At 41.3% G+C, this 127,123-nt stretch overlaps 1 protein-coding gene across 2 annotated transcripts; it reads right to left on the reverse strand.

Moving 5' to 3' along the window:
- Positions 1 to 7,495: 7,495 nt before the first annotated feature.
- Positions 7,496 to 106,185, reverse strand: LOC126474148 (sialin-like). Of its 2 annotated transcripts, none has more exons than XM_050101603.1 (10): positions 106,057 to 106,185; positions 78,535 to 78,746; positions 75,109 to 75,342; positions 58,814 to 58,898; positions 50,858 to 51,072; positions 41,581 to 41,733; positions 37,671 to 37,803; positions 22,381 to 22,622; positions 13,662 to 13,782; positions 7,496 to 8,455 (listed from the first exon to the last, which is right to left on the reverse strand). In XM_050101603.1, exons 2-10 carry the CDS (start codon positions 78,721 to 78,723, stop codon positions 8,334 to 8,336), a joined length of 1,494 nt encoding a protein of 497 aa, XP_049957560.1. In that variant the 5' UTR covers positions 78,724 to 78,746; positions 106,057 to 106,185; the 3' UTR covers positions 7,496 to 8,333. The 2 variants fall into 2 exon arrangements, with proteins under 2 accessions (XP_049957560.1, XP_049957559.1); XM_050101602.1 differs by lacking the exon at positions 106,057 to 106,185 and adding an exon at positions 102,776 to 102,907.
- Between the last annotated feature and the right edge of the window lie 20,938 nt (positions 106,186 to 127,123).

Genomic DNA, 127,123 nt, shown 5'->3' on the forward strand with positions numbered 1-127,123 from the left:
CACTGTTACGTTGTTCTCACTCATTCCGCCCAGCAGTGAGTAACGTGTACTGAGGATTCTTGCTCCTTGTCGGTTCCCTGTTTAGCGTTAGCTATGATGTCGGCTTTTGTTGGGTATGTTTTAGGTTTTGCTGTTCTACCGGTATGCATAAAAAGGGATCTTCCCGGGGCTCATACCTTGGGTTCTATTGGTGATAGAAAGGTAGAGTGAAGTGTTTTTGATAGTCCTTGAGCTAGGGATCACTTGTATGCCCAACTGAAGGATCGTCTTATAGTAACTAACCTACAATACAGGGTCAATTTTTGAATTTTACACACTTCCTCCAGCAATGGAAGAAATCAGTTGGTTCTTTTTGCATTAGATGCGGTCTACGGTGCGCCTTAAGTGGTTTATAGAGACACCATTCACTTTGTGGACAGTTTCTTAGAAAATCCCAAAAAGGCGTTTTTCACCGATGGTCTGCCGTCAGCAGCGGATATCTAACAACTAACCACAGAAAACTGCTCAAATTTTGACGGTATACTCTCTAGGTATTTATCTAGGAGCGCCTTCCTCGCGTTTTCAAAAATCTTTACCCGTTATCGAGATACACCCCAAAAACATGATTTTTGGATAACGAAACCGAGCCGTGGATTCCAAGATGGCTATGCGGAGCAAACAGCTGTACTTTTTACGAGACATTTCTAAGATACCGATCTCGAACAACTTTTGAAAATTTTCTTGATATCTTTATCCGTTTTCTGGACACAGAATTTCAAAGTTACGCTACCTGTACACGTAAACTCCGGTATGAGGTATAACGTGGTTTACAAAGTGACATAGAACGGGGACATATATGCTGTGAAGTGTCTCCGTTATCGTCAGAAGAGTTCTGGGAACTTCAAGTTTCAGAACATGCAACATTTTTGTGCACATAAAATCCTGTCTGAGATTTAAAATTAGTTTTGCGTTATTTCAATTTCATATACAAGGTGTACAACTTTGCTTCCGCCGTTTGCTGATAGGTGCCGACAACGGTAAGTAGCGGTCGAAAGAAACAGATCGCACCAGAAATATTGACCCTTAGACAATGTGTCTAATAGTGTATTTTAAATACGACAGTATGCCACCTTCGGCACTGTATAACATTAAAACACTTGATAATGGCATTGTAAAGCTGAAATCATGATCGTGTAAATGTAACACTGCAAATAAAAAAGAGACAGTCTAATGGCGGTACTGACTTTAAAGAAATATATTATGACTGTGACCCCACATTATGAAAAAATTATTAAACAGATCGCAGACGTCAGGCAGTTAGCTTGGACCTCGGTCAACATAACCTCATTCAAACAATAGTCAATTTGTGTCTGCATCATAAAGTTGTTCTTGATTGAAAATGTCAGTTAACGAGCCTAATTCTCGTCATTTGCGGGAGGTGTTACTGTTTTGTTTCAATATGAAGAAAACAGCGGCTGAGTCTCATCGAATGCTCTCAAGTACGTATGGTAAGGACGCTATTAGTGAAAGAACGTGTCGTGGGTGGTTTCAACGCTTCAAGAACGGTGATTTTAAGGCCGTAGACCGGCATAGTGGTGGAAAGAGAATGTTTCCGAAGATGCAGAATTGGAGACTCTGCTGAGTGTAACTCGCGTCAAACTCAAGAAGAATTGGCACGATTAGTGGGAGTAACACAGTAAGCCATTTCAAAACGTATCAAGGCTATGGGCATGATTCAGAAAGAACTAAGGGTCCCATGTGAGCTGAAACCAACAGACGTTCAACGGCGTTTGTGTGTTTGTGAACAGTTGCTTCAGAGGCAAAAACGGAAGTGATTTCTACATCTCATTGTGACCGGGGACGAAAAATGGATTCAGTACGATAACCCTAAATGCAAAAAATCATGGGGATATCCCGGCCATGCTTCCACGTCGACGGCCAAACCGAATATTCACGGCTCCAAGATCATGCTCTGCATTTGATGGGACCAGCTCGGCACCGTGTACTATGAGGTGTTAAAACCATGTGAAACAATCACAGATGCTCGTTATCTAACGCAGTTAATGCGTTTGAGCAGAGCATTAAAAGACAAACGGCCGCAATACAGCGAGCGGCACGATAAAGTGATTTTGCAGCACGACAACGCTCGACCCCACGTTGCAAAAGAGGTCAAAACGTACTTGGAAACGTTAAAATGGGAAGTCCTACCCCACCCGCCGTATTCTCCAGACATTGCTACCTCTGGCTATCATATATTTAGATCAATGGCGCAAGACCTGGCTGACCTTCACTTCCGATCTCATGAAGAAGTCACAAATTGGATTGATTCGTGAATCGCTTTAAAACATGAACAATTTTTTCGACGCAGGATTCGTACACTGCCAGAAAGATGGGAGATAGTAGTGGCCAGCGATGGAAAATACTTTGAATGATACATGTGTAATCAATTTGTCTCTTTAAAGCCTCAAATGTCGGGGGAAAAACGGCGGAAGCAAAGCTGTACACCTTGTAAGTAAACCGTCAAAATTTTATTGACCCATGAAGTTATTTTCATATGAATGACTTGCCCTGCTACAGCAGGCAAAAAAAGGAAAGCAGCTGAAAAATGCTCCTATTGGATCACAAAGAAGGTTAATATGCTCCTGTTTGAAAGATTGACTGAAATGTGGGGTGCCACCTGCTTCATTCTATCTTCTTCAGCACCTTCAAAAATTTTACAAAATATTGCGTGTGCAAAATATTCGTGCTTTACTGTGCTGAGACAGAAGTAGACTCTGGCAGTGGAAAAGAGACGGAAAAGTAATAAATACTCAATCAGAAGATAATAGACAGTGATTGTGGGATAGAAAGAGCGAAGGAGACGATGGCAGCGTGAGAGAAAGAGAGGGACACAGTGGCAGTGGAACAGAAAACTGCTAAGAAAAGAATGAAGAAGGCAGTGCCAGTGGGAGAGGAATCAAGAGAAGGAAAACGTGGAATTGGGAGAGAGCCAGTGATAAAGAGTGACAGTCTATGGCAATGACAACGAAGAGAGAGAGAGACAGAGAGTGAGAAGAGAAAGGAAGGAAGAAATGTGATATTAGCAGTAAGAGAGAGCAACAGGGAGACAGTGATAGTGAGGATCGGACAGAACGAAGGAGACTATGGCTATGAGACAGGAGGCTGTGCCAGTTAGGGAGAGACAAAGAGATAATGACAATGAATTGGGCTGATTGAGTGAGTGAGAATGGGCAGGTGGTAGTGGATGGGTATGAGTGACTTACAGCCATGGACTAGCGGGTGTGAGCGCATTACATTTACAGGAGCATGTGGGAGTGACACGTGTGTTAAGCGTTAAAAAGAAGGTGAATATGTTAGCATGCCAAAATTTTTGAGAAAATTCTTAAAGCTGCTGAGCAGGATAGAATGAGGCAGCTGGTATTCGACGTTTCAGAAGTATATTTGCCTTTGTGTGTTCTGATAGGAGCATTTTTCTGCTGGTTGATTGTTATGTCTTTTCTTGTTCTCCTTATTCTGTTGTTTAATTATTTTGGTGCAGTATTTCTTGTCTCCTTTATTGTAAAGTTGGTGAATTCAAAGGGGCACATCAGTTTGTTGTGTCCTCTATTGTGTTAAACATTAAAGTTTGCTTTTTGGTAAGCTGAATGCTGAATACTTGTGTCATCTTGTGTATGCAATTGGAGTTGTTGAAATGGGCAAATAAGTATATTAAAAAATTATTCAGGATTTGCGCCCACACAACACACAATCACTTGCCACTCCACAGTTTCCTGCACCATATTTTGTACAAGAGCTTTAAAAAAAATGTTTCGTTGCCACCACTAGAGATTACGTTGACCCTAATGAAACTCCTGTTGAAAACGTTAGCCAAAAATAGAGAATTTTCCAGTTATCTCTGTGAAAGTTTTGGTTCCACCTGAGATTCAAACCAGTTTCAACCTTGTATCAAAACTGACTGCGTGAGAGGGACGGTTGGCTGTATTTCATAGAGGCTGTTGCTAAATTTTTGAGTAATAAAAGTATTCATTACGTATTTCTGTTGTAGCTATTATGATGGAAAAGTTCAAAAAGACAGGCTATTTGATGCACTTCAAGATTCACTTTTTTTATAGTCACCCTTCTTTTTCCTCGGAAATTTGCATGCTGTCAGTGACAAACAAGGTGAACACTTTTATAAAGATGTCATAGTGATAGAAATACAGTATCAGGATTGCTGGACTACCAATACGGCGAGAATCGGCTGTTCCTCACTTCAACAACAAGTGTAATGGGCAATTAATTTAAGTAAAAGAGCAATATTAGTTGTGAACATGGAAAGGCAATATAAGCCAGCGGGCACTTAATACAGGGTGGTCCATTGATAGTGACCGGACCAAATATCTCACGAAATAAGCATCAAACGAAAAAACTACAAAGAACGAAACTCGACTACCTTGAAGGGGAAAACCAGATGGCGCAATTGGTTGGCCCGCTAGATGGCGCTGCCATAGGTCACACGGATATCAACTGCGTTTTTTTAAATAGGAACCCCCATTTTTATCATATATTCGTGTATTACGTAAAGAAATATGAATGTTTTAGTTGGACCACTGTATTCGCTTTGTGATAGATGGTGCTGTAATAGTCACAAACGTGTAAGTACGTGGTATCACGTAACATTCCGCCAGTGCAGACGGTACTTGCTTCGTGATACCTTAACCGTGTTAAAATGGTCCGTTTACCAATTACGGAAAAGGTATATCGTGTTGATGTATGGCTTTTGTGATCAAAATGGCCAACGGGCGTGTGCTATGTATGCTGCTCGGTATCCTGGGCGACATTATCCAAGTGTCCGGACCGTCCGCCGGATAGTTACGTTATTTAAGGAAACAAGAAGTGTTCATCCAAATCTGAAACGTCAACCACGACCTGTAACAAATGATGACTCCCAAGTAGGTGTTTTAGCTGCTGTCGCGGCTAATCCGCACATCGGTAGCAGACAAATTGCGCGAGAATCGAGAATCTTAAAAACGTCAAAATCGCAAAAACAACGATTTCACCCGTACCATATTTCTATGCACCAGGAATTGTATGGCGACGACTTCAAACGTCGTGTGCCACTGGGCGCAAGAGAAATTACGGGACGATGACAGATTTTTTGCACGCGTTCTATTTAGCGACGAAGCGTGATTCACCAACAGCTGTAACGTAAACCGGCATAATATGCACTATTGGGCAACGGATAATCCACGATGGCTGCGACAAGTGGAATATCAGCGACCTTGGCGGGTTAATGTATGGTGCGGCATTATGGGAGGAAGGATAATTGGCCCCCACTTCATCGATGACAATCTAACTGGTGCAATGTATGCTGATTTCCTACGTAATGTTCTACCGATGTTATTAGAAAATGTTTCACTGCATGACAGAATGGCGATGTACTTCCAACATGATGTATGTCCGGCACGTAGCTCGCGTGCGGTTGAAGCGGTACTGAATAGCATATTTCATGACCGGTGGATTGGTCGTCGAAGCACCATACCATTGCCCGCACGTTCACCGGATCTGACGTCCTCGGATTTCTTTCTGTGGGGAAAGTTGGAGGATATTTGCTATCGTGATCCACCGACAACGCCTGACAACATGCGTCAGCCCATTGTCAATGCATGTGCGAACATTACGGAAGGCGAACTACTCGCTGTTGAGAGGAATGTCGTTACACGTATTGCCAAATGCATTGAGGTCGGACATCATTTTGAGCCTTTATTGCATTGATGTGGTATTTACAGGTAATCACGCTGTAACAGCAGGCGTTCTCAGAAATGATAAGTTCACAAAGGTACGTGTATTGGAACAACCGAAGTAGAATGTTCAAACGTCCCGTATTTTAATTTAAAAAATCTACCTGTTATCAACTGTTCGTCTAAAATTGTGAGCCATATGTTTCTGATTATTGCAGCGCCATCTGTGACAAAGCGAAAAAAGTGGTCCAACTAAAACATTCATATTTCTTTACGTACTACACGAATATGTAATAAAAAATTGGGGTTCAAGCTAGTCAAGTTTCGTTCTTTGTAGTTTTTTCGTTTTAAGCTTATTTCGTGAGATATTTGGCCCGGTCACGATCAATGGACCACCCTGTATACAGGGTGAGTCACCTAACGTTACCGCTGGATATATTTCGTAAGCCACATCAAATACTGACGAACCGATTCCACAGACCGAACGTGAGGAGAGGGGCTAGTGTAATTGTTTAATACAAACCATACAAAAATGCACGGAAGTATGTTTTTTAACACAAACCTACGTTTTTTTAAATGGAACCCCGTTAGTTTTGTTAGCAGATCTGAACATATAAACAAATACGTAATCAGTGCCGATTGTTGCATTGTAAAATGTTAATTACATCCGGAGATATTGTAATCTAAAGTTGACGCTTGAGTACCACTCCTCCGCTGTTCGATCGTGTGTATCGGAGAGCACTGCAACATACATCGCGTTTCTACAGAATGATCTGCCAACGTTGCTCGAAAATGTCCCACTGGAAACGCGTGGACGTATGTGGTATCAGCATGATGGTGCACCTGCACATTCCGTAATTAACACTAGGCTGACCCTTGACAGGATGTTCGACGGGCTTTTCATAGGACGTGGAGGACGCATAAACTGGCCAGCCCGTTCTCCTGATCTTACGCCTCTGGACTTCTTTCTATTGGGTACGTTAAAGGAGAATGTGTACTGTCATGTGCCTACAACCCCAGAGGATATGAAACAACGTATTGTGGCAGACTGCGGCGACATTACACCAGATGTACTGCGGCGTGTACGACATTCATTACGCCAGAGATTGCAATTGTGTGCAGCAAATGATGGCCACAACATTGAACATCTATTGGCCAGACATTTCGGGACACACTCTATTCCACTTCGTAATTGAAAACGGAAACCACGTGTGTACGTGTACCTCACCCCTCATGGTAATGTACATGTGCGTCAGTGAAAAAGACCAATAAAAAGGTGTTAGCATGTGGACGTAATGTGCTGTTCCAGTCTCTTCTGTACCTAAGGTCCAACACCGTTCCCTTTGGATCTCTACGTAATCCGGTGCTCTCCGATACACACGATCGAACAGCGGAGGAGTGGTACTCAAGCGTCAACTTTAGGTTACAATATCTCCGGATGTAATTAACATTTTGCAATGCAACAAACGGCACTGATTACGTATTTGTTTATGTGTTCAGATGTGCTAACAAAACTAACGTGGTTCCATTTAAAGAAACGTAGGTTTGTGTTAAAAAACATACTTCCGAGCATTTTTGTATGGTTTGTATTAAACAATTACACTAGCCCCTCTCCTCACGTTTGGTCTGAGGAATCGGTTCGTCAGTATTTGATGTGGTTTACGAAATATATCCAGCGGTAACGTTAGGTGACTCACCCTGTATAGATATCGAAGAAGTATTTTAATGTTTATACTTCAACAAAAGCCTTTGTTCACGGTGGAAACTTCAACTTTTTTCCAAATTATTATGCTAATTTTATAGTTTATTACAAACTCACAGTGTCACATACATTTACATGATACAAAAAAAAAAAGTCAGACACAGATTCAGTGCCCGAAAATAGTGACGTGAAACTATTACCTGACAGAAAGTAATAAAAAAACACTTTTCGTTGACCTGTGGTGTTAGTCTGATTACACTGTTAGCGACGAACCACTATAAACACCCGACAACTTAAAAAATCTTGGAATAACTGAGGGAGGCGAGATAAAATTAGTTGTAGGGGAAGCACATGCCAGACCGATTTATTAGAAGATTCCTTACGGAATGTAATTTTCCCAAGAGAGGGGTAACTTACAGAACACTCGTCAGTCGCTCTCTTAACATATGGAATTAATAAAGAAGACGGAGAATATTCAAAGAAGATGAGAATTCCGTTTCACCACAGGTTTGTTTATGTAGGGCAATAGCGTAACAAGCGTACTCATGCGACTTGAGTTGCAGATACTACAAGATGGGCATTGTGCTTTACGGGGAGGTTCACTGCTAAAATTCCAACGTACAAGTATTACTTCCCCGAGAAATGACTGTCACTCAGAAATTCGAGCTCTTATCATAGTCGCTCTTCTTGCTCTCCATCCGCAGTTGGTATAGGAGAGAGTTGAAACGGAAGTGGTAAGCTCAAGCACACTTTTGGTCTGCGGAGGAGCTATAGGTGTGGATACTGAAAACAGACCTAAATGGGTAAAGCCTTTGCAGGGGATGTCAAACGGTTGGTGGCATTGACGATCTCCTTAATTTACGAAAATAGAATATAAGTGCCTTATATGCGTGCGTGTCTCTCTTAGAGACTCAGTGTCCAAGGAACGGACCCTACGGTATAACAGTTCTCCGATGACCTCTCTGTATTACTTCTTCGTCAACCGCTTGCATCACTCCTTCATCAAATGCGGTGTTCTCGATTCCCTCACTGGTATTCGCTTTGCGTGCTCTTTCTGAAACAAAGAGAGACAAAGGATTAAAACATTATGAAACTCTGTATCAAGTTTCACTACACATTTGTTGCTAATTTTGGCAAGTATTCATTTGAAATACAATTTACTGCTGTGATCGAGTTCGATAATATTATGTTGATATCATGACAGCTACTCCTGGCAAGAAAAGTCAACGAAAATATTAGATAACATATGGATAGAGGAAAAATGGGAATTATTGATATGTCCTTCTGGTGTACTCGTCTGTTGAAATTCGTTGAGACTCGAGCTTCTACATAGTTCGTATAATATTTTTGGTGTGATGTAGTATTTTCCATCACAAGCATTTCTAGGACATATTTGCGTTTTTCATTTGACCTTCGATACTTTTGTCGTTAAGATAGGAAATATTATCCTGATTTTGATGTATCTTACTTGTAGATAACAAAAGGCAGTGCCGAGTGGAAAGTAAGATCACTTCTGAGTATTCTTTATTTTAGTTGAGTAGTGGAGCAAAGGCATTTTAGGAAGCCCTAAACATTAGTGTCGTTTATGGCAAAAACAGTTTGTTCTTTCAAAGAGAGTCTCATTCTTGTACGTGATAAGCCACGTTCAGGAAAATGTAAACACGGAGAACGTTCCAGAAGTTTGAAATGTATGTCCTACATGGTTGAACTGAAAACGACAGAAGTTCACTGCAGAGCATTTCTGTATTTACTCTTTTATCTCATAAGAAATTTGCACAAACTCTGTTTCTTTTTATCGTATTATGAACATGTATTCTGCCTCATATCTTTCTCCGATCGTTAAGTCTGGAAACCAATGCAGAAACGTTCCCATCAGACTAAAATTCTTTCTGTTCAACCTCCAACCCCCCGTCCCCTTCTCTACATCCTTTTCAGTAGCAGGAACCTGCCTCTGGAATGATATCCCTCACTACACCAGAGAATTGAATGATGTCTCCAGTTTCAAATGAGAGCTAATGACATATCTACTAAAACAACAATTTTTGGGAATTTGTGGTAAGTTCCTACGGGACCAAACTACTGAGGTCATCGGTACCTAGGCTTACACGCTACTTAGTCTAACTTAAACTAACTTACGCTAAGGACAACACACATTCCCATGCCCGAGGGAGGACTCGACCCTCGACAGGGGAAGCCGCGCGAACCGTGATAATGCTCCTGAGACCGCACGGCTACCCCGTGCAGTAAAACAACAATAATGACTGCCATTCCTCTATATGAATCCCCTACTTCAGGGGTTTCGACTTTGCGTCACGGCTCCCAGGGGCGTCACAGTCTTGCAGAAGGGGGCGTCGCGTGGTTTTATAAAAATAGTGAATTGATTATTTACTATCAAATCGAAGTTCGTTTCCCCAACACTGCTTCAGTTTTAGAGCTTTGTGAAGCAAGAGTATCCGCAGGTGGGTAACATGGCCCAACCCATTTTAGTAAATTTTTCAACATCCTACTTGCGCGAGGTAGGATTTTCAGTGTTGTCAATCACCAACACGAAAGACAGATCATAAACGAATGTAGATAAAAAGATGGAATCCGCAATTTACAATTTTCTACCGAGATTTTAAGAATTGGTGATGAAGAATGAAGCTTATCTTTGCCAGTGATTTTACTGCAAGAATAAGATGCACTAACATCAAAAATTGGTTGAAATTGGTGTGTCAACTGTTCATAAAGCAATAAATAATGTTATTCATTTTTTTCGGAACGTAGGTCTATTTACCTCACAATTCCAGTGGAGTGTTATATGCGAAAAGAACTGTGGGTGGTTATGTTTAAATCAAGGGAGCCGTGGACCTAAAAAGTTTGAAAATCACTGCATTATCTCATCACAACTTTGTATCCTTCTTTGTCACCAGAACGTCTTCATTTCCCGAAGTTCCTAGCGGGTGAGGTCTATCTGACATTTTTTTTCCTTCAAGTCTCACTATATTAAAAACTATCATCTTCGTACACACATAAATACGATCATCTACTGTCACTGTTGTTATTACTAGCACTAGGAGTATTATCGCTAGTAAGGGGTTGCTGCTTAAGTTCGTAGCGTTTATTCATGAACACAACAGATACCTATAAAGAGACTTTAATTATCAGTAATATATTCTCCTTCCCTATTTACAACAGTCTGCTAACGCTAGGGTAACTTTTCGATTACACGACTGTAGAAAACTTGTTTTGAGGCGAAGAACTTGTCGAGCCATGTTCGGAGCACATTTTCATCCGGAAAGAAAATTTCTTGAAGGTTGTTCGATAGAGAGCGGAAAAGAGAAGGTGGATGCAGGATGACTTCCCAATTCAACTCCTGTATAGCTTTTTTTTTTTTTTTTTGTCTGTATGGCAGAATGCGAGAGGGCGTTACCGTGGAGTAGCATCACTTAACGCAGTCTTCCTGGTCGTTGATCCTGGACTGCGTCTTCAGGGCGTCTCAGTTGTTGACAATAAATGTCAGCAGTGATGGTTACACATCGGGGAAGCAATTCGTTCAAAATGGTTCAAATGGCTCTGAGCACTATGGGACTTAACAACTGTGGTCATCAGTCCCCTAGAACTTAGAACTACTTAAACCTAACTAACCTCAGGACATCACACACATCTATGCCCGAGGCAGGATTCGAACCTGCGACCGTAGCGGTCGCGCGGCTCCATACTGTAGCTCTTAGAACCGCTCGGGCCACCCCGGCAAGCAATTCGTAATACAGCGTACTGTCGCTGTTCCACCGGACGCATAACATTATCTTTTGTGGATGAGAGCAGCTCTTTATACGGGGAGTTTGTGATTGGTTTAGGCTTAACCGTTCCTTTCTTTTCCTTATGTCAGCATAAAGACATCATTTCTCGTCACCGGTAACGATACAGGATACGAATTATCGGTGTTGTTCACGAGCCAATTGATGACGAGCAAGCAGGGATGTACATGTGGCCACCAGCCGATTTTTGTGGTTTTGGCTTAGAGAATACGGTATCCACACAACAGATTTTTGAACCCGCCCCCTTGGCTGCAAGTCACTCGATGGTCGAATGATCGCGCTTAATCATATTTGCCTGTTTTCGAGTACGGTGATGTGGATGCATAAATGCGTTTTAACGATTTTCATGAAACCCCAAATATCTTCCTGAACGTGGAGAGTCACTAATATGAAAAACATCTTCCTTAAAGCGAGAAAACCATTTTTTTGTTGTGTTCTGTCCAATGTCATTATCCTCATACACGGCGGTAATGTTTCTGGCTACCTCCACTGCTATCACTCCTCTACTGATCTCAAACAGAACAATATGTCGGAAATGTTCCGATTTCTCCGCCTGGCATTCCGTTTTGTAGCGTCCACAGCTGCACTCACTATCTCCCAATGACAAAATTACAGTACGTAAACTAAAACAGCAACAGTGAACAACAAATAAAAGATGACAATTGATAAATAAACCCATAGCAACAGGAATTCCAACATGCAGAACAAAAAAAACACTACGAACTTATGTACCAAACTAATATTAATTCTATTCGTTCTTACCTGTATTACTAAGTACTAACCAGGAACCCGATATCAGTAGCAGATAGACTATGTAACGGTTTGCGGTGTCAACAAAATATTTGTTTTCAATGTTTCTCGTAATTATTGGCCAAATTTAAAATGCTGTCATAATCCGATCATTAAGAGGTATAATCTTGAGTTAAAAGTTATAACAATAAGACAAGCATTGTCGTTGAAACTGTGTTTCTTGAGGCAGTGTAACTGATGGCGCGCAAATACCAGTATTTGACACTGAAAGCGTTTAACGACTTCCAACAAGCTTTACACATAATTCCAAATCTTTACGAAACTTTTTATTTTTGCCGCAACCTCCCAAAACGATGAAAGGAAAGATGTTTATATCATAAGGGAAAGTTAAATGAATACTAGACAAATGGAAAAATAGCGAAGAAAGCTGTTTGCTGTTTTAAAAGTGATACCATACCTGTTAATGCACTTATACCACTATGAGACATGCCCTCATGAAAAAATGTTTGCGGTTGTCTGCGGAACAATGATTGTACTATGGCGTCGACCTCTTTGTCCGAAGCAAATAGACGAATGACTTTTTTCAGTGATCCAAAAATATGGACTAGCGTGAGGAGAGATAGGGACTATATGGAGGACGTGTAAGGGCTTCCCAGTGAAACTTCTGCAGCGTAGTCGAAACAACGTTGGCGACATAACATTGGCACACTTTTGGATCCCAGAAGACAGACATTCGTGGCCGTCGATATACTTCGGATGAAGAGGTGTACGCCGGCGTATAATCATGATTCTGTAGGAAACCACAAACATTTCTCCATGAAGGCGTTGACTGTCTTGTCTCACAGTGTGGTAAGTGCATTCCGTAGGCAACTACAATCATTTTTCCGCGAAGGTACCGACCGTCCTGTCTTGCAGTGGAATAAATGCATTACCAGTTATGGTGATAACTTTTGAACTAATAAACGCTTTCCTTATTTTCTTCCGTCTGTCTCACTTCCATTTGACTGCTCCTTATACACTTTCGCAATTCATGCACTAAATCTTCAGCATTTGACATGAAGTTCTAATTTATTATTTCTTTGCTATCGATTCTATTCGCAGCACAGTTTTCAGACGGTATCCACATATACCGCTGTATGTTACTGTGAAATTATATCATTGTACGACACATTTTTCAGAATATTTTACGTCATAAACATCGAGATGCGTGAAAAACCTGCTTTGCTTAGAATGGAGCGAAAAATACCAACACTATATTCATCCAGTGTTTCATAATGAGAGAATTTAGCGACTTTCAAACTCTAAGCATAATTTCAAACCTTCCTAAACTTTTTCTTGTTTACATAATTAACATCAAATATTTAACACATTACCTCATTTGTAAATTAATCAGTGATTTTAAGCTGTTTCCTACATGGGAGTTCGATTCTTTAAGTAACTGCATGTTTATTGGATAAGTACTGTTATCTTATATGCAAGAGGTACATTAGATCATGTGTCAATCAGTTTTTAATTCTATTGTTATAACTTCATTATCATGTATCATATTAAGATCATTATAATTCTTTAAGGAAATGTGCTGTAAAAAGTATTGTATATATTAAAATCTGATCCAATGTAATAGAGGCTCTGAAAGATCTAATATGACTAAGTTAAATAAATAAGTAAATTAAATTAAATATAATTAACTCTTTACTTTTCAGCACTTACCTGATGGTGGCACATTCCACGGCTGCTCTTCAGTCGTGGTGAACACAGCATAGATTAAGTATGACACAGTGGCCACCCCAGCCGACAGGTAGAAGACAGCATTCCAAGCTGCTCGTGTTTGCTGTAGTTACAAAAAGAAGGCTATACTTATTTTCTATTTGATGCATGCCGTCTCAAGATGGTATCTAAGGATCTCAAGTAATGCCAATATATGAATATCTGTCAGGCTCTAGGTTTTAGCTGGTTTTACATCATTCTGGCACATTCATAAATTAGTAAAATAGAAGTTACAGACTTCATATTAACACAACATTATGTTCTAAATGCATTAATCACAATCACATCGGAAATATGGACATACAAGAACCCAAATGGCATCCAGCTGAAAAGCTTGTACCAGAAAACATATCACAACTACATTATGAAACCCTTTGTGAAGGGACAGCTTTGTAACTTGAGTGTTTTATGGAGGTGATAACTAGGTCAAACGGTGATCATGAAGGTATTGTGTTATAGATTGAATAAGGAAATTCGGGACACAATGAGTAGATTCTCGATCAGTTAAGGCATCATTTCCGGTGTCAGATTACAGCTGATGCAATTGCACAAGTTACATCCAAAGTCAACCCGTCCCCTCCCCACCAATTCCCCTCCTCTCTTTCCCACACTCCCCAGTCCCACCCCTCCCCTACCCCTACTTCTCCTATTCCCTCCATCTATCCCTCCCCACAACTCCCCATTTTTCTCTCGCCCAATTGCTCATCGATGTCATCGTGCTCTTGGCGAATACAAGCAGGGCTATACTGCTCTCAGGCAGTTTCTCATCATTCAATATCTACGCTATATAGTGAGAGGTCCATAATTAATTTGACACCAAATCTGGAAACTGATAGGACAGATTGTTAAAGTCGGAAGGGTATGCCATAAAATTGCCAGGAAGTTGGTTGCATAGGCACTAAAAGCGGCATATTGGAGAGACAGGCCGTAAAATTGGTAAGGTGATGGTAGGACAGGCAGTAAAAGTGGCAAATTCGCAGGATAGGCCATAAAATTGGCAAATTGGCATGGCAGGTAAAATGGTGTGACCATCACCATCACTCACCTATGTGTCTGGGAAGGACTAGGCATTCATGATTGACAAGTATCACAGTGCATTATTTAAACAATAAAGATGCTTAATCAATTGAAATCATGCTACAGTCTTGGAAATATATATATATATATATATATATATATATATATATATATATATATATATATATACTAATCTGAAACTTAGACTTGTTAAAAAAAAAGCCTACACACTCTGACATTTACTAAGAGGAGGAGTTCATGTACTGTGTACTTGTAAATAACACTTGGCAATTAGGATCTACAGTCACACCAGACACACACACACACACACACACACACACACACACACACACACACACACACACACACACACACGCAGACTTTCCTAAACACACACATACATACACAAATGCAATACATCAGGAGATATCATCACTTAGAAAGGAATGTGGGAGGCAGTATGCACCGTTCAGTGAGTCATTTACTATGGGATAACCACTTACACTGTAGCTCACTCTGGGGTAAAAATGGTACAAAGATTTTATCACGCCAACTAGAGTCCAGATCACACTGGCCAATGACTGGGGCTGCCCAGCATGGGTCACATGTGGTGCACAATGTGTCCACAGTGGATGCTGACTCAGTTCTGAGCTACCATACACACATGTCTTCCACATAGGCAGCTCGCTGTCTACCCCCCCCCCCTCTTCCCACACCATCCCACACCATAGCGTGCCCACCAGCCAGCCACATAAGGTTACACAACATTCAGCATGTCTGTCGTCACTCTGTGCACCAGAGAAATTAGAACAAAACTTATTTGACAACCTACTTTCATCTTAGTGATATGCAAACTACGTGGACTATACATGGTCAGAAGTATCTGGACATTAATACGAGGTCTGCGTAACGGTAGAATCAGATGCTGTGTTCCACTAGCACATAGAATGCCTTCAACCAGTGCTCTCAGGTAGAACAAAAAAGATTCAGAAGGCATATAAATACAAATAACCTACCACAACTCGATAGCTAAGTAAATAAACTCTTGCTGTATGCCAAATCTACTTCATCCTTACACTATTAACAAGTGTATGACGCCATAGTTTGTGTTGAAATGAGTGTGTTGTCCTACCAACAGCATGGCAACCTCCCAGTATTCAAAAACGTATGTGCACATAAGAGAAGCAAACACACACACACACACACACACACACACACACACACACACACACATACATGCACGAGCATGCGCACACACACACACACACACACACACACACACACACACATACACATACACACACAAAGAGCAGGGTGCTGATCGCAAAACATTCAGTTTGTATCATCCATTAATAAGTGGTATGCAGTGTGCATATAGTATGCCGAAAGGGCGATACAGATGTTGGGCTTCCTCTATTGTTCAGCGTTTTGCCTATTTTTAAGTGATTTATCATAATTTTAGCCATTTTTTCGGTTCTGCTATATACATAGTAATTTACATTATTCTTTCGACATGAATGACATAGTAGAAAAGTTGGTTTTTTGGATATTCCTCAAAGAGGTACACATTTGCAGCGTGTTGCAGACTTTGTCGAACGTTAGGGAAGTTTTCATCTGATAGTGCTCTCAGTCTGGCAGCCAGTGAGTGTCTGTCTGCACCTTATGGTTTAATATTCGCCATCAGGTATTATTATTATTATTCTTTCTTCTCTCAGACGTTATGTCTGGTCAAAAATGGAAAGTGACGCGGACCTTGATCAAGTGTGACTTCCTTTTAACTGTACAGTATATGTTACATTGCATTTAGGTACTTTTGGGTAATTGAACATGTATCAACAATTACAGATTTCTGTAGTTGTATATAAAAGCTTGGATGTAGCTGTATTGCGTTGATGTACTGGTGGATATGGTGTGGTATGACTCCTGTAGTTGATAATATAATTGGTATAATGTCAACTTTATCCTGATGCCACATGTCCTTGACTTCCTCAGCCAGTTGGATGTATTTTTCAATTTTTTCTCCTGTTTTCTTTTGTATATTTGTTGTATTGGGTATAGATATTTCGATTAGTTGTGTTAATTTCTTCTTTTTATTGGTGAGTATGATGTCAGGTTTGTTATGTGGTGTTTTTTTATCTGTTATAATGGTTCTGTTCCAGTATAATTTGTATTCATCATTCTCCAGTACATCTTGTGGTGCATACTTGTATGTGGGAACGTGTTGTTTTATAAGTTTATGTTGTATGGCAAGCTTTTGATGTATTATTTTTGCTACATTGTCATGTCTTCTGGGGTATTCTGTATTTGCTAGTATTGTACATCCGCTTGTGATGTGGTCTACTGTTTCTATTTGTTGTTTGCAAAGTCTGCATTTATCTGTTGTGGTATTGGGATCTTTAATAATATGTTTGCTGTAATATCTGGTGTTTATTGTTTGATCCTGTATTGCAATTATGAATCCTTCCGTCTCACTGTATATATTGCCTTTTCTTAGTCATGTGTTGGATGCATCTTGATCGATGTGTGGCTGTGTTAGATGATACAGGTGCTTGCCATGTAGTGTTTTCTTTTTCCAATTTACTTTCTACGTATCTGTTGATGTTATGTGATCCAAAGGGTTATAGAAGTGGTTATGAAATTGCAGTGGTGTAGCCGATGTATTTATATGAGTGATTGCTTTGTGTATTTTGCTAGTTTCTGCTCGTTCTAGAAATAATTTTCTTGAATTGTCTACCTGTCCATAATGTAGGTTTTTTATGTCGATAAATCCCCTTCCTCCTTCCTTTCTGCTTAATGTGAATCTTTCTGTTGCTGAATGTATGTGACGTATTCTATATTTGTGGCATTGTGATCGTGTAAGTGTATTGAGTGCTTCTAGGTCTGTGGTACTCCATTTCACTACTCCAAATGAGTAGGTCAATATTGGTATAGCATAAGTATTTATAGCTTTTGTCTTGTTTCTTGCTGTCAATTCTGTTTTCAGTATTTTTGTTAGTCTTTGTCTATATTTTTCTTTTAGTTCTTCTTTAATATTTGTATTATCTATTCCTATTTTTTGTCTGTATCCTAGATATTTATAGGCATCTGTTTTTTCCATCGCTTCTATGCAGTCGCTGTGGTTATCCAATATGTCTTCTTGTTTAGTGTTTTTTCCCTTGACTATGCTATTTTTCTTACATTTGTCTGTTCCAAAAGCCATATTTATATCATTGCTGAATACTTCTGTTATCTTTAGTAATTGATTGAGTTGTTGTTTTGTTGCTGCCAGTAGTTTTAGATCATCCATGTATAGCAAATGTGTGATTTTGTGTGGGTATGTTCCAGTAATATTGTATCCATAATTTGTATTATTTAGCATGCTGGATAGTGGGTTCAGAGCAAGGCAGAACCAGAATGGACTTAATGAGTCTCCTTGGTATATTCCACGCTTAATCTGTATTGGCTGTGATGTGATAATATTTGAATTTGTTTGGATATTAAGTGTGGTTTTCCAGTTTTTCATTACTATGTTTAGGAACTGTATCAATTTAGGATCTACTTTGTATATTTCCAATATTTGTAGTAACCATGAGTGGGGTACACTATCAAAAGCTTTTTGGTAATCAATGAATGCGTAGTGTAGTGACCTTTGTTTAGGTTTAGCTTGATATGTCACCTCTGCATCTATACAGCAAACATCCAAGAGCAAACAAACAAAGAACACCACACATCAGTTAAACAATCAGAGGAAAATGACATCTTAAGATGGCCACCAGAACAAGCACAAATAGAACATGAAGTGACACACATGTTAGATATAGAAGAAAAATTTCAGATAACGTATATAGAATACAAAGACACAAATACAGACATTAGACCTTTCTTGCATAGACCACCAAATAACCCACAAGTCGAAACAACAATAACAACTATCAACACAATCATACACAACAAAATAAATGAAAATACAACTATGGAAGAGTTACAACTACTGGTTTATGTAGGAGCACTCACTACACTAAATATACACAATAGGCAGAGATCAGAACACAGAAGAAACCCACAAAACCAGCATGGCAATGCAGGCTACAGATCAGAATAGAAAAACTGAGAAAAGACATCGGACAGCTAACACAATTTATAAGAAATGAAATATCAGACAAAAAACGAAAAAGATTAGGTAAAATCTCACAACAAGAAGCGATAGAGCAATTAGATGAAAAGAAGCGGAAATTACAAGCGTTGGCCAAGCGACTTAGAAGATACAAAAAAAGTGAAAATAGATGGAAACAAAACCAAACATTCAACACGAACCAAAAGAGATTTTACCAGACAATAGATAACACACACATTAAAATAGATAACCCACCAAACATAACAGACATGGAACACTTCTGGAGCAACATGTGGTCAAACCCGGTACAACATAAGAGACATGCACGGTGGATACAAGCAGAAACAGACACATACAAAATGATACCACAAATGCCTGAAGTGATAATTTTGCAACATGAAGTCACCCGAGCAATTAATTCTACGCACAACTGGATAGCCCCTGGAAAAGATAAAATAGCAAATTTCTGGCTAAAGACTAGCAGAACATACCGAAGGCCTATTCTTTTCCTGGGCCTCCACGGGTTTTTATTATTATTATTATTATTATTATTATTTTAACAAACAAACAAATTTGATCTTGCTACAAATTGGAAATGCTCGGCGTTAAAATGAGTGTTTCAATGGAATCTTGTAACAGCTTTGAGTATGATACATTTATTATCCATAAGTGTCATATTATTATTATTATTATTATTATTATTATTATTATTACTATTATTCTTATAAAAAGAACGGGGAAAACATTGTAGGCTCCATCTACACCTCAGCAAGGTTTTCAAAGCACTTACTGCATGTGACTAAGTTGTATTTGACAGGCAGGGATCTAATGCAAACTATTATACACAGTAGATTTCTTTTTATTGCATTGATGAATGCACACTTGTATTCTCTCTTTGAAGATGGGGTATCCACGATGCAGCACACACAACATAGTGTAATTGAGCTAGGAGTTTACAATTGGATTACAAGTACTATCAAATTTAGAAGCTATGACCAGCAGATCATATGACTGAATGCTACATCCTGGGTATTTAGAGTGTAAGATGTATGTGTTACAAACTGTCACTCTGCAATTTTGTCTACTGGGGGAATTCTCTCTCTGCCTACAGTTCTAGTCTTTTTCAGTAAATAAAAAATATTAAATCTGCTCTCTCTCTCTACGTATATAAACTGAAGTCAGCTGTTCACTTCTTTTTGTATGTGTGAGCTAGTCTCAGAAACTACTGTAGAAAATTTGTTACGGTCTTGATATTCCCAGGACTGATATCTTGCCAGTAACGGTATAGATAAAAGCTAAAAATCTCAAAGATTCTTGATTCCCGACATGGATGAACCATCTACTCACACAATTAAGTTTGTACAGAACCCGCAGTGCGCTAGTCCTGCTTGTACTTGGCCAACTATTAAAAAAAATTATGTCTGTGTTTCGAACAGAATACACTCCCAATATTAATGTCTACTGCATGTAAATTGAAGGTGGACAGGGGAAAGGGAAAGGAAAGGAAAGGAAAGGAAAGGAAAGGAAAGGAAAGGAAAGGAAAGGGAGGGCGTCACTGATGTAGCTGCATTGGGACATTACGCGGAATCGGCGGCGACGAGTGAAAATGTGTAGGACGGAACAGGTTTCGAAACCGGGATCTCCTGCTTACTTGACAGGTGCGTCAAGCACTGCGCCATCCGGGACACAGCGTTATCGCATCTGCGCGGACTACCTCGGCACGCCTCACGGCTGATCCACACTCCCATCGAGCACCACCTATCCGCTGTCCCTGTCCATTTTCTCCATTACCTCTACTCTGAGATTCCCACACGAGGTCGGACATACTTGTGCATCCGCACTGAAGAAAGCGGATCCATTGCCTAAAAGAACAGAAACCACGCATTCATATAACTGATTACCCTATCTGGGCAATAGATCCAGGCAGGTTATAAATGATATAAAAATAACATGAAGGTGGCCGTAGAAGAAGTCAAACTTCTTGCAATGACAATCAGGAAAGCGAGTCAGAAGTATTCAGTTACAAGGGGTCGTTAGGTGACAGACGTAAGGCTTATGAGAAAGCAAATAGGTGGCTGTGGACCCTGTTTGAAGAAATAATGAGTTTTACCAGACAATATTCAGTGACAAAGTGGAAAGAGTATTGGACGATCATGTTAAAAATTTAGATAACCAGCTTAAGCCTTTTTAGTAAATACAGGATGTCCGGGTTCGACATATTGTTATATAAAATGTAACAAATTGAGATGTAATTGAGATATTTATTGGCTGTTTGCTTCTACAAGTATGGTAACTCAAAACTTTTTTATACGTCTAATACACCTCGATACTCACAACGTAAGTGGCCCAACAGATATCTAATCTGTGTTCCACTTCTCTCCAAGTGTAACATCTGCGATAGCTGCACGAATGCGATGACGCCGAGCTGCTAAATCACGAAATGGTATTTGATACACTTCATTATTGTTAAACCCCCAAGGAAAAAAAAATCAAGTGGCGTAATGTCTAGGCTTCTACGGGACCAAGAAATCAATGGACTACCTCTCCGTGTGCAGCTATCTGAGAACTCATGTTACATAAAATCCCTCACAACGTTCGCAAAATGGTATCGTGCGTCATCTCGCTAAAAGATCACGTCAAGAAGAAATTGTAGCACAGCATACCGAACACCTTCTGCTATGAAGTCCATATGTGTGTCAGTAGTGACGCGAGTTTACGTGAACAAAGCAGTTAAGCGCATACACATGCAGTATCAACTGCTGCAAACAAACACGAACCAAACCTGTAGAAGAAAACTGCCAATAAATACTCATTTACGTCAATAAATATCTCAATTACGTCTCAAGTTATTAAATTATATATTATTATACGTTTATCCTGGACAGCCTATATGCTTTATTAAATCTAGTTTACAAAATGCAGAGCAACTGAAAGTAAAACATCTGTTAAAAATAACAAAAATTAAATCGGGTAAAGACTTTTACCATAATTGTCTGTAAAGGCATAAGAACTTAACGCTAAGAACACCTGAATCCCAGACTTTGCAGCAAGCAGCAGGTTTGAACAAGAAAAAAGTTGACAATTTCTTTAAAAAACTACGTGATATGATGGACTAGTTAAAGTTTAAAAGGATTTACCATCAACGTAAAACTTTTTTGCAACAAAAATGATTTTTCCGCACATTGCGGTTTTCATGTTCGATACAATGCTCCAAAAATTTACACGACTGAAATGCAAAGGGTAAAAAAATATTAAAAAAAGTCAACGAACTATATTGTTATTGTACTGAGTTTTATTAAATCTTTTAAATAAGATATTTTAATAGTATTACTTAGGTGAAGAATGTTCCAGTAAAATCTTCAGGAATTGTTATAATTTCTACACCCTTGTAAAATCAGATTGTTCTTTCGGAAATAGAAAATTGTAGTTCTAAGCGTAAGTTAAAACTCATCGAAAGCTTCTCTCTCTTTCCATGTGAAGGTATAGTCTTGTGAATCGGAAACATCTTCTTGAAATGTCATATGTACTGTTTCACGTAACGGCACTACTTACATTGGTGTTGGTAAAGGCACCAACGATGTAAGGGACTGCGATGCCCGTCAGATTGGCGAACATGTTGACGATGCCGACGATGGTGCCTGCGTAGTTGGGGGCGATGGCCTGCATGTTGAGGTAGGAGCCCGTGCAGTCGGTCGCTGTGCAGAAGCCGCTGAGCGCCAACATCGCAATGATGATGGTGCTGTCACAGCCCACCAGCGCTACCACTACCATCGTAGCGGCGGGCACTAGGGTACCTGTATATTAATAGATGTGATTACAGAGCTGCAGTTGATCTCTGGCTTTGGAAAGTCGGTATGGTGTTAAACATGTGCTGTGAGCAGAGAGTCTAAGCGTCAGAGCATGGAATTAAGGACAGGGTGGATATCGAACTTTATAGAGTTTCCCACGTCCAGAATCTCATTGATTGGGCTCGAATTGTCTTCAGTGATGAGCCCCGGTTCGAACTGAGTCTCGATGACAGCGAAGGCCTGTCTGGAGACGCTCTGGACAACGATGGGAAGCCAAGCTGACTGTCGCCCACCATATAGGCCAACGTATTATTGACTTTCTCAATTTTTGAAGCTCTTTCTCTTGACTAAATCATCCAGTTTTTTCTGAAATTGTAGTCATTTGTTAGCCTGTACATGTACATCACATCTACCGATCTCCGTCGCGTTCGGATAATTCCTTCGTGGTGGGTCTCTGTATATACATAGTATAATTCGACAGGCGACGATTCAAGTGGGTGTTCAGGCCAGGGAACTAGTGACAAAAATTGTTTTTCCAAGAGAACTGTGTCTTATGCCAGCACCAGGAAAGAAGCAACACTGAAATTCAATCAGCTATAAAGCAAACACACACGGTGAAAAGTATTGAACTATATAAAATAAAATCGTCATAACTTCTGAAAGATGCGTTAGGACCTTCAAATTGTATGGTTGGCGGCGTGGCGTGATGGAAATTAGTATGTGCATTGTTGTTTAGTTTAGCAACGAAGTCCACTTTGATTTGGATGGGTTCGTCAATAAGAAAATTGGCACATTCGAGGGACTGACAATCCGCATTTCGCGATCGAGAAGTACCTTTACTCTCAAGGGTGACTGCCATGTGCAATGTTCAGCCACGGAATAATCGGCGCGACATTACTGGAGGGCACGGTGACTACCATTATCCATAGTGATCCTGATTTCGACAAGATGTGGTTCATGCAATACGGAGCTCGACCCCATCGAAGGAGGCGAGTGTTTGATGTCCTGGAGGAGCACTTCGGAACCGCATTCTGGCTCCAGAGGGCACTGGCATGGCCCTCGATTGGCCGCCATATTCTCTGGATCTGAACACGTGAGACACCTTTTTGAGGGACTTTATTAAAGAAAAGAGCACAGCAATAACATCAAAACCATTGTTGAGTTGAAAACAGCCATTCAGGAAGTCATCAACACTACGATATTCCGCCACTTTAGCTGGTCATGCAGAATTTCGCTTTTCGTCTAAGCCACATCATCGTCAATGATGGCAGCATATAGAACATGTCGCAACGTAAATCTGAATATTTGTAGTGACGTGTACATGTTGAGTAAAGTGTGCGCTCACTGCAGTTTGTAACTAATCGAGGCTTTTTCATATAGTTCAGTACTGTCACCCGGTACATTAAAGACTAGACTGGATATGATGAAATATCAAATAAACTTCTAAAGGCTGGTTCACCACTTATCCGAGTTGTACTCACTCTTCTATGCATTGTGTTTTTCGTGGCCACTCAGCTTACAGACCTACACCTTCATCTATACTTTGTAATCTACGTCATCATGTGTGGCGGAGGCTACTTTATGAACCCTTTTCACTTTCTCCTCTCTCCCAGTTGCGAATGGTGTGCAAGAAGACTCCGTGTGAGCTCGAATCTGTTTAGTTTTACCTTTATGGCGATTTCGCGAGACGTGCATTGGAGGGAGCAATATGTTGGCTGTCTCTTTTAACAACGTACACTCTCATAAATTTAGAAGTAACCCACACCGTGTTGCACAATGCCTCTCTTGTACTTCTGTACCTACACACACTATGTGATCAAAAGTATCCGGACACCCACAAAAACATCCCTGTAATTGACTGCTGGCCGGGGTGGCCGAGCGGTTCTAGGCGATATACAGTCTGGAACCGCGCGATCGCTACGGACGCAGGTTCAAATCCTGCCACGGGCATGGATGTGTGTGATGTCCTTAGGTTAGTTAGGTTTAAGTAGTTCTAAATTCTAGGGGACTGATGACCTCAGAAGTTAAGTCCCATAGTGCTCAGAGCCATTTGAACCATTTTGTAATTGACTGGCCTGCACAGAGTCCTGACCTGAATCCCACAGCACACCTTTGGGATGTTTTGGAACGCCGACTTCGAGTCAGGCCTCACCGACCTACATCGATGCCTCTCCTCAGTGCAACACTCATTGAAGAATGGGCTGCCACTCCCCAAGAAACCTTCCAGCACCTGACTGAACGTATGCCTGTGAGAGTGGAAGCTGTCATCAAGGCTAAAGGTGGGCCAACACCGTACTGAAATCCAGCATTACCGATGGAGGGCACCACAAACTTGTAAGTCATCTTCAGCCAGGTGTCTGGAAACTTTTGGTCACATAGTGTGAGTACTGTACAGGCCATTGTACACTGCATGTCGGAGGATACATAGTACCAGTATTAAAAACATTATTTCCTATTCCACTCGCGCATTAGGCGAACGAAAAATGACCGTCTGTGTCCCTCGTGATACCTCTTAGTTCACGTGCCCTACGCGAGATATACGTTGCTGACAGTACAATGAGCGCACAGATTCTTGGAATACAGGTTCTAAATATTTACCAAACAGGCTTTGGTGAGAACTATGTCCTCCTGTTTAAGTTCTCTGAGCATTTCTGTTACAGTTCTGTATGAGCTACATCGACCTGCTACAATTCCAGTAGCGCGTCTTACTGTGACTTCGTTCAGAGATGTCCTGCACTTTTCTAAAACCCTTCCAACAAATCTAAGTCTTCCAGTCACCTTTCCTAACGCTGATACTTCCCTGCTTAGTAATGATCTTACGTGGACGTCACATTTTATGTCGGTTCCTTGTATTACCCTTAAGTACTTCTACGGTATGACGTGTCCAAAATGATCACAACATATCCTCATACTATATGGTCCCCTCGGAGATGCCCAGAAGCCAATTGATGACAACCTGGAGGAGACCCAGCCAAAGGGTAACCGTTCTGGCGATAGTGCATCAGGTGTAGTAACGGTCCATAGACCAACAGCTCGCAGAAGTGACAGCTGGTTGTAAACGAGGCTCGGTGACACACATCAAATCGAAGACTGGCGTGGAGTAGCTCTTGACAAAGGTTGTAGCAGTAGCCTAATAGTGTTATACTCCAATTAAAATTACAAACAATCTTGCCGGAAGAACATCTGCAACTGAGCATTATACCAGGGGTTGAAAATACCGCTTCAGTTGTAAATTTCTTTTATTATCGCACGACTGGTTTTGGGCTCTTATAAGCCCGTCCTCAGGTGTTGTAGTGGAAATAGCAAGAGACGGGAGATAATTTTCACACGCAGCAACACACATAAAACACAAAAAATTTCATACAAATGTTTTTAAAATCTTTTAGAAAACATTTCAAAACCGCCGGTCGGGCTACGTGCTGTGAAACCTATGGCAATGCGAAGGTGACACCAGACAGTATTACCGACGACTGCCTGGGCTGGGAAATATACAAATAATACCAGGACACTTAGGCCTACACTTGGTGCTGTGGCCCCCGAGCGCGGCGGTGAACGTGAGCTAGGCAGGGTGTGCTACCTATGAGCGCAGAACAGGGAGTAGCAGATGGGAACGAGGAAGCAAATTGGTAAACCAAAGTGGCGAAGTGCTGCCATCTATTGACGGAGAGAAGAACGCGGGGGCACTAGCCCAGCCGTTCACAATTTGAATTAGTGGATTACATTTAGACTGAAGAAACAGCAAGAAAAATTACATAAAAAATATACGAAACAAGTTAAAAGTGCATTGAGCGTAGTAAAGGAACGTACAGAACAGGTCAGTACAGAACTGTGGTAAAACTGAGGGGAAGCTGCAATATAAAATTGTTATATAAACCGCAAAGCGCAATCAAACTTCCTTCTACATGAGTGGCACACAAGTTTTAAATTTAGTGGGGATGTATAAGTGGCAACGTGGAACAATGCGCCCCAATCATCAGTTGAAAGAACATACACGTGTACCACTCCCACTTACAAGCTCTCGTTACTGATCAACAGTAAAAGCAGCGAAATCTTACAGTCTATACCGCCGGGAAGTAATACGCCAATTAATAGCTAGCACCAATAGCACTAAAAGGGACACATTAAAAGTTGGGTCAAATTAAAACCTGCTAACCAACAGTCGACAACTAATAGAGGCTTATATGAGATAAGACCTGAGATGCATTTTACATCATGAAAGAAAGCAAATTTTTAATTATTGACGAAACAGATAATGCCACAGACAATAATGTGCCATAATCACAGGATAAAATGAAAAACACGCAAACTTTTATTAAGAGAGGATAATTTTACGACGGCCGGGGTGGCCGAGCGGTTCTAGGCGCTACAGTCTGGAACCGCGCGACCGCTACGGTTGCAGGTTCGAATCCTGCCTCGGGCATGGATGTGTGTGATGTCCTTAGATTAGTTAGGTTTAAGTAGTTCTAAGTTCTAGGGGACTGATGACCTTAGAAGTTAAGTCCCATAGTGCTCAGAGCCATTTGAACCTTGATAATTTTACAGCTATGTAAAATGAACTGCGTGAACCTTGCGGACCTCACTACAGGAAACAGGCATATGCCGTACATTCGTTAAGCCTATTGAAGGCCACAAAAATAATTTTCTTTTGAGAGAGGGACTGCTTTGAGTGAACTGAAGAGCAATGAATAATAGAACTACTCGTAGCTGGTTTTCTAAATATGTTAAGGTGAACGTTACTGTCCTGCACGAAATTTCCAGACCTAAAAATGAGAGTGTAAAGCCAGAGTGGTATTCTATCGTAAACTTAATCTTGGGGTGCATTTTTTTTAAAGTCGTGTTGAAAAAGTTGCAGCTGCGCGTCGGTCCCATTATGCAAAAGTATGATGTCATCGACATATCATTTGTAGCATACCACTCTTTGAAGGTGTTGGTGGGTTGAAAAAAAACTGATGTTCAATGTGATTGATGTAAATATTCGCTATTATACTGGCAATTAGATTTGGAAATGAGATAAAGTAGTAAAGGAGTTTTGCTATTTGGGGAGCAAAATAACTGATGATGGTCGAAGTAGAGAGGATACAAAATGTAGACTGGCGATGGCAAGGAAAGCGTTTCTGAAGAAGAGAAATTTGTTAACATCGAGTATTGATTTAAGTCTCAGGAAGTCGTTTCTGAAAATATTTGTTTGGAGTGTAGCCATGTATGGAAGTGAAACATGGACGATAAATAGTTTAGACAAGAAGAGAATAGAAGCTTTCGAAATGTGGTGCTACAGAAGAATGCTGAAGAGGAGGTATTGAACAGAATTGGGAAGAAGAGGAGTTTGTGGTTCAAATGGCTCTGAGCACTATGCGACTTAACTTCTGAGGTCATCACTCGCCTAGAACTTAGAACTAATTAAACCTAACTTAACCTAAGGACATCACACACATCCATGCCCGAGGCAGGATTCGAACCTGCGACCGTAGCGGTCGCTCGGTTCCAGACTGTAGCGCCTAGGACCGCACGGCCACTCCGGCCGGCAGGAGTTTGTGGCACAACTTGACTAGAAGAGGGGATCGGTTGGTAGGAGATGTTCTGAGGCATCAAGGGATCACCAGTTTGGTATTGGAGGGCAGCGTGAAGGGTAAAAATCGTAGAGGGAGACCAAGAGATGAATACACTAAGCAGATTCAGAAGGATGTAGGCTGCAGTAGGTACTGGGAGAGGAAGAAGCTTGCACAGGATAGAGTAGCATTGAGAGCTGCATCAAACCAGTCTCAGGACTGAAGACCACAACAAGAACAACATACTGGCAATGGGGTATCCCATGGCTAACCCATCAGTTTGTCCATACAATCTGTCTTTGAAGACAAAGTAAATATGCTCCAGGAGAATTCTGAGCAAATGAAGGAATTCATTATTTTTTTGTGAATCTAGACGTGAGAACATCCGTAAGTCGGATTCAGTAACAGTAATCACCTCTTTAATGGGGATATTCGTGTACATGCTTACGATGTGGAGACATGCTAGATTCGTATCACTTGTTACAGTTACATGTTTGAGGTGTATAATTAACTCCTCTCTGTTCTTGATGGCATGATCATCATGGACAAAATAATGCTCGATTAGTTGCGACTGTCGGTTAGCAGATTTTAAATTGACCCAACTTTTAATGTGTCCTTTTAGTGCTACTGGTGCTAGCTATTAATTGGCATTTTACTTTCCGACAGTATAGACTGCAAGATTCCGCTAATTTCCCGATTGATCAGTAACTAGGGCTTGTAACTTTTAACTGATGACTGTGGCGCGTTGTTCCACGTTGCCACTTACATATCCCCACTAAATTTAAAACTTGTTTGTCACTCATGTAAAAGGAAAGTTTGATTGCGCTTTGCGGTTTATATAATAACTTTGTATTGCAGCTTCCACTCAGTTTTACCGCAGTTCTATATTGACCTGTTCAATACGCTCCTTTACTACGCTTAATGCACTTTTATCTTATTTCTTGTATTTTTTACGTAATTTTATTGTTGTTTTTTCATTTTAAATGTAAACTAATAGTTAAAATTGTGAACTGCCGGGCTAGTAGCCCCGCGTTCTTCTCTCCGTCAGCTCTTTTGCCACTCTGGTTTACCACTCTGCTACCTCGTTCGCATCCGCAACTCCCTGTTCTGCGCTCATAGGTAGCACACCGCGCCTAGTGCACGTCCACTGCGACGCTCGGGGCCCACAGCACAATGTGAGTGTCCTGCTATTATTTGTTTATTTCCCTACCCAGGCAGTCGTCCGTAGTACTGTCTAGTGTCACTTCCGCATTGACGTATGTTTCACAGCACCTAGCCCGACAGGCGGTTTTGAAATGTTTTCTAAAAGTTTTTTTAACTTTTGTATTAATTTTTTTGTTTTTATGTGTGTTGTTGTGTGTGAAAATTATCTCCCGTCTCTTGCTATTTCCACTACAACACCTGAGGATGGACTTACAAGAGCCCGAAACCGGTCGTGCGATAATAAAAGAAATTTACAACTGAATCGGTATTTTCAACCCCTGGCCAATTGAAATAATTTTGCGATCGACAGATTGCTCTGGTGTGGGCAGTGTTGCCGGTGTACACACAACCATGCTTCAGGAGCTGCTCGTGCCCACAAGACAGACAACACGGGGAGTATGTGGCGCTCAATAAAGGACTGCAATTGGACCGCGGCTGGCCCCTACCACTCGACACGCTGAAATGTCAACCACAAAGTACTTTCATTCAGAGTGTTGGACGCAGCAGCCAGTATTTATACTTGCTTGGCTCGTTTCTATTATGACAAGGTGCCACAGTTCAAAGAACTTGACTGACGCCCGAACAACAGGGAACTTACATGCATTGAGACTAGGAAATAGTGCATTGATAATGGCTAAGCACTAGCCGAAATCTGGATTTGCCAAATAAAACCTGCAAAAAAGGACGACTGATAGCTGAGTTGTATAATTTATTACTCAGATCACAGTCGCTGAGTGCACCCACGTTCCTAATGGAAGGTAACCTGATCAATGTGTCCAGTCTGTGTAATACAACTTTCACTTCTGAACAAATTGTGAGTACAGTAATTATTTTCTGGAGTGTTTGAAACTAACTAGCTCTTATTTTGGGGTTGTCTGCATGTGCAAAAATCGCGACATACAGCGAAAACAATAACACCAATCCAAATAGTAAACCCATGTTTTTAATACTGCACACAACTTGTTCAAAGTATTCGAAGTTAGTTAACACGTATCGTCAATTTTCAGTTTCTGCAGAGCTGAACTGGAGCACATCGTGCATTTTCAGGTTTTTCTTTATTAAAGACGTACAGTTGTCATCGGGGATAGTTCTGTACCTGGTAAAGCACCTCTCCACATCATAGGATGTCACAGGATCGCATTCGAAGGTGGCGAGGTCACTGCATGCCAACTTCGGTTCATTGTCTTCAAACGTTATGGCGTTCCCACAAAGACTCACTAATTATGGACATTGTAGAGTATCCAGGACTCTGCTGAAGAATACCTTTCAATTTGTTGTTAACTTTGTCAGCCACATGACCACGAGCTCGACCCAACTCGCTCTGCACATGTTGCATAATATCCAGTGCATCACACAGTTGATTACCAGCAGCTTCTATTCTAGTGATAACTTTTGATATGACTGGAAAGTTGGGGTTGATGTAGGACAAGTTTGTAGGCAAGGTATCTGTCATGACCTCTTCCACAGTTCTGTTACTATATGAATCATCGCTATCAAGCTCACAAGATTGTCTTTATTTTGGTGTAATTGGTGCAGTAATGCTCAGCAGCGTTAAGCCAAGAACACTATGTTGAAAGAATAGGCTGATTGGGAGGCGGGGTTGGCGGGGGGTGGGTGGTGGGGGGAGGTGGTGGGAGGGAGGGAGGCAGCGTAGGCATTTGTTCCGTGAATTGCCAAATGAAATTAATTTGTATACATGAAGATAATTTGATCATCACTCTTCTGCAACTCTGAGTAATGCTTGAGCAAGGCACTTAACGTACACCGTACAGGGGTAGAGGATCTGAAGCCCCTTGGCTGGTTTAGACGTATGAAGCATCATCCGCTACTAGCAAGAAACCGTTGTCTCCGTTCACACCATCCGGCCTCAGTAGCTTCACATAGTTGTCAAACAAAATGACAGTTGTCGAGTTCTTTAGTGTCTCGAGAACTTCACACGGCAGGAGGACCATTTCTCCAGGCCCATCAGCTTTTAGAATACCAATAACAACATTTGCAACATATCGCCAGCCCGCATCGGTGGTTTCATCTTTGGACACCCAGACCTTTTGGCCAGAAACACTAATTCGTATTACGGTGAACATCTCAACGTAGATTCATCTCGAACTGAATGTGTTGTGTGCTTCTCCAACAACTTGAATTCTCCAATGGGATGTTGTAAGATATCGCCAACTCACACAAGTACTTGAATAATGATTTTACAGTTGAAGATGGGCCTGTCTGCTTAAATAACAGTGTCTGTCTGCAGTCGCTTTCAGCACTTCTCTTCACAGAACTGCTGTGTTTGGCGGTATTACCGTGTTGTTGCACAATAAAGCGCTTTTCTGCACTACATTAATTTCATATAGTTTAGAAGATAATATTTCCCCGTCACAGCTGAAAAACTTCTCTCCTAAATCCTGAACAAAACCTCGCAACTTCCTGCTGTTGGAGCACTTAACTTTCGGTATGTTGAACGAGACTGAGTTTGCATTCAAGCAGAATAGCGTGACCACGTGTGCGATGTTCATTACGTCGGAAGCCGTGTTCGTTGGCTTTGAGAGCGTTTTGTCGACTCCGTGTAACAATGTCTTACGTAGTGAACCAACTATAGTACTACGCTGCTTGCCTACTAGTTCGTCAAGTAACGGCTGTTTTCATTTGGAAAATATCGTCTGATACATTGTCATGTCAGCAATTTTTTCATATTCTTATTTTTATGTCCTTAAAGAAATGACTAATATATGCTTTTGTTCCAAAAGTTGGCCGAAATATGACCTATTATGGCAAAGCTGACCGAAATATGACCTATTATTACAAAAGGTGTAAGTATGTCTTTATATGGTCAAAATATACATTTTTCTACACTATGCGTGCATAAATCGTAATATTCAACCTAAAGTTGTCATACCCTTTTTCTAAATTAACTGCATAAGCGACCGCTCCAGAGGTGAAACGACGCGACGTAGTAGAAAATTATGTGAGCGTAATCTGTGACTCTTCAAATGTGAACTAATGTCTGTTGAAACAAATGATTTCAGTTTCCTTAGCGAGGGCTCTTGTCTCCCTCACTCTCTTCCGGTTTAGCTTCCGATGTAGACTCACGCTTTGATAGGAGGCGCGGTGTTTTTAATGTTTGCATATTTTATGTCAATATATCGGTTAAACTCTGACATGTTCTTGTTAAAACGAATCATTGTATCTACCTTGTCCTAATTCATACTTATCTGTTTCAGCACTAATTTGAGACGAGGCGACGTGGAAATCTTGATATAAGATGACGCAATTGATCGGCCGCCATTGTAACAGCATACATGCCAATTTGCCTGATCAATCACAGAACCTGCCTTAGTACAGGACATACAGAAAATAGACACATAACAGTGGAGAGAGCAGCTCTCCGTGTATTTGACTCACATGACAGATACCCAATATGGACAGATATCTACATCATGATAAACTTCAATACGTGCGCGCAGTTCATTGTAGTCGCTGCCGCAAACTGCTCGGGAAGGCGTGACAGTAGCTTGTTTCAGTAATCTGTTCACTTGGTCGCTTATTTAGAGGCGCGAACTAATTCGAGGTGATAATACGGAGCGGATGATTTTTCTACATGTTCTGACATGCCTGCAACTACGCAATTGCGCGTATTAGGAACTGAAAATTAGAGAGACGTTCTATCCACTGATACGTGCCATTATACCGTTAGCGTTGTATTTCTCATGCAGTCATCTTCTGAAAACCTGGAGGTACTTACGAATAACCCTGTACGGTGGACAGTAAAGATTCTGGAAATTTCTGACAAATTACAGCAAAGTGCAACCTTGGCAAGGCTTTTGACCGTGCGAGCTGTGACAGCCTAAGAAGTATTATGCCTGAATGTGCATGTCCTTATCGCATAATAGAGGTAGTGAAAAGTCTTAAGAAAATTACACACATTGTAATAAACACATGTAGAAATCGGTTAGAAGAAATAATTCCTAACCGATGTCTTAGACAAGGGTGTGGATTATTACCCACCCGTTTTAATATTTACATTGTCTTTATTCTTCGAAAATGGAAATGTAAGGTAAACAAAAGGATTAAGATAATGAATGAGTAACACCTGAATATAGGAACATGCGAGGCAATACGACCCAACGAGTTCTCATATAAGATAGGTTAAGGAAAGGCAAACCTACATTTATAGCCTTTGTAGACCTAGAGAAATCTGTGGACAATGTTGACTGGAATACTGTTTTTCACGGCTAAAATACAGAGAACGAAAGGCTGTTTACAACTTGTACCGGAGTCAGATGGCAGTTATAAGGGCATGAAAGAAAAGCAGTAGTTCAGAAGGGAATGAGACAGAGTTGCAGCCCGTCCCCGATGTTATTCAGTCTGGACACTGAACAAGCAGAAAAGGAAACTAAAGAAAAATTTAGAGTAAGAATTAAAATCCATGGAGAAAAATAAAAACTTTGAGGTTTTTCGATGACACTGTACTTCTGTCAGAGACAGCAAAGGATTTGGAAGAGCAGTTGAACGGAATGGATAGTGTCTTGAAAGGAGGATATAAGATGAACATCATCAAAAGCAAAACAATGTCAATGGAATGTAGTCGAATTAAATCAGATGATACTGAGAGAATTAAATTACGAAAGTAGACACTTGTAAATAAGTCTTGCTATTTGGGAAGCAAAATAACTGATGACTGTCGAAGTAGGGAGGATATAAAATGTAGACTGGCAATGGCAAGAAAAGCGTTTCTGAAGAATAGAAATTTGTTGACATCGAGTATAGATTTAAGTGTCAGGAAGCCTTTTCGGAAAGTATCTGTATGGAGTGTAGGCATGTATGAAAGTGAAACATAGAATAAATAGTTTAGACAAGAAGAGACTAGAAGCTTTCGAAACGTGGTGCTACAGAAGAATGCTGAAGAGTAGAGGGGTACATCACGTAAGTAAGGAGAAGGTACTGAATAGAATTGGGGAGAAAAGAAATTTGTGCCACAATCTCACTAGAAGAAGGGATCTATCTGTTGGTAGGATACATTCTGAGACAGCAAAGGATCACCAGTTTAGTACTGGAGAGAGACCGAGAGATAAATACAGCATATTCAGAGGGTTGTAGGTTGCAGTAGTTACTCGGAGATGAGACGCTTCCACAGGATAGAGTAGCATGCGGAATTGCATCAAACCACAACAACAACTTTGGTTTGCTGATGATATCGTTATTATTCAAAGGAATGAAAATTACCTCCACATGTCAGTACACCAGCTGAACGAAATATGCAAAAATACAACTGTAAAATTTCTAGTAATAAAATGAAAATAATGGCACTCCGAGGAAAATATCCAGTCAGATCAAAAATTGTTTTGGACAATTGAGTTTTATAACAAGTCTCTCAAGTCTCTTATTTAGGCTGTGCTATAAGTTTTGATTTTCACTCTGACACTGAAAATCAAACACACAAGTACCAAGCTGTCTGTGGTACCATTAGCAGAACACTGGGCCATAAAACATAAACAGAGACTATCATGAAATTCTGTAAAGTGATGGCGGTTCCTGGGTTATCCTAGAAAATCAAATTCAAACAGCAGACCGGAGGTTCCTAAGGAAGATGAAGGGCTACACAGTAAGATACAAGATAGGAAATGAAGATATTAGAACATAATTAAATATTTTCAACATGAATGAAAAAATTCAAAAATATTGTGAAGATCGTAGACAATACCTCATGAGAATGGTCAGCAAATTCCCCAGAAGATCCTGAACCACAAGCCGAATGGCAAAAGAGATATTGAAAGACCTTGAAAGAGATGGGAATGATTTTGTTTCTGAGTTCGGTACAGGAAACATCTCAAGACTTGAAAGGAACTCCAATTTTGATGTTTTCCTCTGTCGCTGCACTCATTGCGAATTGACTTAAAGCTTTCATCTGTCACTGGTTCCTCCCCTCCCCTCCTTCCCCCGGTCCATAGTCAACAGATGCGCTAAAAATATCTGCACTAAAGAGTAAAAAGTTTTCATCTCAAAGTCATCACAGAGACTGTCGCTAAGTTGGCGCAAGCAGAGTGGCGTAGTGTCGAAAGACTGGTGTCGTATTCAGGGGGAAGGCGGCTCAATTCCCCATGTTGCCATCCAAATTTAGGTCTTCCATTATGACTCTTCATCCATTAAGACGAATGCTGAGGCGGTTCCTTTGAAAGGGTATTCCATTTCAGTTCCCATTCTTAACAACTCCCAGCTTGCGCTCCATCTCTAAAGGTACCTCCACACCGAAAACCAACTCCAACAAACTCGGTTGACAACTGGCTTCAGCTCGAAATTTGACTTAATTTTCAACTGTTGTCAGTGGTTCAAATGGCTCTGAGCACTATGGGACTTAACATCTGTGGTCATCAGTCCCCTAGAACTTAGAACTACTTAAACCTAACTAACCTAAGGACATCACACACATCCATACCCGAGGCAGGATTCGAACCTGCGACCGTAGCGGTCACGCGGTTCCAGACTGAAGCGCCTAGAACCGCACGGCCACTCCGGCCGGCTGTTATCAGTGGTTGTATGAAGTAGCGAGTTTGAAAAACTAGTTGAAAGGAGTTTTGTCTCGAATTTGTACTTTACAGTCAGTGGGAAAAACACGTCAAAATGCCGGCCGAAGTGGCCGTGCGGTTAAAGGTGCTGCAGTCTGGAACCGCGAGACCGCTCCGGTCGCAGGTTCGAATCCTGCCTCGGGCATGGATGTTTGTGATGTCCTTAGGTTAGTTAGGTTTAACTAGTTCTAAGTTCTAGGGGACTAATGACCTCAGCAGTTGAGTCCCATAGTGCTCAGAGCCATTTGAACACGTCAGAATTGAGTGACTGACGTATGCACAGTACCGTGTCGTCTGCATTGAATCTTTTTTGTATTTATACAACGGAGACTCCTGAGAGATCCATAGAAGTAACTGTTCAGTTTTTATTAGAAACTGAACTTAGGAAACCTCTGTTTGATCATTCTGATTCAATAATTCTATGGATAAATTATAAGTGTAAGGCAGTGACATCTACTAAGTTCATTTCGGGTCTTAAAATATATTGTGGTTTCAGAAGGAAGTGCTGGTGACATATAGTGTATCTGAGTGTAGGTGCATGTATTTGAAGAGTTTCTGCAACTTACAATTTTTAATGAAAGATTGGCGTGCCTGCCAGCTACTATGGTAATATAACACCTTAACAATAATTTTCTGTTCCTTACCTTGAGACAATGGGATATTGTGAAGAAATTGAATATGTGATATGTCTCAATAAATTTACGTATTAATGTGTAAAGAATGTATAGATAGTAAAATAACGGTACTTACTTTTACAAAAAAACTTGAGTACATTCACGGTAACTCAGCTCGCTCTAGGCACGGTTTCACTAATCGTAGCCAGTTACATTCAGTCAGAATACATTAAACTTTCTGACTGTCACCAAGTGCCAAAAATCGGTTATTACAAGAAGTGTTTGTTGGTGACACTGCAGCTATAAAATTCAACAACGTTGAATATGTTGTGCTTTGCTAGCCTCAGAAGTTCTTCGAATCGTCCACAAATCATTCTGACAAAACTCTTGAAACCTTGTCTGCGTTCAATACAGAGCTTCTCTAACACAGCATTAAAAGCTCCGTGAGTTTCTCTTTGTAACAAAAATCTTCTGGGGCACATGCGCATTTTGGAGTTGATTCTCGTGATAAACAATTACAGCAAGTATTATACAAATAAGTGCTAATGCACCTTCACAGCCGGAATCCATTTTCTTTTCCGTAAAAGAAGCAAGTATGTGTATTTACAACAGTTTGAAACTGTTGTCAACATTTTGCAACAGTTGTAAGTTTGTTGAACTCTCAACTGTTGCATGTTTGCCAAACTTAACGGTTGTGTGCTTCTGTTTGTTAGAGTTGGTTTTCAATGTCAAGATACCGTAATGGCCTCACCTTTGATGGAATATTTTACCCAACTTTTCTTTCTTCCTTCGCTATGTCGGACTCTTCACTCTACGCCTTTTCCCAAAGAACATTAAGCTTATTTTGAGCTTCCAACTCACGGTGGCCAAATTTAGAAGCACTACATCGTCAGGCAAATGCTACCTATCAGTGTTAACTGAATTAATTCTTTTTTTTTTTTTTTTCAAAAGGAGAAATGTGGTTGCTTGCCCTGTGCAAATATTAGTAACTATAAACAGAAAGTTCCAGAAGACTGAGACACAAGATTGTAAGTTACAACAGACATGTTAATGTCCTGTGTATACATCTGCACTGTTCTGAACATCGACGTAAGCTGTTACTGAAATCTGAGATTTTAGCCAACCTGTACTTACCTAATGCATTTATAACACGGAAACTCCAGATTTTGGACATGCATTCTTTCCGGAGCAGGAAGTCAGTAAACCACACAAAAGCCAAACTTCCAACACCACCAGTGATGTGAGGAATGGCTGATACGATCCCATTCTGTCGAAAAGCAGGAAAACAGAGCGTTATTGATAACATAGTTCTAGTTCTCAGCTAAGTAAAGAGTGTGTGCCTCATAATACCATTATAACATAAAAAAGGCTGGTAATGAAAAAATAAGTTTTCAAATTTCTCGTAGAGTGATATGAAGGATTAAGAGGCTAAATGCCATTTATTCAGAAAAGTTACATAATTGCCATTCCACGTAACTTTTACCACAGCTTACTCCGTATACCCACATCTCACTAACATACTGTAGGAGTGTGGCAGACCTTTTATAAAACGTATATTAATATTATCCATTATGAATATCTTTGAACACCGTGACATTATATTAAATGAATTATGGTTGTGGGAAGTCACTTATGTAACAATACTTTATTTACATTAAATAGTTTTTGGGGAACTCAGACTCATCCTCAGATGCGGCATAGAGAGGGTGCAAGATAGGGCACCTGCACCTCCCTGTCTCTCTGGAAGCTGGCGTATAGAATTTTTTCATACATTACAGAATTTCGTATGCTCCAAGAAATGACTGCCAATGTTCTAGACCGTAAGGTTGGAGAATTATATTATTACGTGTACGACCACGGCCAGGAGTACCGAGGCTTTAAGAAGTGCTGCATAACTTATGTTTCTTTGGTTGTCACATGGTCACATGAAATTACTCCGTTTTTGTTGGTGGAGCAGCGTCTTTGTGCTGTACTGAACGTTTGCAGGACAACCGCGCGGGGTAGCCGTGCGGTCTGGTGCGCCTTGCCACAATTGCGCGGTTCCCCCCGTCGGAGGTTCGAGTCCTCCCTCGGGCATGGGTGTGTGTGTTGTCCTTAGCGTAAGTTAGTTTAAGTTAGGTTGAGTAGTGTGCAAGCCTAGGGATCGATGACCTCAGTAGTTTCGTCCCTTAGGAACTTATCACAAATTTCCAAAAAAAATTTGCAAGACAGTGTTGAACAGAGTCCTCAGTCTTTTTTGTGGCAATTCACGGTACCCGCTTCTGATGGTTAGAAGCCGGCGCAGGGTTGTTCATTTTCACGTGGCAGACCGTTGTACTAGCCCCGAAGAATTCGGTCATGTTACACAGTAGGTGTGCTTGCTTAATTTCAGCAAAGTCTTTTAGTCCAAGCATTCTGTGATAGCTTAATATTAAATTTGTAAAAATTACGACACGCACACAAAAAATATGAGCGTATAGGAAATTAAATTTTAAATAGAGTTTCTCTTTCGTTAAACTCGATCCAATATGGCGAAAATGGCCAAAAAAAGGCAAAGTTGCAAAAAACAGTTTTTCTTAAAGTAATGAACTGTAGCTCCGATGATTATAGCACAGGCTCTTATCAACCTTATAGTCTACAGTATGCACAGCATTGTCGATTTTGTACGAAACTTTAATTTTTCTAGGTTCTAAGAAAATTTTGTCTTTTAAAATTTGCTATAAATAGATTATTACAGTTTTCTAGATGATTTTCCCTTTTTTCAACACCATGAACACTGAAGGGCCACTGGAGCCGCTATGTCCTATCAGACTATAATAAACCAGTTACGAGAAAGGAACTTACAATCCAGACGTCCTGTTCTAGTACCCCACTTGACACGACAACATCTTGCAGCTCACCTTCAGTTCTGTCATTCCCATGTGCACCGACAACTTCGTCACTGGCGAATCGTGTTATTCACACCCGAGTCCAGATATCCTCCGACGCAAGGTGATAGCCGTGTTCGTATACGAAGACCCGTAGCGAGAGGAACCTGCCAAAGAGTGTCCAGGAAATCGACAGATTTGCAAGGTTCTGTAATGTTGTGGGGAAACTTAAGTGTTGACAGCCAGACGGATCTTGTCGTTGTCCATATTCGCCTTAACGTCAGGCAGTGCATCCAACAGATCCTGTTGGACCATGTGGTGGCTGCTGTATACGGTGGTGGCTCTGAATTCCTTCTAATGCCAGGACCCAGGCGGCGGGCATCAGTAGAAATGTGTTGCGAAGCCTGGACATTGAAGTAATGGAATGGTAGGCGGTGAGTCCCTTCTTACGCACGTGGTTGACAGACGTGTACGTGGTCGTCGTGTTCCACCACAAACTCTCGAAGAACTCTCATGGGCCGTCACTGAAGAATGGGAACGGATACCACAGGGTGACTTAGAACTATATAGAGCATGGCACTTAGGCGTCAGGCTGTAAGAAGTGACCACGAAATGCAAAGAAAAGCACCCAGGATGGCACGATGAATGATTGTTTCCACTTTTTCTTTAACTCAGTGTGTCATTTATGCTCTCTTAGATGTAGACGCACTAAATACTGTCAGAAATCATTTATTACCAATGGATGTCATATGATTTCTATTGATTCAGCTGTCCTGTCTACCGCCTCCGCAAAAGTCTTCTTGGAGTGTGCATATAATAAGTAAACAAACATCTCACATGAAACTTCCTGGCAGATTAAAACTGTGTGCCCGACCGAGACTCGAACTCGGGACCTTTGCCTTTAGCGGGCAAGTGCTCTACCAACTGAGCTACCCAAGAACGACTCACGCCCCGTCCTCACAGCCCTACTTCCGCCACTACATCGTCTCCTACTTTCCGAACTTCACAGAAGCTCTCCTGCGAACCTTGCAGAACTAGCACTCCTGCAAGAGAGCTTCTGTAAAGTTTGGAAGGTAGGAGACGAGGTACTGGCAGAAACAAAGCTGTGAGTACCGGGCGAGAGTCGTGCTTCGGTAGCTCAGTTGGTAGAGCACTTGCCCGCGAAAGGCAAAGGTCCCGAGTTCGAGTCTCGGTCGGGCACACAGTTTTAATCTGCCAGGAAGTTTCATATCAGCGCACACTCCGCTGCAGAGTGAAAATCTCATTCTGGAAACCTCTCACACCTTAGAAAAGCATATAAGATGTGGGTCCTAAACTGTACTCAATAGTATGGTTTAGAGACTTCTGAAAGGGAGATGCTGATTACCAAAACAACTGGGTTACGCCTCGTTGCCAACTTCACAATTGTGATAGTCGGCATACCACAAAGAGCGGCTTTTTCTCCACCTTCCTTTGTTGAACCATACAGCAGCGAGTTCAAAACCATGAGAGTGGGAATGACTCACAAAGAAACGAAATCTACGCTCTATAATACAGTGTCTCGGCTTACCCTTTATGACCCCATTGTGAGGAGGTGCTATTCCTTGAGCTATAGCTTGTAACTTTTATTAATTAGACTCGCCTTTCTTATATTTGGAGCAGGTTTAAGAAACATGCGACACATGCGGCCACCTGGTACGTCCAGCTGAGGCGAGTGACAGAGGCGCCTAACTACAAAATCTTTGAAGGACTTACCAAGTCCTCATCGGCAACTAATGTTTGAGGGAGGGGATTGAGGCACAAAATAATATGTCAGTAGTGTGGAAACATATTCTCTAACCCGCGCTGCTTACATTCACACTTCAACAAAATGTCAAATAAATGCTTGATGTCTGGGATCATTGGAACAGTGTAGGTCTAGAAGTTAACCAGTTCTGTGAGATGCAATAAGTTCTCTATGTCTCCTATAAAAGTGAGTTCTTGTATTATGATATATATCCTAACTCGCCAACTGGGTTACTCAGAAAACGCCACTCTAGAGTCTAGGACCTCTCTCCGCTAAGGTAAATTTCTGCGAACTTCCGTGAAAAGTATATTAGCATTATTCATACATTTTAAAACAGAGATCATCTTGCAGAGCGGAAACAGTACGATATAGAAATCTGTTTTACTCCAGGTCACTTTTTCAGTTATGGAACAAGTAGTGCTAGAACACTCACGCTGCGGATATCGAAGTGCAACACTTGGGCGATGTACTGTGGCAGCGACGTGATGAGAAGGTAGAAGGTCCAGTCGAAAGTAACCATGATAGCGACGAGAGCCCAAATAGCTGGCGTTGACATAATGCTCTTCCACGGCACAGGTAGGTTCTTCTGCAACACCAAAGAAGCAACACACTCCACTATCCGCTCCTCAGTAATGCTCGTATGGTTCTAAATTAAAGTACAACTGAACGATTTTCTGAGTTCTGGTTCAACGCATCGAGCACGGCAATGCAATGGTTAGCACAATGAACTCAGAGAACGGTGGTTCACAGTAAATGCAGGGATGGTTTCTTTGAATAGGTCGTGGCCCATTTCACCAGTCAAATTTTGAATGATCTGAATAACCGAACACCACCCATTGGGATTTTTTGTGATCTCTCAAAGGCTTTTGATTGTGTAAATCATGAAATTCTGCTAGACAAGCTCAAGTATTGTGGCATGAGTGGGACAGTGCACAAATGGTTTAATTCTTACGTAACTGGAAGAGTGCAGAAAGTTGAAATAAGCAGTTCTCATAATATGCAAAGATCAGCACATTCCTCAAACTGGGGAACTATCAAGAATGGGGTTCCACGAGGGTCAGTCTTCGGTCCTTTGTTGTTCTTAATATATATTAATGACTTGCCATTCTATATTCATGAAGAGGCAAGTTAGTTCTCTTTGCTGATGATACAAGTATAGTAATCACACCTGACAAACAAGAATTAACTGATGAAATTGTCAATACTGTCTTTCATAAAATTACTAAGTGGTTCCTTGTAAGCGGACTCTCACTGAATTTTGATAAGACACAGTACATACAGTTCCATACAGTGAATGGTATGACGCCATTAATAAATACAGACCTTAATCAGAAGCATATAGCTAAGGTAGAATATTCCAAATTTTTAGGTGTGTCCATTGATGAGAGATTAAATTGGAAGAAACACATTGATGATCTGCTGAAACGTTTGAGTTCAGCTACTTATGCAATAAGGGTCATTGAAAATTTTGGTGATAAACATCTTAGTAAATTAGCTTACTACGCCTATTTTCACTCATTGCTTTCATATGACATCATATTTTGGGGTAATTCATCACTGAGGAATAGAGTATTTATTGCACAGAAGCGTGTAATCAGAATAATAGCTGAAGTCCACCCAAGATCATCCTGCAGATATCTATTTAAGGATCTAGGGACATTCACAGTAGCTTCTCAGTATATATACTCTCTTATGAAATTCGTTATTAACAACCAAACTCAATCCAAAAGTAATAGCAGTGTGCATAACTACAATACTACGAGAAAGGATGATCTTCACTATTCAAGATTAAATCTAACTTTGGCACAGAAAGGGGTGAATTATACTGCCACTAAAGTCTTTGGTCACTTACCAAACAGTATCAAAAGTCTGACAGATAACCAACAAGTATTTAAGAAGAAATTAAAAGAATTTCTGAATGACAACTCCTTCTACTCCATAGAGGAATTTTTAGATATAAATTAAGAAAAAAAAACAAATTATAAAAAAATAAAAAATATAAAAAAACACACAAAAATAAAAAAAGTTGTTATATTAACTTAAGTATATTGTTCAATTAACTTAATTATGTCATGTATTGGAAAATTTGACTTGTTCCACATCATTACGAAATATCGTATTCATGATCCATGGAACTAGTATTAATCTAATCTAATCTAATTTCCTCTCTCATCCTTCCATGACCTAAGCTCCTGCTCTGTCTCTGATGACCACTTTGTCAACGTGACCTTAAACTGAAATGTTGTTTTTCTTATCCTTTCTGGTTCGATATGCGTAATTACGGATTATGTACGCCATTTGAGAGGGACATTTCCGTGTGGTTGATTCGTTGCCGTTTTATGACACCGCAGCCCAACAGCGTATTTAAGATGTGTCCTCTGAGCTGCGGTGGAGGGGAAGGTGAGGGGGGGGGGAGAAGGGGGAAGGGGCTCGTGTTAGTTTCACGATGTGAATGGTGACGAAACGGCTCTTGGATTTCACGTCACCGTAAATTCCTGTAGGTTAACTAGCTAAAAGTGAACATCCATTAGATGTGCCAGTTTTCTTCAGTGTAATATTGAATTTATAAATTTGCTCGGGAGAGCAGCATGAATTTCACGCCGCAAAGATTTTTCTTTCTAGTAAATGACGTGGAGGTGGGAGGAGGAGGAGGGAGTTGCCCTCCCCTGTCGCTGGCTATGTTCTCCCTTGCCGTCACCTGCGACGTTCAGCACTGATAGTTAAGGTGGAGCAGTTCGAGAGGAGGGCAAACAGGTACATTTCGTTCAGTCGGCTACATGACTCTCAAACCTGAAGAGCTATTAATTCGAAAAATGTCTAGAGGTATAATCTGGAGAAACCTAAAGACATGGTATTGGTTTAGGGGAAAAAGAAGCGGACATGGATATATCCGGTGGAAACAAACAGCCTTGTATGAGACATGCAAAGCCATCTGTTTCTGTATCCCTTACTTATGAAGTCATATCGACATTATAGTGACTGGAAAGCTACCGACATCGTTCCTGCCAAATGTAGAAGACACACTAGTTCCTTTGGTTTGCCAGAAGGCTCCAAGTTGTGTGTCTGTTTTTGAGTTTTGGCGGTATTTTCTACCATTGCCAATGTGCAAAGCCATCTGTTTCTGTATCCCTTACTTATGAAGTCATATCGACATTATAGTGGCTGGAAAGCTACCGACATCGTTCCTGCCAAATGTAGAAGACACACTAGTTCCTTTGGTTTGCCAGAAGGCTCCAAGTTGTGTGTCTGTTTTTGAGTTTTGGCGGTATTTTCTAGCATTGCCAATGTTCTGGTGTGAAAGTAAGAAAGTTGTTATGTGTCAAAAACAAGATTTAGAATGCCATTTTGAGTGCATTGTACGGAAAAAGGATAGGCAAAAGATTTGGGTTTAATATCCCATCGACGACGAGGCCACTAAAGGAAGAGCACAAGCATTGTATGGCCAAGGATGGAGGACGGGTCATGTTCAAAGGAACCTTCCCAGCCTTGACCTCAGTCTATTCATGTTAACCATGTTGTTTTTGTGGTTTTCAGTCCTGAGACTGATTTGATGCAGCTCTCCATGCTAATCTATCCTGTGCAAGCTCCTTCATCTCCCAGTACCTACTGCAACCTACATCCTTCTGAATCTGTTCAGTGTATTCATCTCTTGGTCTCCCTCTACGATTTTTACCCTCCACGCTGCCCTCCAGTGCTAAATTTGTGATCCTTTGATGCCTCAGGACATGTCCTACCAACCGATCCCTTCTTCTAGTCAAGTTGTGCCACAAACTCCTCTTCTCCCCAATTCTATTCAATACCTCCTCATTAGTTACGTGATCTACGCATCTAATCTTCAACATTCTTCTGTAGCACCACATCTCGAAAGCTTCCATTCTCTTCTTGTCCAAACTATTTATCGTCCATGTTTCACTTCCATACATGGCTACACTCCATACAAATACTTTCAGAAACGACTTCCTGACACTTAAATCTATACTCGGTGTTAACAAATTTATCTTCTTCAGAAACGCTTTCCTTGCCATTGCCAGTCTACATTTTATATCCTCTCTACTTCGACCATCATCAGTTATTTTGCTCCCCAAATAGCAAAACTCCTTTACTACTTTAAGCGTCTCATTTCCTAATCTAATTCCCTCAGAATCACCCGACTTCATTCGACTACATTCCATTATCCTCGTTTTGCTTTTGTTGATGTTCATCTTATATCCTCCTTTCAAGACACTGTCCATTCCGTTCAACTGCTCTTCCAAGTCCTTTGCTGTCTCTGACAGAATTACAATGTCATCGGCGAACCTCAAAGTTTTTATTTCTTCTCCCTGGATTTTAATACCTACTCCAAATTTTTCTTTTGTTTCCTTTACTGCTTGCTCAATATACAGATTGAATAACATCGGAGAGAGGTTATAACCCTGTCTCACTCCCTTCCCAACCACTGCTTCCCTTTCATGCCCCTCGACTCTTATAACTGCCATCTGGTTTCTGTACAAATTGTAAATAGCCTTTCGCTCCCTGTATTTTACCCCTGCCACCTTTAGAATTTGAAAGAGAGTATTCCAGTCAACATTGTCAAAAGCTTTTTCTAAGTCTACAGATGCTAGAAGCGTGGGTTTGCATTTCCTTAATCTTTCGTCTAAGATAAGTCGTAAGGTCAGTATTGCCTCACGTGTTCCAACAATGTTAACCATGGAAAACATAATACGGGTGAGGGGGCGGCGATTTGAGCCACAGTTATCTCGAATGCCAGACCAGTCGCATAGCAATAGTCCCACCCGGGCCAACGGCGTGGCCGTGGAAATGAACACACACAGGTCGTGATGACACAGTATCTTATACCACTTTGACTGAGCTGAGGGAAAATTCTTCAATTAAATTGTCAGTATATGACATGGTAGCGATTTTATATAACTTGAACCTATACTAGTACTCCCATGATACTAAGCTTGAAAATTCCTGCCTAGGTTTCTAATAAGATCACAAAAGAGATACGTTGTTGACCAGCTGCAATCTTGTCACTTCATATTCTTTCTTTAGTTATCTCTTTTTTATCCTTAATATTCTTGTAACATAAAACTACTTCTTCTTCCTTCACATGTTAGGCATTTGCCACTTATGTACTTTGTTCAGTGTCCCTATTGTCTATGGTTAGTTTTTATTTCATCTCCCCACATTCTTACTGGTCAACCTATTGGTCTTTTCTTTGCTGGAGGATAATCCGTTATTTTGTACGCATTCTATTTTCTTTCATGCTCGTGAAATAATCTCCGAATTTATTTATATACTCCTTGATCTTTTCGTTTATGCTTTTTTATGTCCTAGTTCTTGTCCGACTAATGCTCATTGTTGACTAAAATGAAGTAATGACTCACTCGAACTCAAGGCTTTAATGGCAATAGATTAGTACAAAAATGCACAACAGTTCCACATTGTATTATTAAAAGTACAAAAATCGTAATTTACGTTCATATTTGCTAAGGGAACATCAGCGGCGTCAGATAAACAATAGAACGCGCTTGGTGTATACATAACAAGCACATGCAAAAGAATAATTTATTCCATTTTAAATATCAACTTTAATATTAAAATATTTCTTTAAAAAGGTAGACTACATAGATTTCTAGATTTAAATCGTAGTGGCACAACAGAATCTGCACTCAATGAAAACTGACAGCATAATGCTTAATATTATGTTCTTGATAAATTAAAAACATTATCTTTATTTTTTGCCCTATCGGTATCATGTAGAAGCTAATGTAATTAACATTTTGTAAAGTGCAGTTTTTAAAACCAGTAGGTCATTTTCTACCAACTGGCGGGAAAGGCTGCCGGAAATTAAAACTCGTATCAATGATTCATTTAATGATATATATTTTCTTTTAAGATACAAGGAACGAAAATAAGCGTTTAACCAGAAAACCCCCAATTCTTTTAAGAATCCAACTCCCATGTATAAAACATCTTCAAACGTGTCATGAGTTAATGTATTTAATACTTGACGTCAAGCATGTAAGTGAGAAAAAGTTTAGAAACGGTTTGAAATTATTTTTAGTGCTCGTTGCAGGTCGATAAATCCGCTCATTATCAAGCAGTGGGTGGTTATTGTCTGGGTAATTTCCGCTTCGTTTCAAAGAAAAGCTAGATTTTCATGTATCTCAATGCTTATGACGCAATACCTGCTAAACAATGTGTTGTACTATGACATAATTTTACAGCTACAGTCAGAGATATATGTGAGTACTGTCTGCAAAACGTGTTGCGAATAAAGTTAATCGTAAAGAAGTAATATATCAAAACGTCATGCTTGATGGTGCAGTTTTAGTGCACGAGCAGCGGAAATGTGGTAAGCCATAATTTTTTTTTCCTTTCATTATGCTGTGGGGCCGGCCGGAGTGGCCGAGCGGTTCTAGGCGCTTCAGTCCGGAACCGCGCGACTGCTACGGTCGCAGGTTCGAATCCTGCCTCGGGCGTGGATGTGTGTGATGTCCTTAGGTTAGTTAGGTTTAAGTAGTTCTAAATTCTAGGGGACTGATGACCTCAGCAGTTGAGTCCCATAGTGCTCAGAGCCATTTGAACCATATGGTGTGGGGTGGGGCGCGGGAAGGGGGAGGGTACCAGCGACAAAAGGTTTAGTAACGGTTTAAAATTTTGTGCAATATTTGTTGGAAGCTGCACTTAGCTCTCATTTTCTGATATTGGATTAATACACACTGCTTGATAGTTGCTGTCCGCAGCTCGTGGTCTAGTGGCTAGCGTTGCTGCGTCTGGATCACGGGGTCCCGGGTTAGATTCCCGGCCGGGTTAGGGATTTTCTCCGCTCTTGGATTGGTTGTTTGTGTTGTCCTCATCATTTAAGCATCATTCATGAAAGTGGCGAGATTGGACCGAGTAAAGATTTTCATGTATCTCAATGTTTATGACGTAATACCTGCTAAACTATGTGTCGTACTATGACGTAATTTTACAGCTACAGTCAGAGAATACTGGTAGCAGTTACTTCTGTAAAATATCTGGGACCATGCGTACGGAACGATTTGAAGTGGAATGATCATATAAAATTAATTGTTGGTAAGGCGGGTCCCAGGTTGAGATTCATTGGGAGAGTCCTTAGAAAATGTAGTCCATCAACAAAGGAGGTGGCTTACAAAAGACTCGTTCGACCTATACTTAAGTATTGCTCATCAGTGTGCGATCCGTACCAGGACTGGGTGACAGAGAAGATAGAGAAGGTCCAAAGAAGAGCGGCACGTTTCGTCACAGGGTTATTTGGTAAGCGTGATAGCGTTACGAAAATGTTTAGCAAACTCAAGTGGCAGACTCTGCAAGAGAGGCGCTCTGCATCGCGATGTAGCTTGCTGTCCAGGTTTCGAGAGGGTGCGTTTCTGGATGAGGTATCGAATATATTAATTCCCCCTACTTATACCTCCCGATGAGATCACGAATGTAAAATTAGAGAGATTCGAGCGCGCACGGAGGCTTTCCGGCAGTCGTTCTTCCCGCGAACCATACGCGACTGTAACAGGAAAGGGAGGTAATGACAGTGGCACGTAAAGTGCCCTCCGCCACACACCGTTGGGTGGCTTGCGGAGTATAAATGTAGATGTAGATGTAAAGATCGGGACTTTCTACGCGCGCTGATAACCGCGCAGTTGAGCGCCCCACAAACCAATCATCATCATCATTATCATCATCATCATTGATAGTTGCTGAGGAACAACCGACAATTGCTGCGGAACACCCGACCAATGACAGCAAAAGGAAATGTGCTGGGCAGGATGTGTTAACAGCAGCGAAGCCTGTGCACGAATGCTCTGTATGCATTCGACAGTTCATACAGTACTGTGTTTGACGGAAGTGATTGTAGAACCGGTTACTACATTTTCGTGTGATATGACAAGTCTGCAAGACGTCGTTTGAGTGTTTACGATCATGGACGAGCATTTGGACATCTCGAAGCTGGTCAAAGTGTCACTGCTGTGGCCTCAGCAATGGGTGTGTTGTGTCCAAAAGTGTCATCTCGAGATTTAAAAAAAGGCCCCTGAAGGTGGAAATGCTATGCAAAAGCATGGCTGTGGTCATAGATGGACCACCAAGCAAGAGGATCGATGCGTAGCCCTAGTGGCGAAAAGGAACAGACATTTCACTCCCAGGCAGATCGCTGTAGCCTTGCAACCGCTATCAGTACACTCGTCTCTGGCAGAACCATTTCACGGCGATTAAATCAGGCGAGTTTCTATGCTCGGAAGCCTGTTTAATGCATCCCAACTCTGTCGTCGAGAAAGAGTTCGCTGGTGTAATGAGTGTGTTGGATGCAGTCAGCAACAGTGGTCCAGAGTGATGTTCTGCGACGAATACTGCTTGACTGAGGCATGTGATTCTGGCCACCAGCTAGTGTGTAGATAGAGTGAGAGAGTGGAACACATTACACGCCTTATAATGTTTACGAACGTCAATGGTATGGGCTAGACGTTATAGTCCATCTGTTTTGTTTACAGGGGGTTGGTGGGGGGGGGGGGGGGGTGGGAGGGAAGGAAACGGACGGTAGGTACCGGTTTTTTGTTTACGGACGACAGCGGCCGCTCACGCAGAACAGCTGAGGAGTCGGACACACTGGAAAGTGAAGATATTGAACGTATGGAATGACCTGCACACTCCTCAAACCTAAGCGCTATAGACATTGAACATGCCTGGGATGCTTTTGGCAGACGTGTTTCTTAATTGACAACCCTACCCCGAACAGTGCAAGAACTGAAAACCGCCTTGAGAAAGAAGTAGTACATTATCCACCGTCGAGCACGAATAACAGGTGTAAAATGTGCATTAATGCCAGAGGAGGGCATATTCCTTACTGAGAGTTCGATATCGACCTTTATTTTGGGAGTCTGACCTGTGTCAAACATGAACGTTATTTGTGTCTGTTCCCTGCATTCCCATGTGGTGTAATATACATAATTTTTCTTGATAAATATGCCACTCCACCTCTATTACGTATGTACTGTATTTCATATCATCCATCATTGTTTGTGATTATTTCTGTCCAACAACGACTCTGTCCCTCAGCGACTGTCAAGCAGTGTAGTGTGGGTAATTTGTATGCAGTCAGTTAAGCTGCGTCAAGGCATAAATACAATTCCTAAGTCTAATACTTGTCTTCTGTGTTAAAATTTAACATAAGATTATACTCTTAATGAGTAGATTATGAAAGCATTCTAAAGTTTTAAATGCAGTCAATAGCTATATAAAATATCGAAAGACTAATTTTTGTTGCCCCTGGAAGCCATTAGGTAGGCAACCCGTAACTGAGGATTTGCATCGTCGCAGTTAATACATGGCAGTCACGATCTTCTTGACGGTGGTCTTGTTATGTGGCTGTCAAGAGTCTGCGAAAGTGTGTCTGATTAGGATAACAATAAATATAAAAATAATGATGAAGTTCAAGAAAGTGGAGCTTTTTTAACCAACTTTAAACTTTGTAGTTGGTGCTTACAGCAACACAAGTACAGCATAGCGGGTGGTTCTTGAATTTGTGGTATGTTTTTCTTGCAAATTACATTTTTTTTAAATGGAGTGGAACGCCTTTCGATAGCTGTCACTACTATCAGCCACCGTCACATACGACTCCTCAAGACCAGCGTCGCAGCAGGAAGACTACAACGTCATTTAGTAGTCATTTATTTTATGATACAGGAAGAGCTGGTGAAAGCGCACGTTACCTTAGCAGCTGACCGTATCGTAGCCTTGATGTAGTTACGTTCGGCTGGGTCGATGTACGGGTGCTGCGACGGCGAATCTGCAGCCTGGAAGAACCAGGGCACGCACCATAGCAGTCCGACGCCTCCGAAAAAATAAAAGGAAAGCGGCCACCCACCGACGGTCTCGCACAGGACGCCCGTCACCGCCATGGATACGAGGGTTCCAATAAATATCCCTGTCGGCAAACAAATGTCGCAGCAGCTCTGTAACAACAGGAAATACTCACTGCACAATCGAATCAAGCGTATCATTTCTTAGACGTGCTTGGTAAAGTCTTGCGAAACTGCAAGGAGCAGCCAGAAAGTAAGCACCAAAGGCTTGATTTTTATCCATGTTCAGATAGCAAGGCACCACTCAAATACAACGTTTCACATGTTATAAGCAGACGGTAACAGCCGCTTGACAGTCTCGTCATCCAGATTACGTAAGATTCAGTTTTCGTTCCATAGACCCAAAAAATTAGATGATTCTCGTGGGTGTGGAATATGTCAGAAAGTATAACATAAAAAAACAAAACATTTGAATATAATACTTACTACCCTGATCATTTGTCAGGAGATTGTCGAAATAGGTGACTACAACGCTGTAAACTGGAACAGCTAATATTTACAGAATTAACACACTGTCAGAATGAAACACTGTTATGCACTATTAATAAATCCATCACACACAAAATACCTAATCCTGACTGTTTTTCAGTAATTACTGTCAAAACTGAAATCAATTAGAGATTTTTACTTAAGCTGGCTTAACAGTCTGTGTGAAGATATTCATCTATGGAGTAGAAGGAATTTGCTATCAAAAAGTCTTTCAAACTCTGTTTAATCCGTGCTTTATCTGAAATCAAATTTTTAACGGTTGCTATAAATTTATTGAAAATATGTATTCCTGAATATTAGACCCCTTTTTGGACCAAGGTAAATGATTTTAGGTCTTTATGTAGATTGTTCTTGTCCCTAGTATTGGTACTATGTGTTGAGCTATTGGTTGAAATAGAGATGTATTACTTGCAACAAATTTCATTAAGGAATGAGTACACTACTGGCCATTAAAATTGCTACACCACGAAGCTGACGTGCTACAGACATGAAATTTAACCAACAGGAAGAAGATGCTGTGATATGCAAATGAATAGCTTTTCAGAGCATTCACACAAGGTTGGCGCCGGTGCCGACACCTACAACGTGCTGACATGAGGAATGTTTCCAACCGATTTCTCATACACAAACAGCAGTTGACCGGCGTTGCATGGTGAAACGGTTGTTGTGATGCCTCGTGTAAGGAGGAGAAATGTGTACCATCATGTTTCCGACTTTGATAAAGGTCGTATTGTAGCCCATCGCGATTGCGGTTTATCGTATCGCGACATTGCTGCTCGGGTTGGACGAGATCCAATGACTGTTAGCATAATATGGAATTGGTCAGTTCAGGAGGGTAATAGGAAACGGCGTGCTGGATCCCAACGGCCTTGTATCACTAGCAGTCCAGATGACAGGCATCTTATCCACATGGCTGTAATGGATCGTGCAGCCATGTCTCGATCCCTGAGTCAACACATGGGGACTTTTGCAAGACAACAACCATCTGCACGAACAGTTCGACGACGTTTGCAGAAGCATGGACTATGAACTCGGAGACCATGGCTGCAGCTACCCTTCACGCTGCATCGCAGACAGGAGTGCCTGCGATGGTGTACTCAACGACGAACCTGGGTGCACGAATGGCAAAACGTTATTTTTTCGGATGAATCCAAGTTCTGTTTACAGCATCATGATGGTCGCATCCGTGTTTGGCGACATCGCGTTGAACGCACATTGGAAGCGTGTATTCGTCATCGCCATACTGACATATCACCCGGCGTGATGGTATGGGGTACCATTGGTTACACGTCTCGGTCACCTCTTGTTCGCAATGACAACACTTTGACAGTGGACGTTACATTTCAGATGTGTTACGACCCGTGGCTCTACCCTTCATTTGATCCCTGCGAAACCCTACATTACAGCAGGTCAATGCACGATCACATGTTGCAGGTCCTGTACGGGACTTTTTGGATACAGAAAATCTTCGACTGCTGCCCTGGCCAGCACATTCTCCAGATCTCTCACCAATTGAAAACATCTGGTCAATGGTGGCCTCGCAACTGGCTCGTCCCAATACGCCAGTCACTACTCTTGATGAACTGTGGTATCGTGTTGAAGCCGCGTGGGCAGCTGTACCTGTACACGCCATCCAAGCTCTGTTTGACTCAATGCCCAGGTGTGTCTAGGCCGTTATTACGAACAGAGGTGGTTTCTCTGGGTACTGATTTCTCAGGATCTATGCACCCAAATTGCATGAAAACGTAATCACATGTCAGTTCTAGTATAATATATTTGTCCAATGCATACCCATTTATAATCTGCATTTCTTCTTGGTGTAGCAATTTTAATGGCCAGTACTGTATACTGAGAAGCTGTGGTTAGAATACAAAGTTCCTTGAACAGGTTTCTACATGATGCTCTTGACTTTATACCACAAATTATTCTTATCACACGCTTTTGCACCCTAAAAACTTTTGCTCAGTTTGATGAGTTGCCCCAGAATATGATTCCATATTATATAATAGAATGAAAGTATGCAAGTTTTTTTATATTTATATCTTCTACATCTGACATCATCTCAAGGCAAATACAGACTTGTTTAGGCGCTTAAGCGATTCTGTGGTATTCCCTTCCCAATTGAATTTATTATCGAGTTGTAATCCCAGAAATTTAACACTGTCAACCTCTTCGATCTGCATTTCTTCATATGTTATACACGTCCTGGAAGCAAATGTCTTACAGGTTCTGAACTGCATGTAGTGGGTCTTCTCAAAGTTTAATGACAATGAATTAGCTTTAAATCGCTTGTTAATGTCAGTGATAGTTTGATAAGCAGCTGTTTCTAAATCTGTACTTCACTTGCTACTTATTGCAATGTTTGTAAAAGGAATGGACCCAAGATGGAACCTTGAGGAACACCACATGTAATTAATTCCCAGTCAGATGAAGACTGATGCTTAGTGCACAGGTATTTCGTAACGACACCCTTTGTTTTCCTGTTAGATATATAAGACTCCAGGAATCTGTTGCCACCAACAGAAGAAAGAAAGATGGGACGAGATCGCAGATGAAGGAAGGAGGAAGTGTTTCACTGTCAGAACCACAAATGAGTCTTGGCACTGTTGCTGCCGAATGAGGACGAGTATATTTGCAGAGAAAAACAACGCCAAGTCTCACCTAGGCACGTGCTTTGTGTTACACAGCTCAAAGCAGTTTTCTAGGGGTGTAAAAATAAATACTGGTGTTTATGACTGAACCACACTCCAGAAAATTTCATCAGTAATCTACTTTGCCACAAAACACCGAGAGCAGGACTTTACAAATAGTGAGAACTGGTCTACCTCTGGTTTCCACTGACAGAGACACGTAATTCCATTAAACGGGCTGCAGTCTTCTGTTCACAGCTCCTGAAATAACTATATCATGTTCCTATCAACCATACTATTCAAAAATTCGTCATGTTAACATTATGGACACCAGATAGTGTTTCTTGAGTCAGTCGACATATTTATTCAGGATACAAAACGCAAAAAGCCACTTCTAACTCGCAACTACGCGTTTCGAGAGTCATACTCTCCCTTTTTAGGTCATCAAACCGATTTACTTGCACATGCGAAGTACGAGTCATGAAGTAATGCTCGCACTAGACTAATGCTGTATGGCACATTTTGCCCGACATCAGATCTTTGCTGGTATACTACTATTACAAGTTCGTACGCTAGTGGTAACAGATCTCATGCTCTCATGCTACCCGAATGAGTACAGAACTACAAGCCATTGCCGTCATTTATTATGCGCGTTATGCGGCAGAAAACCGCTGTATACCCCTAACTTAGTTGACAGTAGCGTTAATCTCACTCCCAGTAACAGAAAAATGTGTTAATAACGTACGATACAGCATAATTAACACTGATCCGTGGAGAGACATTAAAAGGAATAGAATATGCGATAGTGATTTGAGGCACACATCAACAAAAGGGTTGTAATGCCGGCGAAACAACATCCGAAAAAAGAGAGGGGAATAACGCTTTAAATAAATATGTTTAATGTTTCTGCCTTTACGAATAACTTTCGTAATGCAACAGTGATAATGCATATTCTACAAAGAATAAAGCCCACCTCTAGAGACAGACATGTAGGTCACTAACTCGAACACAACCGTGAGCACAAAGGAACGAAATAAATTATGGAGGACATTCCGTGGGTAATGCAGCACATTTTCTTCTCGCTAATTCTGGTTGAAAAAATGTGAAATTTGTTGTAGGACGTCGTGGAAGATTCTCGCTTCATTCTCTGTAGTTTCATGAAGTTCCAGTTGGTGGCGGCGCTACAAGATGCCCTCAAAATGGCGTCTGTAAGGAAGGTGTGATCAAACCCAGAGCTGCCATTGAGGTTCTTTTGACGGAAAACCAGAGCATCGCAGATATTCACAGGCACTTGCAGAATGTCTACGGAGATCTGGCAGTGAACAAAAGCACGGCGAGTCGGCGAGCGAGGCATCTGCCATCATTGCAACAAGATCGCGCAAAACTTTCCAGTCTCCCATGACCTAACCGGCCGTACACATCTCTGACTCCTGCTGTGCTGGAAGGTGCGGACATTCTCATTCGAGGTCCTCGACGGAGCGCAGTCAAACATCGTGCTGCACAACTGGACGTCTCTGTTGATAGTGCTGACACACTCGTCCACCAGTTGCGGTATTCAAAGGTGTGTGCCTGCTGAGGTGCTCGTCTCTTAACAGAAGATCATAAACAGCAACAAGGAACCATCTGTCCGGAATTACTTGCGCATTAAGAGGCTGATCGTGACAATTTTTTGTCGAACATCGTCACTGGCGACGAAAGATGAGTTCATCACTTCGAAACGGAAACAAATTGGAATCCGTGGATTGGCTCAACATCACCTCTCCTCTGAAGAAAAAATTGAAAGCCACACTTTCAGCCAATAAACTCTGGGTCTCTGAAGGGGTTACTCTGTTTGATGTCCTCCCTCGTGGTGCAACGACCAACTTTGAAGTACGAGGTGTTCAAAACTCTCTCCGCAGTGCCGTATGACTGTTAGACGCGCCTGCCGTATGCCGCAGTGAATATACCGAAATGAAACTCAGTGAAATACAAGTTATTAATTTATTGAATATTCATTTTTACTCACAGATTTTCACATTAAATGTTGAAAGTGTCCCCCCTGTTGTTGAATACACAATTCAATTTGTCTAATCATGTTTCCAAACACAAGCTGTAACATTTCTTCTGTAACAGAAGCAGTGAAAGTGGATATTGCAGTTTTCAATTCATCGATAGAGTTTGGACGGTTTTTACAGACAATTGCTTTCGCTGCACCCCAGAGGAAAAAGTCAGGTGGTGTTAGTTCAGGCGATCGTGGAGGTCAAAGTCCCTGTGAAATTATGCGATCATCAAAAACATCAGCAAGCAGTGACATTGAAACGCGAGCTGTATGCGCGGTTACACCATCTTGTTGAAAATAAGCGTTCAGTATTTCACTTAACACAAGTTCTCCTATGAATGGGCACAGAATATCACTGCAATATCGTTGTGCGTTTAGTGTTCGTTGAAAAATGTGAAACCCACAATCCGACGTCTAGAAATTGCAATCCAAACTCCTATTTTCACAGAATGAAGTGGTTCCTCATGAATACACAACGGATTTGCAGTACTCCACATACGAGAATTTTGCGAGTTCATGTACCCGGATAAATGAAACCACGCCTCATCAGCGAAAAAAAAAAAAAAATGGTTCAAATGGCTCTGAGCACTATGGGACTTATCTTCTGAGGTCATCAGTCCCCTGGAACTTAGAACTACTTAAACCGAACTAACCTAAGGACATCACACACAACCATGCCCGAGGCAGAATTCCAACCCGCGACCGTAGCGGTCGCGCGGTTCCAGACTGTAGTACCTAGAACCACTCGGCCACCCCGGCCGGCTCAGCGAAGTACGTTTCATTAAGAATATCCCTTCCATTTTGTTGAACGAAATTTTTGAACCATTGACAGTAATTCAGTCTCTTGCCATGAGCAGTATTTTTCAGTTCTTGCACGACTGTCACTTTGCATCGGAAAAGTTCTAATTTTTTCCTTACAACTGTGTGGGCCGTTCCGACACCAACATCGATTTCCTGGGCGAGTTTTCTTACTGACTTGTTCGGACTCATGGACATTTTATCGGAAATATCGAGTAGTTTATCCTCAGACTAAACGCTAGGACGATCACTTCTCGAAGTATCTGTCACTGAACCCGTACTTCGAAATTTGCTAATCAAATCTCGCACAGTACAGCGATGTGGGTGTGTTGTCTCCGGGAAAACTGAATTATATGTTTGACGAACTGAAACTGTATATTTACCGCCAGCTTTGAAGACTTGTTCGACTAAAAACACACGCTCTTCAATGGTTAGCAGTTTAACTGTGACAAAAAAGGAACAAACGAACAAAGGAACTAAACTCAAACGTTCACGTCAACACGTAACGACACACACCAACGATACTACTGACACTGGCTGAAATAAACGAAATAGTGGAATGTTGGGAGAGACCACTTGAAGGGAATAAACCCAGGCAGGCGGACAATCATACGGCACTGCGGTGAGACTTTTTGAATACTCCGTATATTGTGCTACCTTAAGGAAATTAAAGAAGAGACTTCAGCGTGTTCGTCGCCACAAAAGTTCAAAACGAACTTGTCCTGCTCCATGACAACGCAACGTCTCACGAAAATTTGCGCACCCGAGAGGAACGAATCTCGTACGCTCCGACTTGCTGCTGTTTGGTCCAAAGAAGGATGCACTGAGCAGGAAGCGGTACGTGGATGAAGTGGAGGTTATTGCTCCGACGTCGACCACTAGCGTGGAACCATGCGGCCGTACAGGCCTCTCAGTAAGTCGGCGTAACGCCGTCACGTTAAACGGAGAGTATGTTGATTGGTGCAAATGGTTCAAATGGCTCTGAGCACTATGAGACTTAACAGCTATGGTCATCAGTCCCCTAGAACTTAGAACTACTTAAACCTAACCAACCTAAGGACATAACACAACACCCAGTCATCACGAGGCAGAGAGAGTATGTTGAAAATCAAGGTTTGTAACCAAGGTGAATAATATGGTATACTGGAATACTCAATAAAATCAATCAATCTGTTTCAAAATTTGGTGGACATCTCATTTCATTTCCGTTTTTAGGGTCGAGCCTTTAATCCTAGCGACTGCTTTAAAAGTATATGTAAATACGGTACATAGCCCGTGAAGTCAAGTTAAAGTAATACTGAAAATACACTGGTTTGAGTTACAATAAGCACTCTTCGAACGGAAGTAAATGAACTATGTAGATGAAGGAAATCTCCTGTACACTGGCTCTGGCTCAGTGTGTGGGCGTTGAGGACAATGGGGAAGGTGTCTCGGTAGATGGGATGTGTTGCCCTCATCCATTCACCTAGTGTAAGAGTATTCACAATATGAATGACATATCAAGGAGGAGTAATTCCTTCAAGTGGAAAGAATAACAGAGCAATAACGCAAGTGTTGGGTGAGCAGCATCCTCTCATCGACGTTGCCCTGCATCTGTGGTTGGCAAACAGATCACCATTTAATAGTCACTCTAGAAAATATCCAGCAGCGGAACCTTACGTTCTTAGTAATACCATTGTCCTACTGATAGCACACCTGAACAACGATTAAATATCACATGTTTATGGAATGTGTAATGTGTACTGAACGAAAGTTTGAACACAGTTTGTTGAGACCGATGAAAAGAATGGAACACATGCTCGTTCACGACTACCTAGGAAAATAATAGGAAACAGACTTCTTGACGCCTACCTAAGAAAATAATGGAAAACAAGCTCCTTTCGTGGTCTGGTGCCCACCTGCAAACAGTCGTCTGTATAGCTGGTATTATGCCACCCTGTAAACGAAAAAGACATTATTTAAATCTGATCTGCGCAGTCAGGAAAAAAATGAAAAGTAAATTCATCACAAAGATATTGTAAGGCGCTGAAATGCTTTAATTACATAATGGAGCTGCAGTGAACATAAACTACACAATATGATCTTAAAATGCCCCGCTTAATTTAGATTTTCGTACTTTGGCAGTCATGAGAAGCGAGCAAGGATGAAAGAGCGAAAAAGCGACAGAGAGAGACAGAGACAGAGAGAAAGAAAGAAACAATCTGTTGCACACAGTGTATCTGCTTATATCTTAATTTATGCGAGTGAACTGTGAAGAGAATTGTTTTCAATACCGCATTACTTGTTGTAATTATCAGGAGCGGTGAGGTGCAGAATTCCAATAGAGTACGTCGGGAATCGATTGTGTAACGTACGGTACATGTAGATAACCAGTAGTCCAAAGCACATTCAAATAGCCAAATATGTTAAAGAGAGTAAATATCGTGTAAACTGAAGCTGGAGGAGGGAAGAAAGGAAACGGAGGGAACTATTCATGTCAGATGCATTGGGACTTCATGCGGAACCAGTGCCAACATGTGAAAATGTGTGCCGAACCGGCAGTCGAACCCGAGGCCGTTGCATTAACCACTGCGCCAACGGACAGAGTGTTTATTGTCATTTCTCGGACTAACTCGGCACGCCCCTCGCCCCACCCATGTTCCCGCCTATAGCGCAGTTGTCGTCCATGTCCTCCATATCCACCACTCTCAGATGTCCACAGAAAGCCGAACGTAATTGTGCATCCGCACTGAAGGTGGTGGGTTCATTACACATTGAGGCGCATCAATTATATGAACGCGTGGTGTCTATTCTTTCGGGCATGTACGAAAGAACAGACACCCACGCATTCATATAACACTGGTTTGATACAGTACTCCATGCTAATCTAACCTGTGCATGCGCTAGCCACTTCATTTGTAACTATTGCAACCTACATCCATTTTAACCTACTTTCTTTATTGATGCATAGGTCTTTGTCTACAGTTTTTCTCCCCCCCCCCCCCCCCCATACTTCCTTCCATAGCCAAACTGGCTATTCCTTGATGCCTCTGTGTCCTATCTGTTAGTGAAGTTTTGCCATAAACTTCTTTATCCTCCATTTCGGTTCACTACCTCCTCACTAAAGTATCGGATCTACCCATGTGATTTCAGCATTCTTCTACAGAACTTCAGTCGCGGAACTTGTATTGTTGTCTTGTGTGGACTGTCTGTCGTCCACGTGTCACTTCCGTATAAAGTAACACGACGTGTACGGAGATTTTCGCCTTAGGTAATTGCTGTGTGTTAATTAGACAGTAGTCCCTGGTTTCTTCGTTGTATGTGTTTTCAGTGTGAGGTTAGTACCTTTCATTCGCCGATTTTGTTGATACGAATTAAAAATATGAATGAATGTATCCGAATGTCGAAACTTTATTTGTAAATTTAATCCTTTAATAGTACTTTTCTGTGATGTTAATGTAAGTAATGTAAATTTTAAGGTATGTGTAATCAAAGTGGAAATTAAAGAAGAAAAGATCCAAATGGCTCTGAGCACTAGGTGACTTAACTTCTGAGGTCATCTGTCCCCTAGAACTTAGAACTGCTTAAACCTAACTAACCTAAGGACATCACACACATCCATGCCCGAGGCAGGATTCGAACCTGCGAGCGTAGCGGTCGCGCGGTTCCAGACTGTAGCGCGTAGAACCGCTCGGCCACCTCGACCGGCTAAAGAAGAAGAGGGATGGCGCTGTAGATCTGTAGGTTGTTTTGAAGCCAAGGTGGCCAGTGCCAGCCGACGTCTTAAATAGCCCAAAACATTAGGAGACTACTGTTTAAGATTGCTTCTTGTTCTTTCTTTCCCTCGTGTACACACAACAGCTGTTTTAAGTACTAAAAATTACAGTGCTTACCTGAATCACATAGTGTCAGGAAGATAATTTCAAATGTTTTCCTGTTCTTGAATGCGTATTTTCAGCAGTAATACGACGCATTTGGGTTCGTTGATGTAATTTGTTGTGTGTATGTGTGTGTGTGTGTGTGTGTGTGTGTGTGTGTGTGTGTGTGTGTGTGTGTGTTTGTGTTATATTTCGAATAACCAAGAAGAGAAGGAAGACATTGGAGAAGGAAACTTTCGTAATCCATTGAGTTCTGCTTCTACTGTATTTGTATCGATAGCAAATGAACCTGGAACTCCGAAACCAATGCTTGTTTGCTTATTGGTACTGCTTCTTGTTCACTACATTTGCAGCTTTCAGTACGTATGCACTACATTTTTAATGTTTGCGTTTTGTCTTTGTTAGCCCACAAAAGTGTGAAATGAGGAAAGAAACAAGGCATGCTATCGTATCTCATGCATATCAACAAAGTGAAAGATTATTGAAACGTCAAAGAAACATAACTTCATATAGACATACCTTCACACAGAATAGAATTCTTGTTTTATTTGATTGTCAGTACATTAGTTTCACTGTAGTTTACGTATCTACCCACTTTGAAATCTTACCTATGATGTGTCATTCAGTGTGCTGCCAATAACAATAAGTAACAGCGTAAAAGAACGGTATAATTTTTTAAAACATGTTCCAACATTGTGCAGTGTTATAAATGTTATTAAGGGAAGTTCTGAAACGTTTAGACCCTGTAAAGTGGATATTTTGCTTTAACATATATTTAAATCATTTTATGGTAATGATAGCCTAACCTGCGTAACATGTAGGCCTACTGTTCCAACAGTAGCCTATTTGCTACTTTTCCCGGAATATTTTTCGCCAATAACTCTGTCAGTTTTTCAGGAATAACCAAATATATCACAACTGGAATGTATGTCTACTTTGATCATCTGCTCGATTTTACTTTTGAATTTCATTTTGACCTTTTGAAAGTGTATACGCCCATACAACTTACACCATGATCTGTGATATACGAACAGTTTCATGAGACATGTATCATTTGCACAATAAATAGTAATGATACGGAACAAATCATTTTATAACATTTCTTCCACTCAATTTTTGTAAATATGTTCCCGTGCTGATCATTTATTAATTTTTAGGATTTTTTAATTAAAGATGCACACATTAATCAGTAATTCCTACTCAGTATCATTTACGAATGAAATGTGATTTCTTTCAACAATAGATTACGATCGGATCGTTAGTACACCTATAAACGACGCAAGCTGGCATTTTTTATGAAGCAACTACGTCTCCACACAATCAAAGCACCAGATGACATTTGTGATAAGACCACGAAAGTCGATAGATACCCCAACGGTAAAAAATGGACACCGGCATGCCAGGATGATATCACGGGGAAGTATCTCCACTATGAATCATGGAGATATAAATGCTGTGGACCTAATGTTTTGGGTTATGTAAGATGGCGGACGTCGCCTTTAGTTTGTGACGCAGTAACGACTGCCTTTTTTTTTTTTTTTTTTTTTTTTTTTTTTTTTTTTTTTTTTTTTTTTTTTTTTTTACTTGCATGGTAATCAAATACTATGCCCGTTAGGTCAAAATTAATACCAGTGTTTCATAATCGAGGTAGGAGACGGAAGACAGTTGATAGTGCGCTGATGGCGAACAGATGTTGATGGAGGTAACGAGAAGAAAGAAATACTTTGAAGCTATGTTTAGACCGTGGCGTGCCGAGAAGAGTGCTGAAGGAAATATTGCAACTGGAAGAAGGTGAAAGGGAGTTACTTTGGGAACCTGTCAGTGAAATGAAGATTGTATCAGAGACTGTGTAATGGCGCCATAGTAGAACGCGTTGATGTACTTTTCCTTCAGAAAGTTGCGATGTAAATTATTCAAAGACTATGGAGGTGTATCAAGAAAGTAGAGAAGCCCACTGAAAGACAGGAGAAGGACCGGAATTAATTTTCTAATTTAGATTTGCAAGACAGAGAAGAAGAACAGAATAAATCGAAAATTGTCCAATGGCGGACGGAAACTATGTCGAGTCTGAAGAATTCTGATTAATTTTTTGGAATGAGAGGAGGGTGTAACGGATAGGTAATTTCCGCCTTATATTATTCGCCACTCAAGAGAAAAGCGTATGTGGACTGTAGGAAATGAACATACTGTTCATTTGAATCAGTGACTATTGCATTGACATTCATAGATAATGGACTATGCTTAATTATTTGTGAGAGTATAGTGCGTGATTTGCGGAAAGTGAATTTTGGGATGAATGTGCACCCTGCCAACCAAATACACATAATAGTGAGGATGTTCGTTATTGCTATTAACATTTGCATTTTCTACTAAATATCTCACTGAAACCAATCAAGGATCCTCCTACGTGGTCTATGAGATGTTTACTGTACGACGAGCTATTGTTTGGAGCGGAATCTTGCTCGCATTAATTGTCAGCTAAATGTGAAGTGCAAACGCCGAGATTTTCCCACCTGTTTAACAATCAGATCAGAGAGGCAGCGCGGTCTAAAGAGTTTCACGCAGTGTTCTGATACCTCCCAACTGCCTTTAGCCACAAGTATGTGCTCAGGAATACGTCTCTGGTAGCAGACAGGTAACAATAACGAAAGCATACTTACAACGACTCCGTTTGTCGTAATCGTCATTAAATCTAGAGAAGTCAATTAATTGAAACCCAAAATACTGATACGCAGTAGGAAATGAAATAACAAAACTAAAATTAAACTTGCAGTGCAAAACTGTGTAGAACACACTCAGATTAACGATAGATAGACAGACTTTAATTGTATACACAGACACTGTAATTTCTATTTGAATTACATGCCATACAATTTCTGTATATGTATATCCAGTTAAATTCATTTTCTTGTGTGAATTTTTGAAGGTTATTTGGATGTTTAGTACTATACATTTATATTAGATTCGATTTAATTATTCTCTTTCAGAAATGTTTTTCTTACTGTTGCCGGTTTGCATTTTATGTGTTCTCTACTTGTACCATTATCAATTGTTTTACTGTCCACATAGCAAAACCCGTATACTACTTTTAGAGTCTTCTTTCCTAATCAGATTCCCTCAGCATCACCTGATTTAACTCGACCACATTCCATCAATCTTGTTTTAATTTTGCCAATGTTCATCTTATGACCTCTTTTCCGTCGGCTGTTCATCGAAGTCCTTTACTGCATCTGAAAGAATTACAATGTCATTGGCAAACAAAGTTTTTATTTCTTCTCTCTGAACTTTAATTCTTCTTCTAAATATTTCCTTGGTTTCCTTTGCTGTTTCCTCGGTTTCACGTACTGTTTGCTCAATGTGCAAATAGAAAGTCGTATATTCTATCATGATAGGTGCCCCATTGATAATTTAACCTCTGGTGTGGTTAACGAACAGGCAATGGTAACTGCCAATGTTTTGTGAGTTCTCTTCGACGTCAAATTAACTTACACTAGCTAAAATGTTCAAAATAATAAAACATTTATACATAACAGAAATCTTATGTGATATGTTTTTGGGCTGCAATTTAGATCAGGGCCAGCGGCAGTCACGGCGGTGTTTATCAACTGCTATAGGTTAACAACGCCTCAGTTTGAGTAGCCAATGGAATGATTCTTTTACGTGACCAATGAGAGGCGAGAAGAAAGTCAATGTATTTCTAGCGCCGAAATTGAAACCATTGTCTTGTTTGCTGTTTTTCAGTGTATTAATGAGTTTCGAGAGAAATATATGTGAACTATGGCATCGACTGCTATAAAGTGGACTGATTTAATTGATTTAGTTCTGCATGGCGATATCGTCCGCTGATACACTTCTCATGGATTAATTGCAGAGACAAAGATGTATCAGGTATGGTGCTGAAATAATCATGCAATCGATGGGCCAACGTTTTTTAATTAAAGCGTGGGAGAAGGTATAGATAAATGTTTATCAATAATAGAGTCACACGTTCGATATATTAATGAACTTTAGTCCAACTACTGTCTTCCATTACTTCATTAAAAATCATTGATTCACCTACCTTCTCCTGGGATGTAAGTAAAAAATATTGATCCACTTACTTAGTATGCTCTCGCAGATCGATTGCGTAGCAACACAGAGCAGAGAAATATTTCACTGCTTTTCGAATATATCATGGGTTGTAACGCTGTCATTGGTCTGCAGATACTCGCACAGTAAAATGGATGCGACTCAAACAAGGAGCAATTAAATTTATGATCCTCGTTTACACCAATGTTTCACCCTTTCTTCCGAATGTATTATTTCGAAACACGTCGTTGCTCGCTGCTCTCTCATAGGCTGCGTAACAAAAACAGCTGAAGCATCTTCTTTTGTTCCCATCATACGCACGGCAAACGCTGACAACATTCCTGCACGAAACACTTAAGTATAGCACTGGCCCTATTCTGAATTTTTACCTTTATTTTGCATTAAATTCAGAAACTGATAATTAATAACATAGCGTAACTCACATAAACTGAACATAAACTACATAAGACAGTATATTGTTATTTTGCATTAAAGATTTGTTGTCTAGCTTGAGTGTTTGAGCGTTGTGTTCATACGTAGGTTGTACATGTAGAAAGTTTGAGAACAATGTAGTATAAGAGAAGTTTAATAGTGTATTTTATTATTGATTATATAGACGCGAGCAAAGGGGTAGCAATGTGATATTGGTGTTCAAATGAATTTTAAAGAGACAACAGTCTAGTTATGTTTACTTAATATACAGTGTAGTGCCACTGGGTACTTAGGAGAGCAACAGTAGTATCAAGGCAATACAGAGACAGAACAACGCATGTTTATTTATTTGGTAAAATGGTAAAGACGTTTTGACCGTTTGTCATGTTAGCAGCGTGTTTTCAGACGAACATCTTCAGATAATACTTTCTAATAGTTTTATATTCGATTTAATTATTCTCATTTCTCTTGCTGTTGCCAGTTTGCATTTTATATGTTCTCTACTTGCACCATTATCAATTATTTTACTGCCCACATATCAAACCCCGTCTACTACTTTTAGATTCTTCTTTCCTAACCAGATTCCCTTAGCATCGCCCGATTTAACTCGACTACATTCCATCAATCTTGTTTTAATTTTGCCAATGTTCATCTTATGACCTCTTTTCCGTCGGTTGTTCATCCAAGTCCTTTACGTCTCTGAAAGAATTGCAATGTCATTAGCAAACAAAGTTTTTATTTCTTCTCTCTGAACTTTAATTCTCCTTCCAAATTTTTCCTTGGTTTCCTTTGCTGCTTGCTCGGTTTCACTTACTATTTGCTCAACGTGCAAATAGATCGTCGTATATTCTATCAAGAGAGGTGCCCCATAGATGATTCATACACTGGTGTGGTTAACAAACAGGCAGTGGTTGTTGTTGTTGTGGTCTTCAGTCCTGAGACTGGTTTGATGCAGCTCTCCATGCTACTCTATCCTGTGCAAGCTTTTTCATCTCCCAGTACCTACTGCAACCTACATCCTTCTGAATCTGCTTAGTGTATTCATCTCTTGGTCTCCCTCTACGATTTTTACCCTCCACGCTGCCCTCCAATACTAAATTGGTGATCCCTTGATGCCTCAGAACAGTGGTAACTGGTTCATTTAGGAGATCGTTTTGTAAAAACTGCAGTGACAGAGAAAAAGACACACTTCTATCCAGATAAAGATAATATTGGTATGTCGGCTTCATTGTGAAAACGAAAGTGAAAATTTATCACGGGATGATATTTTTATTGGATGTTAAGATCTAACAGTATCAATCAAGTATATGGATTCTGTAATTAGAGCTCGGTTAAATAAAAGAATTTCAAGTGAGTTCTACCATGCTACAAACCTTTAGATTTATCGCATTCTGGGGTGCGTGCATGTCAATGTTCTGCTTATTTATTCAAGCACTTCCTCATTTGCATTCATGAGGCTGTGGGAGCCACATCCAACATATTTCCATCACAGACAGCCCAAGGAACCAGGAATCGACTTTGGGATCTCATCGTTCGGTGTCAGCCACGCTGACGACACGACTGCTCCAGAATGAGATGAGTCTACACTGAGGAGTCTGGCATGGGTATGTGTAAACTATGGCTATTTTTATTTTTAGGAAAAAAGTTATTAAATTATCTAACAGTTTTATTGTGAAAACAATTTTCACAGAAGACACAACTTTTGAAGGTGGAGCTCACTGCAAGTTCACAGAAGTATTAAATCATTGTTTGTAGTGTTCATCCCTTGAGAAAATTTTTAGACTTTTGGGAATATAAAGCAAGAGAATAATCAAAGAAAGTCAGCAGGTTTTAGTTTGCAGCAAGTCCTAATCTAAAGTAGATGACAGGCTGACTGACTGGTGATTATTCTGTGTACTCCATAATTCTTGATTCATAAGCAACAATACCACTACTATGTAGCGGACGCCTGCTGACATCTTATCCGGCAGACAAGGGCCTTCTTCACCACCTCCTATTACTATTCTCACAGCGAGTACTGCAATTCAGGTTTACTACCTTATTAGCGTTTTCCAGTCTCCATTAAGCTGGGAATAGTACCAAAACGAAAGTAGTATGGTGTTACAAAATAGTTCATAAGCACTCGTGCCCAACAGAATGGGCAAAGGAAGAACAAAGTATCTTACAGTGGTAGATTATGCTGTAACATCATGATTATTTTAATGGTTACATAATTACTGTCGATGATCCTCTGTATCTCCTCCATGTCCGATCAACATCATAGCTTTGGTTCACTCCGAGACGCCTGGCCACTTCCTCTGTTGAGAGCCCTTCCTGGCACAAAGTAAAAATGCGGACGCGATAGAACAGCGGTATTGACCGTCTAGTCATGGTTGAACTAGAGACAACACGAGCCGTGTACCTCCTTCCTGGTGGAGTGACTGGAACTGATCGGCTGTAGAACCCCCGCCGTCTAATAGGCGCTACTCATGCATGGTTGTTTACATCTTTGGGCGGGTTTAGTTACATCTCTGAACAGTCAAAGGGACTGTGTCTGTGATACAATATCCACAGTCAACGTCTATCGTCAGGAGTTCTGGGAACCGGGGTGATGCAAAACATTTTTAGTTGTGTGTAATAACTGTAAAATTACAACCTGCTTTCACAGTGACATACATCCGCATTATCCATACTAATATTATAAATGCAAAAGTAACTCGGCATGTTATGCTTTCACGACTAAACCACGGAACTCATTTTGTTAAAAGCTGGTATGGAGATAGCTCGAAAGCTGAGAAAGTATATAGGCTAATATTTATTGATTTGAAGAGTATAACGCGCAATATGGAACAATAATTACTCTTTGAAGGACCTATTTACTCTTTGTCTTTTGAAGTTTATCATATTTGTGAAAATGCTTTCATTGTTTGATATGTTCTATGTAACACGACTCAACGTAATGAATAAAATATTTATACAATCCTCTACCGTGTTTAATCCAGTACTTCCATTATAATATTAGTCACAAACACGTCACATTTTAGTCGCTGAGTGCCATGCGCCTCGTATAAGTTTTTTTGTTGCTTTCAAATTTGCGTGTGACGGGAATGTTAGATTACATACAGTGCTGCCTGCACTTAATAAGTGCTCAATCACACGCTGAAAATAGGGTTGAACAGTTTTGTTAACTCGAAAGCAGTACGGAAAAAAATCATCACAGGGTGATGGATCAAAAATGTAGGCACTATAACGCATGAAAATGGGACGGAGGAACGGTTGGTATGTGTTGCTCGGGTGGCAAATTCTCACATCCAGTACGAAGCGAGCCAGAGAAACCTCTGAAAACTTTACTTCTGCGTGAATTAATTAATCGAGATTTTTTTAAATATAATTAGAAAATATAATGCATGCTTTCAAATTACATATACAGCAAAATAATATAAACACGTTCATTATGTACCTGCATACCGGCATTGCATACATTTTTTTACATACATCTCTACACCACTACATACACAGACATCTCGTAAAATTACTGGCTTACTTACGCATCATCACTCATAATTACCATCTACTGATACGCGAGCGAAGCAGCGGGTATCAGCTAATCTATTATACACTATGTGTGTGATTGGTATCTCCACGGGTTACAATCTTTTTAAATTCTCATATTCTTATATTTCACTTTATATCAGTTCTTATATTTTATGTTTATTCTCTAGGAAGGTATGTTCCCTTGGATGATACCGATTGTAGAAACCTCCGAAGCATAGAAATTTGGAACACCACTAACACTGAGCAGAGCCACGTTTGCCGCAGTGACATTTCTTCGCATGAATCTCACTCGGGAAAGCAATATCATTAACGTTGCTAAAGATTTCACGCATTGGCAACAATTTCGCGCCAAATCACGCATAAGGGATCACTTTACCGAAAACTGGCGGTTGCAACTGATTATGAATCAAGATACATTATAGGAGTTTCAGTGGAAACAATTTCAAATAATTTTTCATTCACTTATTCTTTCTTTTTTTTCCCTTTTTGCTTCTTTTTAATTCTGTCACCAGACACAGAACTGATAGGCGAATAAGGACAACGTTATAGCAATATACATTGGAAAACATTCCTCCTGTAGGCCGGCCGCGGTGGCTGAGCCGTTCTAGGCGCTTCAGTCCGGAACCGCGCGACTGCTATGGTGGCAGGTTCGAATCCGGCCTCGGGCATGGATGTGTGTGATGTCCTTAGGTTAGTTAGGTTTAAGTAGTTTTAAGTTCTAGGGGACTGATGACCTCAGATGTTAAGTCCCATAGTGCTCAGAGCCATTTTGAACCGCTCTTGTGTCTCTGGTGCGGCAGGTTGAACTGCTTTACTGGTTGCGGCTGGCACGGGGCAGGTAGGCTGGAAAGAGAATTTATACACCTCTAGTCCAGGCAGAGCCGATGGCTGTCTGACGTCCGAAATGATATCGACCACATCTTCTGGGAGCTAGTGGTGGGCCGTGGTGTGAAGTGGCTGACAAGACTTCGAGACGTCGCCGGGGCTATGGACAGGCGCGACAGCCGAGCTTGTTTCTTATAGGCAGAGCTGGCCCAGGATGTATCGGTGTCAGTGTGGGTCACTATGACGGAGGACAGGCGGCTAATGTCGTCATCAGCTATAAGTAGCCACGGTGGAGAAGTTGGCGATGGGAATCGGCCGGAAAACGGAACACTACTAGCAGCTTGGAGGGCGAGGGCAGCCTCCTGGGGGGGTTGTTAGGGGGAAGAGACCAAACTGCGAGGTCATCTGTCTCATCGGATTAGGGAAGGATGGGGAAGGAAGTCGCCCGTGCCCTTTCAAAGGAACCATCCCGGCATTTGCCTGGAGTGATTTAGGGAAATTACGGAAAACCTAAATCAGGATGGCCGGACGCGGGATTGAACCGTTGTCCTCCCGAATGCGAGTCCAGTGTGAGCCTCCTGGGCAGACGAAGCAGGGAGCGTGTAGCAGTGCAGCGAGGCTGCCTGGTGGACAAAGAGTCGAGGCTGATAAGGCATTTGCTGGCTGCTGTGACCGAGCGCTTCTAGGCGCTTCAGTCTGGAACCGCGAGACTGCTACGTACGCAGTTTCGAATCCTGCCTCGGGCATGGATGTGTGTAATGTCCTTAGGTTAGTTAGGTTTAAGTAGTTCTAACTTCAAGGGGACTGATGACCACAGATGTTAAGTCCCATAGTGCTCAGAGCCATTTGAACCATTTCTTTGATAATGCGCGCCCGCATCTCGTGGTCGTGCGGTAGCGTTCTCGCTTCCCACGCCCGGGTTCCCGGATTCGATTCCCGGCGGGGTCAGGGATTTTCTCTGCCTCGTGATGGCTGGGTGTTGTGTTCTGTCCTTAGGTCAGTTAGGTTTAATTAGTTCTAAGTTCTAGGCGACTGATGACCTCAGCAGTTGAGTCGCATAGTGCTCAGAGCCATTTGAACCATTTTTTTGGTAATGCGTTTGCTGTCAACATGGTGCATCGTTCCGGCTGGAACAGCGGCTTCACGAATCAAGGAATGCAGCTCAGCCAGAAGCGAAGGGCTGGTTGCTGTGGCATGTTTCCTAGCATGAAACAAAGTGAAGTGTGTGTTCGCTGTGATAAGTACTGGGTGCAGTGCATGCGAGTTATGCAGGGCTGTCACACTTGAGTTGCCTATTGAAACGCAGGAGGCCGCTGTTGGCGTAGTGTATTCAACTCAATGAACACTGCTTACAGGAAATTTACGTGGTGAAAATCAAACAGTCATTGCTGTTGAGTTTCATTGTTTTACCATTCCGATATTCTGTGAGCTACGAAATACACTATAAGATCACGGAGGAGTTATACAAAATGGTCACAAATTGATATTCATATGATATCACGACGGAAAATGCAAAATTATAAACTTTGGCGCCAATGCGTGAATGTGTGACGCGGCATCGTAATTTCACCACGCAGCTAGCGAGGATAGTTAACAGGAGGCATTCGATCCAGGGCATAAAGTCTTTGCGAGTTCATTCTGCGTACTCAGTTGGACTGCAATTATGCCCCGTAGACTGGTGCATGAACAATAGAAGCAAATGTCAATATTTGAGAGAGGACCAGTAGATGGGCTCAAAGAAACCGGATGGAGTGACTGATGAATTAAAAAAAATGGTTCAAATGGCTCTGATCACTATGGGACTTAACATCTGAGGTCATCAGTACCCTATAACAGAACTACTTAAACCTAACTAACCTAAGGACATCACACACATCCATACACGAGGCAGGATTCGAACCTGCGACCGTAGCAGTCGCGCGGTTTCGGACTGAAGCGCCTAGAACCGCTCGGCTTCCGCGGCCGGCACCGGTGAATCACTCGACATTTGAATAGGAGCGATGCCACTGCTGATGACGTTGGCAGGAATGGGTGAACCATCGCCAAAAAGTATCAAGAAGGAAGCGGCCGTCCTAGGCAGACGACAGAGCGCGAGGACCGAGCAATCGCCAGAGTAGAACCCAGAACACTGGATTCATCATCATCAGCGATCCGACGTGCAAATCGTGCTTCACTGACCAGAACGACCATTAATAGACGGCACACAGAAAGTTGGTCTAGCTCACGGTACCCCTTGTGCCGACTACCACTGACCTCAGTACACCAACAAGACCATTTGCTATAGTGTTGGGCACATTCAGTCCTAAATCTCATTGACTGGAGTAGAACTGTCTTCATTCATTTGCCCCGCTTGAACTGAGCCCCGATTACAAATGAACATGTGCCCTAGACAGCGGCGGGATACCAGCGTGACTGTCGTGTACCATACAACCCGACAACCAAGAGTGATGGACTGGAGTACCACCTCATTTCATAGCAAGATCCCTTTGGTTCTCATCTGCAGCACCCTTAAGCATAACGGTACGTCGACGATATTCTACGCACCGTTTCATTGCCCTTCATGGCAAGCCATCCTGGGCTAAAATTTCAGCAAGATAATGCCCGCCCGCACACGAGGAGAGTTTTTCTGCTGCTTGTCTTCGTGCTTGCCAAGCCCTACCTTGGTCAGGAAGGTCGTCGGATCTCTCGTCAAATGAGAACATTTGAAACATTATGGACAAGGCCCTCCAACCAACTCGGGATTTCGACGATCTAACGCACAAATTGGATAGCATTTGGCACGCTATCCCTTAGGAGGGCATTCAGCAACCGTATCAATCAGTGCCAAGCCGAATAACTGCTTACGTAAGGGCCAGACGTGGACCAACGCATTATTGACTTTCTCAATTTGTGAAGCTATTTATCTTGAATAAATCATCCAATTTTTTTTTTCTGAAACTGTAGTTATTTGTTAGTCTGTACATCAATTGAGAATCAATTGCGAAAGTTTGGAGCATAATTGAACGAGCCTTCCAACCAGCGCTGGATTTTGACGATCTAAGACGGTAAAATTTGGCACGATATCCCTCAGGACGACTTCCAACAACTCCATCTGTCAATGCTAAGCCGAATAACTGCTCAATAAGGGATAGAGGTGGACTAAGGCGTTATTGACTTGCTCAATTTGTGAAGTTCTTGCTCTGGAATCATCTAATTTTTCTGAAATTTTAATCGTTTGTTTGTCTGTGCGTGTATATCACATGTAGTAATATCCGTCTCATTCGGATAAGTTCTTCGTGGTATGTCGTTTTTTTCCCCTTGGTGTATATATACATTGTTGGCTCCAATTTTGTCCCTCTTGTTTTGTTCAAATGGTTCAAATGGCTCTGAGCACTATGAGACTTAACATCTGAGGACATCAGTCCCGTAGAACTTAGAACTACTTAAACCTAACTAACCTAAGGACATCATACACATCCATGCCCGAGGCAGGATTCGAACCTGCGACCGTAGCAGACACGCGGTTCCGGACTGAGCACCTAGAACCGCTCGGCCACCTCGGCCGGCCTCTTGTTTTGTCTGTTTATTATGAAGTAGGGTGTCGGCTTTGGTTGTGTATTATTGTAATTTGGTCTTGTGGTGAGATTCTTTATTGTGTGTCTCGTATCCTTTCACTATACGCTTATTTATCTTAATTCATGTCCTAAGGTTGTAGCCTGAACGAACTAAGAGGATCTGATTTTTTGGCATTCTCTCTATTGTGTTAGGAACCAGTGTATTATTGTTAAATTCTGTATTCATTTGTGTCCCCTTATTGTAACCCTGATTGAGTCTGTTGAGAAATCTCATTAAAAGTGTTTTGTGTGCATCAGTCCGTAAGTCATACTTTGTTTCTCTGAGCGTTGAGGTCTTTGGCCGCTGCTTATTATGTATGCGCTATGGATTGTTTATATCTATTTAAACGTGACAATAAATAATTTCGGTGCCAGATGGAATATTATGATCTCTATAGACGAACAATAGATATGTTGAAGTTCATCTTGATTTGTCACATTCTGATATCTTTACTTTTTTAACGTGGAATAGAGTTTGGGCAGAGGGGAGTATGTCCATTCATTATTTAACAATAACCATTCAAGTGGAGAAACCGCTGTACGTCATTATTACAATAGTCCCGTGGCAACTTTTACTGTAGGAAAGGCGAAGGAGTTTGGCAATTCAGCGAATGCTGTAAAAGGAGGTAAGTGAAAACGGATTAATTCCTGGCTGTCTTGGACTGTGTCGAAATGGCCGCTTGCGCGGTACGTAAAAATTGAGATAGTGATTCTCACCCTTTTCAAGAGCTTGTAGTCTTTAACTTTGCGATTTCACTGTCAGAACATAATACGAATGATAATTTCCTCCAGGTCAGTTCATCAGACAAGCCCTCTACCTCCTCCATATCGATCTAAAGCGAGACAGGTTTTGCTTTTTTTTCTAGAGCGTAAAACTAACCATAATCGTGGAATGTGGTATTAGGAAATAACCCGTTCGTACTTCCCTCGCTAATGTAAATCCCTTTTCTACGCTGCGACTAACGATTTTCTCGAGAGCAATCCTCAGATTGCGGGTGTATCTAGTTTTTAAAAAAAAATGTTAAAATGTGTGTGAAATCTTAAGGGACTTAACTGCGAAGGTCATCAGTCCCTAAGCTTACACACTACTTAACCTAAATTATCCTAAGGACAAACACACACACCCAAGCCCGAGAGAGCACTCGAACCTCCGCCGGGTCCAGCCGCACAGTCTATGACTGCAGCGCCCCTGACCGCTCGGCTAATCCCGAGCGGCAGTTTTCGAAGTTACCAAATTTATTAAATTTTTGTTGTCTCACTAAGCATTCAATAATTTTTCTGTGCAGGTCAGTAAATGAAAGTCACACAGGAGCAGATTTTACGCTGTTAATAAACTGAATTGTTTTTGCTTAAGAAGATTCGACAACACCATCCCCAGCCTCTTACCACTCTCAGCAGTTCATAAGGCACATCTCCGTGTTACATTCAGTTACAGACCTCATTGTCATCCTTGCTAAAACTGATACATTATGTTTTACGTAGTCTGCCTTTGTTCCAGTATGTCACCGACTAATAGCTCTTGGTAACTAATATAAAAGTATCCTCCTTATTTGGGAAGTCTACCAAGTAAGAACTAAAGAATATCAGTTGTGTGGCCAGAACATGTGCAGCAGAAAATTTTAAGCCTTTATTTGCATTTCATGTTCTGTTAATCCTTTTACAGTGCTGAGAATTTTTGTCTGCTGACGTTTGTTTGTTATTACTAACAAGCCAACGTCAGACAGGCAAGTTATTTATTGGTATTTTAAGGCTATCTAAAACTCTTGCCTGGATCAGAATCAACACTCAAGCATTAGACACTGATGAAGTAACTAAGGAAGAAAAGGAGTGTAGGTACCTGAGCTAGTCCCTGGAGGACCCTGTTGGTAAACAGTACGTAGTAGCCAGCCCACGCAGACAGCGGTGTCAGAACGGTCAGAATAGATGAGACGAGAATGCCGAACAACAGGACGACTTTACCACCGAAGCGGTCAGCAAGCACGCCGCCTGGGATATGCCCAACCGTATAGCCGTAGTAGAAGCCTGCGAGGATCTCTCCTTGCATATGCTTATCCCACATGAACTCTCCATCCTGAAATAAAGATACAATGAAAATGTTTCTGATATGTTTATTTGATATTGTACATTAAAACTTTACAGATACACCACACATGAAATTCAGCTAGTATGTTGTTGTGCAATCTAAGATACCCAGAACGGGTTTCATTGACGTGAATGATTGTAAACGGGATTTTGTGCTTGACTCACTGATCATCGTTAAAAAAAGTCGTCAATTTCTTGAATAATGCAGGAATTTAATGCGCTACTGGAGTGTAACCTGCTATCAGCCGTTTTTCCAACATAAATACTCAGTAATATTGAAATCTAGCGATTGTAGAATCCGCAAAAATAGACGTTATTTCACAAGCATTATTACCACAACAGCATCAGACTCAACAAGCGTGTGAATGGATACGTCGTCATGTTAGAACGAAATCCTCTTTAGAGAACATGCCTTTATAATGTAATGATCACTACTGCAAAATTGTATGATCTGCTGATAATTACTCTGGAGAGCCAAAGAAACTCGTATACCTGCCTAATATCGTGCAGGGCCCCCGCGAGCACGCAGAAGGGCCGCAACACGACGTGGCATGGACAAGACTAATACCTGAGGTAGTGCTGGAGGGAACTGCCACCATTAATCCTGTAGGGCTGTCCATAAAACCGTAAGAGTACGAGGGGGGTGGAGATCTCTTCTGAACAACGCGTTGCAAGATATCCCAGATATTCATGTCTGGGGAGTTTGGTGGCCAGCGGAAGCGTTTAAAACTGAGAAGATTGTTTCTGGAGCCATTCTGTAGCAATTCTGGATGTGTGGGGTGCCGTATTATCCTGCTGGAATTGCCCAAGTCCATCGGAATGCTCAATGGACATGAAAGGACGCCGGTGATAAGACAGGATGCTTACGTACGTGTCACCTGTCAAAGTCGTATCTAGATGAATCAGGGGTCGCACATCACTCCAACTGCACACGACCTACACCATTAAAGAGCCTCCACCACCTTGAACAGTCCCCTGCTGACATGCAGGGTCCATGGATTCATGAGGTTGTCTGCATTCCCGTACACGTCCATCTGCTCGATACAATTTGAAAAGAGACTCGTCCGACCAGACAACATATTTTCAGTCATCAACAGTCCAGTGTCGGTGTTGACGGACCCATGCAGAGACATGAAGCTTTGCGTCGTGCAGTCGTCAAGGGTACACGATATTTCGTTGAATAGTTCGCACGTTCATGCTTGTCGATGGCCCAGCGTTGAAATCCGCAGCAATTTGCGGAAGAATTACACTTCTGTCACGTTGAACGGTTCTCTTCAGTCGTCGTTGGTCCTGTTGTTGCATGATCTTTTTTCCGGCCGCAGCGATGTCTGAGATTTTATGTTTTATCCGACTCCTAATATTCTCGGTACACTAGTCATATGGTCTTACGGCAAAATCCCCACTTGGTCACCACCTCGGGGAGGCTGTGTCCCATCGCTAGTGTTCCGACTGTAACACCACGTTCAGACTCACGTAAATCTTGATAACCTGCCATTGTAGCAGCAGTAACCGATCTAAGAAAGGCGCCAGACACTTGTCTTATATAGGCGTCGCCGACCGCAGCACCATATTCTGCCTGTTTCCATATCTCTGCATTTGAATACGCATGCCTATACCAGTTTCTTTGGCGCTTCAGTGTATATGCCCGCGTGAAACATTGTACTTTTTGGAAAAGGCGGCTATGAATGCACGTTGTTCCTGATGTTCTGCAGATAAATATACACACTTTCTTAGGACGTAATGTAGAATAGTGAGACCACAGTAAATTTCATAGGTCGACAGTCCATTTCTACGCTTGTTGCATCACTGCAAGCTATTCTTTGCATTCACATCGCTCATAAGAGTTTTTGCATTTGCAGCTCTACAAGAAAAGCTTTGTGTGCCCACCGCACTTTTCCGTTGATAGTGTATTCTATGAAATCCTTGAAGTCAGCGTTCTGTTCTGTTATAGCGGTCTTTAAGTTACAGGTAACAATTCTCGTAGAACCGTCCTAATCATACAAGGAAGTTTAGTCTTCTTTCTTTCAGATTTGAAACTGTTGTCACAGACTGACTTATTAAGAGGAAAGCAAAAGGTTGTCCTCATCAGGGTCTCAAGTTTCATCGTTATGATAGTTCAACTGAATACCAGAACGATAAAAGACCTAATACCGACTTCCGCTTCCCATTTCAGAAATTCATGCCGAAATTTATCCTTCTTGTTAATAACCTTTCCGTCAATCAAAGCTTTATTAGGCACAATCTCATCCGGAAAGAATGCGTGGCATGCGAGACGAACACATGCTCGTGTAACAATCGTACCACTATTTCGTCCGCCCCTGGTAGCTGAGTGGATGCCGACACGGTAGCTCAGCGTGCTCGGTCAGAGAACTGGCTGCCCTCTGTAATAAAAAGAAAACTGAGTGAAGGGATAAACAACGAACTTCAACGGATGTCATGTGACGTGCGCTACGACCAAACACGACGAACAATAAGGAACCAAAAAAAATGGTTCGTTTCCCGACTGGGTCGGAGATTTTCTCCGCTCAGGGACTGCGTCTTTTGTTGTCCTAATCATCATCATTTCATCCCCATCGACGCGCAAGTCTCCGAAGTGGCGTCAAATCGTAATACTTGCATCCGGCTAACGGTCTACCCGACGTGAGGCCCTAGTCACACGACATTTACGTTTACCACAATTGCATTCATGTCACTTCCACAAGACAGGCCTCATGATACGCGAATTCTGGTAAGTTCCTACGCAACAATCTGTCATTTACCAACATTTACCAGGAGCACATCATCATCATCCATTTGTGTTATACAGCTCTGCTTAATCAAAACAGTATTAGAGTTTACATTTTCTCACACGTAAATGTTGTTCAGCTTGATGTAGAACTTCCAGTCATTTATATTTTATCACTCTCTGCACTTTACTTAGATACTCTCTTAAACCTCAAAGGAAATGTAAGATGAAATGTCACGGTCTCATAGGGACAGAAATAATCATTATAAATATGGGTAAAATCTACTCCCGACAGTGAACAGTTTGTTCCTAATGGCGATGTTGGTGACAGTTGCCGAAAAGTCAAAGAATTGGTCCAACATGGAAATCAAAGAAAATTTTAACGACCTTTGGAACCCCTTGCTAGAGTAATTCGGCTACCTGAGCCAGGATACAATTACGTCAGCCGCAACTTACCTTGCGCCCGCCTGGACCCTCGAGCACCAGCTCGCCGGGGCAGGAGTCAGGGTCGCGGACCAGCTGGATACCTCGAGAGGCGTCTCTCTCCTGTAGCGCCGTCCCGTTGACCATGTCGACGATGGCCACCGAGATGTTGACACGCGTCGCGTAGCTGATGGCCAGCCCCAGTGTATTAAGTAGCAGCATGGTGTAGCGCGTCTTCCAGAAGCCTGCGACATGAACCGAAAGGTAGTCACTTCGTATCATTTGAGGTCGATACAGGGCTGTTTCTGGTAGCATTACTGTGCTATTTTAAAGTTGACATTTCTTAACGTCTGTATGTCTGCAAGAGAAAATAATCAAGACGAAGCAGTATCGAAGAATGACAAGATGTAGAAAAAGCAGACGCTCATTCACAGTTTTCTAAAAAAATATTTCATATCATTTAATATCTGTGCCGTCTTAATTCGTCAAATAATTTCATTATTGAAGAACTGTTGCTGTTACGGGATACAAGCTATAATTTCGTTTGAGTTTACTTTGCTGAAAGGGCAGCGCTACCGGTTTCGAATTTATACAGTGTTCGTGAGACTGCTTATACACTTGTCTTAAGTTACATGGACGTCGGATATAGGTGAGATACCATGAAATTATCTGTAACATTCGGTTTCATCGTCTTTCTTCAACGAATAACACTCATGCTGTTTTCCATGGCTTCACATACACTCATTGCGGTCATCACTACTATTCGTTAGGCAACAACACAAACTGTCTTTTTTTTGTCCTTCGTTTTGACATTATTCGTTGGATAAAGACGATGAAAACAAATGTTCCTGACTATAATTTCACAACAACTCATTTGAAAACCCATTTCCATTCAGCGTTTCATTAAAGATGTTTTAGTTCACTTGGTTAGGGATGTGGAAGTGAATTGATCACGGCCTTGCCAAAGTTAACAGCCCGGTATCCCCGTGAGATTTTTTTTCCGACAAAGAAAGAAAATTTAAATCATGTTGGCTGGATGAGTATTAGGACCTTAATTTTCGCGAGAACCACTTCAGTGACTTAACTATTACACCACATCTCTCAGTGAGAAAGAGAGTAGAAATTGTCTGTCAAATATATTTTAAAATCGCTTTAAAATCCTCTCAATGGTTAAATGAGGTGAAAAGACTTCTTTTACCTCTAGTAAATTTTTAAAGAGCTGCCGTGTTTTCTAAACCGTGATAAATGATATCATCCTTCCAGAGTTACACAGCTATTTAGTGGTTTCACGACTGCTACAACTAAATGTTAGGGATTCTTTTTTTCTGTCGTGCGAAATTAACACGGAACTTACCATAAGCGCTCTCCATTGAAATTCTCTTATGTAATGTGAGACAGAATCAAGAACATATTTTCAGAAAGTGGTGTTTCACAGATCGAAAGTATTTGAAAAATGTCATGGTAACCGCCTGGAACTGCTCTACAGACCATCGTCAGGTTCTTAAAAGCAGTTATAGTCTCATATTAGGCGATTGTAAAATCACGGACGTCAGATAATAAAATCATAAAGTTGTCTGTTGTCACGTCATAATATAAATTACATCGTCAATAAACAAACTGTGTTATGCAGCAGCCATGAATATCGATTGCTGTTGTAAGATCAAAGAGTTCACTGTCTACCACAATTTATATTATACTGAAAATGTAATTTAGATTACGAGGGGACAACAGTGACAGACTCATGATTTCATTAGTATATATGATGTCAATGATTCTATATACGACTAATATAATGCTGTAAATGCTTTTAAAAACCGAAACTACTTGTTAAATTTAAGATTTTATCAGCAGTTTGAGCCGGTAATCATGACTTTTTCAGAATGAGGGTTGTGGTTTCTTACTTGTTGAGCTTGCCACACAACTGTTCAGTTAAGAATCCTATTTCCCATGTTAGATACCTTGTGGGACGTAAAGTAGCTTTCTGCAAGAAGCAATATGTTAATATATGCTGTATATCAGTATGTAATTTACAATAATTAAAACTAGAAAACATTATTTTGTTGGGAGGGAGAGAGGAACTCCTTAGTTTTTTATATAAGGAGAAATCATAAACTTCACGGAGACTTTGGTAATGATACGCGAATATGCTTCAATAAGGGGTTGAAGTATCTTGGAATGTTTTAAACGTCTGACCGAGCAGGTAGTTTTGAATATCAACTTTTTACCACACATCACTGCCTTTAGCATTAACAGTGTGCTGAATGTGACATTTCGATGGAGTCGAACATGTGCCTCAGGTGTGGTGCGTACGGATGAGTAACAGTATTCATAAATGGGAACATGAAATGGCATTCACTCGAATGCTGTAACAGTGGTAGGTCTAGATGTACTCTACAGGGCAACCAGTATCAAAAGGAGAACAGAGGATACGATAACTATTCAGTTTAACAACAATTTGAAAGTGCTGTATGAAATTGGTACAGAGCCTAAGGCGGTGTAATACGCGTCTTATGTTGGGAAGTCAGCATTATCTGGCGCTACGTTAAAGCATGTGCAAATAGACAATGGTTAATTTATCTAGGGAGGTTCCAACATGAGAAGCACAACGTTGTAACTCACGTGCTGAGATATTGTAAGGGCAAAACTTTTGCTCTGCGTGACTGGGGACTTTATCACTATGTTTACTGTATGTGACCTGCTGATCCTCGACTGATAATAACGGTTAAATGGTAGTTTTGAGCATATGTGCATTTGAAACTGAACAACTACTAAAGATTTATTGCTCTAACATTTTTGCTCAGTTTATTGTGAAGACTCATCAGTGGAAAAGTGTAGGATACTCACGCACAATGTTTAGTGTCCCATTTTCAATACGTAAGCAATACACACATATAGTCAGAGCCCTCAACATAATCCACAAAGTCATACAACATGCTGAAGGGGGGTGTGGACGAGCAGCGAGGTCTTAAGTTGAAGCTGGATGGGGGATTGTGATCGATGACAGAACAGATGAGTGCTGTTGTCTGGATTATGTTGCCAACTTGGTACTAGCCGGTACGATTTGGAGATGTACTGTTCTCATTGGACATTAATAACCCAACATCCGATTGGAATAACAACAGTTTTTAAGTTGTGACTTCCATTTTTTCACGTTCTTTTACAAAGGAAGGTCAGCAATACAGCCACCGTTTAACTCTTGCATCGTTTCAGAAATACGTGACATAAATATTAATGTCAGTGTCATCGGAAAGCAGCTGAGATCACTAAACTTGGTTCAAGTGGTTCAAATGGCTCTGAGCGCTATGGGACTTAACATCTGAGGTCATCAGTCCCCTAGAACTTAGACCTACTTAAACCTAACTAATCTGAGAACACCACAAACATCCATGCCCGAGGCAGGATTCGAACCTGCGACCGTAGCAGTCGCGCGGTTCCGGACTGAAGCGCCTAGAACCGCTCGGTCACCACGGCCGGCCACTAAACTTGAACAAGATCCCAGGGCGCGATGGATTCCCTGTCTTATTCTGTCAGGAATTTAGAGCTCAGTTTTCCCTTCTCTTAATCATAAAATATCATATAAAGGCACAGGTCACACCCTATTCCGCTAGCTGAAGTGATCCACAAAACGACTGCCTAAAACCATTAACCTCCATCTGTTGCAGAATGTTAGAACATATTCTGAGCTCAAACGTAACGAGATATCTCGAACAGAATAGTCTCATCTACGCCAGTTATCAATGGTCCGGCAAACACCAATCTTGAGGAACCTATGTCGGACATTTCGCATATGACACCATGAAGCAATGGATCAAGCCAGTCAAGTGGCTTAAGCAATTGTTGATTTCTGAAAATCATTCGACTCTGCATTACACCAACGCCTATTAATGAAAGTAGCAGCGTAAGAGGTATCAATTCGTGTCTGGATAAAGCTTTTGTGGGGGAAAGTCATCGATAGATACTTGCTTTACTTTCCGTGTCTGGAACTAGACTTCAGACTTCCAAAAATCAGCAGCCAACATGGCCTTGTCATTTGCGTCCCGTAAGTCATTAATAGTGCAGGGATGGTCTAAATATGGACAGATAAGCAGGTGCTGAGGATCCTGGACAGAACCACACAGACAGAGTGTGTTCTCATTCTCTTTTAGGAAATCCTATTGCTGCAGGTTTGTCTTGCACTTTGGCACTTCTACCCTCATACGGTTTAGGGTTCTCCAGACTGTGTATGGTAGGTCTTCACCAGGCGCCAGTTCTTCTTTTACATCTTTATGGGGGTTTCTCAGGTCGATTTCCCACCTTTTCAAACGATTCTCTGCAGCCGACCCTTCCAGGGCTCGAGTACGTGACAGGAAACTCTTCCTCGAACAAATCCGTCGGTCAACAGGCTGGTGTACATGTAAAGGGTGACGCATGTCCTTTTCTTGCTTGGCTTTTTCGGCTTCGGCAGCGATGTCACGTCGTATGTTGGGCGGTGCGATCCCCATGATTAAGTACATCTTGTGCACTGGGGTTGGCCTCAAGAATCCGGTAACAATCCGTGCCATTTCATTCACCGCGACATCAACTTTTCTCGCGTGTGTTGATGCAGACCATACTGGAGCGGCATATTCCGCGGCTGACACACTGAGCGCAAGGGCTGAAGTTCTCAGGACTTTTGGGTTTGCACCCCAGGATCCGCTGGTTAGTTTCCTGATGATGTTGTTTCTAGTTGAGACTTTTCCTCTTTTAAGTTCAAGTGGCTCTGAGCACTATGGGACTTAACATCTATGGTCATCAGTCCCCTAGAACTTAGAACTACTTAAACCTAACTAACCTAAGGACAGCACACAACACCCAGCCATCACGAGGCAGAGAAAATCCCTGACCCCGCCGGGAATCGAACCCGGGAACCCGGGCGTGGGAAGCGAGAACGCTACCGCACGACCACGAGATGCGGGCTAAGGGCGTTTTACAATGCTCGAGACGTTCACCTCTCTACATTACATTTAATTCGCGATTTGCCTCCCTGTTCTTTAAATGGAATGAACAGACCTGCGTCTTGGAAGGGTTCGACCTTAGGTGGTTTGCCTCATAATACTGGGAGAGAGCTTCCAAGGTACTGGTTAATTTCTCCTCTACATCCATAAAATTGTTACCTTGGGCTGCAACTGCAGTGTCATCGGCATACATAAATTGGCGCTTGATATTTGGCACTGAATGGTCTTTTGTATATATATTATACAGAGCTGGGGCGAGGACGCTTCCCTGAAGTAGGCCATTCCTCTGATTTCTCCGCCTGCTCTTCTTGCCCTGACGACAAACGAAAAATCTCCTATTATGCAGGAAAGTACCTATCAGTGATGTTAAAGTTGGTTAAGACGTCCCCTTGGAAGTGTGTTGGTACACTTGATGGTGGCATACTTCGGTTTGGTAGTAAGATACGAGGAAAATGCTGTCACCAAACCGAGGAGTTTGCTTACAAAACACTCATGCGGCGCATCATACAATATTAATGAAGTGTGTGGGACCCATACAACTTACTTTTTAAATGAGTACACACAGCTCCACAGCCCCAGTTGCAAGTTGTCTATCTAATGGCTTCCAGGGGCTACAATTACAATTTTCTGTATTTCATGTAATTATTGACCAAATTTAAAATGTTTTCATAATCTATTCATTAAGTGGTATAATCTTACGTCAAAGGTTTAACACAGTAAGACAACTACTCCAGATAGGAACTGTGTCGTCTTGAGTAAGTGCAACTGACAGAGTGCAGTGTATCCACAGTACATCCATGCAGTATTTTGGAATGAGTCTTCCAACAATCGTTGCGCCTAGTTTCAAAACTTTTCGTAACTTTTTCTCACTGACACCCCGTCCCCCCGACTCCTTGCACTCTATCCTTTCTTCCGCCCGCCCATCCCCCTCTCGCCCCTCCCACTCCCACACAAAAAATTAATGGGAAAAGGTTTATTGTCTATTTCATTTTCGCAGTTCACACTGTAAAACTTCAGTTTCAGGCATGACGTTTTAATTTTTCCACTTTTTTAATAACTAACTCTATTAGCAGCACATTTTGCAAACAGTATCCACGTATACCACTGAATGGATCTGCAAAATTATGTCATTGTGCGACACACAAACGGTACGATCCGTTTTCACTGCGAGTCTGAATCTTTAAAGCAGCGGTTGTCAAGCTATTTTGGGAACGGAACGCTTTTACGGACTCCTAAAACAAACAAAATCTGGTTTTGCGTACATTAATTTTAATAATTTAATGAAAGTCATACAAAAATGTACATTATACACTACTGACCTCTACAACAATATACAAAACAACACACACTAACCTAATACACAAAATAAGTACGTATTGATTCCGCTCTAAACTGATAAAATTGTTTCCATTTAATGGGAGGTATGAAGCTGTGTGTTTTTTTGTTTTTTTTGTTTTTTTTTTGTTTTTTTTTTTTTTTTACCCACTATTTGTGAGGTTCGATACAAGAGAACTGAAGGCACATGTGAGGTTTAGCATTCAGTCTATTGTGGTATTTTGTCTTTGTAACTGCATATGCTGAGAATTACGTTTCACACAAATATGTTGTTGCGACGGGAGAAGAACAGAGCCTGTGTGGCAAGTTCTGGATATTCATCACGAACCCAGCACAAAAAATTATTAAGTAACGTTGTTTTGAACAATGATTCCATGTCTGAATCTGATATTATTTCTAAAAGTGATTCATAGGTTTTGTTTGATATACTTTCTGGCTTCTGCAAATTTGGTACAAAAGCATTCTGAACCCATGAATTCATTTTGAGCTTCGTATTCTGCTCTCCAGGAAAATACGTCTGAAAAGACGCGTGCATATCATGGAGACATTGGTCGAATTCTTCAAACATTTCATGTGGTAATTCTGCTCGTCTCCCCAACGAACACATTCAGTGTTAAAAAGCTTCCTAGTCCGCTCTTGTCAACATAATCCAAAAATCTAACTGTAAAGGCGGTTTATTTTATTATTAGTAATGAAAACTGCTGTCTGTTTCTCATGTAAAGATAAATTCAGTTCATTAATGTTTCCAAACATATCTGACAAAAAAGCTAGTCTGAACAACCAAGCCACATCGCTCAAACAGTTCTTTAGTTTAAAAGAAATGTCAGTGATAAAAGCTTGTAATTCAGCTCGTAGTCCAAATAATCTTGTTCGATATATCCTGCGAGGTTGTTGATTCTATGCGAAACAATGTAACTCGAAAGTGGCGTTGTAGAAACATGCTTTGCAGTTTTTTCATTGACGATAAATTGTGTTACGTCTGCCACACACGGTTTTATAAAATTCTCAGCGATATTGTGCCCTTCACGCACTTGTGCAACGTGATGTTGACTAAAAACGATGCCTCCGTGGCTTTTTCATTCACACTTTGGGTCACATACTTCATAGTTATTCCTAATAATTGTTTTTTCTCATGGATAAAAAATTATTCATCTTTGTCTTTCCAGTTGGGGTGTATAGTTTCTGAATGTCGGCGCATCTCAACAGGTACCATGGAACTATTCGGACGTAGCTTACTACATAATGTGCAGAGAGTGAGCCGTTAAAATCAGCAAATCTGATACTGGTGTAAGAGTCGTCGTACTACCTTTTTTCACCTTTAACGAGTCGTTAGATATTTCACGGCCTGAGACCATGGAACTCGAACTCGTTACATCACCTTCTTGAATCCCATAGTCTTAATCGAATATCTCTGAGGTTGATGCCACATCTTTCAAGCAAACCGCCTTTGAACTTTCCATGCAAGTTTTTGTTGCAACACCATTAAGCCAACGCTCCATTCTATCATTTAAAATCAACAATTTAATTTAACAATGTGATATACGTGGAATAATATTATCATAAGGTACAGTATTTTACAACTGTCGTGACTAACAAATATGAATCGAAAATACCGCGGCCCTAGAGTGGCTTGCGGCTACGCCATGCCGAATAGGGCTGTACACTGCAGTCGCAAGTTCAAGTTAAGTATTGTAGACTGTACTGTGCTGCTCGGGTTTGTGCAGTCCTGAGTAATGAAGCACAGATAACGAAGTGACGAAATCCTTTGAGACTGTTCGAGGTGTTTGTGCAGACGAGAGAGATGGAGACAGAGCAGTGGAATGGTCGCAGCATGCCTAGATTAGACAGCATGCAGAGGTAGAAGGAGATAGAGACACGGAGAACATGTCAGAACCACCACTGCGTGCATCTGTAATAATGAGTAACGAGGCGACACATACCTGCTCGTACAAGTTAAATTCTTTTGTTTGTAGTCTTCTATCGTTGCACTATTATAGATTTATTACGCTGATGTCGCCTCAGTTTCGGCTATTGTGCGCTGAGAGGAAAAACTAAATTTTACAAAACCGATGCCGATATGGTATTTCTAAGGGTTGGTTTTCTCAGTATGTGACAACATTTGACGTGATTTGTTCTTTAGGTTGTTACACACATCAAAACAAGTTTTGTATCACCTCGGCTCCGAGAGTTCCGGAATCTGTACAGAAAATTAGAATAGAGATCAACATAAACATCATTTACGCCCTTTCTATTGCTCATGAAAACCACACATTGCATGTTGTACCACCATACAGCGGGACCTTCAGAGATGGTGGTCCAGATTGCTGTACACGCCGGTACCTCTAATACCCAGTAGCACGTCCTCTTGCCTTGATGCATGCCTGTATTCGTTGTGGCATACTATCCACAAGTTCATCCAGGCATTGTTGGTCCAGATTGTTCCACTCTTCAACGTCGATTCGGGGTAGGTCCCTCAAAGTGGTTGGTGGGTCTCGTCGTCCACAAACAGACCTTTTCAATATATTCCAGGAATGTTCGATAGGCTTCATATCTGGAGAACACGCTGCCCCTCTCTTCAAGCGATGTCGTTATCCTAAAGGAAGTCATTCACAAGATGTGTGCGATGGGGACGGGAATTGTCGTCCATGAAGACGAATGCCTCACCAAATTTGCTGCCGATATGGTTGCACTATCGGTCGGAGGATGGCATTCACGTATCGTACAGCCGTTATAGCGCCTTCCATGACCACCAGCGGCGTATGTCGGCCCCACGTAATGCCACCCCAAAACAGCAGGGAACCTGCACCTTGCCGCACTCGCTGGACAGTGTGTCTAAGGCGTCCAGCCTGACCGGGTTTCCTCCAAACACGTCTCCGACGATTGTCTAGTTGAAGGCATATGCGACACTCACTGGTGAAGAGAACGTGATGCCAATCCTGAGCGGCCCATTTGGCATGTTGTTGGGATCATTTGTACCGTGCTGCATGGTGTGTTGCAAAGATGGACCTCGCCATGGACGTCGGGAGTGAAGTTGCGCTTCATGCAGCCTATAGTGCTGCACACAGTTTGAGTCGTTACAAGACGTCCTGTGGCTGCACGAAAAGCATTATTCAACATGGTGGCGTTGCTGTCAGGGTTCCACCGAGCCATAATCCGTAGGTAGCGGTCATCCACTGCAGTAGTAGCCCTTGGGCAACCTGAGCGAGGCATGTCATCGACAGTTCCTGTCTCTCTGTATCTCCTCCATGTCCGAACAACATCGGTTTGGTTCACTCCGAGACGTCGGGACACTTCCTTTGTTGAGAGCCCTTCCTGTCGCAAAGTAACAATGCGGAGGCGATCGAACCACAGTATTGACCGTGTAGGTATGGTTAAACTACAGACAACATGAGCCGATTGAATGACGAACTAATCGGCTGTCGGACCCCCTCGGTCTAATAGGCGCTGCTCATGCATGGTTGTATACATCTTAGGCGGGTTTAGTGACATCTCTGAACAGTCAAGGGGACTGTGTCCGTGGTACAATATCCACAGTCAACGTCTATCTTCAGGAGTTCTGGGAAACAGGGTGACACAAAACTTTTTTTGGCGTGTGTATTATTGCAGCGAAGCCCCCACATAGGTCCTGCTGAGTCCCAACGCTCTGTGAAACTTAGTTTGAGTATCGCTGCTGTAAAGTATCGGGTTAGCGAGGGAGGAGGTTTTCTGGTATAGAACTAACAAAGTGTACTGAATGTATGGACACATGTTTGATTGATACACTAGCAAGTGTCATGAACATGCTGAAAAACTTGCAGACGCTTGAAAACAGATGTCAACTTTCCTGCGAAAGACAATTTACAGGGCCTTAAGAACCAGTATGAAGAGAGGTTTCTAGGAGTGTACTACAGCCCCCGACATATTGCTCCTGTATGGTCCATGAATTAGAATAGACTGAAAACTGCGGGCACAAAGGCGTACAAGCAATCCTGCTTCCCCTTCCTCATACGCAAATGGGACTGGAAGAAACCATAATACGTATTCTGACAGGTATTATCTTCTGCCATCTACTTAACGGTTTTTCGCAGAATATGTCATATCTTTGGTTGCAGACGAGACGCTGTCAGTTTGCAGTGCCGTAAAGCATTAATCCGGTAGTTGAAGATAATTTCTTCTATATACACTAAATAAAAAAAATCATCCTTCCAATCGCATTAATAATTAAAAGTTCAGTAGAATAACACAGCTCCTGTTGCTATGCCGTAGTCATTGGAAGGATGCAGGCCAACAACTGCATGGAAAACTAGGGTAACAGGATTAATGCACCAGGTCACACGTATTGCAAAACCTAGTACTGTCCTTGAACAAGTAGTAGAGGATAGTGAGGCACAGGCCAGGAATATGAGTAAAGAGGAAAAGGCATTGGTGTTGGGGGAGCAGGAAACAGTTGGTCAAGAATGGAGAACACACCATTAGGAGTGACCAGGAATAGCTAGGTGCAGCACCATCTCCGGCAAATGTGGGCTTCGTTTAGGTTCTGCAGTGTCATGATCGATCTTGCATGAACAAAGCTACACCACACAGCTAATCAGGAACTGCTGCTGAGTTCGCTCAGGGCTCATATTGGTAGTGTGCCATCTACTGATACTGAAAGATGGTGATACAAACGGCCTACATCTTAACTAACAGGAAGGGGCAAGACGAATCAAATGAACTGATTCCTGGAAATATAAGTAGGGGCAGGGCTACGTCACCAATTACGAAATTCATTTGATTACAAGTGTGAAAGATGATCACCTTTTAGGTTAAATACCTCATTTCGACAGACTGCTTTAAAATACGTCCAGATAAATGAGGTGCCGTACCAAAACATAATCTTGTTTGTATAATCTTATCATAATGTAACAAAATGTCAGAGGACTGAAAAACAAAGTTAACGAATGTTCATCCATCGGTGTTGCTGCTTTACAGATATAATCAGTGGGTATAAGGTTGGCCTGTTATGCAAACTGCTTTTTCAAATAAAACCCAACATTTTTCTGCACCTTCGTACTATCATCAGTGGATATCCTTCAATCAAATTTTTAAAATAAGAACCTATTTTAAATGATAATTATTCTACGAAAATTAGACCTAAAACAGTTTTTGACTGTTGTTATTACGTAATTTTTCTACGTTTTTCTATTAAGTAGGAATCTCTCTGCCTTATCGGATACTTGTAGTTTGTCATCTTTTACTAAATGATGTTCATGTGAGTTTGGTTGGCCAGTTAACACATCAGTTTACAGAGATACGTAACTTTGTTACATGAAAATATTCGTATATTCTAACACAAAAAAAGGACGCACCACCAAAGAATTATCCGAGTGGGACGGAAATCGGTACATGTGATGTACATGTACAGATTAACGAATGATTACAGTTTCAGAAAAAGTGGATGATTTCCAGAATGAGATTTTCACTCTGCAGTGGAGTGTGCGCTGATATGAAACTTCCTGACAGATTAAAACTGTGTGCCGGACCGAGACTCGAATGTCCCGAGTTCGAGTCTCGGTCCGGCGCACAGTTTTAGTCTGCCAGGAAGTTTCAGTGGATGATTTATTCAAGAGGAAAAGCTTCACATACTGAGCTAGTCAATAATGCGTTGGCCCACCTCTGATCCTTAAGCAAGCTGTTATTCGGCTTGACATTAATTGACAGAGTTGTTGGATGCCCTCCTAAGGGATATAGTGCCAAACATTGTGCCAAATTCTGTCCAATTGGCTCGTTAGATCGTCGAAGGCCCGAGCTGGTTGGAGGGACCTGCCCGTACGGCTCCAAATATTCTCGATTGACGAGAGATCCGGCAACCTTGATGGAGAAGGTAGGCTTTGGCAAGCAGGAAGACAAGCAGTAGAAACTCTCGCCGTCTGCGGGCGGGCATTACTTTGGTGAAATGTAAGCCCAGGATGGCTTGTCTTGAAGGGCAACAAAACAGAGCGTGGAATATTGTCAGCCGGTCGGAGTGGCCGTGCGGTTCTAGGCGCTACAGTCTGGAACCGAGCGAGCGCTACGGTCGCAGGTTCGAATCCTGCCTCGGGCATGGATGTGTGTGATGTGCTTAGGTTAGTTAGGTTTAATTAGTTCTAAGTTCTAGGTGACTGATGACCTCAGAAGCTAAGTCGCATAGTGCTCAGAGCAATTTGAACCATTTGAATTTGAATATTGTCGAAGTACCGCTGTGCTGTAAGGGTGCCGCAGATGACAACCGAAGGGGTGCTTCTATGAAAGGAAATGGTACCCCAGACCATCACTCATGCCAGTCGGTCCGTCATGGTCGGCGACAGCAAGTTTGGTATCCTACCACTACCCGGGGTGTCTCCAGCCAACTCTTCGTTGGGCGTCGGGGCTCATTTCGAAGCCGTGCTCCTCATTTAAGACAATTCTGCTCCAGACAATGACATTCCAGGGCGAAGACTTTTCTCTTCATATTGATGTGGTATCATGGATACCAGAGACATCATAAAGAAACAGACAGTCTCGAGGCACTCACACAGGAAGCTGACTGGAAGGATGTATATAGTGTGACAGATGTCAGTTCAAAATTTAACGTACCCCCCATTACCCCAAAACGTCTCGAGCATATATTAATAACAAACAGAGAAACGTTAAGACTTGTTTTAATGCTTCAGATGTTCTACGTAGTCTCCCCACACTTGAGTACAACGCACAGGACCGTGACCTAGGCAGTTTGGTCCAATAAAACTTACCAAAACAACACACAGAACGTTCATACGACGATACGCAACACTCAAAAAGGACCTTCTTTGGAATACTGTTAAACTCGGGGGTCACATTGGTTAAAGTTGGAATGTTGATTACGTCGTCAACGCGTTGACCCTTAGTGTGAATTTCTGCACTTTGTCTTTCTTTTCTCTTTTTAACTAGACAAGGATTGTCTGCATTAATTTTTAGCTTCAGTCAAATCACGGCTGGCGTCCACATCGTTGCTTGTGTTCGGTAGTCAAGGTGCGTCGGACAAACTTTTCACACACTTTAGTCTGCTTAGGAACATTATATAGAATGTCTCGAACATTTGATTTAGGGATGTTACTCCACTGCAATTTGTGACACAATAATGTTGACACACTACAGAAAAACGTCTGCTATTTAATACCGCCTGTTCACAACTCACTGGTCGAATGCACAGCTATTGTTTACAATTGGTAGTTCAAGCTACCACCGTAGTTACAGCGCTGAGGTTGCTTATACGCTAGGAATAAAAATCAGTCTCAGAACTTTTTTGACAGACGGTGTATACATTAAAGGATTTGTATCAGTCTTAAACAGCTGCTTTCCAATGAAAATAATAAATATTGGTAATAATAAAAGATTAAAAAAGGAATCAAAATACCATACACTAGGAATATTGTTCTGTCTTAAGGAAAGTGATCAAAAAATCACAAAATGTCCGTGTAATATCTGAAATCAACAATTCAGACAATAATAATCGATAGGGGCATTCTGCGAAATGTGGACCAATAGTAATAAACGATCCCTAGAGAACAAGGTTCAAATGGCTCTGAGCATTATGGGACTTAACTTCTAAGGTCATTAGTCCCATAGAACTTAGAACTACTTAAACCTAACTAACCTAAGGACAGCACACACATCCATGCCCGAGGCAGGATTCGAACCTACGACCGTAGCGGTCGCGCGGTGTCAGACTGTAGCGCCTTTAACCGCTTGCCCACCCCGGCCGGCAGAGAACAAGGAACAGAACATGTCATATGGACACAGGGGCGTAAATGCATGGTTTCTCTGCTACGGCGTATTTATTAATTCATCGTGTACTGTACAATGTCATGAGACCAACGTTGGACGAGGCGTTTGAAGTGACTTATACTGTCCTCTAAGCATTTGCGAACACGGCACAGCAGCGATTGTTGCACACATTCAGATGTGCCACCCTGCAACCGAATGACGTCATAGACAACATGAATGCGTTGTTGCAGTGTCTGCACATCCGGGATGGGCCTCAAAAATACGACTTCGTCCAGGAAGAAATCTAAAGGGCTGAGGTCCAGCGACCAGGTAGAGCATGCGATTGGACCACCTCGTCCGATCCATCAGCCGGACTAGATGTTGTCGAGATGCCTCCGCACAGAAATGCGAAACTGAGCTGGGGCACCATCAAGTAGTATTAGGGCTTAAGTGCAGGGAGTGTGGTGGGTGGTACAGCACCTCCAAGACCCCTCGATCGAACAAATCGGTCACAACATGAGCTGTAAACGCCCGGGCACTGTCCTGCGAAATGATGGGCAGGCTCTGCAGAAAGTGTCGCCGTTTCTTTCTCTAAGCTGGTCGCCGGATTTTCTGCAGTATCCGCCCATCACTTTGCAGGAGAAACTTCGGGCGCATGTGGCGCAAGTTGTGAGCGATTCGTTCGATCGATGGAATCTGACTTAAGCCCTTGTTATTTAAGAGAGATTTAATATTGAAGGAAGCACTTTATGGCATTCGCTTCAGAACTGTTACACACATTCGTCTGGCAGTAACAGACTGCTCCACTAGAACTATCAGAGCAACTGGCGCTGTTAAGGGTATCCTACGACTAGCACATCGCTGGCAACGGGTTGTACACATTGCTGGGACTACTTTTAAGCACAGCAAAACTTTGAAACATGTATCTGGTTTGTGCAAGGCGTAAACAAGTATTTGCCACTATTAAAGTTGCAGCCCTGATTGGTTCGCGTATTAACCGAATTATTCATTCATGCATATGCCCCCAGGGGGTAGCCCTAGCAATAATGGTACGTACAGACATTTCAGCAGTTACACCAAACTTACATATTTACATACATACAGTTATACATATTTAACTATCTACTGAATAAACTAAGTCTTCTTTTCATGACTGATATATTCCTGTAGATTAAGTTCTTCCAGATGCAATTGACATGTAACTAGTACAACTGATGAGTGGTTGGGGTATAAAGTTGATAAAATTGAGCATAAAAGTTCCCTTAGGGATATGTCCAGAGAAAGGGAACATCACTAAATTTTGGCGACTGCATTCCGTTTAACTGAAAAGGTGTGATGATGTCCAATAATTTAAAATCATTTCAATCTAGCCCTTAAACAATAATCCAGCCATTTGTGTAGAAGCTAAACATATTGTACAAGTCAAAAAAATTCTAAGGAAATTAATGAATTATGACAAATATTTCTCGCGAATAAATCACTTCCAGCAATTGGCAGTATATGCTTATATAGCAAGTGAGGAAATCATCAAACAATTTAAAAATGTATTATATCTAATATTTCTTTTGATAACACCTCAGTATTTGCCGAAAGAACATTGTCGGTGATTGGTACAAATTAGCGAGAAGAGAGACATGGACGTTCAATAAATTGAAATAAAAAAGTAATTGTTCATTTATTTAAACATGCATTTATAATGTAGCACCAGCTATTAACCTTTCAGAACCAACCAAAAATCCATTTTTAATGTCAGATATAAGTAAATGAACACAAATTTTGAAATTTTAAGAAATGTACCTTTTATACATTTCTCCTTGAAATAAGATAATTTACTTGTCTCCAAAACAGTTGGCCGTCCTGGGCATGGTTCACGTATAACCGGAAAAATTGGAATAGTACATCAGTGAAACCACTCAAACCGGAGAAACTGGACCGCGCCTGCTCGTCATCAACGACTTCGCTCAAATTTATGGCATGTGCAGGGCTTGTCCAGAGATAACTGACAAAAGATGGATCTCAAGACGGCCAGTCATTTAGAAATAAATAGTATTTTTGCTAGAGACTTGGCAAGGTACGAGATATTTATGTTAACTTCTTTCCCAAACAGGGGTCGGCAAAGCGGAAGGAATACCGGAAGTTAATCCGAGGGTAGTGGGTTCGAATCCCTACGCAGCATTCTTTTTATTTTTATTTATATGCCAACTAGCTCCGCAGATGATGAGGAGATGGAAGAACTGTATGACGAGATAAAAGAAATTATTCAGATAGTTAAGGGAGACGAAAATTTAATTGTGACGGGGAGTTGGAATTCGATAGTAGGGAAAGAAAGAGAAGGAATAATTGCACGTGAATGTGGAAAGAAATGAAAGAGGAATCCGCCTGGTAGAACTTTACACAGGCCATAATTTAATCACCGTTAACACTTGGTATAAGACCCACTAAAAAAGTTGTAAAAGTGGAAGGGTCTTGGAGAAACTGGAAGGTTTCAGATTGATTGTATAGTGGTAAGACAGAGATTTAGGAACTATGTTTTAAATTTTAAAACATTTCCAGGGGCAGATGTGGACCCCTCACCACAATTTATTGGCTATGAACTGTAGATTAAAGCTGAAGAAATCGGAAAAAGTAGAGAATTGAGGAAATGGGATAAGCTGAAAGAACCAGAGGTTGCTGAGAGTTTCAGAGGGAGCAATAGGCAACGGTTGGCCACTACAGGTAAAAGAATACAGTAGAAGACGAATAGGTAGCTTTAAGATAGGAAATATTGAAAGGAGCAGAGTATTAAATAGGTAAAAAGAAAAGGTCTAGTGAAGATCCTTGGATAACGCCGGAGATACTGAATTTAAGTGATGATAGGCGAAAATATAAATATTCAGAAAATGAGGCAGACGAAAGGGAATACAAACGTTTAAAAAATCAGATTGACAGGAAGTCCAGAACTGTTAAGCAGGATTGGCTAGAGGACAAACATAAGGTTTTAAAAGCTTATTTCGTTAGAGGAACGATAGATGTAACTTAAAGAGGCCTTTGGGGAAAAGAGAAGCAGCTGTATGAACATCAATAACTCAGATGGGAAACTAGTCGTAAGCAAAGAAGGGAAAGCTGAAAGGTAGAAGGAGTATATAGAGGGTCTATAGGAGGGAGATAAACTTGAAAGCAATATTATAGAAAGTGAAGTGGGCGTAAAAGAAGATGAGATGGGAGGTACGATACGGCGAGAAGAATTTGAGAGATATAAATCGAAACAAGGCACCGGGAGTAGACGATATTCCTTCAGAACTACTGATAGCCAACCATGACAAAAGCTCTTCCATCTGGTGCGTGAGATGTGTGAGATAGGCAGAATACACTCAAACTTAAAGAAGAATGTAGTTATTCCAAATCCAAAGAAAGCAGTCACTGAAAGGTCTGAAAATTACTGAACTATCAGTTTAATAAGACTCGGTCGCAAAATACTAACACGAATTCTGTGCAGAAGAATGGAAAAACTGGTAGAAGCCGACATCAGGGGAGATCAGTTTGGATTCCGGATAAATATAGGAACAATCTGGGCAGTCCTGAGCCTACGACACATCTTAGAAGATAGGCCAAGAAAAGGCAAACCAACATTTCTAGCATTTGTAGACTTGGAGAAAGATTTTGACGTTGTTGAATACTCTCTTTGAAATTCTGAATGGTGCAGGGGTAAAATACAGGGTGAGAAAGGCTATTTAAAATTTGTACAGAAACCAGACTGCAGCTATAAGAGTCTAGCGGCATGAAAAGGAAGCAATGATTGAGTAGGGAGTGAGACAGGGTTGTAGCCTATCCCTGGTATTATTCAATATGTACATGGAACAAGCAGTAAAGGAAACCTACGAAAAATTTGCAGTAGGAATTAAGGTTCAGAGAGAAGCAATAAAAATTTTGAGCTTTGCCGATGACAATGAAATGCTGTCAGAGACAGCAAATGACTTGGAAGTGTAACTGAACGGATTGGACCTTGTCTTGAATGGAGGATACAAGATGAATATCAACAAAAGCAAAACAAGAATAATGGAATATAGGCGAGTTAAATCACATGACGCTTACGGAATTAGATTAGAAAACGAGACACTTAGAGTAGTAATGAGTTTTGTTATTTGGGCAGTGAAATAACTGATGTTGGCCGAAGTAGAGAGGATATAAAATGTAGACTGGCAATGGAAAGAGAAGCAATTCTGAAGAAGAGAAATTTGTTAACATCGAATATACATTTGAGTGTCAGGAAGTCTTTTCTGAAAGTATTTGTCTGGAGTGTTCCCGTAAATAGAAGTGAAACATGGACGATAAACAGTTTCGACAAGAAGAGAAGACGAGCTTTCGACATTCGGTGCAACAGGAGAAGGTTGAAGATTAGATGGATAGATCACGAAACTAATGACGAGGAACTGAATAGAATTTGGGAGACAAGAAATTTGTGGCACAACTTGACAATAGGAAGAAATTGGTTGATAGGACACATTCTGAACATCAAGGGATCACCAATTTAGTATTGCAGGGAAGTGCTAGTGGTAAAAATCGTAGAGGGAGACCAAGAGACGAAAACAGTAAACAGAATAAGAGGCTCGTACGAGACAGAGTAGCATGGAGAGCTGCATCAAACCAGTCTTCGACCTGAAGACCACAATTACAACGTTACTTACAGTGGGAAGGAACCATTATAATACTCCATAAATTGCATTTATTAAGATTTTCTTAAAAGAGATGAAAAGAAACTCAAAGGTAAATTTGGAATTGCGAATAAATTTCCAGGGATTGACTGTAAGGCATACACGAGATTTGTATATAAAACTACATTGTTTTATTATTTTTTAGTTGACGATTTACACGTACAGGAGAGATATTCATCGTAGAAACAGGGAAGCAGTAATTTTCTCGGCATCTTGCAGGCGTTTTTAACTCCCGCATTTTTACAATTATGTTCTTGTTTTAAAGTATCTATAGAACAGCAAAATGGTTTATATTTATAAAAGGTCATCTCTCACCGCACAGCTTGGCACCAAACCATGCGTAACAATACTGATCTACATCTACATCTACATCCATACTCCGCAAGCCACCTGACGGTGTGTGGCGGAGGGTACCTTGAGTACCTCTATCGGTTCTCCCTTCTATTCCAGTCTCGTATTGTTCGTGGAAAGAAGGATTGTCTGTATGCTTCTGTGTGGGTTCTAATCGCTCTGATTTTATCCTCATGGTCTCTTCGCGAGATATACGTAGGAGGGAGCAATATACTGCTTGACTCTTCGGTGAAGGTATGTTCTCGAAACTTTAACAAAAGCCCGTACCGAGCTACTGAGCGTCTCTCCGGCAGAGTCTTCCACTGGAATTTATCTATCATCTCTGTAACGCTTTCGCGATTACTAAATGATCCTGTAACGAAGCGCGCTGCTCTCCGTTGGATCTTCTCTATCTCTTCTATCAACCCTATCTTGTACGGATCCCACACTGCTGAGCAGTATTCAAGCAGTGGGCGAACAAGCGTACTGTAACCTACTTCCTTTGTTTTCGGATTGCGTTTCCTTAGGATTCTTCCAATGAATCTCAGTCTGGCATCTGCTTTACCGACGATCAACATTATATGATCATTCCATTTTAAATCACTCCTAATGCGTACTCCCAGATAATTTATGGTATTAACTGCTTCCAGTTGCTGACCTGCTATTTTGTAGCTAAATGATAAAGGATCTATCTTTCTGTGTATTCGCAGCACATTACACTTGTCTGCATTGAGATTCAATTGCCATTCCCTGCACCATGCGTCAATTCGCTGCAGATCCTCCTGCATTTCAGTACAATTTTCCATTGTTACAACCTCTCGATACACCACAGCATCATCTGCAAAAAGCCTCAGTGAACTTCCGATGTCATCCACCAGGTCATTTATGTATATTGTGGATAGCAACGGTCCTATGACACTCCCCTGCGGCACACCTGAAATCACTCTTACTTCGGAAGACTTCTCTCCATTGAGAATGATATGCTGCGTTCTGTTATCTAGGAACTCCTCAATCCAATCACACGATTGGTCTGATAGCCCATATGCTCTTACTTTGTTCATTAAACGACTGTGGGGAACTGTATCGAACGCCTTGCGGAAGTCAAGAAACACGGCATCTACCTGTGAACCCGTGTCTATGGCCCTCTGAGTCTCGTGGACGAATAGCGCCAGCTGGGTTTCACACGACCGTCTTTTCCGAAACCCATGCTGATTCCTACAGAGTAGATTTCTAGTCTCCAGAAAAGTCATTATACTCGAACATAATACGTGTTCCAAAATTCTACAACTGATCGACGTTAGATATATAGGTCTATGGTTCTGCACATATCTTCGACGTCCCTTCTTGAAAACGGGGATGACCTGTGCCCTTTTCCAATCCTTTGGAACGCTACGCTCTTCTAGAGACCTACGGTATACCGCTGCAAGAAGGGGGCAAGTTCCTTCGCGTACTCTGTGTAAAATCGAACTGGTATCCCATCAGGTCCAGCGGCCTTTCCTCTTTTGAGCGATTTTAATTGTTTCTCTATCCCTCTGTCGTCTATTTCGATATCTACCATTTTGTCATCTGTGCGACAATCTAGAGAAGGAACTACAGTGCAGTCTTCCTCTGTGAAACAGCTTTGGAAAAAGACATTTAGTATTTCGGCCTTTAGTCTGTCATCCTATGTTTCAGTACCATTTTGGTCACAGAGTGTCTGGACATTTTGTTTTGATCCACCAACCGCTTTGACATAAGACCAAAATTTCTTAGGATTTTCTGCCAAGTCAGTACATAGAACTTTACTTTCGAATTCATTGAACGCCTCTCGCATAGTCCTCCTCACACTACATTTCGCTTCGCGTAATTTTTGTTTGTCTGCAAGGCTTTGGCTATGTTTATGTTTGCTGTGAAGTTCCCTTTGCTTCCTCAGCAGTTTTCTAACTCGGTTGTTGTACCACGGTGGCTCTTTTCCATCTCTTACGATCTTACTTGGCACATACTCATCTAACGCATATTGTACGATGGTTTTGAACTTTGTCCACTGATCCTCAGCACTCGAGACAAAACTTTTGTGTTGAGCCGTCAGGTACTCTGTAATCTGCTTTTTGTCACTTTTGCTAAACAGAAAAATCTTCCTACCTTTTTTAATATTTCTATTTACGGCTGAACTCATCGATGCCGTAACCGCTTTATGATCGTTGATTCCCTGTTCTGCGTTAACTGTTTCAAATAGTTCGGGTCTGTTTGTCACCAGAAGGTCTAATATGTTATCGCCATGAGTCGGTTCTCTGTTTAACTGCTCAAGGTAGTTTTCAGATAAAGCACTTTAAAAAATTTCACTGGATTCTTTGTCCCTGCCACGCGTTATGAACGTTTGAGTCTCCCAGTCTATATCCGGCAAATTAAAATCTCCACCCAGAACTATAACATGGTGGGGAAATCTACTCTAAATATAGTCGTGCGGTAGCGTTCTCGCTTCCCACGCCCGGGTTCCTGGGTTCGATTCCCGGCGGGATCAGGGATTTTCTCTGCCTCGTGATGACTGGGTGTTGTGTGATGTCCTTAGGTTAGTTAGGTTTAAGTAGTTCTAAGTTCTACGGGACTGATGACCATAGATGTTAAGTCCCATAGTGCTCAGAGCCATTTGAATCTACTCGAAATATTTTCCAAATTATCCTTCAGGTACTCAGCCACAACAGCTGCTGAGCCAGGGGGCCTATAGCTGTAACCGTGACCTTTACCCAAATCATTTCACATTTCGGTGGAATGTATTTTCATACAATCTTCTCAGAATGCGATTACATACTTTTTCTCTCTCGATGAGATTAGAGCAGTTTTGATGTTTTCGACCAAAAATTGCACTAGTGGATCACATTTGAGGGGAATCCTACATTGGAAATTTATTCTCAATCCAAAATTTTCGTTTGCTTTTTCTTTTCATGCTTTTTATGAAAATCTTAATAAATACAATATACTGACACTATTTCGATTTATTTACAGTGTGATTAAAGTATAAATTGAAAATAAAACAATGGTTCTGCGTAGGGATTCGAACCCACAAGCCTCGAATTACTGTTCTATGGGCTTCCCGTTGTGATAACCGCAGGCTGGAAACGAGGTTACCGTAAGTAGCTGGTGCCTCGCCCGACTTGTGCCAGGAACGATGTTTTTTTCTAAACGCTTGGCCATCTGGAGCTCCCACTTTCGTCACTTTCATTTCTAGCATGCAATAAATTTGGACAAATCGGTGATGACAAGTGGGAGCGGTTCCCTTCTGAGTGAAAACATTCAGAGAACTGACGCAGCCATCAGAGACTTGACAGTCGGTTTCCTCACACTGAGTGAAACTAATCAAAGCTGGCGAGTGAGTCAAAACAGTCGAGGAGCTGACTAAGTCATATAGACTGGTTTCATTGTGTAGTTTAATTCGACTGAAAAGACCGAGTGAACAATCGAGAAGTCAATCGGTTGGTCCTTCACCAATCGAAAGTAGCAGCTGAGTTACCTCGCAAATTTCACGCCGAGCGCTGTTCAGCTAGCAAGGAATTCTGGTACCACTATCCAGTAGGCGTGTTCATTTACTGAAATTGAATATGATTTCATCCAGAATGAACAGCAGTATATATTCCGTGAAGACTTGACGGAATAACGATTCGAACATTAATCACACTTGTATGAATGCATGGTTTCGTGGCGATATGATTAATAAAATTTTCTCGGGCTTCCAGCCGCGTCAGGTGGTTAAAATCCCACGAGCTTTCGATCGATCTCTCCTCAGTCATTGTCAAGTGGTAAAACTGACTGGTGTGCCAGTCAGTCTTACCACTTGACAATGACTGAGGAGAGATTGGACGAAAGCTCGTGGGATTTTGACCACCTGACGCGTCTGGAAGCCCGAGAAATTTTATTAATTAATCACACTTCATTATCAATTGAACAGAAGGATATGTACGATGCTTATGGTTCGTTTCCAGTAAACACAAAGAAATGACAACAACAAAAAAAGGCCAAGTACGACAAGAGCCCACGCGCTAAGGGTTCCTTACAAACTTAATTCGATGTATAATGAATTCATCCATCCCGAGAACCGAGAATCTCGACCGCTTCAGCCTGTTGTCGACATTAATAATGGTAACATATCTGTCCTCAGAATTCCAAGATTTTCGAGAATGTTTTAATGTTAAGCTTGTAGTCGCCTAACAAATGGCAGAGGAAATTAATTTTTATCTGATTTTTTCTTTACTTGTACTGAGAAACTTTGTTTTTTGCCAAATTTTATTATGTTAGGTCAAAGGGAACTACCATAGGTGCTAATGAGCGAGTTTGCGAGTATCAGAATATGTGACACAAACAGCCGTATATTTTGACTGCATTGACTTAGAAGCTTCAATTTCTACACCACCGAGAGAATGTAGACCTTAGTATGACACATAAATTTCAGCTTGATACGTCTAAGGTCTAGATGTTCCTGAGAAAAACTGTTTTTGACTGACGGACGGACAGGAAGACGAACAGCAAAGTGATCCTCTAAGGCTTCCGTTTTTACCGTTTGGGATACGGAACCCTGAAAAGAATGGTATATCTTTCAAGTCCAAGTAGCAAGCCTGAGTTATATGTCCGTACAGATCACTTGTAAATTTGGACAGACGGCATAAATCAGCTGACTGTGTTAGAACTGTAGCGAGTAATAATTATAGCCAAATAAAGGTCAATTACGTCCCTTAATAACTGTATACAGCCTACGGATCCCAGTTCTAAGGATCTGTGAAAAGTAATAGTATCTAACTTTATCTGTTCCAAGTAGGTAACAAGATTTAGCTAGAGGAGGCTAGTGTTTATTTACAAGCAGTCACAAAAGGAAGGTGATGACTGGGTGTTGTGTGCTGTCCTTAGGTTAGTTAGGTTTAAGTAGTTCTAAGTTCTAGGGGACTGATGACCATAAATGTTAAGTCCCATAGTGCTCAGAGCCATTTGAACCGTTTTCGAACAAAAGGAAGCATACGAATTCTTGGAAAATTACCAACTAAGTGCCCCTTCACGGATAATTTTTAAATGTCAGTGGGCATGGAACGGTTAGCAGAATGGAAGACACTGGATTAATGCAGAAATTTTGCCATGTTAAGAGAGTAAAAATGCTCATCCCGAACAAGTTCAGAGTGCTGTTTACATGTGCAAAACGAGTAAGAAAGTAAGAGATAAGGAGAAGTCTCTGGTGTAAACATGATGTAAACAATGGCTCACCGGCCCTGTCCTGCGGCGCCGCCGTTGCAGCTCCCGTCATCTTGTTTCTGAAGTAAAACACTTGTCTGCTGAAGGCCTCTGCCGCCGCCACCGACTCCACGACTCTATGCTAGTGCGCCTCTTTTTATACTCTTCGGCGCCTCCAGTACAGAACGACGAAGGCGTAACGGGAGAGGTGTATTTTAAAAGATGCTGAGACACTCCAGAAATCACTCAACACTCCCCTGTTGCTGTCGCGTGTTGTGTAATAGCTGTATTACGTCACTTTACATCTGAGCTTGCCTCCCTGCTAGGCCGTATGAATCTCCCGTCCTGCTGAAGATGAAGCTTAATGCGTACTAAGCACGGTGCAAACAACTTCTCGCGTGGGGCGGCTCACACGTCACAAAGAGAAGAGCTTGCAGTACTGGATCCGCGGAACGCTGCCCGTAGGTTTCAGTCTTCACTAATACAGAAAGCGAAACACGTGGAGGAAATGTTGGCTTACATGAATAGTAGCTCGTACACATCAAAATCAAACATGACGTAGGACAACACGTCTCTGACACCCGCTGGTCCTATCGAGCCTGTACTTCCATGCACTTGATTCATGTAAACAATTCCTTCCTTTCTTAATGTCAGTTTACACGAAGATATGTATTCGGCAAGGCACTGTACAGTGGTGGGGGATACTTAGCACCAATATTATCATCTTTTTGTCCTGTATCATTCGCGTATTGAGAGAGGTAAAAATAAATGTCTATATGCCCCTCTCTACGTATCCTAATTGTCTTGTCCTGTCCCACGATTCGTACACGAGATATGCAATGGTGGCAGCATACTGGTAGCACAATCTTCTTCGAACACCAATTCCCTATATTTATCAGAACAATTTGGCAAGAGCTCCGTCGTCTTTCTTCCAAGGATTCCCTATTACTTTAAACTTTCGTATTTTCATAATGTGGGCTACATGCACAATTTACGATCCAGCTGATAAGGACTCCAAACAATGGAACATTACTCTAGCGACATGCATTCGGTTAACTTTAAATATTTACTCCAACTTTCCATAACCCTTCTAACAAATCTAAGCTGTCCATTAGCATTACGTGATACGACTATTACGTGACTGCCCCACTTCATTCCACTTCTGGTGGTGGTGATGATGATGATAAGGTCCCATACTCCGAGGAGCGCAGGGGACAATGCGAGAGACCCGCACTGCCGACTAGACAAGGTCCTAGTGAGGTAGTTTGCGGTTGCCTACCTCCGACCGTAATGGGGATGAATGATCATGATGAAGACGACACATCAACACCCGGTCATCTCGAGGCAGGGAAAATCCCCGACCCCGCCGGGAATCGAACCCAGGACCCCGTGCGCGGGAAGCGGGAAGGCTGCCTCAAGACCATGAGCTGCTTCTGGCATCACCACTAAACACTTATTCGTTGGAACGTGCTCAAAATTGTCACCACAAATTTAGTAATCGGGTATACCTTGTTTTTTCTCTTTCTTATAGACATTATTTTACATCTGACAACGTCTAAACAGAGCTGCAATTCATGAAAACAAGTGGAATTCGTGATCAAGACATTTCGCGATCGTCCAGCGGCTGTACTATGCTAGTCTTTAGCATCTTCGAAGAACAATATTATAATATTGATGATGCTCCTCGTATTTAATGAATTGTTTATGTATATTAAGAATTTACAGTGCAAATTATACTTCCTTGAATCACAACCGTTGTTATCTATATCTACAACTATACTCTGCAAACCACTGCGAAGTCCGTGGGAGAGGATACTCCCATTGTATCATTTATTAGTGCATTTTTCGTTCCATTCACGTATGGGGCGCACGAAGAAAGTTTAAATGCCTCTATGAACGCTGTAATTGGCCTGTTTTTGCCTTCTAGACGTCTATGGGACCGATAAGTAGGGGGCTGTAGCATATTCCTAACTTCATCACTTAAGTTGGATCGAAGAACTTTGTGAGTGTGCTTTCACGGAATAAAATTTGGTCACTGGAAATCCGCAACTGAGCTTGGTAGATTCAGATAATGAGCCGCATCAGTTGTAAATAGTTTTATTCGTTCTATCATGACGATTGAAGCGGTTTATTATCTGATTTCTTGGAATAGTTTGAGTCTGTGCCAGTCAGTTTAGGTCTTTCAGTATCTGAGTGACACTCTCCCTTGGCGCAAACAAACCTGTGACTTGGTGGTGCCCTCCTTTGTATTCCTTCAATATCTGCCGTCAGTTCTATCTGGTATGAGCCCCAAATATTTGAGCAATATTCTAGGATGCGTCGCATGAGTATTTTGTATGCAATCTCCTTTCCAGATTGACTGCATTTCCCTAATACTCTACCAATGAATCGGAGGCTGCCATCTGCTTAGCTATGACTGAGCCTATATGATCGTTCCAGTTCACTTTCGTAGAATTAGTTACACCAAAATATTTGTATTAGTTGACCGATTCCAGCAGCGAGTCTTTATATTATAGTCATAGGATACTACGTGGAGTGATAAATTTTAGTTCTGAAAATTTAAAGCAAGTTACCGATCTTTGCACTGCTTTGAAATCTTATCCAGAGCTGTCTGGATATTTATGCAGCTTTTTTCCGAAAGTACTTCATAATACGCAACTGAATCAACTGGGAAGAGTCTGAGGTTACCGTTGATTTTGTCTGCAAAGTCTGTAATGTACAACATGAACAGCAAGGATCCCAGTACACTTCCTTGGAGCTCACTTGTGATTGCTTCTACACCTATCTATGACTCTCCATCCAAGATAACGGGCTGTGTTCTGCCAACCAACAAAGTCTCAGTTCAGCCACAAATCTTACCTAATAGCCCATACCATCGTACTCTCGATAACAAGAGAGTGTGTGGTACTGAAACTTCCTGGCAGATTAAAACTGTGTGCCGGACAGAGACTCGAACTCGGAACCTTTACCTTTCGCGGGCAAGTGCTCTATCGTTCCATTAAGTTTCGAGTGTGCATCCGTAAGAAATTTCCTTCTTTTTCTAATATTTCGGCTGTATAACGTTCAGCCATCTTCAGAGTAAGCCGCAAGACTGCCGCTCCAATTTTTTTTTTTTTTCTTTATTGTGATTTTGATCACCTTACACAAAGGTGGGCTGTCAGCAGCATAGTACGCCGCTCTTCAGCCTTGAGTTTTACAATAAGTAATGCATATAGGTGACACAGAGGATACAATCAAAACGGCGGGCAAAAAATGTAGACACTAAAAAACAAAAAACATGGAGCCGTTCATGCTGGACGAGAAATATCACTAACACTAGTTGACACGGCGCACGTAACATGGATGACGGCGACGGCACACGTGAACAGTGGTGGCGTGACGGCGAAAGAACACTAAACACAAACAAAGGCACACACACGAGACACTGATGGCGATGATCTCCGGCGCGCGAATGTTCACTGAGCGTGTGTGAGTCCGGGGACCTGCCAAGAGAGGAGGAGGAAGAAGGGGAGTGGGAGAGGGAGAGGGGAGAGCAGAGATGCCATGGGCAGGGGAGAGAGGGGGAGGGAGGAAGGGGGAGGGGAAGCCCGGAGGAAGAGGGGCGGAGGAAGGGGGATGGGGGAAAAGGAAAGAGAAGGGAGGGAGGGTGCTTAAAGGAAAGGACACAGGAAGTGGGGGGGAGGATCAAAGTTGATAGGAGGGGTAGATGAAGGGGAGAGGACATCATCAGGGAGGGGGAGCTGCCAGAAGCCACCTTGGGAGAGGGTAAGGAGGGTGGAGAGATGGAGACCTGGTGGGACGTGGGAATACAGGCGCGGCAGCGGGCGGGGGTGGGAGAGGATGGGTGAGACAAGTGGGTGAGGAGGATCGAGTTTGCGGGAGGTGTACAGGATCCGTATCCTTTCAAGGAAAAGGAAGAGGTGGGGGAAGGGGATGAGATCATACAGGATACGCGTAGGGGAGGGGAGACGGATGCGATAGGTGAGGCGGAGAGCATGGCGTTCAAGGATTTGGAGGGATTTATAAAAGGTAGGGGGGGCAGAGATCCAGGCCGGATGGGCGTAACAAAGGATAGTGCGGATGAGGGATTTATAGGTGTGGAGGATGGTGGAGGGGTCCAGACCCCACGTACGGCCGGAAACGAGCTTTAGGAGACGGAGTCGGGAGTGTGCCTTGGCTTGGATTGTCCGGAGATGGGGAGTCCAGGAGAGGCGACGGTCGAGGGTGACGCCAAGGTACCTAAGGGTGGGAGTGAGGGTGATACGACGGCCATAGATGGTTAGATATAAATCAAGGAGGCGGAAGGCAGGGGTGGTTTTGCCTACAATGATCGCCTGGGTTTTGGAGGGATTGACCTTGAGCAACCACTGGTTGCACCAAGCAGTGAACCGGTCAAGATGGGATTGGAGAAGGTGTTGAGAGCGCTGCAGGGTAGGGCAAGGGCAAGGAAGGCGGTGTCATCGGCAAACTGGAGAAGGTGGAGGGGGGTGACGGCGGCGGCATGTCCGCCGTATACAAAAGGTACAGAAGGGTGGAGAGGACGGAGCCTTGGGGCACACCGGCGGAGGGGAAAAAGGTGTCGGAATCTGTGTTATGGATGGTGACGTAGGAAGGACGGTGGGAGGGAAATGAGCCGATCAGACGACGACAAATTCAATTAATAGAGATAGTGGTTTCAATCTTGATAAATCATGGAATCCGGCACTTGCTGTAATAAACTCGCAAAGACGTCGTTAAGTGCAGCTCACAATGATAAATCGATATGCCAACACAGATCAACTGCGGAGTCATAGATACAACTCGCGCATTACGCACGTCTCTGCCACCGACCAACGTCTCTGGCGCATTTGCATCTGTGGCCGCATGCGCAAGTCGCGCGGTACAACAGTATAAAAGGACGAAGCGAGCACTGGAGCGGCAGTCTTGCGGCTCACTCTGAAGATGGCTGAACGTTATACAGCCGAAATATTAGAAGAAGAACGAGATTTCTTGCGGCTACACACCCGAAACTTAATGGAACAGTCTTTGCGCCGCCAAAACCTCAACATGCACATCAAGTGCTCTGTCATCTGAGCTACCCAAGCACGACTCACACCCCGTCCTCACAGCTTTACTTCTGCCAGTACCTCGTCTCCTACTTTCCAAACTTTACAGAAGCTCTCCTACGAACCTTGCAGAACTAGCACTCTTGAAAGAAAGGATAGAGCACTTGCCCGCGAAAGGCAAAGGTCCCGAGTTCGAGTCTCCGTCCGGCACACAGTTTTAATCTGCCAGGAAGTTTCATATCAGCGCACACTCCGCTGCAGAGTGAAAATCTCATTCTGTGTGGTACTGATTCAAACGCCTTTTGGAAATCAAGTAACGCTGCATTTGCCCGACTGCCTTGATCCATGACTCAGGATGTCATGTGAGAGAAGTGCGATCGACATTTACGCAATGCATACTGGCATATAATATAGTGATACCAATTACTCAAATACTCATCAAGGGAAACACGTATCCCACATTTGCGAAGACATTCCGCATAATTAATGTTGGTTAGAAGTTCAGTGTCCGGCGCCTGTCGGAAGCTCAGGGAAACGGAATCGTTACGTACTCAGTAGCAAATCATTGCTTCACGAAACAATGGTAGGTTTTTCTGTTATCTCCAAAAATGTCATAGTGCAAGCTATAGCATTCAGCATTCAGCATTAGCATCTATATTTTTATCACTGTTCACAAGAACTTCACCGTTCTAAATGTAATGTCCAGTGAAGGACAGTACAGCAATCTTTTCACATGCCAGTTATTGTGTCTAGTAAAAAAGCACTCTATCCTAAATAACACCGAGTTTTAACCACTATGCGCTGTTACAACGCGTAATTGTGAATCTTTCATGTTGTATCCCTCCCTCATAATCCATAGACGATTCAATATATCGAAAATGTTTTCTTCGATTGAAATACAAAATGGACATTTCCTATTATTAACACTTGAACCTTTTTAATTACCTGTTATGGTGAAGAACATTTTTTTAAAATTAAACTGCTTCGTTTTACAACATTTTGTTACTATTCTAAAGAGGCGTGCAATAACATGTTTCTTGGTAAAATTCTCTCCACTTTGCCGAAAGTCTTAACAATTGCTACGTTTCCGGTCTACTTTGAAAGATATTTCAGTGCAAATTTCACAATTCGTCATGTTATATATTGTCACTTCAAGGATTCTCGAGTGGCGTTAAAACACAAAATCTGTTGTTTTTTATAAGTAATAGGTGTTTCAATATCTCAGTATCTAACAAAATTGCTAGCTTTAGTTGCTCATCAATGTCTAATTCATCTCTTTGTTACCACCTCTCACAGACGTTGTCCTGGTATTTTGTACTTTTTATGGATTATGAGGGGCATTCATTGATTGCGCTACACTCTCTAATGTGAAAGTAAGAACAGTCACAGCATCGTGAAGACTTCACGTAAAATGCACTAAATATGTGACACAAGTACGACATGGACATGCACCATAACCTGAGAGGAACTTAAGCAATTTTTCGTACAATGATGATCATTTCCAATGAGACATTTTTGAATATGCTGCTACGGAATCATCGATGTTGTTTATTTGCTTCTGGGATGTTCAGTGTAATGTTGTTTCCTCCAAATACGGAGCTCATGAGTATTTACTTTTAGAGAACACTGATGGGTACGTTATCAAGCGATTATATCATGTAAAAGTGCAGATACATTGCTACGAAGTCTTCAAGAAGCTATACAAGGTATCACCAGTTATTATCCTGTTGGAACACATTAGTGTAAATATACGGAATGAATGACGTGACCCGTCCAGTAATGTTTTACTGTGAAACTGCTTGGGTCTGAGAGTCAGAGAAACTTACTTGTCGATATCATCCTTGGTTTCCACTTCTTCACAAAGTTTACCCTCGTCGTTTAAATTAAGATTCCTACAGGTTTTCAAATTTAACGTCCGACTTTCAGGTTTATAGTCCTATATCTGGCGACCATGATAGGACTTAAATTTTATGTAATCTTCGGAGAGTTAATTTAAAATAATTCGCATTCTCGTCATGGCAGGGCGATCATTTGCAAAAATGCTGGAGATGCTAATTAGGTGTATAATTATCTTCAATGTACACATAGGCCTTATGTTGCTTAGATCCCCCATTGCAGCGCCGTTGGAACCCAGCAGAGTCTAGATGTGGACAGATGGTAACTAGTTCCATCTGTAGTTCACAAAAGACGTGCTTTTGTGCGTGGCGGAGCTGCGAGCGGCCAGCAATTACAGAGCTCCGGTAATTAATACGACCTTGCGTCGACGGCAGTCGAATAGGAGCAGTTCGTTGGGCGGACAAATGAAGCTGGTGCCACTGACATGATTTATCTAAGTCACACGTCTGTAGAAAAGACAAGCTTTCTGTGGTACCAATATACTGCCGTTATGATAAATGGTCTGAGAGGTAATGATGTTGAAGATACATTGGAGGCTGTTGTTGAGGTCTTCAGTCTATAATGCACTCCCTTACTTATAATCCATGTATTAAGAAGCACAGTTATTACATTATAATAACTACTTTTGGTTTAAACAACGTTAAAATATATGGTAAGAGCAAAAACTTTATATTTGCGGATAAATAGTTCTTGCAAAGCTGGTCACAGTGTCAGGGCTGGTTCCTGTGTTCCTGTATCACTTATTGAAAAGATTTTTTCCCGGGGTGTTTTAAATGACAAGTCGCTGGAACATTGTGTTGCTTCTGACCATTTTCTACTTTTACTTGCATGTTCTTGAAACATGATTTATTATCACGTATTTGACACTTTTGAAATATAAATTGTGCAACTTGCTTCCGCCATACAAAGAACAAAATCGATCAGAGAACAACATGTACCAAACTCAATAGAACCTAAACCAATTCTTTCAAAATCTCGCCCTACTGTGATGTGCTTGGAGTCGAAAGTCGAAACTGCGTTATGTATTACGAGTCCAGCTTCGAGTACCTTCTAGAATAGGATATAGCCCAAATTAGCATTAACATGACTGTCTTAATGGAAGTTATTTTCCGGATTTAATTTATATCTTGCTTTCTGAAAACAATTCTTTAAATGAAAATTTAAAACGTTAGTGGTTAACAACAAAGGTTACAAATTCTGACGACATGAAAAATGGCATTAGCTCTACAACTCTGCTGCCGCCGTTTTGCAATAGATGGCAGTAGTGGCAGGTGGGGTTCAGGTGGTTGGTCATAGGTGTAATACAATAAGCTTAGGCATCTGTAAACATAATGCCATAAAAATATTTGTCGATTTGTGATTGCATCATAAGGTTGTTCTCGATTAAGTACGTCAACTTACCTGCCCATTTCTCGCCATTTGCGGGAAGTTTTAATTTTCTGCTCTAACATGAAGAAATCTGCGGCTGTGGCTCTTAAAATATTGGGTAATACCAATTGGGAGGGAACTAATAGTGGAAGAATGTGCAGAGAACGTTTTCAACGTCTTAAGAACTGTGATTTTGATGTCGAAGACCGGCATGGCAGTGGAAGACGGAAGGTTTCCGTAGCTACTGAAACAGACGAAGACAGTCATAGGACATCATTGCTGAAATCAATTGATGCGTTCGAGCCTAGCACTAAAACACAAACAGGCACAATATAGCGATAGACACGTAAAGGTAATTTTGCAGCAGGTCAGTGCTCGACCCCATGTCTCAAAACCCGCCAAAATATGCTCGTACATAGAAACGTTGAAACTAGAAGTCCTATCCCTCCCGCCGTATTCTCCATACGTTGCTCTCTCTGACTACCACCTTTTTCGATCAGTGGCATCCAGTCTGGCTGACCAGCACTTCCGATCATATGAACAAGTGAAAAATTGAATCGATTCATGGATCCCCACAAAAGACGCGCAGTTCTATCCGCGAGGGGAATCGTATGGTATCCGAAAGATGGGAGAATGTAGTGGTCAGCGATGGGCAATACTAGGAATCGTATTTTTATGTAAGTTTTTCACAATAAAGCCCCAAACTTCGAGAAAAAACGGCGGAAGCAAAGTTGTAGACCTAGTAGTTTCTTGTTATTTCATAAAATCTATTTCATAATCGATAGTAAAAGTAGCAAAACTACAAATGAAGATATAAATTTTCTTGCATGAAAACTGAAGCGTAACGGTATTACATTTACCGTAAATTTGTTTTCTTGATCATTTCAGTTGACGATTATGATTATTAATTGTCATGGTACAAGATCGATATTACGAAATGGATCGATATGAATAATGACAAATATATTATCAAAAAACAGGTTTTTGGCAATCAGATATGTTGACAGGTTAACATTCGGTTAACATGCGGAAGTTCCGAGAAGGCAAGGTTGATTATAAGTCTGAAGATTAGTTTGATGCAGCTCTCCACGCTATTGTACCCTATGAAAACCTCTTCGCCTCTGCGTAACAACTGCATCCTGCATCCTTTTGAAGCTTGTCCCTGTAGTGAACCTTTATCTCCTTCTGCAACTATACCCTCCCCCCCCCCCCTCCCTCCCTCCAACACACACACACAATCACACCAGCCAAACTGACGATTTATCCGATGTTAACAAGTTTCTCTTTTTCAGAAATGCACATCAACAAAACTTGTAAACGAAAAAGGGAGAAGAGATAGACAAAATTCCTTTGGAATTTCCAAAAACGTTAAGGAAAGTAAAACCAAACTACCGTTCACATTGGTTTGTTGAATCTATGAGACTGCAGACATACCATCAGAATTTCGGAAATATATAATCTACTCATTCACGAAGATAGCAAAGGCAGATAAGTGCGAAAACTGTGGTACAATGTGCTTAACAGTTCATGCATCAAAGCTGCTGACAAGATTGATGTACAGAAGAATGGAAAAGAAGATCTGTTATGGGATAGTCTGTCGGCTTCAGGAAAGGTAAGGCACCAGAGAGGCAGTTCTAATGTTGGGCTCTATAATGGAAGCAAGACTTAAGAAAAATCAAATGATGCTAATGAGATTTGTCGTCCTGGAAATGTATTAGACGTTGTAAAATGATGCAACATTTTCTGAATTCTCAGAAAAAAATGGTGTAAGATGCAGGGAAAGATAGGTATTGTACACTATGTACAGAAACCAAAATGGAATGATCAGAATGGAAGACCGTTAACAAAGTGGTCGGTTTAAATTGAGAGTAAGTCGGCGATGCACTAGTCCACCACTGTCGTAATGGACAGTCTAATGAGTACAGAATGAGGATTAAGGGTGAAACGAAGAAAGACAGAAGTACGAGGAGAAACAAAAATGACATCAGTGATAAAATTAAGATCAAAATTGGTTGCCAAGATGTAAAGGAAGTGAAAGAAGTCTTTTGTCGGGTGAATGATGAAAGTAACGAGGTGGCACCTAATTCTACCGCCTTTTTGTCTTACTCAACAGGAAAGGGTCGGGTTCTACGAAAACGCCATAATCTGTGTTTTTCCACCACCATCTAAGATAAGGGCCCTTTTTGAGGCCTGTAAAGGATAATCTTGGTTTACGTAAAGCGGCCGGCTACCAAATTCCTTGCATTTGTGGCCTGTCATACATTGATCAGACTATCAGGACCGACGACGATCTGTGTATTGAGAATAAGCCGAGAAAATCTACTATCACAGAACACTGCTTTGTCACCAGTCATTCTATGGAATGTAACAACACAGAGATCCTGGCGTGCATTTCCAGCTATTTGGACATTATTGGTAAGGAAGCTGTTTAGATTAAATTTGCAAGCACCTTATAAATAGATATTGAAGTTTTTCCACAAATTATGCTGGAATGCTGCTGTCTCATGGTCAAACAAAAGACTGTCAGAGGTAATGCCACTTGACATTGAAGACCTTCACGGCGACATACTTGTGTAAAATCTTGGCGGTGTTAAGATGACGACAGATCAGAATTAAAACTCCAGCTTTCGAAGATTAGCACCATCTTTATCAGAAGACGGCTGTCCGCCGGGAGCAAGGTCTGCTTCCTTTATAGTGACTTTCAAGATTGCCATAGGTCATTTGATATTGCTTGGAATTCTGATTTCTGTTTACTGTGTGACTTCATCTGGGCGCAAATACAGAAAATCGACAGTGTGACAGAGTGCCCTCTCACATCCATTGGACCGTAATTGTGGTGACGGACACTACCCCCTTCCTCCCCTCAGTCGCGTGTCGATGGGGTAGGGGAGGGAGGCACATTGCCATATTGTCTTCTTCAATTTGCCCTTGCGAATCCCGCCCTCCAGGTGATGTCACACCGCTATTAGCACTCAGAATTTCGAGCGAAGTCATCCAACCAATGACTAAATTGAACGCCACTATAAAGGAAGCAGATCCCGTTCCTAGCACACAGTCACCTCTTGATGAAGAAGACAGTCTTCGAAAGTTCGATTTTTAACTCCAATTTTACATGGTGTGAACACCACGTACATTTTACACAATTAATGCTACTTGCTCACCAGGTGGTGATTAATATTCTCTATTGATTACTCCTGTATCAGTCGTATTTGGTTATGTGGTGGCTCTAGTGTTTACAGTGCGTGTGTTGTCTTTCTGCACATGCCTCACATGCTGAGGTTGTACGGCACTCTCTCATTGCATTTGTGAAAAATTGGAAATTTGTGGTAAGTTCCGATGGGACCAAACTGCTGAGGTCATCGGTCCCTAGGCTTACACACTACTTAATCTAACTTAAACTAATTTAGACTAAGGACAACACACACACACCCATGCCCCAGAGAGGACTCGAACTTCCGACGGGGGCAGCCGCATGAACCATGGCAAGGCGCCTAAGAACGCACGGCTGCCCCGCGCGACCTGCATTTGTGACTTGAAAAGTTGATCAATGTTTTGTGTTTTTTTTAAAACATTTAGTACTGTTAAGCTGATAACATCTTTTAAGGTGTTCCAAGGTCAAAATCATGGACACAATTGAAACATGTTTTATTTGAAGGCTTAAGGATTATTTTAAAACCTGAGAGAACATTACAATGCTGATCATTAAGAGTCCTCAATGACTGTTGTTGTGACTTCTGTGATGAGCATGTTTGATAGATCAGAGTAGGAAGGATACAATGCTTATGCTTCCAACGATAGTAAATATTTATGGGAATCTATCATTGAGAGCCACTTTATCGATAGCATAATGGTTAGGCTAAAGAGAAAAACAGAGAAAAAGTGAGAGGTTAGAAAGGAAATAAGAGAGTCTTTTTTAGATTTGTTAGAGCTATCTGATGTGCTTAAATAACTGGAATAATAATGTTACATAAGGTTGTGATCGAGAAAGGATCAATTATCGGAGTAAGGACAAAGTATTTGAGTGGCCAAAACTCGTCAACAAAAGCAGAACTGTAGAAACAAACCTCATATGCCATTTGCACTTTCATAGTAACAAAAAAGGGCCTACAGTCCGATTAAAATTACTTGATGTCTCACTTACCACTATAGTGTTGCCACATTGGCTGCCAGCTAGCGCTCGGTTTTAGGCGACATATAAAAACAGAGGGTCACTTCACCATTGCAGTTAATGTGCAATGCGGAGCATTGTAGGAAGCGGCCACCGAAAGGTCTGCTGGAAATTCGAGATGCTCTGTTCACAACTGATTTTAAGTCACCAGTGATTGAATAGCGGCAGACACCTCGTTTTGTAGCGCTGAATTTAAACCCATGTCCTAAGCTAATCAAAACCTCTGTATGGGCAAAGTATCCGAGAAAACGGCGATCAACAATCTGCTACACAACTAAAATCACGATTGCTTTGTTCATGACACTTAAGGCTAAAGGTGGGAATTTATAGAGATGGGACCTGGATAGACTGAAAGAATCAGAGGTTGTACAGAGTTTCAGGGAGAGCATAAGGGAACAATTGACAGGAATGGGGGAAAGAAGTACAGTAGAAGAAGAATGGGTAGCTCTGAGGGATGTAGTAGTGAAGGCAGCAGAGGACGAGGGCTAGTAGAACTCCTTGGGTAACAGAAGAAATATTGAACTTAATTGATGAAAGGAGAAAATATAAAAATGCAGTAAATGAAGCAGGCAAAAAGGAATACAGACGTCTCAAAAATGAGATCGACAGGAAGCACAAAATGGCTAAGCAGGGATGGCTAGAGGACAAATGTAAGTCCGCAGCTCGTGGTCGTGCAGTAGCGTTCTCGCTTCCCGCGCCCGGGTTCCCGGGTTCGATTCCCGGCGGGGTCATGGATTTTCTCGGCCTCGTGATGACTGGGTGTTGTGTGATGTCCTTAGGTTAGTTAAGTTTTAGTAGTTCTAAGTTCTAGGGGACTGATGACCATAGATGTTAAGTCCCATAGTGCTCAGAGCCATTTGAACCATTTGAACAAATGTAAGGATGTAGAGGCTTATCTCACTAGGGGTAAGATAGATACTACCTACAGGAAAATTAAAGAGACCTTTGGAGAAATGAGAACCACTTGTATGAATATCAAGAGCTCAGATGGGAACCCAGTTCTAAGCAAAAAAGGGAAAGCAGAAAGGTGGAAGGAGTATATAGAGGGTCTATACAAGGGCGATGTACTTGAGGACAATATTATGGAAATGGAAGAGGATGTAGATGAAGATGAAATGGGAGATACGATACTGCGTGAAGAGTTCGACAGAGCACTGAAAGACCTGAGTCGAAACAAGGCCCCCGAGTAGACAACATTCCATTAGAACTACTGATGGCCTTGGGAGAGCCAGTCCTGACAAAACTCTACCATCTGGTGAGCAAGATGTATGAGACAGGCGAAATACCGTCAGACTTCAAGAAGAATATAATAATTCCAATCCCAGAGAAAGCACGTGTTGACAGATGTGAAAATTACCGAAGTATCAGTTTAATAAGTCACACCCGCAAAATACTAACGCGAATTCTTTACAGACGAATGGAAAAACTGGTATAAGCCGACCTCGGGGAAGATCAGTTTGGATTCCGTAGAAATATTGGAACACGTGAGGCAATACTGACCTTACGACTTATCTTAGAAGAAAGATTAAGGAAACGCAAACCTACGTTTCTAGCATTTGTAGACTTAGAGAAAGCTTTTGATGATGTTGACTGGAGTATTCTCTTTCAAATTCTAAAGGTGGCAAGGGTAAAATACAGGGAGCGAAAGGCTATTTACAATTTGTACAGAAACCAGATAGCAGTTATAAGAGTCGAGGGGCATGAAAGGGAAGCACTGGTTGGGAAGGGAGTGAGACAGGGTTGTAGCCTCTCCCCGATGTTATTCAATCTGTATATTGAGCAAGCAGTAAAGGAAACAAAAGAAAAATTTGGAGTAGGTATTAAAATCCATGGAGAAGAAATAAAAACTTTGAGGTTCGCTGATGACATTGCAATTCTGTCAGAGACAGCAAAGGGTTTGGAAGAGCAGTTGAACGGAATGGACAGTGTCTTGAAAGGAGGATATAAGATGAACATCAACAAAAGCAAAACAAGGATAATGGAATATAGTCGAATTGAGTCGGGTGATGCTGAGGGAATTAGATTAGGAAATGAGATACTTAAAGTAGTAAAGGAGTTTTGCTATTTGGGGAGCAAAATAACTGATGATGGTCGAAGTAGAGAGGATATAAAATGTAGACTGGTAATGGCAAGGAAAGCGTTTCTGAAGAAGAGAAATTTGTTAACATCGAGTATAGATTTGGGTGTCAGGAAGTCGTTTCTGAAAGTATTTTTATGGAGTGTAGCCATGTATGGAAGTGAAACATGGACGATAAATAGTTTAGACAAGAAGAGAATAGAAGCTTTCGAAATGTGGCGCTACAGAAGAATGCTGAAGATTAGGTGAGTAGATCACATAACTAATGATGAGGTATTGAATAGAATTGGGGAGAAGAGGATGCGGCACAACTTGACAGAAAGGAGGGACCGGTTAGTAGGACATGTTCTGAGGCATCAAGGGATCACAAATTTAACATTGGAGGGCAGCGTGGAGGGTAAAAATCGTAGAGGGAGACCAAGACATGAATACACTAAGCAGATTCAGAAGGATGTGGGCTGCAGTAAGTACTGGGAGATGAAGAAGCTTGCACAGGATAGGGTAGCGTGGAGAGCTGCATCAAACCAGTCTCAGGACTGAAGACCACAACAACAAGGCTAATCTCTACGAGGAAACACAAGACAGGAAAAATCCAATTTCAGTGGTAATTCTGGTTATCATTGATTACGTGAAACTGTCCTCCCACTGGCTACGCAAGCTGCTGTGTTACCAACTGACGATCAATCCTGGGTGGTACCTTGTCGCAGATCATTGGTGACACATGCAGATTCCAAATGAAAAAAGAATTATATGAAGAAAAATTAGAGCAAATACAAAAGTCTATATGATGATGAAAATGACGTGGCCACAAAGTTAAAAATAATATATATAAACAAATTAACTGAATAAAAATAATAATCGATCTCTTCTGATTATATTTATAAATAGAAAAATCGTAACGTTTGAGAAGATTCGAACCTACGACCTTCTACACGTGAAGTTTATGCGCTATACCACACGACTTCATTATGTACTTATACTTATGACTGTAGTGACCCAGTCACAATGCTGAATGTACAGCCTAGAAAATTCAGCTTCACACAACGTGCAAAGCTCATTTACCGTAAGACGATCTCTCTGATTATGATAATTGTACACATCACGCAGAATTGTGTCTTGTGTAGAAGTATCCAGTAGTGTTTAGCTTGTGCTGTGTATGAAAATGTGTATTTCATTAGCAACGTTGTGTGCATGTGTGTGTGTGATTGTTTGTGTTTTTGGTGCACTTACCATATGTGATGAAATTTAAAGCACTCCGTCGTCAGGCCACGATTGACCTATCGGGACCATCCGACCGCCGTGTCATCCTCAGTGGAGGATGCAGATGGGAGGGGCGTGGGATCAGCACACCGCTCTCCCGGTCGTTATGATGATATTCTTGACCGAAGCCGCTACTATTCGCTCGAGTAGCTCCTCAATTGGCATCACGAGGCTGAGTGCACCCCGATAAACGGCAACAGCGCATGGCGGACGGGATTGTCACCCATCCAAGTGCCGACCACGCCCGACAGCGTTTAACTTCGGTGATCTCACGGGAACCGGTGTATCCACTACGGCAAGGCCTTTGCCATATGTGATGAAATACGAAATAAAAGTGCCATATCCATGATTTGGGATACGATCACATCAACAAAGAATGCTGGACAAGAAACTGGAAGTAAGTGAGCTGCCCAATTACTGTGGCGGTTCGCAATGGTGGGTGGTTCCGACTTGATGTTGAGCACCCTCATAGCAGGAAACCAGCTCCAACGCGTGAAGTGTTAACTATCGAGTAATTTTAACTGGACTAGAACACCTACGGTATTAGGAAAAAGAAAAATTTAAGGCGTTGATAGCGACGATAGAGAACTTGACCAGCAATGAACAAGCAGAAAAGATTGAAAGTAGACAGAGTTATCTTTGGGTTTAGAATCTTTTTTGTTTGATAATTAACAATTTTACTTCAGTTAGGAATAAGATAATCTGTGTTGTCAAGCAAAACGTAAGTTGTTGAGCACATACAGAGTGTCCCAGAAATGCTTCAAACGAAATTCGAGGGTGGTGTGTGTCTTGTGGGGTGGGTGCCTTGAGGAACAAATGGAAGGCAGGAACCCGTGTCCAGATATGTCATCCAGCTACGTTACAGAGTGTCGAAGTTATGGGCGTAAGCACCTGCCACTATGCCACCCCTTCGGCAGCAAACACGACTTTGTATGCTGACAGACTATAAGCGGAACATCTCGCAATGTTGTTTTCCAGTGATCGTGACTGATAGCAACGATCGCCAATGGAAAAGATGATCGTAGCTGCTTCATAGACAGGCCTTGTGACATATGAACGCGATGCTCTGTTGCTGGACGACGCTTTCAGACATGGGTTTCCACCTACAGGTTTTTTTTCTTCTTTGTCCTACGTATGGAAAAACGTTGGAGATTTTAGAGGGATCCAGGAGAAAAATAAACTGCTGATGGAAACATGTGTCCGAAATCGTCATCCACCGGGCGACAGATCGTCACATTCATAGGAGTTAAAGCTTTTGTACGCGGCGTTTAGCTCCATCTTCTCCACTGGCGATCGTGGCAATCAGTCGTGATCACTGAATAACAATTAAAATTGTGAGACGTTCCGCATATGGTCCGTCAGCATACAAAGTAACGTTTGCTGCTGAAGGTTTGGTCTAAGGTAACATAATTTCTTAGGAGCTCCCGATGCATCCTGAGGGTGGTATATTCTGTTGTTACTGTATACTCAGAATGGCGGGGAAAGAATTGGTGAAACTGCCGATTTAAATAAACCTGTGAGAGATCCTGTAGGGCTCCTGAAGCCCTCATAATTTGTTCAAATGCCCGAATGAGCAGTTAACATGCATCCAAGGAGACGTCATCTAATTTCAGTTAGCCATTTATAAGGCTCCAATTTAGTGAATGAAGTAAGAACTAAGATCATTCCCACACTATCGAGTCCACATATAATTATTTACAGTTAGGGTTTAAACACTGAAATCTGCAATCTCTAGACATACTGGCAATTGTGCGATACACTAGTGATAGCTTTGACCTTTCTTCTAATTACAACTAAACAAATTATGGCATGCTGCTGCCACATGAAGGTGAGAATCAAATGGTTCCATTAAATTGGTTTCAGCTGTTATGTGTATTAATTCATTGTGTTCCACCTTAGAATTGACTTGCTGGCGCAATCTGTACACTTGTGCTCCTGAATATGCTAAGAAAAAGGCTCTCTGTTGGATGTCATCTGTTATTCCATTGCTGTTCTAAGCATGCTACGTAGTTCGTTCATGTTTCTAATTTTTTGTTAAACCTTGGGAAATATAGCTGTAATTCAGGATCCCTGTTACCATGACGACAATCCTGGAGAGACGACTGGACAGTTCCAATGCTTTAGTGATGCCGTGAAACCTCTCCAAATGTAGTAACTAGGCCTGTTACATCGTTTTCTGGGACCGTTGCATAGTTTTCATCAACAAAAGTACATGAGTAGTCTTATCCCTCTGGATGAGGCTACATTGCAACGAGAAACATAGAATTAGTATAGCTTAAAATTGTGCAGCTAAATCGCACTTCAGATCCGAAAGTGTCTTTGTACACAGTAACTACACTGGAGAGATACGAATATACAAGAGTTATAACATCTCGTCATCATTATGCTCGAATGTGGCATCCCAAGCAGAACCATGCGCACATGTAATGTGTTTCCCAGTTACTATGCAGTATGTACTTCATTCAAACGCAACACAAGCGTTGAATTAATAATAAGTGTCCGCCGGAGGACACAATTACAGGTAACTCTGAATAATACATAAATAACCATCTAAATAGTTCTCACAAAGAAAATTAGAGAGTTAATGGTATGCCAGTTCACTTGGATTAGCAACACAATACTTTTTCTAAGTCCTATAGAAATATTAATGACAACCCATTAGCACTAATTCTGAGTACAATCAGTGCTACTGTCCCTGAATTACTGAGCTCAATAAGGCTGTCGTCCACAGAGAGCGAAGGCTTCCAGCGACTGCTCGTTATCAGTGCTTCAGTGCTGATTCTCTGGGATGACTCTGTGATGTCACAAAACCGCACACTCATGCATCACAGCGCAATGTAGTCTTGGGAGGGTTTGTGACACATGATGTATCTGTTAAAACGCTGATATTCGGTGATTACTGGCAATGTGTGTTGAATTATTATGTTGAAACGACTGTATGGTATATTCTTCAATTCAAGTGCCTTGCATTTTCTGCTGTTAAACAGCACAAGCTAGGATAATCAGCACAAGATGATAAACGTTTCATGCTTCCAGATTAAGTGAATATCTTAGCTTTGAGGTACTACTGCCTGAAAGACAATGACTGATTTTTCTGTAAGTAAAAATTTTAAAAAATATTTAATGTTGTTTGCAAGTATTTTAGTATATGTATGAGAAGTGTATGTAGGAATAAGTAAAACATTCACTTGATTGGCAACTGATTCTAGTGTATGTGTGAAAAGAGTATTTAAAAAAAGCATTAAATGTGATTTGCAAAAGGTTTTAGTGGCTGTGAGAGTAAAAAAAAGTAAATGTGGTTTGTAACTGATTCATTGTGTGATACTTGGTTTGTAACTTTGTTGTGTGGAAATAAAAATGCAAAATAAATTAATTTTATTTATTTAATCTGTAAGTTCCTTCAGTTTAATAGGAGGTTCTCCATTATCTATCACATTATAATGCTTGTAACAATGAAGCACCATCCTGAAACAATTGAGAAAATCTATCTGAAAAGAAAATGATCCACATTTAAAGGTTCTCTATCTTATAGCAAATAACAAAACAATGAAATTTATTGACAAGGCATTATAGTTTTTCGTATAAACATTTTTATTGAAGTATAAAATAGAGAAATACAACACACAGTTAAAGGTTCTCTATATTGTGGCTCTGGACATAATAAATCAATAAAGCACAAAAAATAATAAAGCCGTGAAATTTACTGATTAGGCAGAATTTTAGGTAAAGTATTTTCTTTCGTGAAGCGTAAAATAATCATTTATCAATGAATGTATGTGTGTTTGTGGGGGAGGAAGGGGGCTGTCCGTTTCTATGTTTATATTTACTCAGCAATTTCTTCTATTCATTTGTAGGATGTATAGGTTATCGAAGGACACCACAGTGAGAAGATTGTGGGACAAGGCAGTGTGATGCAAACACTGTGAACAAACAAATAGTAGCTGAATATGTTCTGATCATTTCCTCGAAGTCGGTATTGATCGAACGTCGTTGTCATGCGTTTGGATAATATATAATGCCGTGCTATGCATTTTCCCACCTTTTCCTTCCTACTTGCGGAATGTTTCTTGAATAACTTTAATGTTTCGATGTTTTATGTATTTGACAGTATTTAGCATTAGTAGACTTGTGTGGCAGTGGCAGCAGAGGTGGACTCACTGTCTTTTCCTACAAAAATGTACACGGTTTGGGCTAATTTAGGGTGGGAATTTTGTCTCCAGGGAAGAAACCATCCTTTCAATATGTGATTTTCTTTGTTTAAATGAGATTATCATGTTCTGTGATACAGTTATTTGGGCGGATTCATGTTTTTCTTGAAAGCCTTGTACTAAACATTTGGTTGCATTGCGTATGTACTTATATTTGCAAACTGATAATGTGTAAGTTTAAAAAATGATTTATTGTGGCTGTTATGAATGAGTTGGATTATATATTCTCTTCTGAACTGTTTGATTGTTTATCTGAAGAATATGATGCCTACTGTGATGTGATGACTCGTCTAGGGAAACTTTCTTTTGCAGCAACATAATTGGGTTAATGTAGTATTGAATCTAGTTTGTCTTTTATTTCACTTAAATGGTCATTTCGTCTGATGCAGAACTGAGTCTGCCTGCTACTGCCAAATTCAAGTAGAATTTCATTATTGGTCTGGAAAACAATTCTGGCTATTTCTAGTCTGCCTATTTGGTTAAATTAACAATACAAAACAGTTGTCTATATTGTAGGAATTCTGTAGTATGTGTAGATGGTGGTTTGCAGTAATTCTTAATCTGCCAGTAGGACATAGTGTTATAAGCACCTGCCATTTACTGTGGGTCACAGTTTATGAAAGCATGGTTAACAAATATTGTTCCCTGTATCCTTGCAGCTTTCTACTCCTTAAGAAAAAGGAAAAAAAGACACAATCTGACAATTTTAATGCAAATGCCTCCTAATGTCAATATTTACACTGTTCAAAAGGAAATCCGCTCAGTTCCTTCAACCAGGCCATTAACCGCTTTTGCCCTCACTCCTGTGACATTTTCCTTAATTTTAGCATGTATTTAAACGGTACTAAAAATTTTTTTAACTCCTATAGTGTTTTACATTTTGTTAATGTCCCTGTGAATTACACATTCGCATTACTGGTATATTCAAAATGTTTGCAGTTACAGACTTTCGGATCTTAACACTGCTTAAATAACATATGGCGGGTTCTAAGCAAGTATTATTACACTGCAGGTTCCTAAGCAAAGACATGTGTTCGACAAAAACACACCTGAAACGACACCAGTGAGATTTAATGAAGAGGATGACCAGCCATTATGTTCCCGGGAAGACGTGTCAAACTACTTCACAGTGGTTCCCAACCTTTTGTTCTCCTGTGGAGTTATTTTTTAAATGATTTACTATATCTCCTTCAGCCTGATTTATACCTCACTTGTTAATCTTGTTTCAGAGTATTGTTACAAAGGCAGGAAGCAGAGGTGATGCAGTTTTTATTTATTTTACAGTAGTGGTTACAAAAATCCTGGGAGGTGCATGCAGAATCCTTAGAGTTCTGTGGAGTATAAGCTGGGAACCACTGCCAAGTTGGTGATAATTTTTGTTCATTAAACACTTGTGTGACATGCTACTTTAGTAATTTTATGCATCTGTTTGTTTTCTAGTGTTGTCAAATTATGTGCCTCTGCCTAATACCCAGCATCTCATGACAATGTTGCTTGCATCAAGCGAAAGTTAAACTTTGTGTCTGAGGCTAATACGCAGCATAAGAAGAAAATAAAACTCCAGCAGCCAAACCGTCACCACAAAAAGCATATTGTTGGTTTGGCAGACACTGTCAAGACTTCTCAGAAGAAGAACTACTTAGCAGAAGAGAGTATTTCTGTGCTTAAAAGTATGTGAGGCGTAAATGAAGAGTTGTTGTCTCGCCAATATGCCAAGACCACAGGTTTCGCCATTCCCAGAAAATTTGGGGCAGTTTTAAGGTCTTTTGCACTAACGCTGAACTGCTATTCACCATAAGCTAACAGTTAAATGAGAATTAACTCTGACACTTGCTTGCCACATTCTAGAACAATAAGTAAATGGTACCAAAGTGTGAATGGGACTCCTGGATTTACAACTGAGGCCTCTGAAGTTTTGATAGGGAAAACTGCCTCATGTAATTCAGATTTTCCTATGCTTTGCAGTCTTTGTCAATACAACAGCGTGTAGGGTTTGACGGCCATCAGTACTTTGCTTATGTTGATATGGGATCTGGTGTTGATTCAGATAGTTTGCCAGAAGCAAAAGAAGCATTGCTGTTCATATTTGTGGGCGTAAATGACAGCTGGAAACTCTCTGTTGGTTATTTTTTAATTGCAGAAATGAATGGATCCCAAAGAGCAAACTTTGTGTGCTTGCAGAGTCCGCAGGTGTCAGAGCTGTATGTTTGACATCTGATGGTGCTGCATCAAATCCTACTGTGGTGACTTCACTAGATTGTTGTATTGTACCATCAACTTTATGTACTGCCTTCAGCGTTTCCGTCAAACACAATTCTGAATCACTTGCGCTGGATCCACCACACATGCATGAGTTGGCACAGAACACTTTAGGGGACAAAAATAATTGATTGCTTGTACCGGTAAAACAATAGCATGGAACTACATTGAGCACTATATACGTTTTATGAAATGGGGGTCTTCATTCAGCTAATAAGTAGTGGCAAAGCCACTTTAATTGGATTAAAGATAAAATGAAAGTGTCACTTGCCACACAGCATTTTAGTGATACAGTAGCTGATGCCCTAGAGAAAGTATCTTCACTAGGAATTTCGACTTTTGTTGAATGCTGTGCTACTGTCAAATTTATAAGTCCGATGAATCGCCTTTTTGACATTATGAAATCAAGGAGCGTGGCGCAAGCCAGTTAGAAGAAGCCAGTCTGTGTCAATAACAATGACAAGATTCATGAGTTCCACATTGAGGCAGGGCAGTACATTCTTGAATTCTTGTACTGAAACTGAAGTGCACTGGTGAACTGGTCATTGACTAAGATAGAAAAACTGGGTTTATTAGGTTTCTAGTTCCCATCTCAAGTTTACTGTTTGCACAAGGAAGTTTATGAACACCTGTGCTTAAGTATTTATCTCTTTATAAATGTTCACAAGATCACCTAGAAATTATATTTGCAGTTACTAGATCTCATGGTCGTTGGAACAATTTACTACTAGGCAATTTATGGGAGCATATAAGCGGATTCTAGGGAAACATGAACTGAGAGAATTTGGAAAAGAAATTTCGAATCTTCTGCTTTTGGAAGTCTTACTGATTTCATGAAGTTGATTGTTATTGTATTGTCTTTTATTTTGTCTAATTTTGATACTGAGAGAGGTGGCACAGTGGTAACATACTAAACTTGTATTCAGGAGGATGGAAGTTTAAATCGCCCTCTGTCATCCATATTTAAGTTTCCTGTGATTTCCCCAAGTCACCCCAGGCAAATGCCAGTGGTTCCTCTGAAAGAGCACAGCCGATTTCCTTCCCCATCCTTAACAAAGCAGTCTGAGCTTCTCCTCTAATGCACATGTGTTAATCAAAAATTGTATAGCTGCATGATAAGTTAGCCAATGTGAACATGTTAAAGGAATATACATGGTTTATACTAGACACATGTAATAAACGTTAAATATAAATGTGTCATGTAGAATGAAAAAAGGAGGAACAGTGCATATGACACAATATACAAGCTGTGCAATCATTGCAACAAATATAAAAGAGATATGCTTGATACATATCAGTCATTAAGTTCATTAGGAAAATAAATTACAACACTATGACATTAAACATTTTATGAAAACTTTGAATAATATAGTGTTCAGATCATATAGCAGTTTTAGTAGATTAGGTCATTTTTATTACAAATTTTAAATTCTTTCATTGTATAGAAGCTTTTTTGTTCAAGCAACGATTTTATTATGTTTCTGAAGACATTCAGTGATACACTGCATGCTGTATTTTGCAACATATTAAATAATTGTATCTCTACCAAAGTGTAACTATTTTGGGTTAAAAAAGCCTAGTTACTATGATTTCAATTATCTCCCCTTTACATATGTGATACTTATATATAGACTCTTGCAGTTCATCGCTGTATTGGTTTTCCTTAATATGCACCAAGCAGCTGATTATAAAGAGATGCATCTGTCAATATTATTGGCTCTTTAAAGTATTCCTACATGATATGTGATTTCTCACTCCAGCAATGCGCCTCTTGGCCTTATTCTGTCAGATAAAAATTCACTAAGTTTTGATGCAGTTCAGTATAGGCTTTTTAATTATAACCATGCACCTTCATGGTCTGAAAGAAAATGAGTATTGAACACCCCTTAGGCATATAGTTATTTTTCAGTTAGTGATATATTATCAAGACAAGTGGCTGCCTTGTTGGATTGTTATTAATCCAATGTAGCTCGCGTGATCTTAGCATGTTAAATAGGTAAAGCTGCTTTGAAGTCTTTAACCTTATGTCAATATTTATATTGGCAAAGGTAAAATATTCTATGTTTGCACAGTTTTTCAAAGTACATAATCATTTTTTGT

The sequence above is a fragment of the Schistocerca serialis genome, chromosome 4 (assembly GCF_023864345.2).
Source record: "Schistocerca serialis cubense isolate TAMUIC-IGC-003099 chromosome 4, iqSchSeri2.2, whole genome shotgun sequence".
Classification (NCBI taxonomy): domain Eukaryota; kingdom Metazoa; phylum Arthropoda; class Insecta; order Orthoptera; family Acrididae; genus Schistocerca; species Schistocerca serialis.

Bases quoted from the DNA above. Each gene is read 5' to 3' on its own strand.
- LOC126474148 (XM_050101602.1), bottom strand. From the start codon at position 102,815: ATGACGGGAGCTGCAACGGCGGCGCCGCAGGACAGGGCCG. The intron at 41,734-50,857 runs GTAACGTGCGCT...TTGGTGTTGCAG, and splicing joins CGATACGGTCAGCTGCTAAG to AAGAACCTACCTGTGCCGTG. The intron at 37,804-41,580 runs GTGAGTGTTCTA...GCTTTTCGACAG, and splicing joins TGCACTTCGATATCCGCAGC to AATGGGATCGTATCAGCCAT.